We start from the raw sequence: 144,179 nt of genomic DNA, 5'->3' as shown, positions 1-144,179 counted from the left end.
CTCCTTTTCAAGTCAAGATGGCAGATCAGCGGAGAGTTCAGCCATTAGGAATTGTTCAAAATAAACGAATTGAGATAGGAGGTCTTCAATTCCCTGTTAATTTTGTGGTGCTCAGGTTGGAGGCATCGACTCAAAGCTATCCTATGATTCTAGGACGACCTTGGCTAAGGGCGGCCAAAGTGAAGCAACATTGGGGAGCTGATAGTATTGTGTTAAAGCAAGGAAAGAAGAAAGTTCGAATGAAGATGGTGGCTAGTGAAGTTTTACCGCCTAATTGCAGACCATTACATGCAGAGAGTATTAATATGGCAACTGAAGTGGAGGAAGATGAAGAGCAGGAGTTTTTGAGGATTAATGCATCAGTTATTCCAATCTTTGAGGTGGATGTGCAACATATTGCAGAGCAGTATGTCAGGGATCCACAGGTTAAAATCAGAAAGAAGTCAGATAGCAGTCAAAAGGTGGATACTGCCCTGAAGCTGGAAGAGGAGCAAAAACATGCACAAATGAAAGCTGAAAAGGATTTTGAGCATTATTTGTCCCAAAGTTCAAGGGTAAAGCAAGATGATTTGGAAGACATGAATCTTGGTACAGAAATGGATCCAAAAATAATCAGAGTGAGTGTGAATTTGGATCAGGAGTTCCGCAGTCAACTGCAAGTTTTATTGGCAGAATACAAGGATGTTTTTGCATGGCATTACAGTGATCTGAAGGGAGTGGATCCAGCATTTTGTGAGCAAAAAATCAATCTCAAGGCTGATGCAGTACCCATTATTCAGCAGCGGTATCGTTTGAATCCGACTTATGCGAAACAAGTGAAGGAGGAGATAGATAAGCTACTTGCTGTGGGATTCATATATCCAGTTGACAAAGTGACATGGTTATATCCTATTGTGGTTGTCCCGAAAAAGAATGGCAAGATCAGAGTTTGTGTAGATTGGAGAAAATTGAATGCTGCAACAATTACAGATCCTTTTCTGTTACCTTACTACGATACAATGTTGGATTCAGTGGCTGGACATGAGATGTATAGTTTTTTGGATGGCTTCAGTGGCTACAATCAGATCCGTATGGCGCTTGAAGACAGGGACAAGACAACATTTATTACTGAATGGGGAGTTTTTGCTTATAATGTGATGGGGTTTGGTTTGAAGAATGCTCCACCTAGCTTTCAGAAGTGGGTCCAGGCTGTATTTGCACCCTTCCTGACAACTTTTATGAAGGTATTTCTGGATGATTTCAGTGTTTTTGGCAAAAAAGAGGATCATTTGAAGCATTTGAGGCTTTGTTTGGAGAAATGTAGAGAAGCTCGTCTTTCTCTTAACCGTGAGAAATGTGCATTTACTGTTGGTTCTCGAATTATTTTGGGACACATTGTTTCAAAAGAAGGGATAGAAACTGATCCCAGGAAGGTGGAAGTTATCCTGAAGGCACCAGTTCCTAAAAATTTGAAGCAGTTAATGAGATTCTTGGGGCAAGTGAAGTGGCACAACCGATTTCTCACGTATTTGGCTTATGTGTGTGTTCCTCTTACACAATTAACAAGGAAGGATGCAGTATTTAGTTGGGGTCCTGATCAACAGAGAGCTTTTGAATTGTTGAAGAAGATGTTAGTGGTTGCTCCAATTTTGATATCTCCTGATTGGGAGAAGCCTTTTCATTTTTTTGTGGATGCAAGTCATATTGCTATTGGAGCAGTATTGATGCAGGAATCCAAAAAAGGTTGGTTTAGACCTGTGTATTATGTCAGCAGGGTGCTGTCAGATGCGGAACGGAATTATGCAGTTACAGAAAGAGAAGGCTTGGGCATGGTCTATGCTCTCAAGAAGTTTCGCCATTATTTGCTTGCAAACAAAGTTATGTTTCATGTGGATCATCAAGCTTTGATTTACTTGGTGAAGAAACCGCAGTTGTCGGGCAGACTTGCGAGATGGATTCTTTTACTTCAAGAATTTGATTACAGTGTCGTGCATACACCGGGAAAAGAACATGCCATTGCTGATTATCTGAGCAGAATTGAAAATGGAGAGTTGCCGACTGAAATTGATGAGTTTCCAGATGCAGGACTGTTTCAGGCGACTGTTGGCTTTCTGACAGTGGACTGGTATGATAATATGCTGCAGTTTTTAACTGAAGGGTTATTTCCAGAAGAGATGAGTTCTGAAAGAAGGCAGAAACTTGTGTTAAGAAGCAAACCATTCACAGTTATTGCAGGAGTGTTGTATAAACAAGGGATTGATCAGATACTTCGGAGATGTGTACAGAATCATGAAACAGCTGCAGTTATTGCAAAAGCTCATTTGGGGAATGCTGGAGGACATTTTTCTTCAGAATTTACTGCTAGAAAAGTTTTGCAAGCTGGATTGTGGTGGTCGACTGTCTTCAGGGATTGTTATCATTATTGCAGGCAATGTTTGGTGTGCCAAAGAGATGGAAGACCTTTGGGGGCTGATCAGATGCCATTGCAACTAGTGTTGGCTTTGGAACCATTTCAAAAATGGGGTTTAGATTTTATGGGACCCATTAATCCTCCTGCTAAGTTCACCCAAAACAAATATATTTTGGTTGCTACAGATTATGCGTCAAAGTGGGTGGAAGTTGTTGCTCTGAAGGATAATACAGCGGCGAGTGTGGCAAAGTTTTTGTACAAGAATATTATGACCAAGTTTGGATGCCCGATTGAATTGGTTTCTGATCAGGGAAAGCATTTTATCAACAAAGTAATCAAACAGTTGACTGAATTGCACCTCATTATCCATAAGAAGTCTATTGTCTACTATCCTCAAGCAAACGGACAAGCGGAGAGTACCAACAAAACCCTGATCAAGATTTTGAAGAAGATTGTTGAGGAGAACAGGACGGATTGGGATACTAAATTGGATTCTGCATTATGGGCCTATCATACTGCTTTTAAAGTGACAACAGGTCAGACACCTTTCAGGTTGGTGTACGGATTGGAGGCTATTGTCCCGATGGAGTTTGTTGTGCATTGTTTGAGAATAGCTATTGACCATAAGTTGTCAGATGAAGAGTCTTTGCCAAACAGATTGGAGGCACTTTTGAAGTTGGATGAAGATAGACTTTTGAGTGCTTACATGGCGGAGGCTGTGCAAAGACGTCGTCAAGCGTGGATGCACAGGAACATTAAATACAAAACTTTCACAGAAAAGGATTGGGTGATGGTGTATAACAGCAAATTGGGTCTTCGACCATGCAAACTTAAATTGAGATATGTTGGGCCCTATCAGATTGCACATGTGATTGGGCGGTCGACTTATATTTTGCAGGATGCAAACGGAGCTCTGATCCCCAAACCTTTTAATGGATTCAGACTCAAACCATTTCAAGGAAATCCACCAAGCGATGGTCAATTGAGTCAAATTGGGATTTTTTCAATAGATTGCCGACCTTCTATCATGATTAATACAAATGGGGGTGATTTGATTACTTCGACGTGTGAGAAAACTTTACACGCAACATCATTAACTTGTGCTTTGCGAGGAGAGGTGAAGGAAAGAACTGCAACATTTTCACCACAGGCGACCAAAACGCAGTCTCTCATTCGAAGTCAATATTTCTTTAACGCTACCAGAATGCAAACACGTACCAGCAACCGGTCTCGTAAGTCTACAAGTTCCACTGGTGCGGATGTTCGCGCTGATGAGGATGTGGAGGTTCTTATGCAGTCACCGATTAGTAGACAGCAGGGAGAACGCGTTACCATCGAGCATCAGTTCATTGATTTTAAGGTGGACATTCCGCATTCGAAGGGCTTTCATGCACAATGGCTACAATCAATCAATTTGCTAGAGTATGCAAGGTTGCCTTGGAGTAGGTGGAGGCACACGACAGAAGTTGGAATGCATGTAAGCAATCTTGTGGAGAACAATGGATTGGTTGGCTATGGAGTGTATTTATCTGCAGAGTTAGTGTCCAAAGTGTTTGGTTTGCAGAAAGGGGAAGAAAATCACGTTCACAGGGCATTGGAGCAGGTTATGGATAGAGAATTTTGCAAGTGTGAGGGCACAAGAGGATACTACTTGATTAAAAATGTGGCTAACCCGGATAGAGCTTTGCAAATCAAATGGTTTCTGGAGAGATTTTTGTTGCTGGTCAAGTTGGAATATGTATCTAGGGAGAACTATGCGATAATATCTGTGGTAGAGCAGGGCAAAAATTTTGGTTGGGAAAATATGTTGTATGATAGGTTACATTCGAAGGTTTTTTGCAAAGATAAGAGAAAGACTCAGAGGTCCACGAAGATTGGTCCATTAATCACAGCTATTTTCAATTATGTCAGCAATAACGCAGTGCTAAGGAGTTTGTCAGAGGGGGATGTACAATCAGATCATCTTCAGGGGGCTACTGCCAGTGTTCAGGCTACTGTCAGACACCCAGCAGGAAGTTTTGAAACAAGAAAGAAGAAAAGGGAGGACATTAAGGAGGATGATGCACAAGACAGGGTCAAACAAATTTATGATGACTTACTGGCTGCAGGTTATTCACATGAAGTTTGCAGGGATACACTAAATTTAAAGAAGCCTGACCCAACAGATTTGCCACCATCAGGCTCCAAATCAGTGAAAAAGGTGCTTAGGATCAGAAAGAGAAAAGTTGCAGAAATGGCTTCAGAAGCAGATCAGGAACCAATTGGACAACAGTCAGAGGGGTTTCAGATTGTTGATAGTAATTTTGAGGACATTCCTTATGCAAGATGATTGGAATCTGTGAAGCTGATTGGAGATTATGTTGGACAACAGAAAATTAACTCTAATCTTTTGATTAGTGATAATCAAAAGTTGAAGCAAGAAGTTGCATATTTGAAGTTTGAGATGAAAAATAAAACAGTGTCTGATTAGGAGGTGGATGCAATCAAGGCAAATTTGAGATCCACAGAGTCTGACTTGGAGTGTGCTCTCAAGCAAGTGAATTTCTACAGTGAACAGGTTCATAGAAGGGAGCAGTGCAAGGATATATAAAGAATGGATGATGGAATGGGACAGTATATTCCATCAACAACTTGAAGTGTTGTCCACTGTGTATGTGACATTGGAAGCAGAAAATAAAGTTTGTGTAATGGGCAATCAGTAAACTGTCAGATAGTGATCAGGATGCATTCAGGGAACTGATGGACTAATCAGAGTTCTGATTGATGTCTGAAACTTTAAAAGGCATGTTTTAAGGGATGTGACTTTTGGCTTGTAACTAATCTCATTTTTGGACGCCTTGTTGGGGCGAAATGTTGTTCTATAACACGGGAATGATGATGATGATGAAGCGGGATGTTGGTTAATGCCCTGAATGTTTCCTGTGTGTTACCTGTAATTCTGTTTACATTCTGAATGAGTCTGAAAGCGTTTTGAACCTTGTTATGGAGGTTATCTTCATGTTTCATGGATGTTGTGGGTGAAGAATGTAATTGCAATGCTTTTAGATAACCCCTATAACACTTGGCGGATGAAGATCTTTGCGCCAGTGATCAGTAACCTCACATCCAGAGTTGTAGGCTACTCAGCGGTGGAGCTGAAGAATAGAGCGACCATGCAATCTCTGCAAGTGCTAGACAAGAAAGAAAAATTAGATACCAGAAGGCACTGGATACGCTTAAAGACCACCTCGCCAGACGTCAACCCGAAGACTATTTCAACCCATAAAGTTGTGTCAAGGGACGACATAGGCGAGGAGGAGAGAAATGTTAGCAGCAAGATAACACGGACATCATTTTTTGGAGTTATCTTTGTAAAACAATTATTATTTTGATAAATCGGGAATATTGTAACTCCTATTTTCTCGGATAAACTCTGTAAATAATGAGCCGGGGCTACAAGCTTTCAGATTGTATCAGCCAGTCATTTCCCAGCTTTGGTAGAACTCCAGATTATTAGTTTTGACCACCCAAAAACCATGGCTAAGGTATAAAAACCAAATTTTATAAGTTTTTTGTAAGTTTTATGTAATGGGCAATCAATAAACTGTCACGTAGTGATCAGGATGCATTCAAGGAACTGATGGACTAATCAGAGTTCTGATTGATGTCTGAAACTTTAAAAGGCATGTTTTAAGGGATGCGACTTTTGTCTTGTAACTACTCTCATTTTTGGACGCCTTGTTGGGGCGAAATGTTGTTCTATAACACGGGAATGATGATGAAGATGAAGCAGGATGTTGGTTAATGCCCTGAATGTTTCCTGTGTGTTACCTGTAATTTTGTTTACATTCTAAATGAGTCTGAAAGCGTTTTGAACCTTGTTATGGAGGTTATCTTCATGTTTCATGGATGTTGTGGGTGAAGAATGTAATTGCAATGCTTTTAGATAACCCCTATAACACTTGGCGGATGAAGATCTTTGCGCCAGTGATCAGTAACCTCACATCCAGAGTTGTAGGCTACTCAGCGGTGGAGCTGAAGAATAGAGCGACCATGCAATCTCTGCAAGTGCTAGACAAGAAAGAAAAATTAGATACCAGAAGGCACTGGATACGCTTAAAGACCACCTCGCCAGACGTCAACCCGAAGACTATTTCAACCCATAAAGTTGTGTCAAGGGACGACATAGGCGAGGAGGAGAGAAATGTTAGCAGCAAGATAACACGGACATCATTTTTTGGAGTTATCTTTGTAAAACAATTATTATTTTGATAAATCGGGAATATTCTAACTCCTATTTTCTTGGATAAACTCTGTAAATAATGAGCCGGGGCTACAAGCTTCCAGATTGTATCAGCCAGTCATTTCCCAGCTTTGGTAGAACTCCAGATTATTAGTTTTGACCACCCAAAAACCATGGCTAAGGTATAAAAGCCAAATTTTATAAGTTTTTTGTAAGTTTTTGGATAAGAAATACACAGCGTGAACTAACGGCGCTCACTCCTCTCCTCCTTGCGCTTCCTACTCCCTCCCCGGTTGTCAGATTGCAGTCGCGTTTGTTACATTATTGCAACCGCAGGTAAGAGCTCTACGCATTGACGTGAGTAGTTCACAGTATTCGTAGCTTTTGGCGTCGCCGACATGCGGCCTAATTTCATCATAACTAGAAATTTACACTTTCAAATAAAAAACTAAGCATAGATGGGGTATTGGGGCATCATTGCTAAGCATTTAGATGCATTATGGGTCGAAAACAGCTAGGTCAAAAATCCATTGCTGTTAATAATCGCAATTTTGGAACTTGACCTGAAGTGGGATTTGAGACCATAAGCATGTGTGCTTAGGTCTTATAAACATGTCCTAGAAGTTTCGTTACGTTTGGATGTCATTTGACGCCGTGACGGATGTGAATTGTTTGCCGATGAGCGATTGGCTTTTGGTGATTTCAGTCACTTGAGTGTAGCTTGAGTTAGATGCGAGTTGTTAGTTGTTTTTCAAGAGATTGACAACCTCTTGTAGCCTCTATGCACTAGTCGAGTCAGCTTCGTCCCATGGATAGACAATTTCGTCGTGGTTCTCGCTAATACTGCAATAAGATAGGATGGTGAGGTTAGCCATGCCTCCCACAATAATGAATACTTTTCTCCATCCGGACCTGTGATGGTTGGGGTGTTTGGGTGGCTATAAAAATTCGTGTTTTTCTGCATCTTTCTCTGCCAGCTGTGTCGTGTAAATATATTTCTCCTTTTTTAACTGTAGGTCGGTCCCTTCAACTATCAATGCCAACTCTCATCCCGTGTGAAAGTGACATGACTCTCCCTGATATCATGGGTGGTAACAGTTGTTTCCTTCGACAAAAAGTCTATTTGTCACTATTGCACAAAATAAACATACAACATTTTTGCACAATATAACTCACAATCTGCATTGTGCAGTGGATGGCAATAAACTTTCAAGTAGATCCTCTCAACGTTTTCTTTGATTGCTTCGTGGAGGCGCTTCGATACCTTCCACCGTCCTTTCTTTATCTCCGAGTCCTCACATGGTCATATTGTTTTAATCATATCTTTGGTCACTTCTTTATTGATATCTTTCCATTGCATGTGGGTTGGATTTGTCCATTTTGGCAATGTGCGTCGCTTGTTGTGCCGACATACCGTGCGCTAGAGATTTCATACGCTGAAGCGCATTAATAGCCACTTGTTGTTGTTGATCATCTGGCACTAATTGGGTACCACAAACTTATTCTTCATTGGCCATAGTATCTTAGAGATGCAATGGAAAAATTGACAAATATTCAATATCTTTGACAAAAATATATCCTCACGATTCAGCACTCTCAAAGATACCACAATTCAAAAGTCTTATCGGCTACATAACACATTGTATCTTGGTTCAATCAAATCATAATTGATGCAAAAAACAAAATCACAACTGATTGAACCACTTGAACCATAAGACAAATGACTAAGATAATTGATCCAATTAAACCACAAGACAAATGATCAAAATGAACTACAAGATAATTGACTAGAGACATATAGATTCACGTATACTTCAAATGACTCAATGAGGTGAACAACCCCAAAGCCAGATAATAGACTTCAATACAAATATAATACCCAAACAAAAAGACAGATTTAGGGTACAAAAATGTTCAGATTGAGTAAAAAGACGGTGCAAGTTCAACAAGCGGTCATTGAACAGGATTAAGGTCTGTCTTTAAATGCTCTTTGAAAAAGATCAAAACATCTAATGCATTTCTTCTTGCTTTTTGCTCTCTTAACTTCATCCAGCAGTCTACTTTTATCTAAATGGCCCTCATGGCATCTTGATCGGGGTGGTAAAATTTTCTTCTGGGAAATAAACTTTCCTAGATACACTCCAAAAGTCCATCCGTCGCATAAAAAAGCTAATGCATAAATGCCGATTGCTTTTGTGTACTCATCTGCGCACCGTGGATTATATATTTTTGGAGCAATCCAAGCTAGCTTTGCAATCTCTCCTTCCCCTGTTGATTGTGCCTCCAAAACTGCAAAGTCCGACTGTCTGCTTGGATGCAAATAATTATTTGACACGCGCTTGCCTGGCGTTCTAAGCATCATGCCCCAATCAATCATGCCGATGCGGAGTTTATTTGTGCGAGCAAATTTCAACATTATGTTGAAAGGGTGCAGGTTGCTGTGTACTATACCAGCTGAGTGAGCAGCCGCAACGCCATCAATTAAAGCGTGTAAAATTGTTGACATCTACTCAATCACTGCTTTGATTCGTGCAGTCTCTATCTCTGGTAAGTGATGATTTGTTGATGGTAGTGACCTACAACCATGATACAGCCTATGCATGTAGCGTCTGAACGCTCCGTGGGCAAATGGCAAGCGACACATCATGTCCCCCAAGGTGCCCCCAATGTAGTATGGAAAGATTGTGATCCAGGGAGCCTCGGTGGTAATGCCAATGCATCTTACAATGGAGAGGTGAAGTATCTGCATTGATTGCTCTGTTTGAAAGCTATCAAATTTTGCCTCACTCACTCCCTTGTAGCATTTTCCCACATATGTAATGTGCTCTGGAAAGAAAGAGATTCCTTTAATGGTGTAGAATGTGCACACACCAAAAGAGCCTGCTCCAACCCTTGTACTTTCCACCAGAGCCTTGTGGGGAATCCCAATCAGATGAGCGTACTTGGCATTCAATGCCGTGCGCATAATTGTGCCGGTGTCGTTGACATCTGATCGGCCACCCACAGTCGCTTGCACATCTTGTGCCATCTTCAATCTCTTGGCTAAGGAAATTTGGTCCTGAGCTTTCACCCGCTTCATCTTGAACTTTTGTTCCTCCCATAATTTTTCCCAGAGCTCTAATTTTGCCATATCGCATGTGGGAGGGATATCTTCCTTTAAGTCTCTGCAACAAACTTTCATATTGCCCAACACTATCCTAACCTTGTGATGGGGGTCAATTTCTCAAATCCCTGTTGGAATCATCTACTCATATTGACCTTCACCTCACAGCCTACACTCTGTGTTCTCCCATAAGTGCTAGTGAGGTCTTTAATGAAGATGTTACTTTTACTAATCTGTTGTATGCAACCATCTGCACATGATGATATTGCCAAAATACATTCTTTTTGAATGGCATGCATAATAATTTTCTTTTGATTTGGCATCATTTTTGCATTGTACAATAAAAAACAACATATCAAATACAATTTCATGGGTGCACACTACACTAACACTCTCACACTAGTTTAGACAAACCATAACCATGACTTGAAGACTTTAAAAAATGTGCACAATCATATTGATACACATTGGAAACAATTTTCACTTCAATATGCAATGTTTACTCCTGCAAAATGCAGAGCAAACAAGCTTTTAAGAACTTCATCCATATCAAACAATACAGGTTCAAACATGAAACATTTTAGCATATTGTGAATATTACTTAAATTTTGCACGTTGCACTCTCACACTAGTTCAAAAAAACCATACCCTGACTTAAAAACTTCAAAAAATTGTGCAAGATTATATTTATTCAGATTGATAATCATTTTGACTCTAAAATGCTATGTTTACTCGTGTAAAATGCAATAAAAATAAGTAACTTCTAATAAAATTATCCAGATCTAATAGAACATGTTAAAAACCCACAACAATTCAAAATATTCCAATAGAACATAAGATGTGAGTTTATATTTTGCACGTCATCACGATTCACTTCAAAAAAAATTAGCGATAGAAGATACATGTATCGTGATGTACATATTGGCAATTTTATTTTAGCTCATTTTAAAACATTGAAAGTGTACAGAACCAATCATAAATTGCAAAGAACGTCCAAGCTCTTAAAAAAGATAAAAATGAATATTTTACATGCAAATTGTGTGCATATACTTTTTTACATAGAGAAATAACATAGTGTGAATATTACTTATGTAAATGTAGCATTAAAAATAACGACGATGATTGATGAATAAATCATTCTTTTGAATATGATTAATTAGTATATGTTTTCATAAAACCAATGAGAAACAAAAATATTGAACAATTCAAACATTTGTATATACAATACTCTTCACGGTTGCGTTATCGATCAAGTATTTTGTGCGCGTATGTCGCATGTGTCAATGCAAGGAACTTGCCGATACATCGCGTGCGAGCCACAAATAGCTCCAAGCACACAACAAGCCTAAACTAGTAAGTTCAAAGATGACAATGGTGTGTCACTCACGGCTCTACGCTTGCTTCGTGGAGGATTTCTCGCCGCGAAGAAGAGAGAGATGCTGCTATACGCGCTCAACCGCCTCGCCGCCGCTGTGCCGCCGCAATGCTCGATCGCACTCTCTCTCTCTCTCTCTCTCTCTCTCTCTCTCTCTCTCTCTCTCTCTCTCTCTCTCTCTCTCTCTCTCTCTCTCTCTCTCTGTGTGTGTGTGTGTGTGTGTGTGTCTCTCTCTCTCTCTCTCGCATACACACACACGCACGCACACACAAGGAGATGAAGAAGAAGAAGATGGAGATGGAGCAAGAGCACTCTTCAATTGCACAAATGAGAGAATAAGTGAATTTCAGGTTTAGTTGACTTTTATATGAGCTCGCCCCATTCACACTTGGGCGCCCATGCTTAGCCAACTAATCCCTTGAATGTTCCAGTTAGAGTGCGCCTCTCATTGGCGATCACTCTTATCCTTTTCCTATTGCACCGACAAGCCCGGTACCTGACTCTACCAAGTAAATAATACGTCCGTCGTAGGTGATAGGGTGTCCGTGAGTCGTGAGGGTTAACATGCTCCCCTTCCTGATGTAGATTCCGTCCTCGAAAGCTATTGAGTTGCAGCTCGTTCATCGAGGTGGAAGAGCATTTGAGATGAATGTCCTTAGCCTTCTTTAGTCACTGCAAAATCAAACAACATTGGCACAGTAATTGCATTCTCATATAGAATTAAAAAGCATATGCAGTTGTAGGCAGACAATGTGATTGGTAACAGAATTTTAAACCATTTGTCAGCAATAAAAATTAAATTGTAATATAATCAAATGCATAAACAGATGTAAAGGTAAAAAATTAAACAAGTCTGGGGTCGCTAATTTAACGGTTGAAAGGCACTAGAGATCGACTATTAATACCATGAGTAAGCTTCTTAATTATCTCTGGTCACTTAAGTTGTTTAATCGCGAGAGCCAAGTATTTCATGTTCGAGGGCTTACTAGAGGCTATACCTAGAAGACCTTGTAGTTAAGCTACGATAAAAGGAATTTCTCATGAAATCAATGCCTGACTGATTACCTTTTCTTTGATCCCCCAAAGTCTTTTCACAGTGATTCAATTTTGATGTGTGTGCTTATTTTGTATGCCTTGGGTTTTTTGCTTTTCAAGGAAAAGCACCCACACTGGGAACCTCTAGGGCTCTAGTCCCATAGGCAATACATGTGAGTGAAGTACCAAATCAAGCTGAGATTCCTCTTCCAGCTTAAGATTTTACATTGTGGCACTTTGATTTTTTTGTTTTTTCGTTTTCAACATTTTAATTTTGTAACTTTGGGGGTCATATAACAGCGTTACACCTCCCCAGGCTCATCACACTAGTAAACTCCCTTTATAATACTTAAGCTAAAGGTCAATAGGGTCAAGCCCACTAGAAAACCCTAGTACATTTCACACAATGCTGCCTAAATCGGATTAAGAACCTAAGTAACTATTGATTATTAGGAAGGCATTCCCCATGGTATTAAGAGAAGATCTGTAACACCTAACTTGGTCAAACTAGCTTAGTTGGACTACTTGATTTTTAAATCTAGACAAGTGATTATGACAAAAAATTACATTGAATTTAATGTTTGGTACTTAAGCAAATGCGCTGAATATCATGCTACCAATCACAATCAAAGCAGACAAACATGGATGCAAAAAAAATAAGGGGCAATGCTAATGGACAAGAAACACCTGTTTGCACTGATAATTGCACTTGATTTGAAGAGTGAGTCAAGATAAAGATTCCATGAAGGTCCAGATCCTAGCAACAACAACACGTTCTTGTACACACTAGGAAACACAAAGAATACCTCTAGGAGGCACATCAATGGGAAAAGGTACCGACACTTATTAAACACAACAAAAAACATAAGGAACCCTAACCTAATTATTTGCACTCCCCCTAGAGAGTCAAGGGAATAGGATATTGTAGAGATTGGGGGAAAACCCTAAGGCTAAACCCCTATCCTTGTCATCGAGATAAACAAAGTCATCATCCATGAGACCATATGTGCCATCTGTGTAGTCATGTAAATCTTTTTCTTCATCATAGGTACCCATGTTTACTAAGAAGGTCACTAGACGCCTATAGTCATCTTGGTCAAAAGGGTAGGCTTGTGCAATGGGAGATACACTCTCTACTAAGTATGGATCAAGCGTGGTCAAGAGACGTATCAGCCATTCTAACTCCTCGAAATTCCTCTCACATGCTAGCGTACCTACCAAATCCCATTCACAGGCAAGCACCGAAAAGACAATGTGAAACATTTTTGAAAAGTAACGAGGGTACCTCTCACCCAAGGCAAGGGTGGATGACTCTAGCGTACTAGCCATATCTGTACACGCAAATAGATGATGGTTAGAGTGCAAATATTACAAGGGTCGTGTTTTTGTGCACAATGTGTTTTTATGATTTTGTGCTATGTCTCTTGCTCTTTTACTTTTTTATCTTGTTTTTGTGAGTGTAAGGATTTATATATACATTCCCTAATATTGGAGATTAAGAATTCAGGGAGAAAGGTTGAGAGGGCAGTGAGTGAATGATGACTGTCAGCAAACACTCCCCCCTTCCTTGGGTAGATCATACCGTTTGAAATTATGTCGTCACCCTTTGAAACCAGTTGTTCCAAGTTGTTATGGATGAAGGCTTTAACCAATAGTTTTCGATCGCCGTATGTGTTTCATCTAGTTGCAAGGGTGGTAAGGTACTCTCCCATGATTTTATTTGCAACATTGTTGTAGGTGGTGAACTTACAATAGGAGGTGCAAACTCTTTCTTGCTTGTATGGATATGTACAATGGTAGGTGGAGGTTGTGTCGCCGGCTTCTATTTCCGTATAGGAACTACATGAAGAGCAAGAAGCTTCATTTTATTTCCTTGTTCCTGAGCTAGGTGGAACAAATCGTTCTTTCTTTGGTGCGGGTATGTAGCATTCCGTGATTTTTTCCTTTCCGCGATCTTCAATTCGTTTTGGAGCCACAGGATTGAGCTCACATGGGTCCGGTGACAAGTAAGAGCACAATTTACGTTTTGGCACCCAGATTTGATCGTTACCTTCATAGTAGCCTTGGGCTTCCAATAGTTTTTTACGAATCCAACGCAACGTTTCTTTACGTTTCTTGGGGCGAATGGGACATCTCTTACCAAGCTCCTGTCTTTTAGCACTGACTATGGTTGCTAAAGAAGCTTTAGGGACCCACTTGTATGTTTTCTTTGTTATATTGGGATGGGTCTTGTGTGTCTCAAGCTTTTTTTCAGCTACATCAGTTGAAGCTCTAGAGACTTGGGCTATGGGGACATATGGTTCAACCTCTTGGACATGCAATGTTTTGGCATTTATTTCCTTAAGAGGCAATATCTCTGGGAGTTTGGCTTGAGGGGCAGGGCTAAGAGTTGGTTTCTGTGTTGTGACACCCCCTCTCCCCCAATAGTTAGAAGAGCGCCTAAGTTTTGGCCATTGGTCCAACATACGATGGGTTGGTCAAGATGCGCAAGGGTGGGGGAGAGGCTGCAAGCCATATGGATAGGCTTACCAATTATTAGGGTAGGGTTTAGTCTACGAGTTTCTGGAGAAAAAGGTAGTTTGAGGATGATAGGGGGAGGATTTTTTAAAGTTAAGGTTTTGGTTAGGAGAGTGGTTCATTCCTTGTAAGAGATCAATCCAAAGACCTTAAGGAGGAAGTTTCTTAGGTAGCCTCTATGAAGGAGCCTTATGAAGAAGAGGTTTCTCAAGCGTTACAATCCATCAAGATTGCTTTCCCTGATAAGATAGCGTCTAAGTTCTGTCTTGATAAAGGCTAATTTTTGGTGGAGAGGGTGCCAAGAGATCCAAGGTATATATTGGTAAGAGTTGAGAGGATTCTGGTAACAATTGGAGTCCAAGATACCATACAAGTTGAAAGTATGTCCCTTGTGGAAGTGGACATCTAGGATGGTTGCTTCAAAAGTGGATATGATGGGTGAGATCAATATATGTTCTTGTAAAGGGAAGGCATAAGAAGCGAGAGCTTTGGTAAGTGATTTACGAGTGCCCATCTAGACCCCGAAGGCATCATCTATGTATCTCTTGTAATAGGCTAGGTTCGGGCTAGAGATAAGTAGAGAGTGGTTTTCTAGGTGGCAAAGGAAAAGACAAGCATAAACCACTGCGAAATTGGATCCCATTGCGGTGCCCTTAATTTGCTTCCATACTTTGTCTTTGAAACAAAGATAATGGTGTGATAGAATAAGGGTGGCAAGTGAGATGATGAACTCTAATTTTGGGGTGTCGAAGAAATTAGTAATGGTGCTTCTGAGGGCTATGAGTCCCTCAGTCATAGGGATGATGGGGTAGAGGGAGGTCACATCGAAGGTAAAAAGGAGACAATGGGGGGGGAAGGTCTTGGAGTGGAGATCGATGATGAGGGATAGCGAGTCTTTGAGGTGTTGATTTTGTGAAAGGAGGACATGATAAAGTTGGAAGTGTAGCCATTTGGAAGCATTTTCAAACAAGTACCCACGGTAAGAGCAAATAGGACGGGCTACAAGTATAGGTTTTGTGTAACTTAGGGAGAAATTGGATAGAGTAGGGTTTGAAGGGTTTATGGAGTGGTGTGAGCATAAAGGTGGCTTCATCTAGGGTGAGGGGAGTGTATTTGAGGGTGATGGAGTGGATTTGAGGGTGATGGAGTGGAGTAAAGAGGCGAGGTAATTATGTGGTGGTGGGGTTAGGGGTTGGTATGTGGAGGGATCATTGAGTTGTCTAAGGGCTTCTTGTTCATACCATTCCCGTGATAGGATGGTAAGACCTAGATTTTTATCCGCCGGTTTAATGACTATTGTGTAGTCCGTTGAAAGGGTTTTAAGGGCACGCATGACAAATTTGGGAAATTTTGAGTGCGAAGTTTTATAGTGTGTAAGTGTATCTTTCAGATTTATGAGGTTAAGGGATGTGATCCCCTCTAGTGTAGGATCTAAAGAGATGGGTATCCAAGAGGGGTTACGGGTTTTGAAAAGAGGGGGTTTGTCGGACGTAGAAGATTCAAAAAACATATTGAGTTGTAATCTTCTTGCCAAGGAGTTATGGGCTTTGATAATGAGTTCCGCAGGGGGGTTAGGGGGTGGGGGGATGTATTTAAGCCCTAGATCTAAGCATTTCTTTTCGTTGATAGAGAGGGGGCGGGAGCTGAGATTATGAACCAAGTTAGTACAAGGGTTATTGACCAAGGTGCAGGAAGAGAGCTTACCAAAAACTATAAGTTTGTAGGCGTGCGGATTTATGAGTGGAAGCCAAAATTTATGCCTCTTTCTTCCTCTATTTGTGGAATCTTTCCTAAGAGGGATGTTGGGAGCTTCGTTGAAAAAGGATAGGATAGATGGAGGTGAGGTAGACATGGAAGGGAGAGAACATTGAGTGTTTTTCCAAAGATAAGGGAGGAGGGGGGGCTTGCTGAAAAGCAAGTGTAACCAAGAATTTGGACAAGAATGCCCTAATCCCTCCTCCCTTTTCCTTTTCCCAAATCTTTGTGGGTGCGTTTGTGGTTGTTGTTGTAGTTGTCGTCGTTGTGGTTGGTGTTGTCGTTGTCGTCGCCATCATGAGAAAGATTGGGAGGTTTGGTTAGTTTGTTATAGGGGAAAGACTTAGGTTTATGTTTAGGATTGGAGGAAGAAGGGATAATTGGTGTGAAGAGGTTATGAATGCGATTGAGGGGGTATTTTGGGTTTGTCGTAGGTTTATTAGGAGGGGAGTAAAAGAAAGGTTTTTTGGAGGGCGGGGAATAGGGAGGCGAGTGGGGTGGTTCTTGTTTCTTGAGGAGGGTTGGGATTGTGGAGGCCTTGGGGGTCCTTTTGGAGGTTTTGATGTGTGATGATGGAGGGTGTGTAAGGTGGGAGGATGAGGAGAGAGAGGTTCTAGGGGGGTAAAAAGGGAGCTTTGGCCGGGGCATGGTTTTTTAATGATTTTGTGAGATGGGTGTTAGTGGTGATGGGTGTGGAGATAGAGGGTTTAATGAGAGGGAGAGATTGGAAATGTTTGCGCACTTCTAGTTCTATGAGCTCCTTGATGGTTTGCTCCTTAGGGAGGTGGGTGATAGTATCTTTCAGGGTGGAGATGGTGCACTTTCTAGTTTTAAAAGCTTCTTCTTCTTTGGTTGAGGCCAAATGGGAGTTTACTATAAGGGATTGCATTTGAGAGAGGAAGAGTTGGACGGAGGTGTCTTTCGATTTGGTTAGGTATTTGAGCCAATCTCCCGAGGCTAATCGGGGTAAAGTAATAGACGAAAGCTTGTTGATGAGGTCTGTGAGGCGGCTTTCTACTTCAAGGTGGTAATTATCCACTATCATTTGGAGGTCTTGAACAAGGAGTTTTTGTGCTTGGATGAGGGCAAAAGTGCAATCTAGTTGATACTGGATTGTGAGGGCGGTGAACTTGGCGTTAAGAAGGGCTTGAGCTTGGGTATCTTCTAGTTGCAAACGAGGGGGTTTCATGTTTAGGCTATTGGGATTGGCATTATTTTTGTGTAGTTCCGTTAGGTGTGCGGTGTAGGTAGAGGCTTTGGCTAGCTTTTTGTGTAGCTTGGTAAATTCAAGCAGGGAGAGATTGACGATATCATCGAACTCTTTGGGTTTTGAAAGAGAGTGAGGGAATGTTTTGGGAGAGGGAAGGGGTGGTGGTTGGAGTTCCTTTGTTGAAGAAGGTACCGAGGGTCTGGTTTTGATGGTGGAGAGGGTAATATGAATTTTGGACTGGGACTTGTTTGGAGGGTTTGAGTATGGAGGGAAGGGCTCCGTGTTGGGGTTGGGTCTAGGCGAACGAGTGAATCTTCTACCCTAAGATCGGCTTGATGAGGGTTGGGGGAGAACTCAAAAGATTCCTCCGAAAGTTGCTCGAAGTCGTCATCATCCATAATTTTGTAGGGGTCGAGCGTGATGTGGTCAAGTGATAGGTTATTTTCCAAGATGTGTGTGTTGTCATTGGGTGGGTTGTTGGATGTTGGGGTATCTACCGGGGTAGAGGGGTCGTCGAGGTTAGGCGTATGCTTATTGGTGGGCAAATCCATGCTATTGTTGAGGCCTTCTCCGTTATTGTGGTGTGCATCCATGTAGAGGTTACCGAGAGTGTTTGATGGTTGTGGCCTCTTTTAAAATAAAGGAGGTGTTGAGGAAGACGAAGAGTCGTCCTTGAAGACACAAGTGGAGAGTCCGGCGAGAGCCGACTTTGGTGACGAGGGCGAGGGCGAGTGCTCCAAGGTGGCCGAAGCTTGACGGCTGCGGCTTAGTGAGAGGCTGCTCAGCGCATGGTTGCAGACCTTCGGGTCATTGTAGTGCTTTGTAGATTAGTGTGTTGCCGAGTAGGGTTAAGAACATTATGATTGAGGGCCATTATGATTGAGGGCCATTATGATTGAGGGCCGATTACTTGCGGGTGCGAAGAGTGTGAAGAGTGTGTTGTATTGCATTGGGTCGTCGCAGGGCCGGTTTCTTACAGCTGTGAAGAGTGTGGTGTAGTGTAGCGCACTTGGTTGAAGGGACGAATACTTGCGGTAGGATTAACTGGCAGTAGGATTAAGTGGCAAAACAAGCTAGGTAAAAACTTATATTCTTTGCAGTAGGATTACTGGGCAAAAAGGCTAAAAAGCTTATACTCCATGCAGTAGAATTAACAGGCCGAGCAAGCTAAAGAGTTTAACGCCATGCAGTGGAAGCTTCCATGCAGTAGTAGCTTTTTCTGGTGTCATTAGTGGGTAAACTAGGAGGCAGCTCTGTGTACATCAACGCGATGATCACTGCATGTGCACGAGGGGCGAGATACAGTGCTACGCAAATAGCTTGAGAATGCAGTGTTGCGCAACAGCTTATGATGTGTAAAGGCTTGGATTTCTTGACTTGCTGGAACTAAGTAGTGGGAGCAAGGTTGTAGGGTGATGCAGAGTAGGCGGGACCAAGGCTGTAGGTTGACTCAGAAAAAATCCGGAGCAAGGCTATAGGTTGACGCAAAGAATGTGCATGAGGGGAGGATAATGTAAAGATAAGCCCGTAGGCCTGTGGCGATGGTTTGTGTATGTTAAGCTTGGGCAGGAGCCCGCGATGGGGTAGGTGAAAGGATTACAGAGAAGCAGGTTACGGCAAAGCGGGTTACTGCAAGGGCAATGAATAAATGACAGCGCATGGTACAGCAAAGCAAGTGAATCCGATTAGCCTTAGGAGAAAATAGAAGGTCGTTACTGCATGGGGGTGAATCCAATAACCTTAGGAGAAAAGGATGGTCGATAAGTGAAAAAGTCTCTTAAGTGACGAGAAGATCATAAGGTGTAACCCCAAGGAGAGTACGAAGCCTTGTACCCTAAAATTAAAGCTATTCACAGACTCTTACGGTGAAAGCCACAGAGAGTACTATGTTTTGTACTCAAGTATTAAGGCTTTCAGAGTAAGGGTCAGGAGTGGGTTTTCGGGGCAGAGTTACAAAAAATCTTACGATAATAAAGTTAGAACAACGGGAAGGTAATCGGAAAGCTGTATGTCGGGGGAAATTTGAACATAATACATGGGACGGTGACTACTACGATTACCAAAGAAATTTGACGATAATACAAAGGGACAGCGACTTATAAGTTTACCTAAGTAAAAGTTTCGTAAGAGTGAAGAGTAAGGGTAATCAGATAAGGTGCTAAGAGGAAATGATGGAGAGGGTTTTGGGATGAAGGAGTGCGTAGCGCCTATATTTTCAAAAGAAAAATTAATTTATAATTACATTTAAGCGTGCGAGGCACTTTGTTCTGGAGCAAAAGGAAGGGAGGTGGGGGTGGGCTATGGGGTAAAAGGAAGAGAGGCGGGGGTGGGCTATGGGTACCAAACGCGTTTCGCTCCTTTGAGGAGCTCATTAGTGGTAGTAGTAGGGAGAATTATGAAATAGAGGGGAAGAGGATGCTCTTTATATAAGAGTGGGGGGGGGGGGGGGGGGGGGGGGGGGGGGGGGGGTGTACTTTGCAGGGGCTATGAGTTTGCCTATTGATTAGAGGTAGAGAGTGGGTTGTTTAGAGTTTCCCAAAGGTAAGAAGTAAGAGATTGAACTTTACTAGGGGGAGTTTATAGATTGTTTACCGGGGGGTGGTATAAGTGAAAGAGGGTCAAATAAGAAAAATGGTGGGGGGGGGGGGGGGGGGGGGGGGGGGGGGTGTCGAGTCCAAAGTATGTGGGTTATATTTCTCAAGCGCAAAAGAAAGGGGGGGACTAAAAAGTGGCAAAGGAGGGGATAGAGGGTAGGGAGGGGTTTAAAAATAAGATGAGGAAAAGTGATAAATAGGAATTCCGAAGATCTGGTGTATAGTGTACAAGACTGGGTGTAAGAAGCTTTAGGGGCGGGGGGGGTGATTTGAGGTCCCAAACCTTTCCCTCACTCTCTTTCAAAACCCAAAGAGTTTGATGATATCGTCAATCTCTCCCTGCTTGAATTTACCAAGCTACACAAAAAGCTAGCCAAAGCCTCTACCTACACCGCACACCTAACAAAACTACACAAAAATAATGCCAATCCCAATAGCCTAAACATGAAACCCCCTCGTTTGCAACTAGAAGATACCCAAGCTCAAGCCCTGCTTAACGCCAAGTTCACCGCCCTCACAATCCAATATCAACTAGATTGCACTTTTGCCCTCATCCAAGCACAAAAACTCCTTGTTCAAAACCTCCAAACGATAGTGGATAATTACCACCTTGAAGTAGAAAGCCGCCTCACAGACCTCGTCAACAAGCTTTCGTCTATTACTTTACCCCGATTAGCCTCGGGAGATTGGCTCAAATACCGAACCAAATGGAAAGACATCTCCGTCCAACTCTTCCTCTCTCAAATGCAATCCCTTATAGTAAACTCCCATTTGGCCTCAACCAAAGAAGAAAAAGCTTTTAAAACTAGAAAGCACACCATCTCCACCCTGAAAGATACTATCACCCACCTCCCTAAGGAGCAAACCATCAAGGAGCTCATAGAACTAGAAGTGCGCAAACATTTCCAATCTCTCCCTCTCATTAAACCCTCTATCTCCACACCCATCACCACTAACACCCATCTCACAAAATCATTAAAAAACCATGCCCCGGCCAAAGCTCCCTTTTACCCCCCTAGAACCTCTCTCTCCTCATCCTCCCACCTTACACACTCTCCATCATCACACATCAAAACCTCCAAAAGGACTCCCAAGGCCTCCACAATCCCAAACCTCCTAAAAAAACAAGAACCACCCCACTAGCCTCCCTATTCCCCGCCCTCCAAAAAACCTTTCTTTTACTCCCCTCCTAATAAACCTACGACAAACCCAAAATACCCCCTCAATCGCATTCATAACCTCTTCACACCAATTATCACTTCTTCCTCCAATCCTAAACATAAACCTAAGTCTTTCCCCTATAAAAAACTAACCAAACCTCCCAATCTTTCTCATGATGGCGACGACAACGACAACACCAACCACAACGACGACAACTACAACAACAACCACAAACGCACCCACAAAGATTGGGAAAAGAAAAAGGGAGGAGGGATTAGGGTATTCTTGTCCAACTTCTTGGTTACACTTGCTTTTCAGCAAGCCCCCCCTCCTCCCTTATCTCTGGAAAAACACTCAATGCTCTCTCCCTTCCATCTCTACCTCACCTCCATCTATCCTATCCTTTTTCAACGAAGTTTCCAACATCCCTCTTAGGAAAGATTCCACAAATAGAGGAAGGAAGAGGCATAAATTTTGGCTTCCACTCATAAATCCGCACGCCTACAAACTTATAGTTTTTGGTAAGCTCTCTTCTTGCACCTTGGTCAATAACCCTTGTACTAACTTTGTTCATAATCTCACCTCCCGCCCCCTCTCTATCGGCGAAAAGAAATTCTTAGATCTAGGGCTTAAATACATCCCTCCTCCCCCTAACCCCCCTGTGGAACTCATTATCAAAGCCCATAACTCCTTGGCAAGAAGATTACAACTCAATATGTTTTTTCAGTCTTCTACGTCCGACAAACCCCCTCTTTTCAAAACCCCTAATCCCTCTTGGATACCCCCCTCTTTAGATCCTACACGAGAGGGGATCACATCCCTTAACCTCATAAATGTGAAAGATACACTTACACACTACAAAACTTCGCACTCAAAATTTCCCAAATTTGTCATGCGTGCCCTTAAAACCCTTCCAACGGACTACACAATAGTCATTAAACCGGCGGATAAAAATCTAGGTCTTACCATCCTATCACGGGAATGGTATGAACAAGAAGCCCTTAGACAACTCAATGATCCCTCCACATACCAACCCCTAACCCCACCACCACATAATAACCTCGCCTCTTTACTCCACTCCATCACCCTCAAATCCACTCCATCACCCTCAAATACACTCTCCTCACCCTAGATGAAGCCACCTTTATCCTCACACCACTCCATAAAGACTTCAAACCCTACCCTATCCAATTTCTCCCTAAGTTACACAAACCTATACTTGTAGCCCGTCCTATTTGCTCTTACCGTGGGTACTTGTTTGAAAATGCTTCCAAATGGCTACACTTCCAACTTTATCATTTCCTCCTTTCACAAAAACAACACCTCAAAGACTCGCTATCCCTCATCATCAATCTCCACTCCAAGACCTTCCCCCCCCATTGTCTCCTTTTTACCTTCGATGTGAACTCCCTCTACCCCATCATCCCTATGACTGAGGGACTCATAGCCCTCAGAAGCACCATTACTAATTTCTTCGACACCCCAAAATTAGAGTTCATCATCTCACTTGCCACCCTTATTCTATCACACCATTATCTTTGTTTCAAAGACAAAGTATGGAAGCAAATTAAGGGCACCGCAATGGGATCCAATTTCGCAGTGGTTTATGCTTGTCTTTTCCTTTGCCACCTAGAAAACCACTCTCTACTTATCTCTAGCCCGAACCTAGCCTATTACAAAAGATACATAGATGATGCCTTTGGGGTCTAGATGGGCACTCGTAAATCACTTACCAAAGCTCTCGCTTTTTACGCCTTCCCTTTACAAGAACATATAGTGATCTCACCCATCATATCCACTTTTGAAGCAACCATCATAGATGTCCACTTCCACAAGGGACATACTTTCAACTTGTATGGTATCTTGGACTCCAATTGTTACCAAAAGCCTCTCAACTCTTATCAATATATACCTTGGATCTCTTGGCACCCTCTCCACCAAAAATTAGCCTTTATCAAGACAGAACTTAGACGCTATCTTATCAGGGAAAGCAATCCCGATGGATTCTATCGCTTGAGAAACCTCTTCTTCATAAGGCTCCTTCATAGAGGCTACCCAAGAAACTTCCTCCTTAAGGTCTTTGGATTGATCTCTTACAAGGAACGAACCACTCTCCTAACCAAAACCCTATCTTTAAAAAATCCTCCCCCTATCATCCTCAAACTACCTTTTTCTCCAGAAACTCGTAGACTAAACCCTACCCTAATAATTGGTAAGCCTTTCCATACGGCTTGCAGCCTCTCCCCCACCCTTGCGCATCTTGACCAACCCATCGTATGTTGGACCAATGGCCAAAACTTAGGCACTCTTCTAACTAAATCCAAAAACAAGATTTGAACCCAATTTTTACAGATGAATACTCTTTATACCCTACCCTTACTCTTACCGCTCGTTTTGCAGGTTGATTCTCAAAGCCCATAGTTCTTCAGCAACATGGACACCCCTTTCACATTTTTTTATCTTACATTCCAAATTTTGTCCCTTTAAATTGTACTCCTGGAACACCATTTTGGGAATCAAACTACTCCCCCTTGCTCCTTTTAAACTCTCAAATCACATCCCCCCCCCCCCCCCCCCCCCCCCCCCCCCCCCCCCCCCCCCCCCCCCCCCCCCCCCCCCCCCCCGCCTTATAAGCACCTTACACTCAGTCTTGTACACTATACACTAGATCCTTCGGAATTCCAATTCATCACTTTTCCTCATGTTATTTTTAAACCCCTCCCTACCCTCTATCCCCTCCTTTGCCACTTTTTAGTCCCCCCCTTTTTTTTGCACTTAAGAAATATAACCCACATACTTTGGACTCGACCCCCCCCCCCCCCCCCTCCCCCATTTTTCTTTTTTGACCCTCTTTCACTTATACCACCCCCCCCGGTAAACAATCTATAAAACTCCTCCCGAGTTAAAATTCAATCTCTTACTTCTTACCTTTGGGAAAACTCTACACCACTCTCTACCTCTAATCAATAGGCAAACTCACAGCCCCTGCAAAGTACACCTCCCCCCCCCCTTCACTCTTATATAAAGAGCATCCTTTTCCCCTCTATTTCATAATTCTCCCTACTACTACCATTGATGAGCTCCTCAAAGGAGCGAAACGTGTTTGGTACCCCATAGCCCACCCCCGCCTCTCTTCCTTTTACCCCATAGCCCATCCCTACCTCCCTTCCTTTTGCTCCAGAACAAAGTGCCTCTCACGCTTAAATGTAATTATAAATTAAGGTAGATTTCTTCTAGCACGCACATTTGCTCGATATCGTCGCCTCTGATATCTCTTACTCTTCTTGTTTAATTCTTGATTACGGCCGATCTCTAGTGAAGAGTCACTAGATGAATGACTACTTGTGTCTTCTGCTCCCTTGGATAGATTGTCATCTAAGTTACCACTGGGCCCTGATTGGTTTGTTCTCACATTTGCACCAAGATTTAACTCAGATTCTTCGTCCTCAGAGTCAATTTCAATTGATGATTCTTACCCCAAATCGTGTGGGCTATATTCTTGTGAGGCGTTACTGGTTGCAATGCCAGTCAAACTTTCATCTTGTAGATCATCAGAAGCTATATGCATTGCTTCTAGCATATTTAAGGGTACAAGCGGTGGTATTTCATCCCCCTCAGGTGTTACCCAGGTCGTCCCCCTCTTTCCCCAAGTGTCTATGGTTGCTGCTAGGTGGACCCAATCCACATTGTCACACTCAGTCATCCCAGGTAGTACATCCATATAAGGAGAATCTTCCCCAACATCAGTGTCCTCTTTACACGTGTAACAATACTGCAATGGGGCCGAGTGAACTATGGTGTCAGATCTATGATCAATTATAAACCTGTTACAAGGTGAGGTCTTCCCATAGTTTCCCAGCAATTTTTGGTCACAATGCTAACCCCAACGCCACCATCAAGGATTCCCTTCACAGTTAATCCCTTAGTAGTGTTTGGTATGGTCGCATTGGATTCATCACCCTCAAAGTATTGTCCACAAGGTTCTCATCTAGGTTGGGTTGTGGATCTAAGTGTTCCTCCTCTGTTGGCATCTCCCCAGCTCCATCGATCTGTGCAAATTGTGGTAGCCCAAACTCTAGTTCTCCATTAAGGAAGGCTCGAAGAGCTAAGACTAGCTCAGGGTCTTTATATAGTTTGGACATGATGGTGGTTCTAACTTCTGAAGACATGAAATCCATCAATTTGGCAATGTTTAACGGCACCTTTTGGACCTCAGTCCCTTGACGTGGGGAAGATGGGATCTCCATTTCTTCGATAGGATCAGGTAGTCCCTCTGTAAACATTCTTTCCATCAAGAAGTGAGTACGCCCACTTTCCCATGACTTTAAGTCACTTTCTTCTTGGATAACACTAGGTATGGCTAAGGGTCTATGATCTTGGTGAGGTTGTTGTTGTGTAGGGAACACGGTGTCTGTAATCTGGATCTTCCTAGGTGCTGGTTCTAGATCCCTTTGGGTATCTTCTACCAAACTCCTTAATTGCTTAACTCGCTCAATCTCCTCTGCAGGGTTTGGATAAGTTCCTATCTTCTTCTTGGATCTTGGCCATTGTGGCTCATGAAGATCTTCCTTGTTGGTTTCTATATTAGTGGTCGTTTTGGTCTCCATGGTTTCTCCTGAATCAGAATCCTCCTCAGCGTCATTCATCTATACGGGGTCGTTACCAGTCCCTATGTTGGTCTTTGAACTGGGGTCTGACTTCGCTGCTTTTTGCGATCTCTTTCTTCGTGTTTTCTTCTTTTTCTGAGATTGGGCAATTGATGCCATGTCTTTTTCCTCAAGAATATAGTTTTGTTTTTGGAGCATCGATCGTGTGAGTACGTTTACTGGTACCACATGTGTACTTGGTGATGGTTCCTCGGTAACTTCAATCAAGTTTAATGGCGTGATCTTCAGTGCATTTGGATTATTTGGACAGTGGGCAATCAAATTATCTATGCCACATCGATTACACATGAGTATCGGCATTGTAGACGTGCTCGCTTGATTGGTTTGCATTAGTGTGGCGTTCTTTTGTAGCCTAATAGGACACTCGGCTACACGATGTGGACCTCCACACTCATAGCATTGAAGAGGTGGTCTCTTAGCAGTTTAATTGATATTTTGGCCTCTTGCCGCAAGAGCAGCTACTTGCTATACAGGTTTGACTTCTCCCCAATAGTCCTCCATGTAGTATTGTGGACTTTCTTCAAGAACATCCATCCCATAGGCAATATTAGGATCTATATCTTCCCACATCCTTCCAAACAAGCAATAGATGACTCACAACCCACCTGATTCACAGAAGTGATTCTCGGATGTGGTGGTTGCGGTCCTAGCATTGGAGGTGGTAAAGGTGTTGTTTGAAAAACATTTTGGGCCCTAGGGACCATGTGTTGTGATGTTTGTTCAAGATGTGGGGCCGGCATCAATACAGGCACTCGAGGTGTGTCTGTCCATGCTAAGGTTGGTCTATTGGTCATCGGCGCTTAAATACTATGCAATCCTTAGCTTGATGACCATACCTTCCACAGGCATTGCAATTCCCATTCAATTTTACTCTAAAAGTAGGACATTCACTGGTACTATGCGGTCCATAGCATACTGAGCACCATTGTTGCTCCCTTCTTGGATACATATAATTGTTTTGCGGAGCACGATTCTGAGACTCTCTTGAATAGCCTTGGTGAGATCTGCTAAAGTCATCTCAGATATCTTTGGCTCCTTAGCAATAGGCTTTAGGGTCATTGGTTGATGCCCTGATGCTTGCGAGCTAATAGATTTAGGCTCAACAGACACTCTTTCTCCTTGAATCATTAAATTATCCTCCAATTGGATCGCATTGGTGGCAACTTCTTCCCAAGTGGTGATACCTCTAATGACTAAGCCATTGTAGATATCCTCATGTCATAACCCCCTAATGAATCTATCAAGAAATTGGTTATTGTTGAAGCGCTCATTTGGATTACAACGAGAATTCAAATGCTTCAAGCGACTTATAAAGTCTCTCACCGACTCTCCTTCCTCTCGTTGGGCTTTTTGGAGCTGAGAGGCTACACCCCAAAGTACTCCCTCTCGTATGTATTCTTTTAAGAACAGTCTCCTAAGAGTAGGGTAAATCGTTTTTTCTTCCACCCTTAGGGTTCTATACCAATCCCCAGCCTTTCCACTTAAGGTTAGGCTTAAAGCATTGCTCTTATGTAGGTCATTGTGTTCTCCTAGAGAATCGCATATTTGTTCAAACACTTCGAAATGCTTTCTCACATCCCCGTCTCCAGTAAATTTTTGTGTGAGCTTGGCTATTTGTACTGCCTTACTTCTAGGCTCTCTATTAGGCGCGTTACGCATATTCTCAGCAATAGATTGACAGATAGCTTGAGCAAATGTTGCCAAGTCACCTACGTGAGCAGGCACCGTGGGTGGAGGTGCTCCAGAGACTACATGTGGAGTAGGTATTGGCATTGAGCTTGGCGCATAGGAAGCCCTTGGGTTCCACGTTGGGTACGATGTTGTGCCATGTGGTGGTCCAAAGTTCATATGTGTGGCCCTAGGCATAACAGACGTCGGATGTGACATGCTAATGCTAGCTGGTGTAGTCCCATGGAAATAAGAACTTGGGTGTTGTGGTTGTGGAGCATAGGTAGTTGACACAATGGGAGGGGTATGGACTACATGAGTACGAGGACCCATGGGTGCATACGATTGGTACACACTTGTAGGTACTCTTGTAGGCATTGAGCTACCATGTAGTGGTGCTTTACTAACAAATGAGGTCCATGGCGTGTTTCTCGGCATCCCCATCATTGGGGTAGGCATGGTAGCCGTGGTGTCATAAAGGGAAAGATGAGCTAGACTTGGAAAGGTGAAGCTATCACTTGTGGACTCAGATTGCACTGAGACCCCTGGAGAAACAACATATGGAGGATCCATCGGACTTACCGAGGGAGTCTCCATTTGCTATAAGGTCGGTTGTTTAGCCTTTTCTGTATCCAAGAATCTCATGAGACCCGTTGAAGGCATGTTGATCCCCTTGTTCTGTCTCTCTAACTCAATGACCCTATGGTCATATGACCTCACAAATTCTTTGTTGTTGATCCTCCACACTAGTAGCGTCCATTGTGGATTGTAGGACATCTAACCAACCCACGTGATAGGTGTGACCTGTTGATAGGTCGGTCAGAGTTTTCGTTTGTAGTTCGTACTCCCATTTCTCATTTAGGAACACTCCATCTAGGATTGAGGTGCTAGGGGTGTCCTTTGAGCTCAATGCAATGTTGCTTTATAGGGGTTGGCCCTTAGCGGTTGCTAAGTCGAGAGCACTTGATTGCTCTCTTAGCAAGGATATTGACATAGGGGCTTTCGCTTTTAACTCTCTTCGTTGCTCCACCTTACGTAAGCTCTCGACTTCCTTTTCCCTCGCTGCAAGGATATATCGCTCAACCTCTTGCACTTCGGCAAGGCTTCTACCATCGGGTAATATGACCTCGGAGGAAAATAACTCTGAAGAGTTAGGAGGTGCAGTGAATGAAGTATTCACGTGCAAATTCTCTAACGGTATAGGATCTACGTTGGTCACGAATGGAGAATTTACTTCCCCACCCCCCTCATTTACATCATTAGCTCCATGTTCGGAGCGAGTGGCTCTACTAAAGGTTTCCTTCAGGCGGCTAAGCACGCTCGGCCCAGACCGCGGGCCCATGGCATGCATGTCTTGGCTTGAGCTATCGGGATTAGGCATTGGGAAACCCTCCATGACGTCGTAGTCAAAGGAAGAGTCACTAGCCGCTATGTTCGGGTCTTGGTTTGTACTACCTTAGGTCCCCGCCAAGGGCCCGGAATCTAAAGTAGGTGGATATTGAGAACTCGCGTAAGTCGAAATTCTCTCTAGTTGCTCCGTCTCTAGCACACGACCAGAGCGCAGATGTATGCGCCTTTGGCACCCTACACGCATCGGCGAATAACCTCGAAGGTTAATCGCTTACCTTTTTTAAGCGTCCGTTTTCACTCGTGTTTTTTACGTTTTCAATGTTTTTTAATGTTTTTTTTTAATTAAAGTGTGTGATAGCTCGAAACGAGTGTATCACTTACAGGGTCGCTGTGTCCTTTACAGCACAATTTTCGGGCATCTGAAATTCTGTTGGTCCTCAAAAAATCGATTTTTAGCTACGTGTGAAGCTAAAATTCGCAATTTTAAAAGGCAACTGAGGCCTAGTCCTGAGCGTGAGCTTGGGCTTGGGTCTGGGAGATATTCCCGATCCCGGTCCTACCTTTAAAATGTTTTTACAAATTTTTTTTAAATTTAAAAAAAGGATAAAGTTGCCGCGGCTTGCGCGAGAGCACACACACACTCTACCTACCTACTTCTAACTAATACACCTACTGTTACACACTAACACACTCTATTAGCTCTCACAGATCTACTTCCTACTCACTGTACATTACATTACACAGAAAACTAACAACCTTAATACACAGAGAATAAACACAGTACCTTTGAAAACTCCATTAACAAAAAAATACATAGTATAACACAAAATCCTTCTTCTCACCACACACACCCTCCTTCCTTACCTTTCCTACAATTGAAACTGCACCACAAAAGAAGCATAGAGTGCCATTCAAGCTTAGTGTATGGCATTCCCCGGCAACGGCTCCAAAAATGTGCGCGTATGTCGCACGTGTCAATGCAAGAAACTTGCCGATACACCGTGTGCGAGCCACAAATGGCTCCAAGTACACAACAAGCCTAAACTAGTAAGCTCAAAGATGACGATGGTGTGTCACTCATCGCTCTACGCTTGCTTCGTGGAGGATTTCTCGCCGTGAAGAAGAGGGAGACCCCGCTACACAGCGCTCAACCGTCTCGCTGCCACCGTGCCGCCGCAATGCTTGATCGCACTCTCTCTCTCTCTCTCTCTCTCTCTCTCTCTCTCTCTCTCTCTCTCTCTCTCTCTCTCTCTCTCTCTCTCTCAGGCATACACACACACAAGGAGATGAAGAAGAAGATGGAGCAAGAGCACTCTTCAATTGCACGAATGAGAGAATAAGTGAATTTTAGGTTTAGTTGACTTTTATATGAGCTCGCCCTATTCACACTTGGGCACCCATGCTTAGCCAAGTAATCCCTCGAATGTTCTAGTTAGAGTGTGCCTCTCATCGGCGATCACTCTTACTCTTTTCCTATTGGACCGACAAGCCCGGTACCTGACTCTACCAAGTAAATAATACAACGTCCGTCGTACGTGATAGGGTGTCCGTGAGCCGTGAGGGTTAACATATTTCATATACTTCATACTTTAAAAAATGAATTGCACATGCTTATATGGCATTCGTATGGTCGGGTTAACGACTTGAACGCCACATTTATGCAAAAACAGATGCTTCAACAAACGACACTCAATTAGCCGCATTACCGATTGAGTGCCGTCCAAATCTAAAGAGCAATAATGGCTTGCATAAGAGCATCATATAGCCACGTTACCGACTGATGTCCATATGGTTTTTTGGAAAGGGGAAGGAAAGTTGACTCACCATAAGGATACTAGAATCGTTGCGTTACCGACGTAGTTCCTAACAGTGAGCCAATACTTACCACAAAGACACCATATTCTTCGCGTCGCCGAGGTGATGCCCCCGTAGTAAGCATTGTTCCGTAGAACAACTTATGTACACACTCCCATTGTGTAGTAAGGTATCTTATGAATGTCCCACAATACGACAAAAGGCACGCTACCACACAATGCGCGCGCACACACACACACCACACAACCAGGTCGTAGAGTCAGGTACTCTGCTACTACCGCGCATTGCGATGCAGAGCACGCTCTCACACGATCCCCTCTTTCCCTCTCTCCTCTCGACATACATGCGAAGGCGATCATCTCTCTCTCTCTCTCTCTCTCTCTCTCTCTCTCTCTCTCTCTCTCTCTCTCTCTCTCTCTCTCTCTCTCTCTCTCTCTCTCTCTCTCACTCACTCACACACACAGACAATGGCTTAAGGAATAACACCCAACGGACCCGATTGAGGCTATTGAACTAGTCATCAGCTGGTTGTGTAAAGAGAGAATGCACCCATTAACTCTCAATCAAATCACATAAAAAGGCAATTTTTTTGGTTTGTATTCCCTCGATATTGGTGGGAGCATGGTTTCATTGTAGAAATCACCTTCAATTAGGCCTTAAAGTTGACTCCCTCCCCTAAATTTTGATTAAGAATACGTGACTCTTAGTTTACAGTTTTTGAGCTTCAAATGACTCTCAACGTGTAGAAGATGAGCGTCGTTAGGTTCTTAGGTTCCGTAGTTCAAATGACGCTTAACATCGTATAGCTAAGTTTCATCGTGTAAACATCGTTGATTCACTCTATACGATACTATGTTGCTAGAATATAACAAGCGACACCTCTATAAATGCATACATCCATAATTCCATCATACACATTTGGAACAAGAAGAAGATTAGATTCAAAATTTCATAGCATTTTGATGTATCTAACCTAGAGATAATAAGAATAGTTTGTAACTTGTAAGTGAAACCTTTGAATAGTTGCAGACCACGGTCCCATCCACACGTAAGCTTGAGAGATTGTCATGAAACCACATAGAAAACCAACGTCAACAATAAGAATACAACACCAAAACCACTTGCATAGGTCATGATGGGATGAACACATACGAAAAAAACACAATGTACTTGGCAAACGAACCAAGGGAACTTGTAAGACTTGGTAATTGCTCTGATTACTCATGCATCTTAAGCCATCAATTGTTCTTCAAGATTTCACCTCTGCAAGCAAAAGATCTCTGGTTGCTCGAACGGAATCTTAATCCACCTTTTGCTGCTAATCTGTAACAAAAAAAATATTATTTCAGGTTTGGCTTCCATTGCATAAAGCATATGGAAATCACTTTTAAAATGAAGAAAAGTCTGTTCTTTAATTCACATGCTACAAATACAAAAAGTGATAAAATCAGAGGGCCTGCCCTTCAATGATTTGCATAAGAAAAAACACATCGGAAACTCATAAGGATTGACACAAAAATATGAAGGGTCCTTTCATTATCACAGAAAGTTGCAAGAAGTTAACTCTCAAATTGAAGCCTCGACAAGTCACGACTAAAGGTCGAATTGAAAAGACATAGAAGACAAAGTGTTAGCCTTGATATCATCTAGCAAAGAAGCTCCCAGGTTTAGCCAACCTCAACTAAAAACTGCTCAGGTGCCATAACCCAACTTAGATGAGAAAATCCCTCTCCAAAAGAGCATAACTCACTTCTCATCGCGAATACAGAATGTGTAGACCAAGGAATTTTCACTGCAGTCTACAACTAGACATTACTTACTCCTATAGAATTAGGGACAAAGTAAACCCCAAAAGAGACTTCCATTTTATGACACCTTGCAGCTAGAATCACAGCCCTTGCAAAAAACTTGAGCTTGAATAACTATATATTTAGTAGCCTGAAATATGCCGAATGCATCATGCAAGCACATCCAGGCATGGATCTCCTACTACAATGCAATGGAGAGGGAGAACGCTCTCAGGATGATATTGCACTGATCTCTAAAGCAACCCTCCAACTTCTCATTTCTTAGTGTCTGCTCCGCATTGCACTGGAGCTCGCCACTTGGTCTCTCCCCCAAGAGCATACTACCACCATACATGCTGCAGCTACTGCATGGTAGTCCCCATCTCCGGAATCCTCAATAACCAGTAAGCATTGACCACTACTACACACCATGCAATCCTTACACTGTAAAATCAACAAATAAAAGGGTATCCTCAACAGCATTCACATGCAGTCACAAAAAGAACCAGCAAAGAAAAAGAGCAAGTATAGACCCTAATCTGAGAGGATCCCCTCAACAACTAGCAAGAGAGTGTCAATGTCTTAGCCCTAGGCACGTGAAAACTTGCAGCAATAGTAGATCCTCGCCCTCAACTTTCAACAAATGATGGCACCGCATCGCCCTTAGATCTACACAATCAACAACCGAGATCAATGGACAAATAATCACAAAAAACAAGCAACAAAGCAAAAGACGAACAAGATTCGGACATTGATACAAGGGGATTCCCTCTAAAACCAAGCGAGAGAGAATTGATGTCGTAACCCCAAGTACCGAGAGCAAAATAGGAATGAAATAAAACTACCTTCCAAATAAAGGATTACACTTTGAGATAAGCTTGTCTTTCTTGGCTGCCGCCTTCAAACCAGGTCATTGGCTGTGTATAAAATGCTTACAAGTTACAACACCTTCAAGATGGTTGTTTGGACCATCATTTTGAGCTGTAGAGAATACATACATATGAGTCCTTTGTAGAAACTCGAATACACCAATAGAGAGCACATCGTTCACAGAATTGTCATGAGAATGTAACTCCTGCCCTTTTCTTAGGAGTCACGACATCATGAGGTAGCTAAATCCTTTTTTTGACAATCAGTAGTTATTTTTGACTATAGAAGATTTTGCACACTTGTGAAAAAACTTTCAAGGAGTGGCTTACGTGCCAGTCGAGCCAGATTCCTGCAAAATGCAAAACCAACAAAACCAGGTGATGTAACAGTTCAACTATCAGATATGCAAAACTGTCTCAATAAATATACAGAGTAATAATTTTCTTTTCACAAAACTAAAGAAACAAGATGATGTAAAAGCTCAGCTATCATATAGGCAAAGCTGTCTCATTTTGCATCTTCAATAAATATACAGGAGGTAAAACGTGCTGCTGACTGGAGAGAAATCAGCTTTGTTGCAACCAGCCAGTGCATGTTGTATCAACAACTGAGAAATTGCATGGGCATTGGATTTTTTAATGCAACTCTGAGCGCATTGTCCAAAAAGCTAATAGACCATATTAGCAAAGTCCCTTCAAAAGTACATGGACTCCATTTAAGTAATCGAATATATTCCAGTAGCGAATTCCATCAAAATACTGAAAGATGAATTGCATCACAAATTCATAAGTCGGGTCCTCCTTGGTTTTGCAAGATTCAAAATATCATAAACCTTTTGCCATTCTACATTCTTAATGCTAGGTCCAAGCAATGAAACACGCATTAATGCTTCAAGAGTTTCCACATTCAAGCACTCCCAAGCATGCATCTTGACGAGATTTTGTTTTGAGAAACCTCTTTCACATGACACAGATGACACAGGAAGAACCAGCATGACCTGCCACAACTTTGTCAGATTCACATACGTTTGCATCCAGTTCTTATTAGAACAAAAAACACGCCATGCATATGACATATTCATCCCCTCGCAAGCATAATACAATGTATCTGTGAATGATAGCAACTCTGCCTTGCAATTGTCAATGTCAACTAGACTTCCAAACTTCTCAAGCAATTTCTCAAGCCATTCTGAGAACTTTTTCTCTCTGGATTTTATCTCCTCTCTCTGGATTTTATCTCCTCTGCAATCTTTGTTCTGCTAGGATAGTAATGCGGGCTGAAAAGTCTACCCGCATTGAAGAAATAAAAATCTGGGAATCGATCATTCACACATTCTATCACTTTCAAGACAAACCTCTTTGCAAAATTCATGCAACTTTGAACGTCGCCCCCTTCCTTATCCAATGGCAACCCATTTGCATCATTTCCTAGAATTTTAGCATACAAGAGCTAATGTGAAATCTCCCTTCCATCATCACTAACATACACAAAAACACAGTCCTTTGTGGCATCCATGAAATTCTTCAGGAAGTGAGTGCCTTTTCCAAACTCCTGCTGAAGAAATTTTCATTTCAAAGAAGCAATAGTTACCTCTATTTCAGCACTTATAGAAGGAATATCCACATTCTCCTTCTGGAAATGAGTATTCAACGCATTAAGATCCCTCACCACATCTGCCAGCATGTATATACAAAAGAGGACTGTATAAACGCGAAGTTTCTCATACCAACTCTTCGCATTATCTTTCCAAAAGCTGAGAATTGCAGGCATGAGTTGCGTCAACCTCTCCATCACATTACCTCGTGCAAGCCATCGAACCTCATGAATGTTTAAAACTTCTAAGACTTGTAAGTGCATCTCCTTCAACAAACTTTGGAAACCTGTGTGCCTTACACTAGAACCAGAAATCCATGAATAGACTTTGTTAGCAAGTTTATCAATATAAGGTAAACAAGGAAAGCATTTAATTGCATCAAGTACAGCAAGAGCCTCTCTATGTGCAATACATTGAACACTCATGAGATGTGGCATCTCTCTTTTCATTTTTGCAACCAGTCCATCGTGGCAACCAATCATTCAGCTATCTCCATCTGTTGCTATTCCAACCAATTGCTGCTTGTTAAGTCCAACTTCTTTCATCATTTTCATGATTGCATCAAACTTTGTCTGGGCACACCCATCAGGTACTGTGAGTAGCTTTGCAAATGTAATTTCAGTAGAGGAGCAGCTTGAACATTTAGGTGCCAGAAAAGAGAAATAAATGATGAGATGCTTCTCTAAAGACCTATAGGTAGTCTCATCTACCATCAGTGCATAATAGGGGCTTTGCAACAACTTTTGCTTTTGTAAATCATCCAAATACTTTGATATGCAAAAGATGAACTCCTTCCCGGCCATCATATTAGTATATGAGGAGTAGTCATGCTGAATGGGCATTTCTTCTACATTCAAAGAATAGGCCAAACCACACAATCCCTCATACTTACGGATAGCCAGGTCCTCTTTTGCATTGAAGTATGCAAGTTTCATGACGGTAATGACCCTGTGCCTATTTTTGCTAATGACTTCCTTCTCATGCGTCTTCATCTGTTTTCCACCTTCGCTATAGTGCTTTGTTGCAGCCCAAACATGCTCCTTGGACTTACGATGTTTTCTTATGGCACTCTTCATGATTGTTTTACAACCATTTCCTTTGCCCCAAGGTCCCTTAACTTTATACTTTGTACACCAAGCACATTTCATAAACTCCTTCTCCTTATGAATGACCTGGAAAACAAAGGGATACGTAATTGTCCATTCTTGACGAAACTTCCTCACGGTTACCTTTTTAGCCTTTGTTGGTGCAATCATTTCTGTAGTTGTAGAGACACCATTGTGTGAGCCATCAGTTGATTGCCTTACACCTTCGATCTCTTCTATAGTATGGGCATTCAAACTCTCCACGCCAACCTCGAGAGTATCCTCTATCTCCACAATGTCTTCCATCTCGCTATCTGAGCCAAAGATATCTTTCAAAAACTCTCTCATAGATTGCTTTTCAGTTTTGTTATCTGATGCACAAGCTTTGTCATCTGAAGCTGAGGTCTTTTGTTGAAGCAAATTACTTTGACTCATCTTTGATGGAATCTGTATGCATTGCAAGCCAAAATTATCAAGCACATAAATTTACATGAATCACATCCTTATGAGATACTCTCAAGTCATTTAGCAATGGAAATTGCACATGATCATCTTTATCATCATTCATGCAAGCAAACCTTATTCAACAAAATATCTCAAAAAACAAGTAAATGGCCTAGCAAAAGGTAATTTCAACCTTCAACAAGATCCAAAACATGTGCTTCTTTAAATCACCACACCCTTTTATCAATCTTATCTGAAAAAAGAATTTCCCGTCTCATTTAGCAATGGAAATTGCACATGATCATCTTTATCATCATTCATGCAAGCAAACCTTATTCAACAAAATATCTCTAAAAACAAGTAAATGGCCTAGCAAAAGGTAATTTCAACCTTCAACAAGATCCAAAACATGTGCTTCTTAAATCACCACACCCATCTATCGATCTTATTGCATGAAAGAAGAATTTCCCACCTCAACTGCTGGCAATGGAAATTGCACATGAGCATCTTTATCCTCATTCATGCAAGCACTCCTTATTCAACAAATTATCTTTAAAGAAGTAAATAGCCTAGCAAGAGGTAATCTCAAGCTTCATTAGCATCCAAAAATGTGCTTCTTTAAATCGTTGTACATCCATATATCAATCTTATTCTTATTGCCTGAAAGAAGAATTTCCCACCTCAATTGGCAATGAAAATTGCAAATGAGCATCTTTATCACCATTCATGCAAGCACACCTTATTTGAACAAACATTATACTAACAATTTCAAAAGATTGACTTTCAAAATGTTGAGATGCACAACTTTTCACTCATTCAAGCTAGTCAATAAATGACCCATTCAACCATAGAACAATACACTCACAATAGTTGATAGACCCATTGTCCCATTGTAACAGTGATACCCTCACAACATAAATGTGATCCATGAGTAGAACAATCACCTGATTCTTTAGCGATAATGTGTTATTTCACCAAATAGTTCAAGATGCTCTACACTATAAATTGTAATTACTATTTTTTTGAGTTTCACCACAAAAATTGAAGTTAAAAAAGCAATTGATTATTGAAATATTAAGAAATAAGTGTTAATAGGTACCATTTATAGTAATGAAATCCAAAGCCTGAGTGAGGAATGAGCCTTCACCTCTAGTGTAGTGGGAATGTCACTAATGCATGTGTTGAAGTGAACCGTTGCATCTCATTTTGGAAAGAGCACCAAAATCTTCATTTACTGCAATGACATAAACACAACAAATCTATAAGCCCATAATCATACAAAGTAAAAAATAGTATCTCATACTCCTTAGAGAAAGACATAAGGAAATCTATGCGCGCGCGCACACACACACACACATACATATAGATATATGGGGGGGAGGGGAGAAGAAGAGGATTTTAACATCGTAGAAATCTATCCCAAGAGACCTCAAAGATCTATCTGGAGACATGTTATTCAAGAGGAAAATAGCATAACGCGCGCACGCGCACGCGCACACAGAAATGAAATGAAATAAAATGTTATATTAACATCTTCAAAAGGCCAAAATGACGTATGACACCAAAAAGTTACAAGTGGTGAATCTGATACAATGTCTGAGTACAATAAAAAGAGTACAAAGAGCTAAAATTGGGGGGGGGGGGGGGGGGGGGGGGGGGGTGGATCTGATACAATGAGTGATACAAATCAACAGAGGTGGGGGATCAAACTCAGAGGAGATCCCTCATCACTCACTGTAGAAAGTGACTAATATCCTCCATGGTTAGTACTCTGACTGGGCATCTCGCATGTGAAGCTAGAGTGATCCGGATCCTATACTACAACCTTTGTCAATGCTGTGAGGCCACCCATGGTCATGGGCACCTAGATGTTCCTAACTCAATTGCTTGATCAATAAATATACCTATGGTGTGGATGGGATCCAAAATCTACTGTGACGGTTTCTCCTCTAGATATTCACTAACTAATGTGAAGAAATATGTGATCTACCTCTGAGCCTGGATCTGATTTGATGTCCTCAACAAGCTCTCTCTATATCCATGTAGCTTGAGTAAAAACAATCCGAGACACCTCTGGTCCTCGCTGCCTCATGACTCTAGAAAGCGGTCCAAAACCCTCTTTGAATAGACAATGGAAGCGGCATCATATCTCATAGAACACGGGGCAAGGTGTTTGGCTACCCCAGACTTGGGTGCTAGATGTGTTTGGTTCTAGTTATCCGAGGTTCACAACATTAGCAAGTTGCAACATACAATTAATTTAGAAAAAAATGCACTCTCTGTGTTTACAATGAGAACTTTAGATGCCAACAACCTTAAAGGTTGGCTTTATCCAGAAAAAGTATCCCTTGATGCTTAAATTTTCAAATTAGAAGCTTCAGAGTTGACATGCTTTAAAACTTCAAGGCTCTCCCTTAAGGCCAAGTTAGAAGCTTCATCAAAGATCCCAAGCATGCAAACTAAAATATTAACTAAGTTCACTAAAATATTAACTAAGTTCACACGAGTGAATATTACCTAGGCAAACAGAAAACTACCTACCTACGCCTCGTGACTAATGAATGAGTCCTGACTTTTGGTGATGCAATCAAGAGAATCCGCATCTTACTGCCTTTCTTTCTCAGCCTTGCTTTTTGTTTGTCGCATCCAACTCTCAGGTAATTTGTGCTTGCCACTGCTCCTTAGGCGATTGCGCACCAGCAGATAGATTCCGGCTAGGGATTGTCGACCAACGACCTGACGAGTTGAGCTGCTGAGATTAGACTAAGGTGAACGAGCTGACACTTCGACTCGAGAGCTCAGTTGAAAGAGGAGGAGGGAGTCGGGCCTCGCAAGCTGTGAGTGACACGACTCTCTACAAAGATACATGCAAAATTATGAGACACCTTCAATGCTCCTACATCGTGTTTTGCTAAATTTCTATTCTAGAAATATGCATACGTTATAACTTATAACTTAATAAAATACATCTTATACCTATATTAAAATGAGAGGGTCAACTTCCAAGTGGCTGCGCATGCCGGCTCCCTTTCTATTAGCCCGTTACCCTTCCTCTTCCTTTTGACCAACGTGGCAGTGGCACAGGTCAGTGCTCACCGAAATTTGAATGCTGGCAAGCTTCCCCTAATATGCATCGACCTGCAGATAAGCACCTCGATCTGTGGGCTCTCTTACTCAAGGCTCTAATAACGTCAAGGCACCGTGCCTAGAAGCCTTTGATTCCTCGCGGGATGCATACAGACGAGAGCCTTCATAGCCTATAGGACGATGCGCGCTCCTTGCCGCACTATCGAAGCAAGGGACTTGTCGTTACACCGTGTGCGAGCCATAGACGGCTCCAAGCACACAACTAGCTTAACTAGTAAGCTCAAAAGAGGGCAATGGTGTGTCACTCACCGCTCTATGCTCCTGCCGTGGAGGATTCCTCGCGAAGAAGAAGGAGACGCCGCTACGTCGCGCTCAACCGCTTCACCGCCGTCGTGCTGCCGCAATGCTCGATCGCACTCTCTCTCTCTCTCTCTCACACACACACACACACACACACATACACACACACACGAGGAGGTGAAGAAGAAGAAGATGGAGATGGAGATGGAGCAAGAGCACTCTTCTATTGCATAAATGAGAGAATCCGTGAATTTTAGGTTTAGTTGGCTTTTATATGAGCTCACCCCATTCACACTTGGGCGCCCATGCTTAGCCAACTAATCCCTTGAATGTCCCAGTTAGAGTGCGCCTCTCATCGGCGATCACTCTTACCCTTTTCCTATTGGTCCGACAAGCCCGATACCTGACTCTACCAAATACATAATACACTCCGTCGTAGGTGATGGGGTGTCCGTGAGCCGTGAGGGTTAACATGCCCCCCTTCCTGATGTAGATTCCGTCCTCGGAAGCTATTGAGTTGAAGCTCGTTCGTCGAGGTGGAAGAGCATTTGAGATGAATGTCCTTAGCCTTCTTCAGTCACTGCAAAATCAAACAACCTTGGCACAGTAATTGCATTCTCATAAGTGATTAAAAAGCATATGCAGTTTTAGGTAGACAATTTGATTGGTAAAAGAATTTCAAACAATTTGTCAGCAATGAACATTAAATTGCAATGTAATCAAATGCATAAACAGATGTAAAGGTAAAAAATTAAACAAGTCTGGGGTCGCTAATTTGACGGTCGAAAGGCACTAGAGATCGAATATTAATACCATGGGTAAGCTTCTTAATTTTCTATGGTCAATTAAGTTGTTTAATCGCGAGAGCCAAGTATTCATGTTCGAGGGCTGACTAGAGGCTATATCTAGAAGACCTTGTAGTTAAGCTACGATAAAAGGAATTTCTCATGAAATCATCACCTGACTGATTACTTTTTCTTTGACCCCCCAAAGTCTTTTCACAGTGATTCAATTTTGATGTGTGTGCTTATTTTGTATGCCTTGGGTTTTTTGCTTTTCAAGTAAAAGCGCCCATACTGGGAACCTCTAGGGCTCTAGTACCATAGGCAATACATGTGAGTGAAGTACCAAATCAAGTTGAGATTTCTCTTCCAGCTTAAGATTTTACAGTGTGGCACTTTGATTTTTTGTTTGTTCATTTTCAGCATTTTAATTTTGTAACTTTGGGGGGTCATATAACACTGATACACCTCCCCAGGCTCATCACACTAGTAAACTCCCTTTATAATACTTAAGCTAAAGGTCAATAGGGTCAAGCCCACTAGAAAGCCCTAGTACATTTCACGCAATGCTGCCTAAATCGGATTAAGAACCTAAGTAACCATTAATTATTAGGAAGGCATTCCCCATGGTATTAAGAGAAGATTTCTAACACCTAACTTGGTCAAACTAGTTTGTCGGACTGCTTGATTTTTAAACCTAGACAAGTGATTATGACAAAAAATTACATTGAATTAAATGTTTGATACTAAGCAACTGCGGTGAATATTAGGCTACCAATCACAATTAAAGCTGACAATCATAGATGCAAAAAAGATAAGGGGCAATGCTAATGGACAAGAAACACCTGTTTGTGTCGATGGTCGCGCTTGATTTGAAGAGTGAGTCGAGATAAAGATTCCATGAAGGTCCAAATCCTACCAATAGCAACACGCTCCTGTACACACTAGGAAACAAAAGGAATACCTCCAGGAGGCACATTAGTGGAAAAAGGTACCAACACTTATTGAACACAACAAAAAACATAAGGAACCCTAACCTAATTATTTGCACTCCCCCTAGAGAGTCAAGGGAATAGGATATTGTAGAGGTTGGGGGAAAACCCTAAGGCTAAACCCCTATCTTCGTCGTCGAGATAAACAAAGTCATCATCCATGAGACCATATGTGCCATCCGTGTAGTTGTGTAAATTTTCTTCTTCATCATAGGTGCCCATGTTTACTAAGAAGGTCATTAGACGCCTATAGTCATCTTGGTCAAAAGGGTAGGCTTGTGCAATGGGAGGGTTGAGGTAGTTGGAAGTAAGGCCTTGGGGACCCATTGATATGTACTCTTAGGTCGTGCAGGTTGAGTACTTGCAATATTACTGCTTGCTTCAACTACAAGTGTTGAAGTGCTAGATTCATGGGTAGCCGGCAAAGACGAGTTAACCACCTTGGCTTGTGAATGTTGAAAGTAAGGCCTTGGGGACCCATTGATATGTACTCTTAGGTCGTGCAGGTTGAGTACTTGCAATATTACTGCTTGCTGCAACTACAAGTGTTGAAGTGCTAGATTCATGGGTAGCCGGCAAAGACGAGTTAACCACCTTGGCTTGTGAATGTTGGCTATCCTTCAACTTTGCTAGAGTTTGCAACGTAGGTGACTTTGCTTGAATGATAGGGGTAAGAGTCGGTTGTCGCGTCGTGACACTACCAGTATCCCAATCAATTGTGAATTTGGTTGCCAACATCCACGTGCGTCCCAGGTTTACGTTGCCTTCCATAGCTCCCGCGGGCATGACTAGAAACCTCTGCACTATGCTTCCATTGTCATAGACAACAGGGGTCTGAAGGACTCCAAGAATAGCAGTTTTCTTTTTATTAATGCCCTTGACTTGCATCGTACTCGGGGATAGGGTCGGTTTCCCTAATTGACACCAAACTCCATAGGATAACAAATTGTGTTTAGCTCCCATATCTAATAAGGCATTGTATAGTACTTTCCCATAGGGGCTATTTAGCTCAATTGGGTATCGTAGGGGTGGCTCAGATTCTAATGAGTCGTCATCTGTGTCCTCCAAAAATGCTTGCGTGATTCCCAGATTAGCCTCTCGTTGGCGTCTAAGACGTTGTTGTCGTTCTCGAGCCTCAACTCTTACTTGGATTTTTTAAAGCTCTGCTTGTTCCTTGGCAGCCTTCTTTTGATGGATGGCTTGCAACTCTTCCTGGCTTAGAGGATCATAATATCTTTTGAATTTACTCCCATTAAGGAATCCAATGGTTTCAACTCCATCTAGAGTCTCCACACGAATGGTACCTTGCGGGGTAATTTCAGACACTCGATATGGTCCCTTACCAGCGTATTTCAATTTCTTCATTTCATTACGCACCCCGTACATAAGAACTTTATCACCAACCTTGATGTCTTTATCCTTTAAATGGCTATCAAACCACTTCTTTCTCCTATCCTTCTCCACTAGAGCATTTCGCACAGCTAATTGCCTCTCTTCATCTAGCCTTTCCAGGATATATAATCGCTCCACTAAGGGGTTACCATCCCAACCTTCTTGAGAAGCTACTCGAAGACTAGGAATGACAAACTCCCATGGCATAACTGCTTCTTGGCCATACACCATCTTAAACGGTGTGCAATTAATATCAACTTTATACGCAGTACGATAAGCCCATAAAGCTGATGTAAGCTTTAGGTCCCAATCAGTGCGATGAGCCTCGACTGTCTTTGTCAAAATGGAGATGAGAGTTTTGTTGGTACTCTCAGCTTGGCCATTTGCTTGGGGATAATAGGGTGTAGACTTGTGGTGTGATATCATGAAGTTTGATGTGAGTTCTTTGATAACTTCATTTATAAAATGAGTTCCATTGTCACTCACAAGTTCAAAGGGGCATCCAAAACGTGTGATAATGTTCTCAAAGAGGAACTTAGCTGTTGTTTTTGCATCCGCCTTTCGTGTTGCTTTTGCTTCAGCCCATTTGGTTACATAGTCGGTAGCGACAATGATATATCGTGATTGCGTGTTACGTGCAGCCAGACTAATCGGTCCTACAAAGTCTAAGCCCCACTTTTCAAATGGTTGGGTTACCTTGATGGGATGTAGAGGCATCCTATCCCTTCTTTGTGGCTTGTTGAAGCGTTGGCATTCATCACATCCCTTTGCAAAAAGTGATGCATCCTTAAACAGAGTGGGCCACCAATAGCCTGACTGTAAGATCTTTCGGGCAGTCAACTTTCCTGAAAAGTGACCACCAGCTACGCCCATGTGTGCCTCTTGTAGAATATATAAATACTCATCCTCGCGGGCACAGCATCTAAGAACATCATCTTTTCCTCTCTTATAGAGAGTTCCAGCCAGTAAGCAATAGGGTTCGCATTCCTTGATTAATTCTCGAGCTATATCTTTTCGCAGTTCTTTGGGTGGAAAACCATTAACTAAGAAGTTAACAATCTTTTCACTCCATTCAGGCATTGTCTCAACAATGAACAAAGGAGTATCAGGCAATTCATCATCAATACCCGTAGGAGCTTCGCCATTAGGGATACGAGATAAATGATCCGCCATGACATGTTTCCTCCCAGGCCTCACAACAACGGTGAAGTCAAACTCAAGAAGAATTAACAACCATCGTGTAATTCGACCTGTGGAACACGGCTTGTTTACCAAATATAGCAATGCTTGATGATCAACATAAAACACAAACTTGGTAGCAAGAAGGTAATAGCGAAATTTCTTTACTGCATAAATCATAGCTAGACCTTTGCGCTCTGTAGTAGTGTAGTTCATCTCGGCATCATTTAATTGGCGACTTGCAAAGCTAATAGGGTAGTCCAATTTATGTTCTCTTGGTTGAGTTAGAACACACCCAATAGCAAAATTTGATGCATCAATATGCACACGAAAAGGTACATTCCAATCAGGTGTTCACAGGATTGGAGCACTTGTTAGGGCCTTCTTTAATAACTCATAAGATTGATGACATTCTTCCGTCCAGTGAAACTCGATAAGAAGCTTGTACAATGGACGCGCTATCTTGGCAAAGTGTAAAATAAATCTTCGATAATAATCAACATGGCCCATAAATCTTTGAACTCCTTTATAGTTCGTAGGTGGTGGCAAATTGGCAATGGCTTTAATCTTAGTCTCATCTGTGGATATCCCGTTCTTGGACACTATATGCCCTAGAATGACTCCATGCTTAACCCAAAATTGGCATTTGAAAGGGTTCAATGAGATGCGATAAAATCTGCACCTTTCAAATATTTTTCGTAGATATAACAAATGCTTCTCCCAAGAAGAATAAACACAAAGGTCGTCTAGGAAATCTTTACAAAACTCCCTTAGAAATTCTTTAAACGCAGTGTTTATTAATCGTTGGAATGTAGCAGGGGCATTTGTCAAGCCAAAAGCCATAACACGAAATGCAAACACTCCAAACTCTGTGATAAAAGCAGTTTTAGCTTGGTCCTCTAATGCAATTGTGATTTGATTGTAACCAGAGTACCCATCTAAAAAGCTATAAGCTTCCTTGCCCGCAACTCTTTCAAGCACATGTTCTGAATATGGCAAGGGATAATGATCTCTCCTAGTGGCTGCATTAACTTTCTTGAGGTCCACGCACACTCTTAGTTTCCCATTCTTTTTTGGCACAATGACTATTGGAGAAACCCATTCTGAGTGCTCAATAGGGTATATGAATCCACATTGGATAAGTTATTCAATCTCCTCTTGTACAATTTTGGCGTACTTAGGATTCATTGGATAGGGTCGTTGTTGGACGGGTTTAGCAGTGTTGATCATGGGAATTGTATGTTGAACCACAGAAGGTGGAACGCCCTTCATGTCATGATATGTCCAAGCAAAGATATCCTTGTATTCCTTGAGGAGCTCCTTAAGTACAGCCTCTTCAGTTTCGGTAAGGTCTTGAGCAATAAAGACTGGTTTAGACTCCTCACCTGGTTCTGCTAATTCTATCTCTTTAACTACCGTTGGACCATCATAGACTCCACTGCTTCCATTGGTAGGTATTCGTTGGGCTTTGGCATACACAACCTTTCGCTCCCCCGTGGTACAAGATTTAAAATGTTCAGAAGCCGTATGTAAGTCAGCAGGCTCTTGTCCTGACGGAGACCTTTCTTTTAGTTTTGCCTCCTTTTGTTGTTGTGCTAACTCTCGGTTTTGACGTCTTCTTATAGTTCGACTCAATTTCGGCTCTGTAACCTCCAATTGAGCGAGGTCAATGGGTCGCGGGCTGCACCACATGACACTCTGGAGATGTTCACCCCAATTGTCTACTAGCTTTCGATGAGCATCACATGCCCCTAGATAGCTAAGCCATTCTGCAGTAGATCTTTCCTTGTTTATCCTAGCTCTCACATTTGCTCGATATCGTCGTCTCTTATATGACCTTTGTTTCTTGTTAAGGTTTTGATTTTGGTAAATGTTTGAACTCGACTTGCTTGATAGGTCTTCGCTTGTATCTTCTTCAATCTCATATAAATTACCATAGATGGTCGTACTAGGCCTTGAGTGTTCAGTTTCCATACTTGGCTCACTCGATGTTTCCTCAGGTTCTGAATCCATTTCTCCCTGAGATTCCGTTTTTGATGTGTATTGGCCTGAAGCCTTTGAGGAATCATCGGTTTCACTCTCAGGTAGGTGTGCCTCTTTCTTATCATCGGATGTTTCATGCGCTACACCTAACATGTTTACTTGTGCAATGTGTGGTATCTCTTCCCCATCTGGTGTTATCCAGGTTGTTCCTCTAGCTCCCCATGTATCTATAGTTGCCGCTAGGTGTACCCAATCGACATTGTCTGACTCAGCCATTCCGGGTAGGATATCCATATAAGGAGAGTTCTTCCCAATATCCGTGTCTTCGTTACACGTGTAACAATACTATAATGAGCTGAGTGAATTGTTGTGTCTGATCGATTATCAATGATGAATTTATTTCCTAGAGGATGCGTTCGACCACTTAAAAGATCAACTCGAATGACAGAGTCTTGGAACTGTAAGTAGACGTGGTTTTTGGACCAGTCATGCACCATTTTTGCTTCCCTCATGAATGGACGCCCTAAGATCATCTCAAATGACATAGGATGCTTGGAAAAATCCATAACAATGAAAGTTTGCCTTACCTTGTGTCCCAAGACCTTGATTCTGAGATCCTTTAGCATTCCAATAGGCGTAACAATAGATCCATTAGCCATTTTTACCACTACGCTTGTGGCTTCAAGGTGAGGTCGCCCCATAGACTCCCAACAACTCTTTGTCACCATGCTGACTCCCGCACCACCGTCAAGGACCCCCTTTACAGTTAATCCTTTAGTAGTGATTGGTAGAGTAGCATTAGATTCATCACCTTCAAAGTATTGCCCCAACTTGTTAACGGGTACTTCAATTACAGATTCATGTCCCGCTAGGTCAGATGGTGGTGCTAAATGTTCCTCATCATTCATTACCGAGTCAGGTTTGTTCATATGTGCAAACTGTGGTAATCCGGCCTGTAATTCTCCATTGAGGAAGGCTCGAAGAGCTGAGACTAGCTCGGGGTCTTTATATAGTTTGGACATGATGGTGGTTCTAACTTCTGAAGACATGAAATCCATCAATTTGGCAACATTTAATGGCATCTTGTGGGACGTAGGACCTTGACAAGAGAATGGTGAAGATGGAATCTCCACTTCCTCAAGGGGGTCGGGCATCCCCTCACCAAACATTCTCTCTAGTAGGAAAGGTGTGTGTCCACTTTCAGATGTCCTACCCTCACTCTCTTCCCGAATGATACTGGGTATAGCTAACGGCCTGTAGTTCTTGTGAGGTTGAACTTGTGTGGGAAACACTGTGTCCGACATCTTATGTTTGGGTTCAGGTTCTAATGTTCGTTGAGTTTCTTCCACCAAACCCCTCAGTTGTTGGACTCGTTCAATTTCCACTGTTGGGTTTGGATAGGTTCCAATTTTTCTCTTGCAATCCTCATTTTTTGCCTCTCGTGGCTTATCTTGGGGGTTCGCAACTGGGTGGTTTAACTTTGAATACTCTTTTGGTGTTCATCGTAATTCCTTCTCGTGATCCTCCTCACTGGCTTTTTCCTTTGTAGTAACAGTTTTGGTATCCGTGGTCTCTATCGAATCTGAGTTATCCTCAGGGTCATTCATATACACGGGATCCTCTCATGTCCCTATGTTAGTCTTTGAACTAGGTTTTGAGCTAGAAGCATTAAGGGAGTTCTTTCTTCGTGTTTTCTTCTTTCTTGCTCGGCCAATGGATGCAGCATCTCTCTCTTCGAGGATGTAATTTTGCTTTTGGAGCATCGACCGTGTGAGTGCATTCACTGGTGCTATGTTTATAGTTGGTGGTGTCCCATCAACAATCTCTATTAAGTTCAATGGTGTGATTTTCGGTGCGTTTGGATTGTTAGGACACTGTGTGAGTCTGCCCAAGGTATAGGCAGTCTATTTTCCATGATGCGTTTAAGCATTAGGCAATCCTTCGCTTGATGGCCATACCTACCACACGCGTTACAAGTCCCGTTAAACTTTACTCTGAAAGTAGGGCATTCACTCGTAGTATGTGGGTCCAAGCAAATTGAGCGCCATTGTTGCTCCCTTCTTGGATACATATGAGTGTTTTGTGGAGCATGATTACCCCTAAGGCTTTCTTGGATGGCCTTGGTGAGATCTGCCAAAGTCATCTCAGATATCGTTTGCTCTTTCACAATTGGCTTTATCTTCATTGGCTCATGCCCTGATGCTTGCGAGCTACTTGACTTCAGCTCCGCAGACACTCTTTCTCCTGCAATCATTAAATTATCCTCCAATTGGATTGCATTCATGGTGACTGCTTCCCAAGTAGTGATACCTCTAATGACTAGGCCATTATAGATACTTTCATGTCGTAGTCCCCTAATGAATCTATCGAGCAATTGGTTGTTGTTGAATCGCTCGTTTGGATTGCATTGAGAATTCAAATTCTTTAGGCGACTAATGAAGTCTCTCACGGATTCACCTTCTTCTTGTTGGGCTTTCTGGAGCTGAGAGGCTACACCCCAAAGTACTCCCTCTCGTATGTATTCTTTTAAGAACAGTCTCCTAAGAGTAGAGTAGATCGTTTTCTCTTCTACTCTTAAGGTTCTATACCAATCTCCAGCCTTTCCGCTTAGGGTCAAACTCAAAGCCTTACACTTATGTAGCTCATTGTGCTCTTCCAAGGAATCGCACACATGTTCAAAGACTTCCATATGCTTTCTAGCATCTCCGTCTCCACTGAATTTCTGTGTGAGCTTAGCTATTTGAACTGCCTTGCTCCTAGGCTCTCTATCAGGTGCACTACGCATGTTTTCCGCAATAGAGCGACCGATAGTTTGAGCAAATGTTGCCAAATCTCCTATTTGAGCAGGTATAATGGGTGTATGTGCTCCTGGAACCACATGTGAGATGGGAGTTGGCCTTGGCCTTGGCATACGCGCGGCTCTTGGGTCCCAAATTTCGTATGGTGGTGTACCAGACGGTGGTCCAAAGTTTACAGGCGTGGCCCTAGGCATAGGGGGTGCCTGATATGGCATGTTATTATTAAATGGCATGGCTCCACTTGTATAAGAGCTTGGATAATTCCATTGTGGATTGTAAGCTCTTGGAATAATCAGAGGTGTAGGAGCTACATGAGGCTGAGGTACGACAGGTGCACATGATTGATACATACATGTAGGTATAGTTGGGGGCACTGTGCTACTAGGCATCGGCGCACTGTTAACAAATGAAATCCATGGTGTACTTCTTGTCATGCTCACCACTGGGATATGCATGGTAGCCGTAGTGTCATTAAGAGAAAGATGAGCTAGATCTGGGAAGGTAAAGCTGCCACTTGTGGGCTCAGATTGTACTGAGGCTCCTGGCGAAACAACATATGGAGGATCAATGGGGCTCACTGAGGGAGTCTCCATTTGTGACAGGGTTGGTTGGTTGGCCTTTCCCGTATCCAAGAATCTCATTAGGCCTGTTGATCCATGTGTTCTGTCTTTCTAACTCAACAATCCTATGGAGGACATCACAAACTTTCTATTGTTGCTCATCTATGCTAGTAGCACCCGATGTGGATTGTAGAACATCTAACCAACCCACATGATAGGTGTGTCCTGTGTACCGATCAGTTAAATCTTCTGCTTGTAGGTCAAACTCCCAATTTTCATTTAGGAATATCCCATCTAGGCCTCGCGTGCTGGAGGTTTCCCTTGAAGTGGAAGCATTATTGCTCCCCATAGCTTGCCCCTCCGTGACCGCTACCTTGGGAGCACTCGGTTGCTCGGCTGGCATGATTGTTGTCATAGGAGCCTTTGCTTTCAGGGTTCGACTTTGTTCTAGCATTCGAAGGTTCTCAATTTCCCTCTCCCTTGTTGCTTGCATATAGCGTTCGATCTCTTGTACTTCGGCAAGACTCCTACCATCGGGTAGTAAAACCTCAGAGGGAGATAGTCCTAAAGGATCAGGAGGTGCAGTGGATGGAACATTCACATGCACACTCTCAAGAAGCATACGGTCCATTTTAGGCATGAATGACGAATTTACTTCCCCACTCCCTTCATTTATTTCATTAACTGCATGTTTGGAGCGAGTAGCTCTATTAAGGGTCTCTTTTAAGCGGCTAAACACGCTGGACCCGGGCCGTGGGCCCATGGCATGCATGTCTTGAGTTGAACTATCAGGGTTTGGTGTAGGATACCCCTCCATGACTTCGTAGTTAGAGGAAGAATCACTAGACGCGATATGAGGATCTTGGGTCGCGCTACCTTGAGTCCCGGCCGAAGGTCCAGAACCTAGAGTGGAGGAATAATGGGTGCCCACGTAAATGGAGGCACTACCAATATGCTCGTGCTCTAACACTCGTCCAGAGCGTAGGTTCATATGACTTGGATCCCCTAGAAGTGTCAGTGAGGGCCCGTGAAGGCTGCTCACCTAGTAATTTTGGGTGTTTTGCAACCCAAGTCTTTTCTTATTTATTTATTTTTTGATTTTTTGGTTTTTTTTTTCTGACCCAGCTATAGAATAGAACATATGATAGCTCAAAACGAGCCTCTCGGTCAGAGGGACGTGTCGTGCTTCACAGCCCTCCGTTTGGTCACTTTATGCCCTCGGAATCCCTAAAACCGTCAATTTCTAGTAGGGAACTAGGCCCAAATTAGAAAGTCTAAGGGTGCAAGTGGGAAGAGAAGGGAGGAGAGTGGAGGAATTGCCCCACATGCTCTCATTCCCTCTTGAGGGGGTAGGGTATATATATAAGAGTGACTCAAGTATATATCATAAGACTGAGGACTGAGGCCTAGGCTTGGGCTTGGGCTTGGGCTTCCCGATCCCGATCAAAATTTTAGTGTAGCCCCCCTACTTCCTCTCTCACTACCTTGCTGTGCAAAGACTGTGTGCAGCCAAACCTTGACAGAAAACTGTGTGCAGACAGAAATTGCTAACTGCCTTTCTACTTATTCATTCACTGCAAACAAGCTAACGACTACTAATTGTGCAAAGACTGTGTGCAAACAGAAAACACAACATTATGCAGAAATCACAGAACTTGCAGACAACACAGAAATTAACAACTTGCAGAAAAACAACTCATTCCTCTTCCTCTTCCTCTTCTTTCCTACTACAAACAACTCATAGGAGAAGCACAAAGTGCCTCTTGGGCTTAGTGCAGGGCGATTCCCCGGCAGCGGGGTCAAAAATGTGCGCTCCTTGCCGCACTGTCGAAGCAAGGGACTTGCTGTTACACCGTGTGCAAGCCATAGACGGCTCCAAGCACACAACTAGCTTAACTAGTAAGCTCAAAAGAGGGCAATGGTGTGTCACTCACCGCTCTATGCTCCTGCCGTGGAGGATTTCTCGCCGCGAAGAAGAAGGAGACGCCGCTACCTCGCGCTCAACCGCTTCACCGCCGTCGTGCCGCCGCAATGCTCGATCACTCTCTCTCTCTCTCTCTCTCTCTCTCACACACACACACACACACACACACACACACACACACACACACACACACACATACACACACACACACGAGGAGGTGAAGAAGAAGAAGATGGAGATGGAGATGGAGCAAGAGCACTCTTCTATTGCACAAATGAGAGAATGAGTGAATTTTAGGTTTAGTTGGCTTTTATATGAGCTCACCCCATTCACACTTGGGCACCCATGCTTAGCCAACTAATCCCTTGAATGTCCCAGTTAGAGTGCGCCTCTCATCGGCGATCACTCTTACCCTTTTCCTATTGGTCCGACAAGCCCGGTACCTGACTCTACCAAATACATAATGCACGTCCGTCGTAGGTGATGGGGTGTCCGTGAGCCGTGAGGGTTAACAGACGATTGAGCTCTTCCAGCTCTCCTTTGTTTGACTACTTCGTAATTTCACTACTGTATCCCGTCTCTCTCCTCCAACTACGAAGAAGCAGCTTGCTTCGTCGTGCACATTCACATCCCCAAAGAAGTGGCTCGGCTCCAATCTCAGCTCCAAAAACTAAAGGTAAAGCAAGCTGCGTGTTAATCTTTCACGGGCTCATATTGCAACCCCTAATCCCTCCCTCCTCTTCCGTAGATCTGTCATGTAGTTTTCTCTCTCTGGTCACTTGACCTTGCATACCTTTATATGTGGTAATACGGCTTTATCTGAACCATTGCTTTGCATATCCCTGGCTGTACAGTCATGTAAAGTGGAATTTGGAGCTGCATTGGCAAAGGTAGGTATGTCTGCTTTTCCTGTCTTGAGATGAAGACATGAAAGAAATGTTAAGGCTTTAATGGTCTTGCAATTAGATTAAATGTTGCAGGGCTAGGATATGTAGTTTATAAAGTTGCGATCAGTGCTGCTCTTTCCAATCGTTCAATTTATCCAGCAAGGTTGTGGATGATATTAATTGAAGGTGGTGTGCCTTGCCCTTCATTCACATTGTCTATATGGGAAGTTCATTTATTTACTGTCTTCTTTGAGTTATGTGTTAGTGTTTGCGTAGTTCTCTCTCTCTCTCTCTCTCTCTCTCTCTCTCTCTCTCTCTCTCTCTCTCTCTCTCTCTCTCTCTCTCTCTCTCTCTCTCTCTCTCTCTCGGGCACATAACGTAGCCCCCATTCCCTCCCTCTTTCTCCCTGCAATACACAAGATGCCCAATTGTTCGAGATGCCTGGCATCTATAGCCAAGCTGCTAAGTTGACAGAGAGGAGTACTCTACGGTAGCACAGGTTGGTTGCATACCTGCATGGTTGCCACACGCCTCGCTCCTGTGATATTATTTCCAAAAAGGACCACGACTGAAGCATATATTCAATCAAAGTGTTGAATGTCCTATAAAAGTGCCGGTAAGTTTAAACACAAGGGAGTTCAAAGCAGAATGCATGAGAAGCACATATGGTAGTTATGGGCTGCCCTAACCAAGAGCGACACAAATGCATTACTGGAGTCTGGATGTGTCTGTTGATCGATTATTTTCCTTACCTTTGGATTCCGATTCCTTGGTACGAGTTTTCTAACATGCATTCAATGACTTTGTTTGACAATAGGTGCTAGCATTCAAGCATGTTTGATGTCTTGGCTGATGAGACGAGCTTAGTAGTTACATGTACTTTTATCCAAAGGGTAATAAAGAAACAAAATTTGCTTCAAAGAGAGAGAGAGAGAGAGAGAGAGAGAGAGAGAGAGAGAGAGAGAGAGAGAGAGAGAGAGAGAGAGAGAGAGAGAGAGAGAGAGAGATAGATAGATAGATAGATTTTATTATCGTCCTCGGAGGTCAAATATGACCTATGGGACCAAAGTTACATGTGATGTAGTATGTGTATGGCTGATGAGTGACTCTCGATGCTCCAAAATTGTAGTGATGAGAGTCGCAATGGAGAGCCCACACTTTGGCTGGGAGAGGAAAGTGTGTAGGTCTAAGTTATGGCTGAAAATGTGAGAGAAGCAAGTTCGGATGTGATCAAAAGCTGAGCACTCTAGTAGTGTGTGGTACTCAGACTCTCGAACTTGCAGTGAGCATAATGTGCACAATCGATTTGACTCTTCTCCATTGCCCCAATGCCCTATCTCGCATCGAAGGAAATGGGAGCTAAGCCGAATTGTTGCGATAGTGCGTATCGCGGACAAGGGAATAGGCTCAAGCATGTAAGTGTGAGTACGGTTTCCTCTCTCAGCGAAGAACATGGTTTTGTAGTTGGGGGCAATATAGGTGGTGTAATGTATGAAGCGTGACCCACCGGATTTCTCCCAAGCTGTAATACATTGGCATTGTAGAAAAGCTTCATTCACTTGAGAGTCAATTGAAGCATCATGTAGCAAGTGTAATGCATCCCATCTCCCAAACCACTTCTTTATGTCTTGCATCCATCCCGTGCTCAAGATCTTGCTTTTATGCGTCTTTTGAACTTTTTTGCTTGCTTCCCATGCAATTGTAGGAAGTCGATGTGAGGGGTTTTGACGCATCTTTATCATGTACTCCACAACCCTTTCCATGCCCATAACCTCAATTGGAAGAGATCCCGACTCAAGAAGTAGGAGCATATATGGTGTTTGTGTCTTAACTTGGAGAAAGTTTGTAAGAAAACGCTTTTGGACATTCTCAAACTCTTTCCAAGTAGACTTTGAGATGCTCCCGCCCCACACTTCAACTCCATAAAGAAGAACCGTGTCACCAATGCATCAAAAAGATACTTCTTGAGAACCCAACACTTGATGTTTCCCGCATTACACATGTTCTCAAATGCATAATATGCTCTCTTTCCCGCTTCCAAACGACGCATAGCACATTCATGCCACTTGTGATTGGATGGAACCTCAAGGCCAAGGTACTTAAAGCTCTCAACAACTTCAAGTGTCTCGTTGTTGTGCACAATGCATGGCTTCTCCTTATGGTTGGTTTTCACAAGCATAACCTTTGTTTTGGATTCATTTACAATCAGCCAACTATGCAAGCAAAAGTTCTCAAGGACAACCATAAGCTTTTGTGCATCTTCTAAAGTGTGTGCTAGAAGCACTACATCATCCGCATACAACAAAAGCATGATTACCGCATTGCAAATAGTGACCTCTTCAATGCCTTCTTCTTGCATAAAGTCAAGTACCATTTGTTCCAATTGATCGATGCATAGACCAAAGAGAGTTGGTGACAATGGACATCCTTGTTTAACCCCAATAGTGCTTACAAAAATTTCTGGAATTTCTCTTCCCATGCGCAATTGACAAATCACCTTCTCATAGATTCGAGAAACCGCAAGCATAAACTCACTTGGCACTTGGAGTTCTTCCATCCTTCTCCACAAATTGTTACGTGGAATCATATCAAAGGCTTTCTTAAAGTCCACAAAACAACAATACAATCGCTTTCCTTTCAACCGACTTTCCTCCATGAGAACACGAAGAGTGACAAGATGATCAATGGTGCTATGGCATCGACGAAAACCCGCTTGTCCCTTTGTACTCTTGTCATTCTCTTCAGCCCAATCACTCAATTTCATCTCCATTATTCACCCAAACAACTTTGCCATAAGAGACCCAATCATTATAGTCCGGTAGTTGCTTACATTCTTTACATCCCCTCCTTTATGCAAAGGCTTTAACCCAATTAGTACTCCAATCATAAGGCATACCATGTTGAAGTGCAAGGTTGAACATATCACACATCCACTCATGGGTAAAATCTCCCGTCCATTTGATCATCTCCGGCTTGATACCTTGAAGATCTCCCGCTTTGCGAGTGGCCAACTTTTCAAGCCCACCGCATACATCCTCAATAGTAAAAAAAGACGGCATACATGGGAGTGAACCATAAAATGGCATTTTTTCAGTATTTGCTTGCTCATATAATTGCCTACAATGTGTGTACATATCCACTAGACTCAAGTTACCAAAATTCTCAACCCGCTTGCCTCTCAAGTTTCTCCAAAATCTTTCACATGCATGTGCCTTTTCTTGGACTTGAAATTCTTGTTGCTTTACTTCCCATCTTCTTCTCTTCTTTTGAATCAATGCCTTGTATGTATGCAAATGACTTTGATAGTTGTCTTTGTCCATAGTTGCATCAAGCTTTATCAAGGACTTTCGAGTATCTTGACATTCTTTATCAAACCACCTTTTGCGTGATCTATCTTTGTTAATACAATGGAGATGCTTTATGGCAAAGCATTCTTCCGCACAAGAACAAATAGCTTTCTTGAAAGCTTCCCATTTAGTTTCCAATGGTGCATCACATTGAAGCTTTGTCATCCATAATTTTTGCTCAACCATTTCAATGTACATTGGTACCCGTTTGAAATCCATACATAGTGATAACTTCTCTTTCCTTTGGCTGAGATTATCATGTTTAGTTGCTTCTCCACATGAAAGGTCAATACATAAGGTGCGATGGTCGGATTCCGGGGTCCATTGACCAAACATAAAACTCTTTATGCGATACATGATGGCTTCAGAGAGTAGCATATAGTCAATCACACTATCCCCATTATGTCTCCTACATGTAAATCCATTGGTTCCACTCCACAAAGATACACCATTGGCAATGAGCATACCCGTGCTATTACACATGTGTAAAAGTAACTTTCCATAGTGATCCGGCTCTTTCTCATCCATTGAAGTACGATCATACAAGTGAACTTCCTCCAACTCCCTTGAAATGTATGGAATATCAAATTGTTGAGTATCATGTTGCAATGTTTTTGTGCGAGCATTCATATCCCCAAATACAATAACATCACCTTCACCTTTGAAATAAGCAATGTCCTCTTCCAAATCAGAAAATGGTTGATCTCTATCCATGCAAGCATAAAAGGGAGAATCATGATGAGGAATGTAGCAACCGGCTACAAAAATGGGTGCTCTTTTTGGTGTCATAATTTTCAGCCATACATAACGTTTGTACTTGTCATCTTTCACAATTGATACAAAATCTTCCAATCCTTTCTTAACCATACATGCTAACCCTCCTTGTCCTCTTCGTTGCTTGAGATTCTTTGACCACATCAATGAATGTACATTGTAATCCTCCAAGCCATTAATCCTTTGTGTATCATGCTCCAAAGTTTCAACAAGAAGTACAACATCGGCTTTGCTTGTTAGTTCATCAATGCCAACCCCCGCATTCCATGGGTATCCATTACAATTCCAAAAGCATATTTTCAATTGTAACTCGGTCTCATAGGTCACGCATCCTTATTTGCTTGAGAGACTTTCCTCCTCCTTGGGCACATTTTCTTCATGAGAGATCTCCTTGTTTTTATTATTCTTTTCCTCATATGTCTTGCATGGACTAAAAAGATTCATGCTGACAGTTGCGAGCCATGGCAGCTCTAACATGTAAGCCCTGGCCGATGGAAGGAGGAACTTGATCGCTTCAAGTTGGAACTTTGGAGGAGATAATAGTCGAAGGGGTGTGAATGATGTGTCCACTGATGTCACCAACGATGTGCACATCGCTAGGCATTCCATTATGCAGCCTCGAGTTTGGCTCGGTTGTGCCCCCAAAGCCCACCGCTAGCTCCATATCCTATCAATGATTTCTTTTTGTTGCCCACTCCACCGGAGGTGGAGTTAGTCTCACTCGTTATACATATGCATACATACATATAACTAATCAATCTCTCTCTCTCTCTCTCTCTCTCACTCACTCACACACACACACATATATATATATATGTATGTATGTATGTATATGTATGACACCTTACTCCATATACTTGGGTGTCTAATGGCACCTTGTCCCTAGCACAAAAGCTTCATGTTGACGTCTATTTCAACTATTTTAAGCTTCATTTGATGCCCAATATGCCAATGACGCCCGAAATGGCCTCCAAATTTAAGGCCCGCTTGAGGCTTCAATGGGATGTAGCCGTGGAACAACAACCTTGCCTTAGTAGCGAGCCCTTTTCACGGCCCTCTCACCGAGCCCCTTCCGGATTGTAATGATGGTTCGTAATGGACCATATTGGCCACGGGAAACGGGGCAGCAGTGCTGCTTCGTAGCTGCAGGTCTTACTTAGGCACGAGGCTTGAACCGGCTGTGTGACACATTGTCACATCCATGTCAATTCAGTCGCAAGTGCAGACTCATTAAGTATTGGAGTGAGCGATGATTCCTGAGTGCTCAGCCAAAAGGTCAATCCACTGAAGGCGGCTGAATCCGTGTGGCATTTTTCGTGAATTCTGCTGCCACGCTTAACGGTCACAAGCAGCGCTGACGGCTGGCCGATACTGTATACAGCCTGTGTGTAGGTACTGCAGGTCGCGGCTCTCCTTGGGGTGGCTGTGCCTTTTGACAGAGAGGACAGAACTCAGCTCACGACCTATCTCTACGCCGTATATCTGACAAATGCAGGCAGTGAGCTCTCGCACTCGTACTCGTATGTTATGGCAGCCGTTTTAACTTTGAAGCTTTCAAACAAAAATGCAAGGATGTAGCCCATCCTCACCTGCAGGGCCCCGGCTATGGCGACCTGCAGCACAACGTAGCTTGCGAAACTCGTGGTCTTCCATCTCCCTGCACCTTTCTGCTTGGTCTGCTGCCTCGTCACATGGATTCTCTGCAGCTTCCTCGCTCATCAACAGTCTTCTCTCCATCAGGTTAGCATTTGGGTTGCATGCCTATTTTTTCTACAGTATGACTTACGATTGGACTTCTTCAATTTGCTAAACTATACTCCTTTGGGAACATCATCTTTGGTGCTGAGCCCTCTCGCTTTATTTCTTATCGCTTCTCATGTCAGGATAGGTCATGGTGGCTGTAAATGGATCCCATTCATGACTATGTATTCACCAAAAGTCTCAATGAAGATACAGGCAGATTAACATCAAAGAGAGAGAATACAACTAGCCATCATATATATTATGTAGGTTTGGAGAGATTACATGCCACTATGATTCTATGCATTTCTCTTGAGATTTTAGACACTAGGGTGGACGTCTTTTGGAGGGATTGGACCGATTCTATTTTGGTGATTGGACAGTGATGCAAGGAGATGAGCTCTCCATTTTAGCTGGGACAATGCTCCGGGCCTTTTTCACTGTGCATTACTACAAGACCTGCTCTGCTTCTTGCCGTGGCTTTGTTATCCCTGACTCTGACCTAGAGCTGAAAGAGCATCTATTACCCCTTTAATGTGCTCCTTGGGAGCCTACACGTAGTTTTGTTGATATCAAACATTGCGGAATTGAGAGAATAGTTAGGTTCGAGCTTTCAAACTTCCACAATTCTTTGTTCTTTTCTTGCGATAATATGAATGCAACTTTGCGTTATTGATGGTTCCTTGTCACCTGTACATGGCCCCGTGTGCCACGTGGACATGCTCCTTGAACTTCCAGAGCCAGTTTTCTCCTTCTTCCTAGCTAGGAGTGTCTAGAATCCTAGGGCAATTTTCTGAGCCTGTTTCCAGGACATGCATGTCTAGACGAGTCCATTAGATTAGGTTTTCCAAATTTGGAACCCTCTTGCATAAATGGTTTGTACACGTGTTTTGAGTCTTGACAGATGTTATTACACTATGGTGGGCATCTGGCATGACGTGCATATAGTTCTAGGTTAGAAGAATCCAGCGAGCCCATTCCCTGCATCAATTGGATTGAACAGACGTGCGACAGTTTCACCCGAAACTTAGCTATAAGGTGCAACGGAAGTGAATGTTGAACTTTGCTCAAGATGAGTGCTGACTGTCATGCTATGTGCAACCAGAGGATATGTAACTACTCTAAGTGCTTGGACATGCATGACCTGCGCATAGGCTCACAAAGGTGCTAGAACACTTCCTAAGCTGGCTTGAACCCTAGACCTGAATTAGCTTGTCCACATGCACCTAAGTCTGTAGCGGCTTCAATGCTCCAACTTCGGCTATGGTCGTCGATCTACCTTCTTCAAGAATCTCCGAGGAGGAAAATTCCTGAAATCACTTCCAACACAAAATCAAAATCATACCCATTCCATGTAGAGTAATTGGAAAAATACTAGTCTTCCTAAAAGACTGTGCATGCAATGCAGATGAACAAAGTGGCGGAGTGCCAAAGCGTTTACCAAATACATGCAAAAAGTGAGATTGAATCTTGATTTGTCGACCTAAATCTATCAACTGTGGCAAATCACAACGGAAATGGCGATGCTTGATGGACAATCTTACTTGTGCTCTTTTTGAGACTGTCATGCCAAGGAAGAGACATGTAAAAGCGATTGACAAAATAGTCAATCGGGAAACAACGTGAATTCCTTGAATGCAAACTTTGTTTCTTTTCGAGAGAGATCCGCATACATCCGTGCTCATTCGTGAGTGATTCATGTGTATCGTACAATACGGCATGCTTATGAAAAGGGAACGCATAAAGACGGTGACAAAAATACAAGAAACCGTCACGAATGAGAAACTACAATGTGTGTTGACTAATCATGCGAACACACAATACTTTCTGAGTGATTTCTTTGGACCTCGACCCGAGAGCCAAGATCGGTTCTGCATAACTGATCGTATCTGCAATGAGGTTAGCTTCACTAGAAAAATCAGCATCAAAACCGTTATCCTTGTGAACAATCACATCTTTATCATGCAAAAGATATGTGTCGTGCGTTGGAGAAGAAAGGACTGAGAGAGTCTCATTTTTTTGTTTCTTTTCAAGCTTCGCCTGCACATTAGAAATGAGAGGTAAAGAATGAATAACTTCTCACCACGAATGGTAATGGGAGAGTCACTTTTGGCATTTAGAGTGAGAGTATTGTCTGCACAATCAATGAGAGGGTTATGCTCACGAAACCATCTAATGCCCAAAATCATATCACATCGTGATAGAGGAGACACTACAAATTTTCTGGGAAGGACGCTTGTTGAACAGTGAATAACATATCAAGGCACTCTCGTGTAATGAGAGTCCATACCGGGAGCGAAAACCGACACCTCAAGAGGAGATGTCTTGCGAACCTCCAAGCGGGCTCTTTCTACAAGAGGCACCAATCACATCATGCATACTGCCTGAATCAAATAAGACCACCGTGTGTTGACCATTCACATGACCATAACACTTCATAAGAGACTCATCAACTAGATGATCACGAGAAACTTGGGACACACTAGTGTTCTCATTTATGGCATTAACAGAGGATGTGGGTTCTGTGGGTTCTTTAGATTCGTTAGATTCATTCTTAGGACATGTTTTCTTTATATGACCCTTGACGTGACATTGATATCATCGACCTTCCTTAGAATAAATGACTTGTTCTTCTGCCATTATGTATCCTCCTAAAATTCCTTGTGCAACTTTTGGGGGCGAGCTGGTTTAGCAGGTGTGTTAGCTTTACCCTTGGATTCATTTTGAGAGTTCTTTTTTGAAGGATTAGAGGAAGATTGGCTAGAAGAGTTATCGTTCTTACCATTCTTACCTTTCTTACCGTTCTGAGGAGTCTGAGAGGTACTGTGAGAAGACTTATTCTCCTTAGGCTTTCCTTTGTTGTGCTTCATCTCCTGTGTGAGAGCAATCGCTACCACCTTGTTGAGATCCAGGGGATCGAGTACTTCGACATCAAACTTGATATACTCGTCCAACCCATAAAGGAATGTCTCTTTGCGCTCATCATCTGACTTGCGTAATTGGGTGCCGAGCTGCAAAACAGATTAGAGAAAGACATAATTGACATACCATTTTGCTTGAGACTGCGCCAATCGTCTTTCAACCGCGCTAGGTACTGAGAGGCATAAACCGCGCCTTGAGCTTGTCTTGGAAGTCGGCCCAATTGAAAGAAAGGTGTACGCCTTCTTCGGCTTTCTCTAGGTGCGCAGTCAAGTGTGCTTGCCATGCGTGATACCAATTAATGGCATCACCGACAAGATACATGGCTGCCGTCAAAACCTTGCTATTTTTTGTTTTCTTAGTTGTCGCAAAATAAGCATTAAATTGATGCAACCAAGAATGAATAACATTAGCATCCATCTTACTGTCATACTTACTGAACGTCAACTACTCAGTGATGGGGTTGTTGGAATCCGCTTCTCGACTTGTTCAACCTGAGGATTTGTCCACGTCCTTGAGTGGCTCGGACTTTGAGGTGAGTACTTGTAGAACCAACTCTTACATGCGTTGGTCTCTCTGCGTCTCACATTCTAATTCCAAGGCCTCTCATCTTTCTTTGGCCCCCAAGCGCGCTTGCTCACGCTCACGCTCCAAGGCTACTCTTCTTTCTTCGGCCCCCAAGCGCGCTTGCTCATGCTCCAAGGCTACCCTTCTTTCTTCGCGCTCGCGATCCAAGTCTGCCTTTCTTTCTTCGCGCTCGCGATCCAAGATTGCCTTTCTTTCTTCGGCCGCCAAGTGCGCTTGATTACGCTCGCGATCCAAGGTGGCGCGTTGTGCCTCCTGTTGTAGCATCATGTCCATCATCGACTTGACCAAAGCCTCCATAGGATTTGGTGCAACCCGTGGCGTAGATGGGTAAGGGGGAGGGTCGGAAAAAAATCCTCCTGGTGGGGAAAATTCTTCTTCACCACCTCCATGCTCATCACCTTCACGCAAAGTATCCATTCCGCTTCGGGTGATGACCATACACTGAGATCTTGGGTACTTAAGTTCTCGAGGAACTTGGGTTCTTGAGGTTCTTGAGTTCTTGAGGTCTTGAGGTTCTTGAGGTCCTTAGCTTGCAATCGGTGTTTGAGAAGGCTTTTCTTTTACCCGAGCTGGACTCTTCCCTGCGGGCGCACCCCTTGACGGCCTTGCGCTCACACCAAAGTTGCTTTTTCCCACCTCATGTCGATTGGCTGGCCGCTAAGTGCACGGTCCGCTCTCAATGAGTGAAAAGAGGAACAAGGGGAGGCTGGAAAAGCCCTTCTTTCTTGGGTTAATTGTCACTCTTCAAAAGCACGATTAGGAATCGACACGCCCAAGTGGACTTGGGTTATGTGCGATCGCAACAAGCAAAAAAAATTCTTGTGGTTCGTTCCTTGAGTGATACAGAACACTGCCAAAGCTTTGATACAATGTAAGGTGCAACGGAAGTGTGTCGAACTTTGCTCAAGATGAGTGCTGACTGTCATGCTGATGATCATTCTGTGTGCAACCAGAGGATATGCAACTACTCTTAAGTACTTGGACATGCACGGCTTGCGCACAGGCTCACAAAGGTGCTAGAACACTTCCTAAGCTGACCTGAACCCTAGACTTGAAGTAGCTTGTCCACATGCACATAGGGTTAGATGTGCACGTGACATAGCCCTGGTCAAAACTTATAAATGAAATCATTTAATGATTCAACTTGTTGGGTTGGTGGACAGTTTGCCGTACCTAAGTCTTAAAAACTTTATAACCAGTATCTTGCCCTATAAAAGAAGCAGTAGAGCGAGCATTTTGGATCAGATGAGCCAGCGCCATAGATCAGCCCAGTGTTTTTGTATATCACCCCCTTGGCGTTTTGGACCTTCATCGTGAACATCCATGCCGGATTAGTCATAGCAGCCAACATTTTCAGTTTTTAGCCCATTCTCCTCGGAAGAGCCACAGCTTTGCTAACGCTAGTCCCTCTGCTGTAGCCCGGAGCTTTTGGCAGCACATCGAGCCTCTCTCCCGGCCATTCCCTCGCCGCATCGAATGCTCTCATCGCTGTCCATCATTTGCTCCATCATTAACTGCGTTTTGAGCCTTGCTTTATGCGACAGATCTACAACGTTTTTCGTGCCAGCTTTCAACCTTGATTCCTCTCACATCAGGAGCGCAATTCAGCTCCAAATCTACCCCTTGGTGGCCATCCACAATCGCACATCGAGAAGGATCCAAAGGTGCATCAAATCAACCATGGAGGTGCCTCGTCTTGAGGAGTTACCACCCCAACAGTCATCATTCGAGTCAGTAGAGTCTACACTTGAGGTATTGCATGTGTGTACATTCCATTTACGCAATCAAAAGCAAATACCACATCGGCAACGGTGTGGGGGGCCCTTGAGAGGGTTGGTTGGGACCCCATCGGGTGTCATTCTCCTCTTCTCTCTTTCTCTCTCCCTCTACACATCTCTATCGCACTCTCTCGTTCCCTCTCTTTAGGGAAAACCATCATTCAAGCTAAAAGGAATCAGAAAAGAAAGAAAAGGATTTGTGGAAGTGTAAAACCTACATCTACCATTTCAATGTGCACCTAGCATTAGGATCAGAGCTTTGAAGATTTTGCACTAATCCGCTAATTTTTGAAATTTTTTTCCTTCTCTCGTGTTTGAGTGTGTTGTAGTGTTTCGTCCAAGGACGTTTTTCTCACTCAGGGAAGTGTAAGACTTGCCATTGCGTGTAGGACCGTGCGGCTTGAGCATAGGAAATGCTAACACTGTATACCGGGGGTTATAGTTGTGGTGTGCCTGCGAGAGGATAGTTGACTTGGTGTGCGCGCTTGACCATCTTGGTATAAAAGAAATCCTAGCTTGGATATTTGCAGCCATCATGATAGATCGCATCATTGAAGACATGCACTAGAAACATGAAGATGTTGATTGTGAGTATTAGGATTTGTAGCGGCCTGTGACGACAAAGGAAGACGCCATCGAGATCAACCTATTAGCTTTGGAGTCTTGACATTGTTTGAACAACCATCTCTCCCATCTGCTTGGGAGAATTTAATCATTCTAGAGGAGGCATTGTATTGTCATTGATTTGTACACATCTTTGAAAACGCATAGGGTCCACACCATCTACATCTTCTTAACAATTGGTAGCCATCAATCCGGAGCCAAAAGATTCCAATCTGAGGCAACCACCGCGGGTGTTTGCAGGGATCGTGAGCCTATATTTGTAGCCACATCCGTTGCAGAGACGAGGATTCATCTAGAGCTTCCATCATTTGGCAATCTAGTTGAAGCCCCAAGAGGAGCCTCTTATCTTTGAAGAGTTACTTGGCGGTTTCATGAGACATCATACAGAAGACTTGCCATGGTTTGCGCGCATTCCAAAGGACATCCGTCTTCATCTCCCATTCGGCGTTGCTCTCGCCAATCTTTTCGCGTAGAGACAACATAGGCTGGCTGGTAACCTTCTGTGGACATCGGCGTTTGCATATCCAACTATTCGCTCTACGGGTATCCATCAGGTTTGCAATTTGGTTCACACCGTTCGAGTTGGGGCATCAAAGGTTATTGTTTGCTGGTAACCAACAAGGGCATCGTTGATCCAGGAGAGAGTCCATTGTTTGCAAGTAGATGCATCATTACCATCCTTGTGTTTTGGACATTTCCACATCACCCAGGGGAGCCTCTCTTTCAAAAGTCACCGTGGAGGACATCATCTAGAAGGAACTTCTTCCGAGACCATCTTATGGCATGCATGGGGTTTGGTACCAATACCTCACCTTAAGCGGGAGGGGATGTCACGTGCACATGGCTGTGTGTGCCACATGGACATGCTTCATTGACTTCCAGAGCCAGTTTTCTCCTCCTTCCCAGATAGGAGTATCTAGAATCCTAGGAAGATTTGTACCGGCAATTTTGTGAGCCTGTTCGTAGGACCTACATGTATGGATGAGTCCATTAGATAAGGTTTTCCAGTTTTCGAACCCTCTTGCATAAATGGTTTATACACGCGTTTTGACAAATGTTATTACACTACGGTGGGCATGTGGCATGACGCGCATATGGTACTAGGTTAGAGGAATCCAACGAGCCATTCCCTCCGTCGATTTGATTCCTGGATCAACCGATGTGCGACAATTTTACCCGAAATTAAGCCCTCGTCAAAAACTCATAAGTTAAATCATTTAATGATGTAATTTGCTGGGTTGGTGGATAGTTTTCCCTACCTAGGTCTTAAAAAGTTTATAGCCAATATCTTGCCCTATAAAGGGAGGAGTAGAGCCAACGTTTTGGATCAGATTAGCCAGCGCCAGGTGTCATCCCAACGTTTTTACAGATAAGCCCCTTGGCATTTTGGACCTTCGTCGCGAGCATCCAAGACAGATCAACCATAGCAGCCAACGTTTTCAGTCTTCCGCCCTTTCCCTCGGTGCCAGTCCCTTTGCTGCAATGGGAAGCGATGGTTATTTGCGGGGGGAGTATTCATGGGTGGCTTTATGTTTCTATGTCTTGTAACATGCATATGTGAGGGTAAGTATTCACCATAGCTGTGAGTGAACGCGCTCGCTGTTGCTGCTCTTCCCGCCCGCCTACCTGCTCGCCATCGTGCCCACCCCTTCTCCCGCCCTCCCCCCCTACCTGCCCGCCTGTCCTGCCCGGTCACTGCCCCTTGCCCACCTGCTCTCCCATTCTTGGTCCTGCCTGGCTGGTCTCGCCAGCACCTTCAACTTGCTTGGTCCAGCAGAAGGCCTTCGTTCGCTGACGCCACTTCGTCCTTTCCTCACAGTAGCAGACATTGATGGAGGCTCATGCTCCACCTCCGAGGGACTCTCAAGAAGCCCCCTCGCTCGAACCTCTAGAGCCCACCATCCGACTTGCTCTTTCGCCAACAGAGCCTTGCCGTAGAGGTGGAACGCCTTCAGGTGACTTACGTCATCCCCTTGGCCATCCGAGCAGTTCGAGCCCACTTTCGACCGTGGGGGATGGTTTTGATTCAGCTACAGACGTTCTGGTAGAGGAAGCAGACCTTCTCATCTCCATCTGCTTCCCCGGTTTGAGGAGGGAGTAACCTGCCACTCTTGTCCAGGATAGGCTCAAAGATTGGGACTGTCCTGGAGACACCTCGCACGACAGCCTCTATAGCTGCCAAGGCGGCCGACATCCCCTCAGTACGTGTTCTGGTTCGGGTCACCCACACTCTCGAAGATCATCCTACTACTGCGCGTGAGTGGGGGTTGGTTTTGTCAGAGCGTGGAGTATTCGGGCCTCCTGAATCAATGTTTCATTTGCAGATAGATGGGCCATTTGGCAAAGGCCTGTCCTCGCAAGAGACCTCGACCCACAGCGCATGTGTAGCCTCCCAAGGCTGAGCAAGCCCAATAGCCAGACACACAGTACGCACAGGCTGGTACCTGGATTGAGACCAGTGATTAGACAATTGATGGTTGGCAGCAGGTGCCTGGCTGTCGTCGACAGGGGCAGGCTCGCCCCACTACTCCCCCTGGTGGCCGACCTTCTGTAGCTCAGCAACACTGGGTTCCGATTGGGAACCGTTTTGACTCCCTTTAGCAGGACCCGCTTGAGGAGGCTTCGTCCACTTCAGTTCCTCCACCTCCACCCCCTCCTCTCTCAGACGCTGCCTTTCCGCCTCCCCTGCCTCCTCTCCCTGCCCCTTCTCCTCCTGTCCCTCCTCTCTCCCCGGTGGGACTCATAGCCTCATCTCCCGACCCTCCACCACTCCTCCTCAGACGGATGGGACTGGTCACGCGTATGCCGCGAGGCGATCTCTTGGTAGTGCTTTCGCTACGAGCCGTGTGGCTCGAGAGGGACAACTCCACTTGATCCCGCCTTTTTTGGTGCAGACTTCTCCTTTTGCAGCAGTCCCTAGAGCTTTGACTAGCTTTGGCATTCGTAGACGTTGGGACTTATTCGACTAAGTTTCACACGGTTTCTGGGTGACTTCTCTTGACCTGCAAGAGGCTTGCTTTCGAGTCCATGTCCTCTTTCTTGCAGCTAGAGGCATTGAGGTTCTGGACACAACGATGGGTTTCTCCTCTCCGCTGTGCGGTAGGGATCTCACAGAGTGGACTCAGCACACAGTTCTTGATTGGCTCTAGACTCAGGCTACCGAGTTCTCACACCACACAGGGGACTTAGGGATGACTAATCTGGTACAGACACTTTGGCCTCTTACCAAGTTCAGCGTGACGCCTAAGGATGCAGTGGGTTGCAGACACATTGTGGTGCATTTGTTTGCTGACACTCAGAGCCCTCCTTGTTATGTATTTGTACACACAGGGGACTTAGGGATGACTAATTTGGTACAGACACTTTGGCCTCTTACCAAGTTCAGCGTGACGCCTAAGGATGCAGTGGGTTGCAGACACATTGTGGTGCATTTGTTTGCTGACACTCAGAGCCCTCCTTGTTATGTATTTGTACATGAGGATTCTTGGACAGAGGATGTAGCCCTTCGAGCTGCACACTCGGCTTGGGCTTGGGCGGGACAATAACTTCTTTCGCGCTTGTCTAGAGGTCGTTCGAATGCGGATTACTCCCCATCCAAACCGGCCTCAAAGATAGTGAGGTTGGCTGTTGTGGCAGCATCTGTTTTCTCCCACTAACTCCATGAGGATCATCTCATGGAATGTGTAGGGATTAGGAGGGTCCCAGTTTCAGTGTCAGAGGGGTCGGCTACGTCAAGAGCTTCAGAGATGCCTTGTGGGTGGTGAGATTGACATTCTTATGCTAAAGGAGCATCATCTTTGTGAGAGCCGCATTAGACGGTGTGGTTAGATGTTGCATGGTCGCTATGAGATGTTTTGGTCCGCTGCATTTGGACCTAGAGGCATGCAGGGTGGGTATGTATGACTATTGCAGATTCTTTGCAGCAGGCCATTGTGGGCAGAGGGATTATTGTGCCAAGCAGGGCTGAGTGGATTACTATGCAGGTTCAGGGTTGCCTCATGGGCTTCCTGAACATCTACGTGCCCAATGTGGCGAGTGCACGTGCAGAGTTTTAGTCTCACATTGTAGAGTCTCTACTGCAGGCAGAGCAATGGTGCATTGGGGGTGACTTCAACATGTTGGAGTACCCCTCTGATAGGATTGGAGGTAGCCATACTACTGTGCATGGAGTTGAGTTGGAAGCTTGGGAGAGGTTATGTATGACTGCGGGTTTCAGATGTGTGGAAGCATTCTAGCTTTGTGAGGCCCCCAGACAGTCTGGCCTTCTCTCGTTCAGACCACAAAGTGGGAGGAGTGAATCTATCTCGAATAGATCGCTTCTACACTAGTGACCACTTTTGTGACTTGGGTGGGTCAGTTTGCATTCTGGCTGGGACTTCTATTTGGGACCATGCACTAGTGATTCTCACAGTGACAGATAGACAGAGGAGGGGTAGCACAATGCTTCGCATCCCTGAGAGGGTCTTGCTGGACTCTGCGGTCAGAGAGCGAGTGGTGGCTATTTGGACAGAGGGCTTTGACATGCAGGACTCTCTTGCTGATAGAGTGGCCTCTAGACTTGCTCAGCTTAGTCGGCTATTTCTCCAGGAGTCTACGGCCCGCCTGGCTGCAGCTAGAGAGGAGCAGCAACGTCTCCAACGGGGCGTTCTTCCTTACAGAGGATGCAGGAGTAGCATCCAGACAGTCCTTGGTTGGAGGAGCAGTTGCACCATTGCTCTGCCTGCGGCAGAGCTCTACAATGCGAGACCAAAACTCTGCAGGTGCACTCGCCACATTGGGTGCGTAGATGTTCAGGAAGCTCACCAGGCAACAACCCTGAACCTGCATAATAATCCTCTGAGCCCTGCCTAGCACAATAATCCCTCTGCCCACAATGGCCTACTGCAAAGAATCCGCAATAGTCATACATACTCCACCCTTGGTGCCTCGAGGTCCAAATGCAGCGGACCAAAACGTCTCATAGCGATCACGAAACATTTGACCACACTGTCTAATGCGGCTCTCACAAAGATGATGCTCCTGTAGCATAAGAATGTCAATCTCACCACCCACAAGGCATCTCTGAAGCTCTCGATGTAGCCGACCTCTCTGACGCTGAAACTGGGGCCCTCCTAATCCCTGCACATTCCATGAGATGATCCTCATGGAGTCTGTCACAAAAATATGGAAGGGTAAAATGACGTTTAATTGCACTTCAAATACTCAAGAGAATTAGAGGGGGAGAGAAAACTTGACACTCCATTGGGGACCAGAAGATGGGCTGGTCCCCCCCCATAAAGAGAATATCTTTATTACTAAGGGAGAATCTTTACAAGCACAGGAATGGGGCATACGCCCGTCCTCTATTCTTTCTTCTGTTCTGTTCTGACTACTGACTAAGAAAGTGTTTCCACTTTCTTTCTGCTTAGGGGACTTCCCATCTTCTGCGAGACTGGTTGGAAGCTCTCGAAAAGAGAGTCTATCTTCCAAAACAGCTCATCGGAAGCTCTCACCGAGGAGAGTCCATCTTCCGTTATGTGTTGCCTTCATGCTCATTCATTCATGCATCGAACACAAAAGAGAAACAAGCAAAATGCACACGCACATGCTTGCTGTAATTTTCTGCACATAACCTGAAATTCTTACCTGTGCACACCCCTATGCCGAAACAGAGGTCTTCTTCGCGATGGAATCGCGCCAAACTTGATGTAGACTTAGGATAAGGAGAGAGAAGAGAATTTCTATGGCCGATCTGCTGAAAACAGCCCTAATCGAGGTGATTAGGGGCTGAAAACAGAGAATTACAGCAACCGCACTCTGCTAAGAGAGCGTCTACGGCAGCTTCTCGCGATGAAACTTCACCAGAAGGTGTCTATGATTGTGAGATCCCTTGTTCTTGACAATGGGAGCACAAGGCTACCACATATGTCGCAAGGGGCTGCTCTCAAGCTTCAATGGAGGGCTCCACCGCGTAGAGCACGCTCACATTAGGGGGGGGGTAGGTGCACTGCCAGCCCTGAAAATGGGGGAGGGGGGCTCCTAAATAGCCATCAGGGAGAGGGGGCGCTAGGAAGAGAGAGAGGGTGAGAGTGAGAGTGAGAGAGAGTTAGTTTGCATTGGTAAGTGTGCCACTTGGCACACTTACTTTAAAAACTTAAAAACCATTCAACTTTTGACTTTAAAAACTTCTAGCTCATTAATTAAAAATGTGCAACTAACTAACAAATGCTACCAATGATTCTTTTATGAGAACACCAAAGGTCTGCCGGCGCAATGCCGCACTTGCACTGCACCGCCTTTACCTGTTCACACTTGTCCGGCCGCCTGCCGGGCACGGACCGTTAAATTTAATTTAACGAAACTTACCCTAAGGCTTTATTAGCTTTATTAGCCTTAGGGTCACTGTTCTAAGGACCCCATCTCATTCATGTGCTTGTACTGACGCGCGTATTTTTCCTGAGCCTAAAATCTGAGGCTACTGCTTACTCCTTTCTGAAGACCTGATTTCCGAATCACTAGGGCTTCAGGGTAATTTCTGCTAAGGTCCCTCTGAGGTGTTGTGGCCCGCATTTAGGCTCACCTGAGGCCTTAGAACTGCTAGGTCTATTCTGGTGTGCACACAACTAATTAGATAATTCTTTTCTCGTAAATAAATTAATTATTTACAAAGTCTGACTTAGTTACATCCCTCTTGGTTCTAAACAGTTGACCTCAACTGTAGAGCGTCAACATAACTGTGCAAGATGTCAGGGTAGTCCTTAAGATCGGACTAAGTCATCCACTTTGCATCTAAAGGAGTGTAATTCTTGAACTTGACTAAATACTTTCGATGTAGACTCCCCGACTTGAGTTGTCTCTCCGAGTGGTGTATTATCTGTTCAGGTTGAAGGATTTCCTCAGTCTCTTCGACTTCTGGAGGATCTTCTTGTAGGGGCGCCACTGGAGGAGGTCCAACATATGGTCGGAGGAGACTGACATGAAAAGCATTGTGGATACGCGAGTTAGAAGGCAAATCCACTCTGAAAGTCACATCATTGACTTTATCTGTAATTTTGAAAGGGCCGTAAAATCTATGGGAAAGTTTGACAACTTTCCCTTTGCCGACCCACTTTTTCAATCTAGCTTTCTCAAACCGAAGCAGGACATATTGTCCTTTTTCAAGATTGAGATTCCTTCTGTGCTTGTCTGCTTTTCTCTTCTGTTGCTCTTGAGTACGAAGAATCGCTTGCTTTACTTGTTGATGGGCAATATCAATATTGCGCACAAATTCATCTGCGGCGAAGATGTTTTCTTTGGTCACCATAATAGGAAGTAAGAGTGGCTTCCCATAAATAATTTCGAAAGGGGCTTTACCAGTTGAGAAATGTATGGTATTATTATACGCAAACTCAACTATTGGTAAGTACTGTTCCCATTCGGATTGTCGTTCCGAAACATAGCACTCGAGGAGATCTAAAACAGTGGCATTAGCGATTTCGCTTTGACCATCTGTTTGAGGATGATAAGCTGATGAAAAATCAAGCTTAGTTCCCAAGTTTTCGAACAATGCCTGCTAAAATAGACTAGTCATGCGGGGATCTCTGTCGCTCACAATAGTCTTTGGCAATCCATGGTGTTTAAAAATCTGAGCTAGAAATATTCTAGCCATGTGATCAGCTTTGATCGTCTTCTTTACTGGAAGAAAATGGGCTTGCTTACTGAATCTGTCTACTATAGTCCAGATTGCATCATTTCCATTCTTGGATCGAGGAAGATCCGTAATAAAATCCGTGGCAGTACTTTCCCATGGCGTGTTAGGCACAGGGAGCGGCTGAAGCTTGCCATAAACTTTATGTCTGTCATATTTTACCTTTTGGCAGACTAAACACTCACGTACATATTTTTCAATGTCCGCACGGAGTGTTGGCCAAAAGAAATACCTTTCGAGGGCACTAGTGGTGGAAGCAATTCCCCAATGCCCGGCATAAGGAGAATTATATGCTTCATCCATCACCTTTTGTCGTAAGGGCTGAGCTATGCATATTGCTTGTTGACGATAGAGTGTATTATCCCTGATAGAATAAGGTGGCTTTGAGTGACCAGCTTGAAGATCTGCCCAAATTGTGGCGAAGTCTGGATCTTGAGGATACATCTCGCTGAGAGATTCTAGTTCCTCATGATAAATGGTTGTTAGTGCATTGATCTTTGGACGCCTGGAGAGAGCATCTGCAACTGCATTCTTTGTTCCAGAAGTGTGTAAAATCTGAAAATGAAACATTGAAAGAAAGTTGGCCCATCTCATCTGCTTTTCTGATAACTTTCTCTGTGTGAGAAAGTAGCGAAGACTTTGATGATCTGTCTTAATAATAAAATCAGCTCCTAATAGATAGTGTTTCCAAATGGAAAGAGCATGAATTATTGCCATTAGCTCTTTTTCGTATATGGAGGCATGCAACTCTGCATCTTTAAGGCGCCGACTTTCATAGGCTATCGCGTGACCCTCTTGGTTCAAAACTGCTCCTACACAATCTCCAGATGCATCGCAGTATACCTTGAAAGGTTTGCGAAGATCAGGGACGGTGAGAACAGGTCAGTGACTGAGTAGATACTTAAGCTTTTCGAAAGCTTGTTTTTGTCCAGACCCCCAATGGAATGGAATCCGCTTCTTTGTCAGGTCATGGAGAGGACCTGCTATCGCGACAAACAACTGCTTGAATCTTATCAGGGTCCATTCTCACCTGGTTGTGAGATACTATATGGCCCAAATAGTGGATTTCTTTTAGAAAGAACTCACTCTTCTTAGCATTCACAAATAATTTGTGTTTGCGTAATTCTTCAAATACTAAGGCGAGATGCTTATAGTGTTCGTCTTCCGTCTCTAAGAAGATTAAGACGTCATCAAAGAAAACGCCTGTAAAGCTTCTGTATGAGTGGAAGATTCTATCTATCATTCTATTGAATGTAGCTGGTGCATTAGTGAGTCCAAAAGGCATCACTAAGAATTCATACAACCCGAAGGTTGTTCTAAATGAAGTCTTATGCACATCCTGAGGAGCTATGCGGATTTGATGATAACCGCTCTTCAAGTCTATACGACTAAAGACACTGGCTCCTTGTAACTTATCAAGAATGTCGTCAATCCGAGGGATTGGAAATCAATTCTTGATTGTGATCTTGTTTAGAGATCTATAGTCTATGCACATGCAGAATGTGCCATCCTTTTTCTGTACTAGCAAGACAGGCGAACAATATGGAGAAGTACTAGGCCTTATTAAGCCCTTCTCCAAAAGTTCGTTAACCTGCTTGAGAATTTCCTCTTGCTGCATTAGACTAACTCGATAAGGGGGCTGATTTGGAGGAGAACTTCCTGGGATCAAATCAATGGTATGATCCTCAGGTCGCGAAGGTGGGAGTTCATTTGGAAGTTCATCTGCAAAACAATCTTTATATCTTTCTATGAACTTAAGTCTTTTTTGCTCTAAAGAGGAAGAAAGTTGTGAAACAGACACATCTCTCTCTCTTGCAAAAATCAAGTACGCTGAAACACACTTTTTCATTTCTTTCTTGATGGCAATGTGGTTGGCGATAGGAATACGCCAATCACCTGCATTTGCAAGTACAAGATACTCCTTTCCTTTATGAGCAAAAGATAAGGTTTTCTGAACATAGTCAGGAATGGGATGCATCTTGTAGTGCCAAGGCATTCCCAAGATAACATCGTATCCTTCAAGTGAAGCTAGTAAGAAAGACTCTTGATCCTTGTAGTCGTCGACCTTTAGATTCAACTTCCCTATGATTGGAGTAGAGTTTGAGTTTTGCCCTTTGAAAGCAGATTGCGCTTGAATAGAGACTCCAAAAGGATTGGGCTGCAAGTTCAGGTCGTCAGCTAGCTTGGTAGAGATGAAGTTGTCTGTACTACCAGGGTCAAACAAAATAAGAGCCCGCTGGTTGTTGATACTACCCCATGCTTTGAGAAGAGCTCTTTCTTTTCCATCCTTGGTTGTATTTCCCTGTACATCTGGGACTGCATTGGAAGAGGGTGGTTGTGGAGGTTTGGTTGGACAGTCACCCTTCATATGACCAACTTGTCCGCACTTGAAGCATCTTCCTTCACTAATGTATGTTCGCAACTCAGCAGGAGAGAGATATCTCCCTTTCTTGGGCTGATTTGGCTTTGCTTTTGCTTCGGAGGCGGTTCTTTTCTTCTTTTGAGAAGAAGTAGAAGAGGTAGGCTGCTCATGGAGAGCCTTCTGCTTGGCATGGTAAGTGCTTTGCTCCATCTTCCTGGGAGTACCCTTGTCATGTATTCCATCAGCTATGCGGGCTGATTCCATAAGTATCTGCAAGTTACCTCGAGGGTAAAGCTTCATAGCCTTTTGCAAGGCTTCATGCAAACCTGCTTCAAACTTGCGCATCTTCTCCGAATCGTCAATATTCTTGAATGGAGTGACTTTCAAGAGAACGTCCCAAAACCTATCCACATAGCGTGGAACAGTTTCGTTCTCTGACTGTGAAAGTCGATCCCATTCTTTCTTTACCTCTTCCTCATAGTCTGGAGGAAGGAATTGTGCGTAGAACTCCTTCTTGAAAGCGGTCCAATCTTGGGGTTTGCGATCTTCCAGGATAAGGGTTAACCACCAATTGCTGGCGGTGCCTTTCAGGTACAAACTAACATGGCGAAGCTTGGATCTTTCTTTAAAATTCCCTTCAGCAAATGCAACTTCAAATTGGCGGATGAAAGCCAAAGCTTTGTCATTATCACGCCGTCCATTGTAGGTGTCGAATTTCACATCTCTATCTCCCGACTTGAATGTTTTCTGCCTATGGTGCTTCTTCTTATGGTGCTCCTTCTTTCTATGCTTAGACTCCTTGGGGACAGGAGTCCTTTCCCTTGAATGTACTTCTTGCTACGACGGATCGTTGAGAAACATGTCTTCCGGAGAAACTATGTCTTCCAGATCCTTCATGAAAGAGAACTGAGGGGAATGAGGGGGATCCTGCTCTTGAACTTTTGGATTAAACCGCACATGACGTTCTGGAGATTTCTTCTGCCTCTCGTGCATGCGGGAAGTTCCAATCAAAGGATCTTTTCTTGGTTGTGGCGCCTTGGGTTCTGCGGAATTTCTCCCGACCCCATCGGCATTTTCTCCTTCCCTTTTTCAAGAGTATGGAGAATCTTTTGGACTTCTGGATGGGAGAGAGCTTTCTCCAACTCTTCCACCTGCTGTTGAAGGAGAGAGAACTCTATCTCGCGTCCTCCCATTTCTGCAGTCTGCCAAGAGTCGTCAATCCCTTCAGGAAGAGAGAGAGGACCTTGCTCTGATACCACTGTCACAAAAATACGGAAGCATAAATTGACGTTTAATTGCACTTCAAATACTCAAGAGAATTAGAGGGAGAGAGAAAACTTGACACTCCATTGGGGACCAGAAGATGGGCTGGTCCCCCCCCCATAAAGAGAATATCTTTATTACTAAGGGAGAATCTTTACAAGCACAGGAACGGGGCATACGCCCGTCCTCTATTCTTTCTTCTGTTCAGTTCTGACTACTGACTGAGAAAGTGTTTCCACTTTCTTTTTGCTTAGGGGACTTCCCATCTTCTGCGAGACTGGTTGGAAGCTCTCGAAAAGAGAGTCTATCTTCCAAAACAGCTCATCGGAAGCTCTCACCGAGGAGAGTCCATCTTCCGTTATGTGTTGCCTTCATGCTCATTCATTCATGCATCGAACACAAAAGAGAAACAAGCAAAATGCACACGCACATGCTTGCTGTAATTTTCTGCACATAACCTGAAATTCTTACCTGTGCACACCCCTATGCCGAAACAGAGGTCTTCTTCGCAATGGAATCGCGCCAAACTTGATGTAGACTTAGGATAAGGAGAGAGAAGAGAATTTCTATGGCCGATCTGCTGAAAACAGCCCTAATCGAGGTGATTAGGGGCTGAAAACAGAGAATTACAGCAACCGCACTCTGCTAAGAGAGCGTCTACGGTAGCTTCTCGCGATGAAACTTCACCAGAAGGTGTCTATGATTGTGAGATCCCTTGTTCTTGACAATGGGAGCACAAGGCTACCACATATGTCGCAAGGGGCTGCTCTCAAGCTTCAATGGAGGGCTCCACCGCGTAGAGCACGCTCACATTAGGGGGGGGGTAGGTGCACTGCCAGCCCTGAAAATGGGGGAGGGGGGCTCCTAAATAGCCATCAGGGAGAGGGGGCGCTAGGAAGAGAGAGAGGGTGAGAGTGAGAGTGAGAGAGAGTTAGTTTGCATTGGTAAGTGTGCCACTTGGCACACTTACTTTAAAAACTTAAAAACCATTCAACTTTTGACTTTAAAAACTTCTAGCTCATTAATTAAAAATGTGCAACTAACTAACAAATGCTACCAATGATTCTTTTATGAGAACACCAAAGGTCTGCCGGCGCAATGCCGCACTTGCACTGCACCGCCTTTACCTGTTCACACTTGTCCGGCCGCCTGCCGAGCACGGACCGTTAAATTTAATTTAACGAAACTTACCCTAAGGCTTTATTAGCTTTATTAGCCTTAGGGTCACTGTTCTAAGGACCCCATCTCATTCATGTGCTTGTACTGACGCGCGTATTTTTCTTGAGCCTAAAATCTGAGGCTACTGCTTACCCCTTTTTGAAGACCCGATTTCCCAATCACTAGGGCTTCAGGGTAATTTCTGCTAAGGTCCCTCTGAGGTGTTGTGGCCCGCATTTAGGCTCACCTGAGGCCTTAGAACTGCTAGGTCTATTCTGGTGTGCACACAACTAATTAGATAATTGTTTTCTCGTAAATAAATTAATTATTTACAAAGTCTGACTTAGTTACAGAGTCAGTGGGAGAAAACAGATACTGCCACAACAGCCAACCTTGCTATCTTTGAGGCCGGTTTGGATGGGGAGTAATCCGCATTCGAACGACCTCTAGACAAGCGCGAAAGAGGTGACTGTCCCGCCCAGCCCCAAGCCGAGCGTGTAGCCTCTGTCCAAGAATCCTCATGTACAAATACATAACAAGGAGGGCTCTGAGTGTCAGCAAACAAATGCACCACAATGTGCCTGTACCCCATTGCATCCGGAGGCGTCCCGCTGAACTTGGCAAGAGGCCAAAGTGTCTGTACCAGATCAGTCATCCCTAAGTCCTCTGTGTGGTGTGAGAACTCAGTAGCCTGAGTCTGGAGCCAGTGAAGGACTGTGTGCTGAGTCCTCTCTGTGCGATCCCTACCGCACAACGGAGAGGAGAAACCCATCGTTGTGTCCAAAACCTCAATGCCTCTAGCTGCAAGAAAGAGGACATGGACTCGAAAGCAAGCCTCCTCTAGGTCAGGAGAAGAGTCACCCAAAAACCGTGTGAAATTGTAGTCGAAGAAGTCCCAGCGTTTGCGAATGTCAAAGCTAGTCAAACCTATAGGGACTACTGCAAAAGTAGTAGTCTGCACCAAAAAAGGCAACCTCAAGTGGGACTGTCCCTCTTGAGCCACACGGCTCGTAGTGAAAGCACCACCAAGAGATCGCCTCTTGGCAGACACATGACCAGTCCCCTACGTCTGAGGAGGAGTGGTGGAGGGGTCAGGAGATGGGGCTGTGGGCCCCACCTGGGGAGAGAGGAGGGACGGGAGGCGAAGGTGGAGGAGGGGAAGGAGGAGGAGGCGGGGGAGGCGGAGCGGCAATGTCTGAGGGAGGAGGTGGAGAAACTGAAGTGGACGGGGCCTCTTGAGGCGGATCCTGCTGAAGGTGGTCAAAACGGTTCCCAATTGGAACCCAGTGCTACTAAGCTGTTGAAGGTCGGCCACCAGGGGGAGCAGTGGTTGAGCCCGCCGCCCCTGTCGGCGACGGTCAGGCACCTGCTGCCAACCGTCAGCTGTCTGATCGTTGTTCTCAGTCGAGGTACCAGCTTGTGCGTCCAGTGCTGCTGAGCTGCTGAAGGTCGGCCACCAAGGGGAGCAGTGGGGTGAGCCCGCCGCCCCTGTCGGTCGGCGACGTCCAGGCACCTGTTGCCAACTGTCAGCTGTCTGATCGTTGTTCTCAATCGAGGTACCAGCCTGTGCGTCCTGTGTGCGCTTGCTGCTGGGCTTGCTCAGCCTTGGGAGGCTGTGCATGCGCTGTGGGTCGAGGTCTTCTGCAAGGACAGGCCTTTGCCAAATGGCCCATTTGTATGCAAATGAAACATTGATTCAGGAGGCCCGAATACTCCACGCTTTGAGAAAACCAACCCCCACTCACCCGCGGTAGTAGGATGACCTTCGGGAGAGTGTGGGTGTTCCGAACCAGAACACGTACTGAGGGGATGGCGGCCGCCTTGGCAGCTACAGAGGCTGTCGTGCGAGGTGTCTCCAGGACAGTCCCAATCTCTGAGCCTATCCTGGACAAGAGTGGCAGGTACTCCCTCCTCAAATCGGGGAAGCAGACAGAGATGGAAAGGTCTGCCTCCTCTACCAAAACATCTGTCGCTGGATCAAAACCATGCCTCCACTGTCGAAAGTGGGCTCGAACTGCTTGGATGGCCAAGGGGCTCATCGCGATGACCTTGGATGCCATCTCGGATGTCTCGAACTCTATCTGATAGTAGCCGTGTCCGAGGAACTGAATATCCAAGATCTTGCCCACCTCTGAGATAAGACGGGCTTGGAGAAGATCACGCACCTCTCCTCTGTTGGGTCTGGTGCCGAGAATCTTGCAGATGACGGAAGTCGCCTGAAGGTGTTCCACCTCCACTGCGAGGCTCGCTTGCTCTATCGACGAAAGAGCAAGTCGGACGGTGGGCTTCTTGAGAGTCCCTCTGAGGTGGAGCATGAGCCCCCATCAGTGTCTGTTGCTGTGAAGAAAGGGCGAAGGGGTGTCAGCGAACGAAGGCCTTCTGTTGGACCGAGCACGTCGAAGGTGCTAGCGAGACCAGCCAAGCAGGACCGGGAGTGGACGAGGAGGTGGGTAGCCTGTAGGGGACAGTGGGTAGGGCAGTGGGCGCAGGCAGCGGGCAAGTAGGGGGGGAGGGCGGGAGAAGGGGGGAGCACAATGGCGAGTAGGGAAGCGGGGGGGAAGAGCAGCAGCATTGACGCCTCATTACCAAAGGCAATGTTTAACTCCACACTAGCCAAGTTACCAGATACTTGGAAGGTTTACAATCCATTTCATGTGAGTTTATTGAGACCTTTCAAAGGGGAAGTGCTAGTGGGGCACGGAGCCAGGGGAGCAACTAGAAGTGAAAGAGACAAAAGAGTTCCTTATTTTAGAATGGGTCCTCGCTCGTAAGGAAAGGAAAGTGAAAGGTAAGCTGACTCGACGGTGTTTGGGATGGAGGAGGAGGACTTAGCAGATACACCTCAGATACTAGAGCTTTACGTTGAAACTTTTGGTTTAGCATTGACTATTCCAAAAGTTATTGATGAATCGGTAGGTTGAATGTGGTGTAGTGCGGGTTGCTCACAAGGGGAGTCACTCCACTCCTTTGTCATAGATTACCTCAATGAGAATAAGTCATTGATTTCTTTAGAGATTTCAAGGATACTGACAAGCTGACAATATTCTGCTGAATGACTTTATGAAAAGATGTACATTTCAATCGGAATTCCTAAAATGAATATGTTACATGTGCTCTCTCATGAGTGTGTTGTTTAAATAAAGATGAAATAATTGCAACATTTTATCTTAGTCACCTGAGGGGCGATGTGAATGTGAGTAACGAGATTTAGTAGATCGACATCTGTTAAAAGATCAGCGCGGTCTGGATGTGATTTTTAAATAAGTTACAATGATCATGATTCTCATATAAGATCTCGACGGGAATGTGATGCGAATGTTCAATAATCGTCGTCTTTGTGCAAGTGTTGGATATTTGTGGTTTAGTCAAACAGTACTTAGAGTCAATATATATATACATACCTAGATGAATCCAGGATAAGCCCAAACTCACCCTTAAAGGAAAATGCAAGGTATAGACCCATGGTAGTCACCCACAAGACAATATAACCATCAGCTCCATCATGCATAGTATTGACTAAATACCACGACATCCCCACTAACGTCGTCAGTGCCCAATAGTGGGTGTAGAACTAGTTTCTGTCCCATGTCTGTTTTTGCAGGCGTAATCAAGGGCAATGTTGCATGGCCTAATTGGCAGGACCCGGCCGAGGGGCCTAATGGTAGAGACAAAAGAAGTTTTCACCAACTTGCAGGCTCTGCTCGAGTGGCCCAAAAGGGGGTTAGGGCTAACCCTTTTAACTTACAGGACTTGGCCGGGGGGCCTATGTCAAAGGTGGCAGCAGAAGATGCAATGAAGACAAGAACTGGCTCGTGACACCTTGACTCCGATCTATCCCCTCCGGGGAGTCAGAAATCAACACATTATCATCAGCATATAACAATAGGGGGATCCATGTCCCTGCCAACTTTGCTCCTCTATCACCATCCCTCTCAATGTAGTCAGCAACCTCATCCACATACATGCCGAATAGTGTAGGGGATAGCGGGCAGCCCTGCTTCACCCCAATAGTGGAGTGGACCACATCAGAGATCTTTGGAGTGCGTACATGCCCCACTACTGACTTGTATAGAGCCATGATCCCCCAAATCAACTCTTTGGGTACCCCCATCTCCTGCTGTGTGTGCATCAATCTCGCTCTAGGTACTGTATCGAAGGCTTTGCGAAAATCCACAAAGCAACAATATAGCCATCTCCCACGCGATCTCCCCTCCTCAATAATGGCTCTGAGTGTCAGAATATGATCAAGAGTAGAGAAATCTCTCCTGAAACCCGCCTATCCTGCTGCCCGTACGCCCTCTCTCTGCCTGTCTACTTAACTGCCGCTCAAGGATGGATGAGTACAACCGTGCCAATGTGTGTCCAATAGTGCGGTAGTTCCCAGGCTCCATAGGGTCCCTTGACTTGAAGATAGGTATGATAGTGGACAAACTCCAAGCATCCGGTAGGCCCTCACACATGGCACGGTTGAACATCATTATTAGAAGCTCTGCAAGCAGATCTCTGGCATGTATAAAATGCTCCGCTACCAGGCCATCATGATCATATGCTCTCCTGGTCTTCATCCTGTCAATGGATTTCTTTACCACCTCAACGGTAAAAAAAGCACGTGTGTGGGCATGGATCTGGCGGATCTGGAAGAGGTAGCTGCCCTGAGACTGTGTAGAGGGATGATGCATACTGACCCCATACCTCTGTAGAAATGATGACTGGTGGGGGAGAGTGCTCATGGAAGAGTCGCCATGGCTCGCCTGAATCTTGGCTCAAAAACAACTGAATTCTGCTCTAGCTAGGAACGTCCTCTTCTTCCGTTGTACCAAACGCCGAGAGGCAATCTGTGACTGCATGTGAGTAATGACTCCTAGAAGTACCTCGCTGTAGAGTCGGGCTCTGGTCTCTCTGCACTTATCATACCAGCTATTCTGGGGTATGCTCCTGGAACGGCGCCGCTGCCCTGGCTGAGAGAGAGAGAGAGAGAGAGAGAGAGAGAGAGAGAGAGAGAGAGAGAGAGAGAGAGATGGGAAAGGCTCTCTATGCTGATACAAGCTGCTCATACAAGGGACCAAGGGTGGTCCAGAATAAATTTGACATGCCCTATGGATAGACCCAAGGTACACACAGCTGCAACTGCTAGTGACACTGCCGACTGCTCCTGCACACGAGCCCACTGACACGGTTTCCGCATGGGTACCACCTCCAACATGCTATGAAAGCATAGATCTGGTGCACTTCCTCCTGGCCTGATCTAGATCTGGATTTGGATCTCAGATGAGAAACCCTACCATTGCATGATCACAAGGCTCGCGAAGGGTTACCGTGAAGAGGTAGTGCATCGTAGAGAGGGTCTCCACACATTGCAACTGCTGCTTAACAAAAATGCTGGGGCTGATCGGAAAAACGCTGACAAGCTGGGCAAAATAGCTAGGAATGTAACCTGCAGTGACTGCCAGCCAAGGCTAGATCTGCCCCCAAGGGCTGCCCCCCCTGTGGGTTCTATGGCAATATGCAAAGAGGTGACCCCCCCCCTCTCCCTATATAGGCAAATAACCAACCTGCCCGACCCAGCCCTTTTATCTCCATGACCTCATAAATGGGGGAAAATGAGACAAAGGGGGAGAGAAGGGCACCGGATGCCCTTAGGGCTCATGGGAAAAATATACCAAGGCTAGGAAAAAATACTCCCAGCCTGTAGGAGCACAGATGGCCATGGAACCAAGCCAAAAACCAAGGCTAAACATGGCTAGACACAACCCAACATGAGAAACCTACCTCACACTTCCCGGGCACATCCACAAAACAGCCCTCACTCCCTAACACCTGTCCGTGGGAGTAAGTGGGACTGACTGGACGAATCCAGAGAGATCCTTGAATGCTAACAAGATCTGGGGCTGATTTACTCTCCTGATGTGAGGGGAAACAAGGGCGGAAAGCTGGCTGCAAAAATGCAGCAGATATGTCGTGGAAATCAGGGCTGAAAATGCAAATGATGATGATGCCGATGATGGACAGCAATGGGAGCACTCGATGCGGTGAGGGAATGGCCGCGAAGAGGCTCAATGGGTTGCCGAAGAATCGGGCTGCAACGGAGAGAAATTAAAACTCTTGCTTTATTCAACCGATTGATGCTGTGTAATGTGCATTGGAAGTGAATGATGATATATGGTTCAGGATGAGTGCTCAGTGATACTCCAGGTTCCTTTTAATTAGCGGAAGGGAGAGCCTTCCGTGCTTTAGTGAGAGAATGTGCAATGACCAAACGAGTGGAATGCAAACTGAGTTAAGAGTGCAAGAGAGTGCGAGAGAGAGAGAGAGAGAGAGAGAGAGAGAGAGAGAGAGAGAGAGAGAGAGAGAGAGAGAGAGAGAGAGAGAGAGAGAGAAGAGACGACATCAGATGGGGTCCCAAACCTCCCTCCAAGGGCCCTCCTCTCTATTGCTAGAGAGGTATTTGCCTTAGATTGCACAAAGGTCTGGTACAATGCTTCTAGATGCTGTGGTACTTGACGACGACGATGTCGACAACGACGATGGTGTCAACAACGACGACAAGGTCAATGCTGAAATCTGAAAATGCTAGGTGTCTTGCTGGGAATATGCAACTGTGGCGGTACTGCGGGGCTGATCTACAACTGCCGAAGCAGGCAAGGCTGAGAATGCAAAAATGTTGGCTGATCTGGGCTGAAGTGCAAAACGCTGGCTGTAATTGCTGAAAATTGAAAACGCCAGGCTGATCTGGGTTGTGATGACGGGAAGTCTGGCGAGGATCTGCAACCTGCAACCTGCAACCGGTGGTGCAGGTGCTCGCGAGGCTTATGGCTGATCTGAAAACACTGATGGATGTGGGTTGAAAACACTGATGGCTGTACTGAGAAAACGTTGGAAGGCTGAATGCAACCCGTCTTGCTTCTGTGCACCTGAGCTCTTCCTGGTCTTCTGCTGATTCTAGCGCCCAATGGGCTTCATATATAGGTGGTTGAAAGTGGGTCGAGCACTCAACAGTCATACAGATGGCTCCACGATTTGGTAATAAAAATGCCTAAAGTCACTTATTGAATAAGTGCCCATAAGAGGTGGTTCCCACGCGCAACAAAACTGGGTTCATGCGGTGGGGAATGCTCATGCTTGGTACTAGGTACTGATGCTAATGATCATGCTGTGTGCAATCAGAGGGTATGCAGCTACTCTTAAGTGCCTGGACATGCACGGCCCGCGTAACAGGCTCACAAGGTTGCGAGAACACTTTCTAGGCTACCTAAACCCAGAAGTAGGATCAGCTTGTCCACATGCACATAGGGTTAGATGTGCACGTGACATCCCCCCCTTTTCAAGGTGAGATACTGGTATCGAGCTGTATGGTGTTTGTAAAGTCTGCCAACAACTCCTGGGGTCCTGCGAAGTGCTCCTCGCCGGCCGACTCTGCTGCGTGGTTTGAGCGATACTTAAACTTTATGAAGGTCTGCAATGCTTGCTTCTATGGGCCGCGCCGAAAGCAACAGAATGATCTGCTGCGGCTCCAATGCTCCATTTTTGTCTATGGTCGTGGGTCCACCTTCCGCTGAGGAATATCCCTGAAACCACTTCAAACACAAACCATAAACGTATCCATTCCGTGTAGAGTGACTGGAAAAAGACTATTCTTTCTAAATGACTCTGCATGCAATACAGATGAACAAAGTGACGGAGTGCCAAATCGTTCACCAAATACATGCAAAAAGTTCAATCAAATCTTGACTTTTTGACCTAAACCTATCAACTGTGGCAAATCACAATAGAAGTGTCAATGCTCGATGGACAATCGCGCTCGTGCTCTTTCTGTGACTGTGTCATGCCAAGGAATAATCATGAAAAATCGATCGACAAAATGGACAATCGTGAGACGTTGTGAATTCCTTGAAAAACAAATCTGCTTTCTTTTCGAGAGTGATCTGCATACATCCGTGCTTGTTTGTGAGTGAATCATGTGCATCGTGCAATACGGCATGCCTGTGAAAAGGGAACACATAAAGACGGTGACGAAAATACACGAGACCGTCACGAATGAAAAACTCGAACAATGCATACTGACTAATTATGCGAAGACAAAATACTCCCTGAATGGGTCTTTGGACATCGACTCAAGGGTCAAGATCGGCCCGGCGTGACTGATCGTATTTGCAATGAGGTTAGCTTTTCTAGAAACATCATCATCCAAACCACCAAATTGCTCCTTACGAACAATCACATCTCTATCATGCAAAAAATGTGTGTCGTGCTTCGGAGAAGACATGATAGCAAGAGAGTTCTTTTCATGCAGTGATTCATGCTTTTCTAGACTGTTGGACTGTGTACTGAGACAAACAATGATACTACTTGTGTTTTAACCTCTTTCGAATCATGAGAGAGAGAGACTAATGGCAAAGAAGGTATGTTCTTGTCACAACGAAGGACCACGAAAGGTGCTCTTTCAACTAGGAGAGAGAGAGTGTTTTATTTTCAAAGTAACAGTAAAGTTTTGACTGCTACCATGTACCTAGCGGGTGATGCCATTAATTGGTATCAAGCTTGGCAAGAGTCACAAATGGCTGAGCATCTTGAGCATTTCAGTTAGGTTGACTTCCAAGACAAGCTCAAGGCTCGCTTCATGCCACCATAGTACCTTGATCGGTTAAAAGACGATTGGCGTGGTCTTAAGAAAAGTGAATCCCTTGTTATGTCTTTTTCTAACGGTATTTTGCAGATTGGCATTCAATTGTGAAAGTCGGATGAGGATTGAAAAGAGGCTTTCCTCTTTGGGTTAGACGAGTATATCAAGTTCGATGTGCAAGTTTTCAGTCCTAAGGACTATAATGGCGCCATCAGAATCGTCTTAGTACAAGAAGTGAAGCACAACAAAGGTAAGCCGAAGGAGAACAAGTCGAGTACTTCACAAGACCAACTGAATGGTAAGCATGGTAAGACCATTGGTAAGCATGATGGTAATTCTTCTTCTCAATCTTCTTCTACACCTAGAGCACAAACCTCTCACACTGAATCTAAAGAAAAGGCTAAAACTCAGGAAACCCCTAAGTTGACGCCTGATGAAAAATCTGCTCAAGGAATTTTAGGAGGTTGGTTAAGTCTTGAAGAACGAGCCGAATATGCACGAGACAAAAGATGTTTTGAGTGTCACACTAAAGGTCACATTAAACGAGATTGTCCTAAGAAAGAACCTAAAGAACCCACAACATCCACACATCTGTGTCCAAAGTTTCTCATGATCATGTAGATGAGTTTCTCATGCTGTGTTATGGTCATGTGAATAGTACACACATTGTGATCTTGTTTGATTCGGGTAGTATGCATGATGTGATTAGTGACTCTCTCGTGAAGAGCGTATGTTTAGAAGCTCTCCCCATAGATCCCATTGTGATCTTTGGTTTTGCTTCTGGCATGCACTCTTCTTTCACGCATGAATGTCCTGATGTGACAATGTTAGTTCAAAATGTCGGTTTTTGTCATAGATTTGTGGTTTCTCCTCTCAAAGGATGTGAGTTGATTTTTGGCATTAAGTGGTTTGAAGGTTATAATCCAATTTTCTTGACTGTCGCAAAGTAAGCATTAAATTGATGCAACCAAGTATGAATCAAAGAAACATCCATCTTACCATCATACTTACTAAACGTCAATTTCTCAGTGACTGGGCTATTGGAATCTTTGTCTCTACTTGATGACTCGCCGACCTCCTTGAGTGGCTTGGACTTCGAGAAGAGTACCTGTAGGATCAACTCGTGCATGCGTTGGTCTCTCTGTGCCTCTCGCTCTAGCTCCATAGCCGCTCGCTTCTCTTTGGCCGCTATGCGTTGAGCCTCGCATGCTTGCTCATGCTCGAGCTTCATAGCTGCCTTTCTTTCTTCGGCCACTAAGCGTTGAGCTTTGCGTGCTTAGGCTATAAAGCCCGCACGGCTGCCCCCTTACTTTCCATATGGGTTATATTGCGGACATGTGGCAGTCTCGGAGCCAATCCCCCCCCTTCAATCTCACAAAACACTTCTACTCACACAAAAAAACTCCTTTTAGTCCCCACTTCCATGCTCTGCAGTTTGCTCCGTGTTGCTTAGATTTCTAGTTTGTCAAGTCACACTAAAGCCCCAACTTACCGGCTTCGACTCATAATAACTCCGCCTCACTTGGACTTTGTAAATTGTCAGGCCTGCAAACCGAGACTGGAAAAAATTCACTTGGCACCGCACTGTCGACAACTGCCCCTGACTTAAACTTTAATATCTTGCTGTTTTGAGCTTCGATTGAGGAGCAGTAAATTCCTATGGCCTTCACACATCACATACTTTGCATACAAACCCTGTCTACCTGCAAAAATTTCAAATAGCTCACCGACCGAGGCAACCAATTTGGCATAGAACTGGCCTCGGTGAAACTTCACTTAGCAATATCTTGGAGCAAGAACTCCAATTGCTAATCCGACAAGACCGACGTGCTCCACAAGGTGAGCACTTTAGGCCCATGCATTCATACCAACTTTGACGCTTCATTAGCAGTTGCCCAATCGGGTACGGATCTGCAACCATTTCAACTTCAAACTGCAATAACTTTCACACCGTAGCTCCAATTGATGAGCCGTGATGACATGCATGCTCAGCTCTTTGAGCACTGCAGTTTAGTCCATAAACTTTCCTTAATGATCGCTTCAAACATACTCACTTTTAGCATTAAGAATATAGTTTCTAGCCCTTTAAAGCTGCATCTGGCATACATTTAGCATTAAGCTAGCTCGTTACCAAGCCCTGATCACTGATCAATAATCATGTAGACTTCAATTATGCACAATGTGCATCCTTCTGCTCTTTTTCTCATCATGGAAGCGGAGCTGCACGACAACGCATTGTGATCTTGTTTGATTCGGGTAGTATGCATGATGTGATTAGCGACTCTCGTGAAGAGCGCACGTTTAGAAGGCTATTCCAATAGATCTCATTGTGATCTCTGGTTTTGCTCCTGGCATGCACTCTTCTTTTACGCATGAATGTCCTGATGTGACCGTGGTAATTAAAAATGGCGGGTTTCGTCGTAGATTTGTGGTTTCTTCTCTCAAAGGATGTCATTTGAGTTTTGGCATCAATTGGTTTAAAGGTTATAATCCACGCATTGATTGGAAAGAAAACACTCTCTCTCTCTCTCGCAGTTGAAGGAGCACCTGCCGTGGTCCTTCGCTATGATAAGAACATTCCATCTTTGCCATTAGTGTCTCACTCTCATGTTTTGAAAGAGGATAAAACACGTAATATGATTGTTTCTCTCAGTACACAGTCCCACAATTTAGAAAAGCATGAGTCGTTGCATGAAAAGAACTCTCTTGCTATCATGTCTTCTCCGAAGCACGACACACATTTTTTGCATGATAGAATTGTGATTGTTCGAAAGGATCATCAAGTCTTTAAGTTGCTCTAGTTTGTACCGAGTACTCCTTGGGGTGACCATCAAGCTAGATGGTTCTAGTCTTGTGAGCAATTTGGTGGTTTGTATGATTGTGTTTCTAGTATAGCTAACCTCATTGCAGATACGATCAGTCACGCCAAGACCGATCTTGGCTCTCGAGTCGAGGTCCAAAGAACCCATTCAGGAAGTATTTTGTGTTAAGCATGATTAGTTAGTATGCATTGTTCGAGTTTCTCATTCGTGAGGGTCTCTTGTATTTTTGTCACTGTCTTTATGTGTTCCCTTTTCATAGGCATGCCGTATTGCACGATGCACATGATTCACTTACGGATGAGCATGGATGTATGTAGATCACTCTAGAAAAGATGAAGAGTTTGCATTCAAAGAATTCGCATTGTCTCATGATTGTCCGTTTTATCAGTCGCTTTTGCGTGTTCATTCCTTGGCATCACACAGTCACAGAAAAAGCACGAGCACGATTGTCCATCAAGCATTGGCATTTCCGTTGTGATTTGCCACAGTTGATAGCTTTAGGACGACACGTCAAGATAAGATAACTCTTTTGACAAGTATTTGGTGAACGGTTTGACACTCTGTCACTTTGTTCATCTGCATTGTATGCACAGTCATTTAGAAAGAATAGTGTTTTTCTAGTCACTCTACATGGAACGGATATGTTTATGGTTTTGTGTTTCAAGTGGTTTCAGGAATATTCCTTAGCGGAGATTTCTAAAGACGATGAACCCAAGATCATAGACGAAGTTCGAGCATTAGGAGCTGCAGGAGATTATTCTATGTCGCTTTCGACGTGGCCCAAAGAAGCAAGCATTGCAGACCTTCATGAAGTTCAAGTATCGCACGACCCATGCCTCAGAGTGGGTTGGCGAAGAGTTCTTCGCAAGATCCCAGGAGTTGTTGGCGGACTTAACGGAAGCCATACAACTTGGTACCAGTACCTCACCTTGAAAAGGGGGGGATGACAGATGTCTCGTGTACATCTAACCCGATGTGCGTGTGGACAAGCTATTCCTACTTCTAGGGTTTAGGTAGCCTGGGAAATGTTTTGGCAACGTTGTGAGTCTGTACACAGGCCGTGCATGTCCAGGCACTTAGAGTAGCTGCATACCCTATGATTGCACAACCCATAGCATTAACATCATGATCCAGTACACAACATGAGCACTTTCCATCGCATGAACCCAGTTTCCGACAGCGCGTGGGACTCTGAAAACGCTAGGACTGGGATTTGTTGTTGGTGATTGATGGGAGGTACTGTGGGTGCTGTGGTACTGGGTACTGTGGGTGCTGCTACCGTGGATTGGGTACTGAACTTATTCTGCAAATGGGAGCCAAGGGCTGCTTATATAGCCCTTGAAAGCTAGGTCAAACAGTAGAAAGGCACCCCATGATCATGTAATTACTAGCTAAATGTCACTTAGTGATGGGTTTAAAAACCCTTAATAAGAGGTGCTTCGTATGAGGTAACTAGCTAGGCGTGGTACTAATGCAACTGTATGGGAACACTCCCCGGTGTCTACACCTAGCCTTGTTCATGTGCAATCAGAGGGTATGCAACTACTGTAAAGTGCTTGGACATGCACATCTTGTGTATAGGCTCACAAGGGTGCCACAACACTTCCTAGGTTATCCTAAACCCTAGAAATAAGAGTTACAGCTTGTTCACATGCACATAGGGTTATATGTGCACGTGACAACCACGATATATGGAGCAGCTGGAAACAACTTCAAAACAATACACGTTTGCCTACATAGAAAAGAGGGGCAGATTTCTTCTCGGAGAAATGTCATAACCTATAGTAGCCGCCCTTGGTGGTATCTCTTTGTTTACTCATCGTTAAATAGTCACAGCAGATTTTTAAAACTCCGAGAATACAACTTCTTTGTATTTGTGCCAAAACTGTTATTCTAGGCCCATTTGTATAGCTGTTGGAACTTATAAAAGCAAGTTGCTAAAAGACATTCACATTACACAAGAGCATATCGCCAAAAAACATCCGAGTTGAGATAAAGATGGCACTTAGCAATTCAGGCAAAGCTGTTGAATTGAATATTGCCACATTTGCAGTTGGCTGCATTAGCCATCTGGCACATCATTAGTTAGTGACAACGTGTCAAGGAAATACCAACTCTTGTTTGCCGCCACATAGGTGTATGGAAAAGTTGAAAGGGTAAGGTGGGAAAGAGAGGAAAAGGCTCAAGGAATGGATCAAATAGCGGGTGGAGTGGGTGGTATCCATCTTTGGAAGCTAGTCTTAGCTCAAAGAACAAGAGGGTTGGTGACAGGTGCATGAGGGTTCTGAAAGGAACCGTAAGCGAGGGCTTCAGTTGAAGGTAAATATCTTGGTTGTTGATTGTTTTGAGAAATTTGTCTCCTGGTTTCAGATTTGTCAAAATATTTTGACCGATGTAATACCTTTGATATTTATTTGATTTAAATTTATTTTGCATCGATTTGCAATGCCGCATTGTGCTGATTATGGAGTTTGTTTCGCGATTAGCCCTATACAAGAAGTTTTTCTTCTCTTGGTTAAGGTACCTCCAGTTCATGGACTTTGGGGTTTTGAAGGCAATGGCTGACATACAGTCCAAGGCAAGCGACAAGTTACTCTACCAAGGGGTGGGTGGTATTGCTCTCAAATTCTTCCATCCCCTTTCGAAATTTGTTTCTTTTACAAATTTATTTTGTGTGCTAAACAGGAAGCGTCATTCATGGAGATGTTGACAAGCTACAAAAGTCTGGTCTGTTGGTCTTATCGTTTACAAAGTTTATTAAAAGTATCTTATTATTGAAGAGCACGTGGTAAGGAAATTGACTACCCTGCTGTATAATATTACACCTTCGGTGATTTCTACCTTGCCAATGCAAAACATTATAGATGTCCTTTCCCATAAGATACTTGTTTTGCGTTTCAACTCCTTTTCTATCAATGACATACATGACATTGCTGGTGGAATCTTTTCAAGATATGATTTCTCCTCTTCACAAATCTAGATAATGTAGGCGTAAATTACTAATACGCATCCAATGCAGTCGGGGCCTTGGCAATGCAAAACAACTCACATGTCCTTTCTCGCTAGACTCAATGATAGACCAGATACATATAGATACAAATAGTCCCAACTGATATCTCTAGATACATATAGACCAGATACATATAAATACAAATAGTCCCAACTGATATCTCTAGACTGATATATACAATGATAAAATTTCTCCTACAGGTGCTGAGCAGATGAGGTAGACCTTGTAGGTACTAGGCCACACTGATGGCTTGGCCGTCGCTCGTTCACAATGCGCCAAAGTGGTCGCCTTGTCCAAACGGGTCTCGACCAGGGACACAACAATGCCCATATGCTGACACTTCTCTTCACTTTAGAGACTACCGGCACTGTAGCTGGGCTATACACTAATCAATGAGGACTGGATCATGGCTGTTCAACTTGGCCACAACAACAACATTAGCATAATCAGCAATCAACTTTTAGGGGCCCAATCTGCAATTTGATATTTGTCCTTTTCCTCAATTGACAACAATCCCATAGTTATCAAACATGGGATTCGTCCTTTCCTCAATTGACAACAATCCCATAGCTATCAAACTCACCAGCAATAGAGGTATCAACATGCTTCTGCTCTTTGTTCTCAACGTTTTTGGAGATTTTTTCAATCGTAATTTTCCTCCGTACGATTAGGACCCTGGTCGAGCTCATGGTTGTGATGTCTACGAGCGTGGACAGAGTTTTTTGCGAGGTGCACCGAGACTGCTCGACATCAATCGGCCTTCTGATCACAGATGGACCACTTATGTGTGATTTGGCATGGCAACCATTGTCGGTTCAAATGCTCAAAGTGGCCTACAATGTAAACTCTCAAAGAAACAAGAACTCGGATCCTCTACGTCGGAGGTTACTCCTGTGTAGCATGACAAAGGGCAAACACATCTATCATTCAATAATTTTATTTAAGTGATTGCTGTTCTCGTGTCTTCAACCAATAGCCAAGTTGTAGTTATGGGGTTGGAAGTCCTTGTCCTTGAATTCTCAAGTGTTCACAGTATTGTGCAACGTTCATGGTAAACATGTCAATCTTCTGATTGACCACGGCTGCTCCACTAACTTTGCGGGCACAATTATGGTTCAGAGACTTAACCTTCGCACTAAGCAAATTGAAAACCCTTCGACTATTGAGTTGGTTGGTGGGTCTACTTTGAACTGCACAACAATGGTGTCGAGATTTTCCTTCTTGATTGATAAATACCATGAGCAGATAGTTTTTGAAGTGATGCTTCTGTCTTGCTATGACATTGTGTTGGCACAAGGGTGACTATATGAGTATGACTGCCTGTATATCTCATCAGTGTACATGGGATCCGTCTCCCTCGTGAAGGTATACCGAGTATGTGTGGAGACCTCTCCTAGTGGAGCTATGCTGAACTGGAACGATAGAGTGAAAGACAAGATAGCATGATTGACTGCTATCCCAACCAGCCTAGTTCCCACCATGAAATTCTGAAAGGAAGGAATGGGTCTCCTGGCGGAGCCATAACATAATCCACTGTACTTGCGCCATCCCGATGTGGAAAGCATGTAAAACCACCTGCTGTAGGGAATCTCTGTAGGCCATTCAAAATGGCCAATCCATGTGCAGTCCCCATATCAATCAAGTATCTGCCATACTTAGTGTGCTATACATCCTGTAATAATCTAGACAGGCCCATTTTTGTAATATCAAGCTCCTGCATCAACTCCTCTGAGGTATCATAGAATACTGTCTGAGTCCTAGCATCAAATCCCCCCAAGATAATAATGTCACCATCCCTGGAAAACTCCCATATATCATCATCCAACATAGAGAAGGGGGACTGTTCTCTAGGTGATCCATATATTGACGTACTAGGAGGGAAATAGTAAATAGCGATGTAGAGGTATCTGCCTGTCTTTGCCTTCAGTCTCACCCACATGTACCTAGTGTGCTCATCCCTTCGAGCTATATGTATCAGAGGTTGTAGCTACTCCATGAATAAGTCTGCCACTCCTCCATGTTTCTTGGGGTCCCATGGCAGCAGGTCCAGCGCGCTCTCTAGGTGACTGGCTAGAGTTCATAGGTCTGTCAGAGGAGGTACAGGCCAAGTAACAAGGAATGGCCATTTTCAGGTCCCTGTTCCTCGTTCCCATCCCAATTTCCCGTTCCGAATCCCCGTTCCGTGTTTCAAACGTGAGTATTCGAAACAGGGAATGGCATTTCATGCATGTTTCCATTCCCCGTTCCCCGTTCTGATTTCCCGTTCCGGGTAACTATGGGTACAGGCTGTCCAGCTACAGGGCATGAGAGGGGTTCAGAGCATGTGTCAGGACATCTCAGAGTCAGTTCCCGCTGAGTGGCTCACACCTCTCGAGCCAGTAGCACCCCGATGGATGGGAGCCTTCACACGACTGGAGGTTCTCATCTCAGTCAGGGCCTGTTCAGAGACTGTCCCAGCCCTGTTCTTCGAGCTTCAGGGTGGGGGACGATTACAACGAGTTGCAGTAGAGGCCCCGCAAGTAGCGGAGTGCTGCTTCCCGAGGATCCGTGTTGTGGGCATCTGTGGGAGGACTTGCGTCATAGACCCTGACCCAGCAGCTCTTGAGACAGGGCACTGGAGGCTATGGGCTTGGGAGTGCTGTCCATTGGCACGAGTGCAGTGGGATCCTGGTGAGTGGCTATGGAGGGACCCCTTCTCTTCTGCAGACCGCCCAGGAGTCCCTTTCTTTCAGTACACTATTCGGCTAGGACGTCATATACTTGCAGCGCAGAGAGAGGCCCGCTCCGCTGCAGCACGTCATTGGCAGGAGGAGGGCCTCACAGTTGAGTTCTTGGCAGCTTTTTGGCAGAGGCTGTGGGACTCCAGACAGCCGAGAAGCGTCACTTTGTTCGAGTGGTTGGTTGCACACAGAGCCACAGCAGTTGGGAGCTGGCTTGTGCATAGTGGTCTCTCGGCCGCATGTACAGCCTGTGACCAGTTGGTGGAGAGTCAGCGTCACTGTCTTTGGGATTGTCCCTCGGCCCAGCAGGTGTGGCTACGAGTTCTTCGGCTGATGCCTGCCCTCTCCACGGCTCGACAGTACACTTGGGGGGCAGCAGCTTGGTCCACCCTCACGGGCCCGGCACTTCAGTTTGAGCTATCTTCCACCAGCAGGATGATAGTGATACAGGGGGGGCGACCTACACTCCGGCCTGTTACAGATCTTACTCCACAGGAGTGGAGCAGTGAGAGGGAGGAGTGTTGGGAGCTCATCAGCGGCTTAGCTCTCTGGTTCATCTGGCGGGCCCGCTGTTTCCGCATCTTTGAGGCTCGCCCTGTGCCACCAGCAGAGACTGTTCGTGACTTTTGGCTAGAGCTGATCCATACTCTCAGAGGACAGCTTGAGGGACTACAGGGCAGCTCCGGCCGCATGCGGGAGCGCCGAGAGGCTTTCCTTCGACTCTGGCGCCCTGGCCCTGCTGTTTTTTCATTGGGAGAGTCTCCCCATCATGCTTGTTGTAGCCCTCTCCTGCAGAGGTGGATGTAGCCCTATGGGCAGTTTTCATTAACTAATAGAAGGATCTTTTTCTCGGAAAAAAAAAAAAAGTCTGCCACTCCTGAACCTCGTCCTCTGTGCTTTGATCGAGTCTCCGACTCTCCTGTCTGCAAGCTGTCTCCCATCTGTATCCGCTCACATCTGGCATGGACTGCCCCGGGGCCTGATGCGTCTCAGAGTAGAAAATGATGTCCCTCCCTGTGAAACTATCCTCAAAGGCCCCTACATCAAGGCGCAAAGATCCGTTACAATTCCATGTAGCCACTGAGTGTGGTCCCACAGGTCTTGCGCCATCATGCGGGGCGCCTCTCTAGAACAACCACTCGTCCATCCCTGTAGAAGGCCACTTTCCCCTTCTCTCGAGCTATCATTATCTCGTGCATAACTTCTTTCATATGAGCAAGTTTTGAGAGTGTGACGTCATCTCCAAGAAATATGCCCGTTTTCTTTAGTGTAGGATGCCTCTTCAAGAAGTCCTTCTTTGCCTCCATGGATGGGAAATGCATGATTAGAGCTCTCTCCTTTGAAGTCTCCCCATTTCCTTGTGTCTTCTTCCCTACCCTCCATGCCTTTGTATGAGTAGCCTCGTTACCCATGATGCGGAGAATTTCTTTGACTTCCCCTTCCACATCATCTCGGTCTTTTAGACCGGTTACTCGTACATGCAAAACTCTAGTCTTCCTTTGCTGCTCTTCTTCTGAAGTCATATTGATGATTGTAGGAGTGGGGATAGATGTGGTTTCTTTCACTTTCCCTTTCTTAGCGAATTCTATTCATTTCTCGGACTCATCCGCCTTCTTCTGTATCGTCGTGATCACATCCACCCACGAAGACGTCTTTGCCACATTCTGTTTCTCTTCCTCTTTGATCATCAGTACCTGTTCCTTGATGACCTTGATTTCCTCTATCACCGAGGGTTGGAATTCACCTTCCTCTAGTCCATTGCTTGCTCTATCAGCAAGCTCTCACTTGAGGGCTGAGACCTCTTCTTTGAGTGCTTGTGAATGCACCTTAAGAGCTTGTATCTCTGCGTGCAGGTCCTCTTTCTTCTTCTTCCACTGCGTGCCTTAGTTCAGGAACATTTGAAGAAGGTTTGCCTTCTCCTTCCACCATCCTTCCATCTCTGCTTTCCATTCCTTCATCTCCCTTTCCACTTGTGTTATCCGCTTGTTTGTAAGCATGAAGGTTGCCTTCGTACGGGACTTGCAAGCTGGTGAAGCGCTCATGACCTCCGTCGTAACAGCCCCCGCAAGCCACCTGGGCGACTGAGTTGGTTACCTGCTAGACTTGCAAAGCACACAACGGTGAGAGTCTGCTCACACCAATAACAACCTACTTGTTCACAAGGTGTGCACTCGTACAAAAAGTCCAGCGCAAGCAGATACTACCACACATGCTATAGCAGCAGCAACTTGCTGCGTGTTCACACCTCGAAGGCAAGCGCAGACTGAATTTAGGAGTTCGTAAGGTAATAACTGTACGGCAATAAACTTATGACAAATGTTGTAAGCCCGTCGTATGATTTATGGGGCGAGGACAGCAGCACTTGCACAGTGTCATGCCAATACTTGCACGTTGTGAGGACTTGCGTAGAGAGAGAGAGAGAGAGAGAGAGAGAGAGAGAGAGAGAGAGAGAGAGAGAGAGAGAGAGAGAGAGAGAGAGAGAGAGCTTTATTAACGTCTTCGAAAGGCCGAACTCGACCCATGAGACAATATCATATACATGTGTTGATGCTCTAGGCATCGGAAAATTAAAAAAAAGGTACAAACTGAAATGAGCCTATACTATGCAAAAGGGTGTGGTAGGGTGGTGCATGTGGTGTACAATGTATAGTGTGGGTCCTCGTGTTGAGGTGTGCTCACGCATCATGAGGCTCAACTAGGGGTTGCAAGGTGATACAACCATGAGATGATAGGGAGAGTATCTAAAAACAAGCAACATATGTAGGGTAGAGAATGTGGTACATCGGTGGTGGCCTGCTCAGGTATCTCTAGATGCTGGATCCCTTGGTGCTGGTACATGACTCTGCTCTAGATACTGATGGTGTAGAGCTAGTATCCTCGAGATCTCCCTCTGGTGATACCCATGTGTCCTGTATCCTGGGAGCCTCGGTCTCCGACGTGCCCTCTGAGACTCTTCCTGTTGAAGGGTAAGCCCTCTGCTCTGTGTAGGTAGTGTGGGGGGGTCTGGCCCTGCTCGTCGGAAGAACTGTGTGATGGTAGTCTGTGTCCTGCTATCCTGACTCTGGCGTGGCTGTAACAACTGCTCTCGAACCTCTAAAGCCGCAATCAAGAACTGGCCAAACCTCCTCTGTTCTCGGCCTATCATATGCTGCTGTAATGAGTCTCCAATGCCATCTCTCTCTCTCAGCTCTGTATATGCTGGGCATCTCATGACAAAATGCTCCTCACTCTCCACCTCTGTCTGGCAGATCCAGCATGTATGCGCCTCTCGTGGTATGCCTCTGGCTCTGCCACTCTCAATCTCTAGCTGATGTGATGACACTCGTAGCTGGCCAATGCTGACCCGAAGTCGGTGTGGCATGTACTCCTGCATGTATAATGGAATCTCAATGAGTCCCTGCTCTGAAAACCTCAGAAAATGCTCATAGTAATATAGCATTTTAGGAGGTAGGGTGTCTGTGGGCCTGCGCCATGTCCTCTGAATGTATGTATGCCATATCTCCTGTCTGATGACCCTATTCCTCTCAGAGCGTGAGAGAGAATAGGTCGGGGCCTAGGTGTCATACTGGAGTGGTGGTAGTCTATCGATATCAAAACCGTGCTGAGCTAGCCAATCTCCTGTTTGGGCATACCATGAGCTAGTGTCCCCTGCCTGTGCCATCTCTCTAGATGCAATGAAGGCTCTATGAGAGATCCTATCTGGATCCATATCTTTGAATCTGTGAAGAAGGCAAACAGTCTGAAAGAGTGCCTCTACCAACATCGGTGGTGCAGCCAGCTCAACTCTAATAATGTCGTGTGGAACTGATGGCTTGCTGCGAATCATCGTGGAGATCATAATAATCTGTGGCCTCTCTATCTGTGTCCATACTGAGTCTGCCAGTCCCGGTCCCCAAATGGCCAAGGCATACATGAGTGCAGGTGTGACCAGTGTGTCAAAGAGCCACCCCTTCGTCCGGGGCTCCTGGAAGTGGGCCTGGTGGCACTGTCTCTCCATCATAGCTAGTGATGCGTATCCTCTGGTAAGTCTATCTCTGGTTGCGTGTGTCATGGAGAAGGTCCCTGATGCTGCGGTGAATGTAACCCCCAGATATACATATGAGCCTGTCACCTCTATATCCCCTCCAGCTACTGTAAATCTACTCTGTTGGCGAATCTGAGTCGATGTATGAAATATGAGAACCTTGGTCTTGCCAAGGTTCACCGTGAGTCCTCTCTGTGAGCAGAAATCATCCAGGGCCTGCAAATGTAGCTGTAGTCCCTTTGCCGTCTCTGACATCAGGACAATATCATCTGCATATAAGAGTATGTGTACAGTAGTCCCTGCAATATCCACACCCTCTCCACCCCTGTGCAAGATGAAGTCTACAATCTCGTCAATGTATAGACCAAAGAGTGTACGTGATAGAGAGCAACCTTGTTTCACACCAATGGTGCTCACAAGGGTGTCAGATAATCCACCCGGGCATCTCACTCTGCCAGATACATGCTCATACAATGCATAGATCCCCCATGTCATCTCCTCTCCAATCCCAAGCGCAGCCAAGCGTCTGAAAAGTCTCTCTCTAGGTACTATGTCAAATGCTTTGCGGAAGTCCACGAAGCAGCAATATAATCTCGTGTCTGGTCGATCAGACAACGAAGGGTGAAGATATGATCAATAGTAGAGAAAGCTGGGCGGAAGCCTGCCTATCCTTGTTTCCTCATGCCCTCTCCCTCTGCTAGAGAACTGAGCTCCTCCTCTAAAACCGCGCCATATAGTTTGGCCAGTATAAGATCAATCATGATAGTGCGATATGTGCTAGGATCCATGGCTGTAGCTTCACCCATTATTAGTCGTCTATTCTACCTGTGCTATAATGACACAAGAGAGGGGAATGGGATACAGATGCTAGAATGCATCTGTATGCGAGTCAGACACCAGATTGGCCCCTAAATAGGCGCCCCTTTCGGTATTTCTTTATTCTTTAAAAGAGGGAATAAAAGTTGTGGTTCCCTACAAGCTGTCCCGCATAATCCGGGCTGAATTCCATCTGTTCTGGCCCAATTTCGGGAGCATAACTGTACTAGCACCCTTCACAGTTAGTATTCCCACGCATTGGATGACTTTCCCGACGCATACGGACACTTCGCAAAACCTGGCGAGAATCTGCAGCACGCTGAATTCTCTGTTTTTTGCCCTGAAAATGCGCCAGATCACTTGTACAACGGTCCCCTTGCGTCCCCGAACCTCCTGGGGGTATTAGGGTCCGTTTAGGGCCAAAACCCTAAACCTGCAAAAATACACAGCAGGCTGTAATTCACTGTTTCGGGCTCTGTTTCGCGTGCCGGTCGCATCCGTATCAAGTCCTCGAGCTCCCGCACCTGTAGGGCTACTTGCCCTTTGAATCGGACGAGATTTCGCACGTGAAACCTCTCCGAATCACCTGTACTTGCGGGGGATTAGCCGCTAGCTAATCCAGTACCTGTGCAAGAGGCTCTTGCCTCGGCAATCCCACATAACTGTACATTGGTCAAATGAAAAGCCCACTAGAGGGGCATAACCATAAAGAATAGGGGAGAGAGAGAGCAGTGAGAGGTGTGCAGGTCATGACATCCTGCACCTCACTGTACATAGAGGGTAAGCCAACACTCCATTGAAGCTCTCCCACCTTTGACAACACTCAAAAACGAGCTCACAGCTGAAAATCACGTTTTTGCCTTCTCTTTAAGTAGTAAACTGGCCTCAGAGTGCCAAGTGTCACTCATTTGTGCATTTTCTCGCTTTAGACCCTCGGGTCTAAAAATATCTCACCTGCAGCCTCTGTTGACTTGGCCACAGAGTAACAAAATGATCCCCATGTCAAACTGCACGTAATGACGCGAAGACATTTTGCTGTCCAAAAGTAGCAGTCCCTAAAATCTAGGAGTTTCTGCCATTACATTCTTCTAGGTCATCTGACCCTCTTTGTACACTGTAGCCACACCCAGAACTGAAATGTAGCCTATGTAGCAAAGGATTCCGCTTTGGCTGGCCAATGACCCCACTTTGGCTAACCATAGTCCTTGTTCAACCTTAGTGCTCTTTAGCCCTTAGGCCTGGACTCTCTTTGAACAGTTCCACACTGGCTATGCAATGCAGGGCAGTTAGATTTCCAGAGGGGTGTTTCCAAAAGGTAAAACAAACGAAATTCCCCAAAGAAAGAGAAAATAAACAAAAATGGAATTGCCATTGGTTGGTGACAATGGCATCCCTAGATTTGTGGATAGGCACGATGGTGTGCTCTGTCCACGACTCTGGGAATCCCTCTGAAAGCGCGCGGTTGAAGAGGTGGGCAATGAGTGGTGCCAATGCATCACAGCCATATATAAGATGCTCTGCCTGTAGGCCTGCCTGATCTCTAGCCCTCCCATGCTATAGGTGGGATATAGCTTTCTTCACCATGTGGGTGGTGAAGAAAGTAGATGATGTGGGTCGGGTAGCCGATGGCGTAGGTATGGGTGGCTGTCCTGGGATCTCGTATAAGCTCTCAGCATATCTGTGCCATGTCGCTGGGTCTTGAATAGGAGTGGATGGCCTAGGAGGTCTAATCCGGCGCCATGCCTCAGCACTATCCTGGCTCATGAGTAAATGATAGATGTCCCAATACTGGTGCTCCTCCCACTCCCGTCTTTTACGACGGGTAAGTGTTTGCATCCTGCGTTGAGCCTCGCGATGTGTAATCTCCCCTCTGATCTCCAATATACGTAGGTGTCTGTGTAGATCTCGACATTGGTCGTCGTACCACCTGTTTTGTGGCATAGTGCCAGTGCGTGGAGGGTGTGTGTGTATGTGATGTGGGAAACTTTGAGTGGCTGACTCGTGTAAGATGGATGTAATGTGTGTGGTGAGTGTGTCCAGAGGTGCTGTGGGGTCTAAGTGTATAAGGTGCTCATGCAGGTGATGTATATAAACAGGAGTGAGCTCATGAGTGAAAGAAATGGTAGTGTAAGTGTGAAGGGGGGGGGGGTCAGCAAGCTGTGTAGCAAGAAGGGAGAATGTAAGATAAGTATGATCCGCCCCTATCGGTGTGCGTGCAACGTTGAAGGAGTGTATAAGCTTTGCTATCTGGGTAGAGCCCATCAAATAGTCCACTGTGCTCTCTCCGCCACTGTGTGGGAATTAAGTGAATTCTCCAGAATCTGGCCACCTCGCCATCCTGTTATAAATAACGAGATGGCGCCTGCTGCCAAGCTCAAGAAGGTGTCTGCCATATCCAGCGTTGTCCTGTCCCCCATCTGCAGACACTCTATTCACCCCCATGTCCTTTGCATCAAGTGCCCTCATGATCTCCGGCTGCTCCATATCATAGATCTCACACTGTCGGCTCTGTGTCCTCCCGTTGAAGTCCCCCATGAGGAGGACTTCCCCGAGTGATGTGTAGTGAGAAATGTCCTCCGACAGTCGAGAGTAGGGGTCCTGGATAGCATATCGTGATCCATGTGGTGAAAAGTAGCATAAGGCAATGTATAGCCCTCTCTCGTGGGTGAGCTCTAGCCGTACCCACATATAGCATGCCTCCTCATCTCTACTCATCACTTGTATCCGGTTGTGTAAGCTCTGTCTGAATAGTATGGCCACCCCTCTTGACCCTCGAGCTGTACTGTGTCTGGTGATGGTCCTGTAAGTCGACTCCCACTGAAATCCTGTGACTACAGGTAGTCCTCTCTCTGGGCTCTCATGGGTCTCCGTAAAACATACAAAGTCATGCTCACTGATGATCTCCTCTAGGCGCTCCGGATGTGTCCATATAGAACCATTGCAGTTCCAGACTGCCCCTCTAAGTGGTGTCTCCTGTGCTAGTGTATGTGTCTCATAGGTCCCGAATCCCTATGAGATTGGGTAGCCGTCGATGAAGATTCTACCATCTCGAAAGAAGGCCTTTTTACCTTCTTTCCGTGCCTGAAGGACCCTGGGCATGCATGATTTCCTGTGCTCGATCTGCATCCTAGTGAGGTCCTCGTCCATAAAGATATGGCCGCCCTGGAGGCCTCGTATGAGCACCCTTTTGCGAAAAAAGGTGGTGCGGTCCTCATCTCCTCGTAACTGCGCATGATCAACGGGCGAGCTCAAGTGGTGTCACGGCCAGCTCACCATGCCTTTGTAAAAGGCATAGTCTCTTTGTAGCCTAGTTGGTCAGCCCACCACCTTTCAGAGCCCGCATGTTGTCCTAATGGACAGGGAACCAGTTTCTAGGCAGTGCATCAGGTTTTTCCACCACCCACGGTACATCCTGGGTATTTTGGGGATGGATTTGTGTTTCAAAGTATGGCTGGTTATGCGCGTGGAAACCAGCATTATATGCGAGGAACAGTGTTTGGGGGTATGCAAGGCATGATGCCAAACCCCATGTATGGTAATATCGGAATGCAGCAAGGCTTTCAGAGCAATCAGGGCCAGTTTGGGTGCCACAGGGCAATTTTGGCGTGGCTGGCTTTTTTGGACAACAGCCAGATATGGCACGTACGATGCAAAATGTCAATGGGCCAAGGGGCGTCGATAATCCTCATTACTGTGCCCATGTTGAAGGCAATACTCTATGATAATCTGGGAGCTTTGGAGAAGCCAAAACCATACAAAGAAGGTGGTGCAACGGTAAAGTTTGACACCTTCAGTGGTTTCGAGGACAAGACGAAGGCTCTCACTTTCCTCCAGCAGTTTGATACAGCTTATGCAGGGGGGGATTTTACAGAGGCTTCTAAGGTCAGAAAAGCTACCACCTTCTTGAAAGGAAATGCGCGTTCATGGTGGACGATCCTCTTGATGCAAGGACAGGTACCCGCCACATGGGTTTACTTCAAGAAAATGTTTGCATCTGCGTGGCTGTCCGAAATCGAAGTTATGACAGATTGGCACCAACTCTCTGCAGCTACTTGCAAGAGCTTAGAAGAGTACATCAGGAAGTTCACTAAAGCATTGCTCTCAGTAACTTCCTATAGGTTTGTGCCATTGACAGAGTAGATAGAGAAGTATTGTTGTGGGTTGCCTAAAGGGCTCAGTGTCACCAGCGTGTGACTACTATCTATCCTTTTTGTTGATTTCTTTCTTATTATTTATTCATTTTCACTTTTTGGAAACACCCCTCGGGAAATCTAACTGCCCTACATTGCATAGCTAGTGTGGAACTGTTCAGAGGGAGTCCAGGCCTGAGAGCAAGAGAGCACTAAAGTTGGACAAGGACTATGGTTAGCCAAAGTGGGGTCATTGACTAGCCAAAGTGGAATCCTTTGCTACAGAGGCTACATTTCAGTTCTGGGTGTGGCTGCAGTGTACAAAGGGGGTCAGATGACCAAAGATACAATAGCAGCATCTCCTAAAATTTAGGGAACTGCTATTTTGGGACCTGAAAATGTGTTTGCGTCATACCTCCGGAATGACAAGGGGAACATTTTATTACTCTGCCGTGAAGTCAACTGGGCAACCGGTCGGGAGATTTTTAGGCGGCAACCCCGAAATGGGAAATAGCCTGCATTTCTGTGCACTTTCTTCACGCAGGAAGAAGTGGCGCTGATTTTAGGAGCAAGCAGGCTCATTTTCAATTTTTGTCACAAGTTGAGAGCTATGGAGTGCTTCCTTTCCCTCTTATGTACAGTGCGGTGCCAGGAGTGATGCCTTGCACGCTACGCACTGCCCTCTCTCTCCCCTATGGCAGTATGTTATGCCCCTCTAGTGGGCTTTTCAATTGACCAATGTATAGTTGTGTGGGTTCATGCGCGATTGCCGAGGCAAGAGCCTCTTGCATAGGTACTGGATTAGCTAGCGGCTAATCCCCCGCAGGTACAGGTGATTCGGAGAGGTTTCACGTGCGAAATCTTGTCCGATTCAAAGGGCAAGTAGCCCTATAGGTGCGGGAGCTCGAGGACTTGCTACGGATGCGACCGGCATGCGAAACGGAGCCCGAAACAGTGGATTATAGCCTGCTGTATATTTTTGCAGGTTTAGGGTTTCGGCCCTAAACGGACCCTAATACCCCCTGGAGGTTCGGGGACGCGAGGGGACCGCTGTACAAGTGATCTGGCGCATTTTTCGGGGCAGAAAACAGAGAATTCAGCGTGCCGCAGATTCTTGCCAGGTTTTGCAAAGTGTCCGTATGCGTTGGGAAAGTCATCCAATGCGTGGGAATACTGACTGTGAAGGGTCCTAGTACAGTTATGCTGCTGAAATCAGGCCAGAACAGTTGAAATTCAGCCACGGGGCAGCTTGTAGGGAACCACAGCTTTTATTCCCTCTGTTAAAGAATAAAGAAATACCGAAAGGGGCGCCTAATTTAGGGGCCAGTCTGGTGTCGGTCTTCTCATACAGGTGCAATCTAGCAGCTTGTATCCCTTTCCCCTTTGTTGTGTCTTGAAAGTACAGGTAAAGTGGGCGACAAATTAAATGGGTGAAAGCAAATAAGGTTTAAGTCTAAGGTCTACCTCCCTTTTTGGATTAAACAGGCCGGTTTCACTCAGAAACTATTGTACAAAGAACAGAGTGGCCACCCTTACCCAGCTCATGGAGGTTGCCAACACTAGAAACGACTTGTTGAAAGGAGAAGATAGTGGATTCCAGGGCAACGTGAAAGGGGGCCAGCCCAAGAAAAATTCAGGGAAGAAGCCTTTTGCAAAAGCGGTTGCTGAAGTGTCCCAGGGGCTAGAAAAAGAAAACAAAGGCAACTATTCAGCTGAGACTTCCGGAGCGCAGGCAAAGAAACAGAAAAGGAGGCCTTTTGTGCGCAAGTCACTTGAGGAAAAGGTCTTGATTGCTGAAATAAATGCTTTACATGCGAGCAGCCTGGTCACTTTGCTACAGATTGTCCACAAAGGAAAAGGCCAGCTGACTATGATAATAAAGAGGACAAGAAAGGGAAGATTCATTATCGTCACAATTGCCGCCGGAGAGGCCTAACGACCATGTGATAGATTTGGTGCCAGGGTGTAGCCCACCAAACAGACCTCCCTGTACAGGGTTAGTGAGGCTCAGTAGAAAGGGATTATGGGACAAGTTGAGGAGCTTTTAGAGAAGGGACTGATGCAGCCTAGTTCTTCACCTTTTTGCTCCCCCGTCTCCTAGTGCAGAAGAAGGATGGCTCTTGGCCCATGTGTATTGACTATCGTGCATTGAATAAGTATACCATCAAGAACAGGTTTACTATCATAAGGATTGATGATATTCTTGACCATTTAGAGGTGCTGCAATTTTCAGCAGGATAGACCTTAAGAGTGGGTACCATCAGATTCGTATAAGGCCAGAGGATGTGCACAAGATTGCGGTTAGAACGACATTTGGTCTTTATGAGCTCCTGCTACGTTCAATAGGATGATGGATCGGATTTTCCGCTCGCATCAAAAGTTTTTTGGCACATTCTTTAATGACATGATAGTCTACTCGAGGATTGAAGAGGAGCATAGACGTCACTTGACCATTGTGTTCGAAGAGTTACGCTGTCACAGGCTACTTGTCAATCCTAAGAAAAGTGAATTCTTCTTGGAAGAGATCCACTCTCTTGGCCACATAGTGTCAAAGGATGGTGTCCGAATGGATCCCACAAAGGTTGAAGCTCTTAAGACATGGCTAGACTTAAAGATTGTGCACCATGTCCGAAGCTTCTTGGGATTGTGCTCTTACTATAGAAGGTTTATTAGGAACTTTGCAGAGATGGCTTCACCTCTACATGCTTTGCAAAAGAAAGAGGTCACTTTCAAGCGGACATAAAAAGAGGTTTCAACTTTTAATTTCTTAAAGGAAAAGCTGACTTTAGATCCAGTAATTGTTTTACCATGTAATGGAATTGGCCTATTAAATTGAGAATAGCGGAAATTAATGAGAGTACTTTTGAGAAATTACTTTATGAGCATAGTGGGTGAACATAATTGAAGATAGCAACATAAACATAGCAATTAGTTAACTTGGCATGAACAATACTTTTGCAAGAGAGAATTTAGAGAACATGACAATAGTTGAGGACCGGATTTATGTGGAGCCGGTCCCCCCTCGAATATGCATTTAAATTATGATTTCTCCCATTAAGAGAGACTTGTTACAATACAATCTTTGTGTTCCTTGTGACCTAAGTGATGCAATGAAGATGGAAAGCTTTATGCATCACAAGCATAACATAAACTTTGAAGAAAGCTTTAACTATCCCAAGCCTCAATCCCAAGACCTCAAAACACCTTCGAAGGTGGAGGAGCTAGCAGGGAATGAGGGTAGGGAAGAGGAAGAAGAAACATTTCATAGGAGAAAGAATTAGTTTCTCACTTAGCATAACTCTTCTTGCTAGCATACATAATAGCATAGTAATGAAGATGGAGAAGATGGCAAGCTTAAACATTGAAGCATGGCTCTTGGTTGGATTTGCACTCCATAGCCAAGAGTATTGGTGTAAGCTCTCAACCTCTACTCGAGGAAGGAGAGGAAGCTCTTGCATAATGAGAGTGTGTGTGGGAGAGTATACTCCCTAAGCAACCCCCTAGCTTGCTTTGGTCGACCCCCCCTTGTAGCTCATGCTTGAAGCTCATTGGATCCCTCCAGTCCTAGCCAATCACAAGCAGGAGGCATTACAAGCAACAAGGGTAGCCTTGGGACAAGTGTCCCCCTTTCCCCTTTGAGAGAGAGGACTTGATAAATGCAAAGACAATTAATTAAATCTCCTAAATTATCATTGGATCCCTTGAGTGGCCAACCAATAGGCTTCAGGCACACCATGAGGGCAACATGAGGAGGAACTTGACAAGTGTCCCCTTTGCTTTCTTTGTACTAGGCATGCCTTGTGTGAGTGTGTGTGTTTTCTTTCATCCCCCCTCATGTAGGGCTTGCCCCCTCCTTGTAGGGATTAGCATTGACCTTTTTCACACCTCAATTTACTCAACTTGGGCTTGGTTCCCACCACAAGCTTGGCCCTTAAGCCCCTCAAGCTTGGGCCGGGTTCCCACCTCAAGTACAACCCTAGCATCTCAAGCATGACAAGCATCTCAAGCATCCCAATCATCAAGCACCTCAAGCACCTCAAGCATCTCAATCATCAAGCACCTCAAGCACCTTAGTCATCAAGCACGACAAGCACCTCAAGCACCTCAAGCTTGGGCCGGGTTCCCACATCAAGCACAACCCTAGCTTACCTAAGGTCAAAGGATTTTTACACTCATTATTGGAGGTCTTCAATGAAGCTAACCCTAAGGTCTTATGCTCCATTGGTTAGCCTTGCTCTTTGATAGACCATCTCTCATTTGGACCCCTTTACCATTCTCCCCGTGTTGAGATAGATCTATAAGCACATGTCTATATCTTAACCCTTGTTCTCGTTTATTCTCCCACATGAAATGATCAATTTAATATGAGAAAATCATTTGGGTTGGTTAGATATTAGATTTTATGACATTACCTCTCTCTTGAAATCTTAGTCGTCCTCGACTGTGAGGTAGAAGAGATAAAGCCTTAGTCATTAGTCAATCTTACTTAGTGGGTAGAGGATCCCTTTTTACCCTACGATATCTTTCCAAGATGGATGACTGATGCATTTGGTGCTTGGAAGACATAGCTGCCGCAAACATGTTTGCTCTTTAGTCCATTTCATTCTCCCAAAGTAGAGTGACAAATTCTACTTAGTGTTTGATAGACGTCATCATCGTAAACATAAGTCAAAGCATGCATACTATTTTAATTTATGTACAATTAAAAAGAGAACTAGTCTTTTAAGACAAAAGCATGGGTCATTTAAAAGAAATTTGTATATTTGCTTACTCTATAATGTAGCATTGTAAGCATTGACAAGGTTCATACTATGCTTAAGCTGTATTCCTTGCATCCATCTAGCATCTTCTAAAGGATAATTTTTGAACTTAATAAGATACCGTTGGATAATCTTACCATGTTGTAGTACCTTGTCTTCATGCCGAAGGATAGCTTTGGGTTGTAGTACCTCTTCTTGGTCTTCAACTTCGGGAAGGTCTTCAATAATTGGTTCACTTGGTGGCTCTTCTTTGTAGGGCTTGAGTAGGCTCACATGAAAAGCATTGTGTATGAGACAATGGTTGGGCAACTTGAGTTGGTAAGCCGTCTCATTGATGGGCTTCAAGATTTGGAAAGAACCATAGTATCGTTTTGCTAGCTTAGCATAATACTACTGTAGGATTTTTGCCCGTGGTTTGTCTTAATCGAGCCTTAGGAAACTTAAGTAAGACCCAATCATTTTCTTTGAACGTTAAGGCCCTTCTGTGCTTGTCAACAATAGCTTTTTGCCTTTGTTGAGAGATGGGTATGCCTCAATCTTTTGAAAATATTCTTATAGGTCACGGCTATACTCATCAGCGGCAAAGATCTTTCCATGTACTTTGAGTAGCAAGGGACTTTTAGGTCTTCTCTCAATGATCGCAAAAGGTGCTTTTCTCGTAGAAGTATGTACAGTATTACTGTAGGCATACTCTACAAGAGGTAAGTACTTTTCCCATTGTGAGCGTTGATCTACTTCGGTAACATAAGTCTTGAGTAGGATCGAGTATCGTAAGATTGGCTATCTCACTTTGGCCATCCGTTTGTGGATGATAGGCCGAAGAGAAATTCAATCTTGTTCCTAGATTTTCAAAGATACCTTTCCGGAAATTACTGGTTATTCTAGGATCTCTATTTGACATGATGGATGTTGGTAATCCATGGTGTTTGAAAATCTGGGATATGAAGAGAGTTGCCATTTGGTGTGTCTTAATAGTCTTTTTGACAGGAATAAAGTGCGCTTGCTTGCTAAACCTGTCGACTATTGTCCATATTTCCGTATTTCCATGGATAGACTTGGGCAATCCAAAGATAAAATCCATGGATATACTCTCCCATGGTGAATTTGGGATAGGCTATGGCTGGAGTAATCCAGGTTGCTTCCCTCTATCATATTTGGTCTTTTGGCATACTATACATTTTGAAACTTACTCTTGTATGTCCACTTTCATGGTAGGCCAATAGAAATACGTCTCTACTCCTCGAAGAGTAGGTTGAATTCCTGTATGCCCCGCATAGGAAGGAGCATGGGATTCATACATAACTTTCTCTCGAAGGGAATGGGTAACACATAGCCTATTGCTGTGGAGAAGATAACCATCTTGCAAGGTGAATGGTTCCTCTTTCTTCCCCAAAGCAAGGGCTGACATTATGTCTCTAAAGTCAGGGTTAGTAGCATACTCATCTATCATAGAAGATAAATCATTGTGAGTAGCTATAGACACCGCATTAACTTTTGGTCGTCGTGAAAGTGCATTGGCCACTTGATTGTGCTTACCTGCAATGTGAGCAATATGGAAATTAAGTTGCGAAAGAAAATTTGCCCACCTCATTTGTTTGTCGGAAAGCTTGGTTTGCGTCATGAAATACTTGAGACTTTGGTGGTCGGTTTGTAGGATAAATGGAGTCTTCAAATAGGTAGTGCTTCCATGTCTCTAGGACATGTAGAACAACTAAAAGCTCTTTCTCATAAATGCCCAAGACTCGTTCATTTGTATTGAGCCTTCGGCTCTCATATGCTATGGCATGCCTTTCTTGAAGCAAAACTATTCCAAGGCAATCACCACAAGTATCACATTGGACCTCAAATGGCTTTGAGAGATCCGGAAGCATGAGGACTGGTTGGGAAGTAAGCTTCTCTTTGAGCTTATCAAAAGCATTTTTCTCCTTAGCAGTCCATACATACTTAATGTTCTTCTTAGTTAAGTCGTGTAGTGGTCCTGCTATTTGAGAGAATTTTGCTATGAAGCGTCTATAGTATGCGCACATACAAATAAAGCTTCTTAGCTCATGTAGATTCCTTGGATTAGGCCATGCTTTTATTACCTCTTAACTTTGATGGATTCATACGGATACCATCTTGAGAGATAAATGACCTAGGTATTGAATCTCTTGAAGGAAAAATTCGCTTTTCTTTTGCTTGAGAAAAAGCTTGATCCCCCTCAATGCTTGAAAAATCACTTGGAGATGTCGCTTACGTTCCTCCAAAGACTTGGACTAGATGATGATATCATCAAAGAACACTCCAGTGAATTTGCGGTAAGGTCTAAAAATTTTCTCCATTAGACGATTGAACGTAGCTGGTGCATTAGTAAATCCAAAAGGCATGACTAGATATTCATAAAGACCAAACGTTGTGCAAAACGCGGTCTTTAGAATATCTTTATCCACTATCCTTATTTGATGATAGCTACTTTTAATGTCAATCCTATTGAAGTAGGTAGAGCCTTGTAGCTTATCAAACAGATCTTCTACCCGAAGCACGGGAAATCTGTTTTTGATAGTGATATGGTTTAGTGCTCGATCGTCCATACACATACGGTATGTATCATCTTTCTTTTGCACTAAAAGGACTGGAGAACAAAAGGGAGAGGAACTAGGCCTCACCATCCCTTTGTCTACCAATTCCTGTACTTGTCTCATGATCTCCTCTTGTTGAGCTTGTGAGACTCGATAAGGAGGCTTGCTAGGCGGTGAGCTTCTTGGAAGGAGCTCAATGCGATGGTCATCATCTCCTCGTTTTGGAGGTAAGTCCATAGGGATATCATCGATGAACACATCTTGGAATCCTTTTAGAAAATTAGACAAGTCTAACTCTTCTTGATTCCTACCATTTACATTTGATGAAACATTAGGATCTTTTAGAGACTCTTTGACACAAATCATGTACGTAGAAGCTAAGCTCTTCATTGACTTATCAAAAGCAGGAAGATTTACAAGTGGAATAGTGCAACCACAATCACTAGCATCTATATACATGTTCTATCCCCTGTAGGTAAAGTAAATTATCCTTTCAGGGAATTTCATATTGGCAGCCATGAGATCAAACCATGGCGCCCCTAGGATAGCATCCTCATGTTGGAGAGGAGAGATGAAAAAGTCTTCTTTGTCGACAAAGCTTTGGACATGAAGCCTCAACTTTCCAATCAAGGGAGTAACGGAGGCTTGTTGTCCCTTGAAAGCTGTGTCAGCCATTACCATATCTCCTATCTCGAAAGCTTGAATGCCCAACTTGGTGGCCAACTCGGTTGATATGTCCTTGCTCCCCACACTTGAAACACTTATGGTCCTTGCGATAAGCTTCAAGCTCTTCGGGAGAGAGTTTGTTTTTGCGTTTGTAAAATCCGTTCTCTCCTGACCGATTGTTGTTGTTGTTGTTGGAAGTGCCTTAGGAAGAATTTTGAGCATTGGTTTTTCCCTTTGCATCATATTTGGCTTTGTTTTCCATGGGCTTGACATTCCGTCTAGCCCCTTGATGGAAATTGATGCGTGAAGCAACCATGGTGTGATGGATTACTTTGCTAATAGAACCAGGCCGTTGAGAGTTGATGTATTCCGCCATCTCCTCAAGTAATCCCACACAGAATTGCTGCCTTTGCTCGGCAAGTCTATCTTTTGAAAGACAGTAGCTTTGAGATGTAAATCCCAAAACTTGTCTACATACTTGTGGATAGACTCATGAGAGAGAAGCTTCAAGCTACGCCATTCGGTAAGCACTTTGTCCTTTGCATCGCTTGCAAAGAATTGCTTCATGATGGAAACTTGTAGAGTTTTTCATGTCTTTGGGGCTTCGCCGTTGCCACCAAGGCTAGCCCACCATTGACGAGCTGATTTTTGGTAGTGCATAGCTACATGGTGTATCTTCGAGGACTCCGTGAAGCCCTCGTCTCCAAAGACTGCATCAAATTGCTGGATGATGGCCAACACTTTGTCAGTAGCACCAAAGGTGCCATCATAGGTGAGAAAAGAGATACTCTTTCCTCCCCCCTTGAACTTCTTTAGCTTTTGTGACCTTCGCCATGCAGGGTATGATTTGCGATGTCCTCCCCTCTTGTATTCTCTTGGAGAATAGCCATAGCTTTCGTCGGAAGAGGAGGAAGGTGAAGAAGAAGGAGAAGAGGGTGACCTCTTCCTAGCCCTTTTCTTCCTTTGTTTCCTCTCTTCCCTTTCGGAATGACGAGGAGGACTATGTGTTGATCTTTTCCTCTTGGGAGGAGTGGCCGATCGTCTAGACCGCCGTCTTCGTGGAACCACATCTTCAGAGGAACTTAAAGTTTGATTGATTTCTTGCTCTTTGGATTCCTCCTCTCGTATAGGAGAGAGTCTTCTTTTGGGGGTCTCTTCAAGAGGCCTCCTAAGCTCTCTCTCCTCTTGGAGAGGAAGGGAAATCCCATAAGCGCGAAGTTGTTGTGTAACTTCGGCTTGCAAAGCAGGGTTGCCCATAGCTTGCTGCAACCTAGTAACGAGATAATTCACGAACATGGGAGCATCATCATTAGCACCTTCATGTGAAAAATCAAAGCTATCAATGTTCATTCTACTCTCTTGATAATTGTCAGTCATGTTAACAAAATTAATGTGTGTACGTAGTGTATGCTTTGGCAATTCAAAACCTTAGTTGCCACTCCTCTTAGCCTTTGAAAATCGGCTCTTAAGTATCTACACCCATGGCTCGAAGTGGTTAATTATAGAGAGTAGTGGAGTAGGTCTAACATAGCAGAGTTGCCGAGGGCTAGCTCTTTTCGGACTTCTTATGGCTCAATAATGGTAAAGCCGTAGGCAAGTCCAAAATGACTCCATTATTAAGTCCAATGCTCCCAAGGTGTGCATCATATCTCACATAGTGGGCTCAACAAAACCGATAATAGATCCTAGTTCCACTTACCCTAATATAATTAACAACATCAATCATTTATAGGCTACTTAAGGACCTCTCTTCTTAAGCAAGAAAAGAGAAACCAAATGCTTTCATATCAATGTAATGGAATTGGCCTATTAACTCGAGAGTAGCGGAAATTAATGAGAGTACTTTTGAGAAATTACTTTGTGAGCATAGCGGGTGAACATAATTGAAGATAGCAACATAAACATCGCAATTAGTTAACTTGGTATGAACAATACTTTTGCAAGAGAGAGAATTTAGAGAACATGACAACAGTTGAGGACCGGATTTATGTGGAGCCGGTCCCCCCTCCAATGGGCATTTGTATTATGATTTCTCCCATTAAGAGAGACTTGTTACAATACAATCTTTGTGTTCCTTGTGACCTAGGTGATGCAATGAAGATGGAAAGCTTCATGCATCACAAGCATAACATAAACTTTGAAGAAAGCTTTAACTATCCCAAGCCTCAGTTCCAAGACCTGAAACACCTTCAAAGGTGGAGAGAGCTAGCAGGGAATGAGGGTAGGGAAGAGGAAGAAGAAACATTACATAGGAGAAAGAATTAGTTCCTCACTTATCATAACTCTTCATGCTAGCATACATAATAGCATAGTAATGAAGATGGCAAGCTTAAGCATTGAAGCATGGCTCTTGGTTGGATTTGCACTCCATAGCCAAGAGTGTTGGTGTAGGCTCTCAATCTCTACTTGCTTGGAGAAGGAGAGAGAGCTCTTGCACTTTGCACAATGCATAATGAGAGTGTGTGTGAGTGTGTGTGGGACAATATACCCCCTAAGCAACCCCCTGGCTTGCTTTGGCCGAACCTCCCCTTTGTAGCTCATGCTTGAAGCTCATTGGACCACTCCAAACCTAGCCAATCACAAGCAAGAGGCATTACAAGCAACAAGGGTACCTTGGGACAAGTTTCCCCCTTTCCCCTTTGAGAGAGAGGACTTGATAAATGCAAAGACAATTAATTAAATCCTTTGGGTGGCCAACCAATAGGCTTCAAGCACTTCTTTGTACTAGGCATGCCTTGTGTGAGTGTGTGTATTCTCTCTCATCCCGCCTCATGTAGGGCTCGCTCCCTCTTTGTAGGGATTGGCATTGACCTTTTTCACACCTTAATTCACTGAACTTGGGCTTGAGGGGTGTGCTTAAGATGGAAACCCGGCCCAGTGCTTGCCATGCTATGTACACATTCCTGTGGAGTAAGCTTTGTGGCAGGCTGGAGTATAGGTCGCCCCTCTTGCATCACTATCAACCTGCTGGTGGAAGATAGCTCAAACTGAAGTGCCGGGCCCGTGAGGGTGGACCAAGCCGCTGCTCCCCAAGTGTACTATCGAGCCGTGGAAAGAGCAGGCATCAGCCGAAGAACTCCAAGCCACACCTGTTGTGCCAAAGGACAATCCCAAAGACAGTGACGCTGACTCTCCACAAGATGGTCACAAGTTGCAGATGCGGCCGAGAGACCACTATGCACTAGCTAGCTCCCAACTGCTGTAGCTCTGTGTGCGACCAGCCACTGAAACAAGGTGACTTGCCTCGGCTGTCTGGAGTCCCACAACCTCTCCCAGAAGGTTGCCAAGAACTCATCTGTGAGACCCTCCTCCTGCCAATGAGGTGCTGCAGCAGGGGGGCGGGCCTCTCTCTCTCTCTCTCTGTGTTGCTAGTATATGACGCCCGAGTCGAACAGTGTACTGAAAGAACGGGACACCTGGGTGGTTTGGAGAAGGGAAAGGGTCCCTCCAAAAAGCCACTCACCAAGATCCCACTGTACTCGTGCCAGTGGACAGCACTCCCAAGCCCACAGCATCTAGTGTCTAGTCTCAAGAGTTGCTGGGTCAGGATCGATGACACAAGTCCTCCCACAGATGCCCACCACTCGGATCCTCTGAAAACAGCACTCTGCCACCTGCGGGGCCTCTACTGCAACTCGCTGTAAGCGTCCCTCACCCTGTAGCTCGAAGAAAAGGGATGGAACAGTCTCTGAGCAGGCGCGGATTGAGATGAGAACCTCCAGTCGTATGAAGGCTCCCATCCACCCGGGTGCTACTGGCTCGAGAGGTGTGAGCCACTCAGCTAGAACTGCCTCTGAGATGTCTTGGCACATGCTCTGCACCAAGAGCGCGTTGGACCCGTTGCCATGGGTCCCCAGGAAACATGAGGCCGACTACCAACTAAGTGGCCTCTCTGAGTGCTAACCATGGGGTTTCAAACAAGGGGCTGCCGTAGGCGCTCCTCCGTGCAAGTCGGCTGTCGCTGCTCCAGGCCTCGCCGCATGAGCTCCCAAGATCGAAGCAAACTCACAGCGAAGCGGTCCTCTAGTCTCCTGCTCAAACCAACTCTGCACATCTCTGTGAAGATCCATCTGGTCGAAGGTCGAAGGTCGCTAGGGGCCTCCAGCCTGAGGCACCCTAGCACGAAGCCGCTGTAGCAACAACTCCTTCCATGGCTCCTCATCTGGAAGAAGTCCTCTGACTATGAACTTCCCAAGAAGGGTTCTGCTCTACTGTGTTGGGTCAATGATCCCAAGCCCTCCCTGTGAACAAGGAAGAGTGATGACCTGCCAAGCCACTTTGGCTCGGGCTATCTGAGTGTCACGTCCTGACCAAAGGAAGTTCCTGATCAGCCTCTCTACCTGGCTGATACAAGAACTCGAGAAGATCCAGCAAGAAGTGATGTACCATATAGTCGCCAACAACACTTGGTTGGCCACTACTACTCTGCCAGCCAAAGAAAGTCGTGCTGAGCTCCAGTGTAACAACCTTCTCTTGATAGACAGGAGGAGGGGAGCAATCTGCTGCTTGGAAGATAAGTCCAAACGAACCTGACAGCCCAAGTACCGAACTGCAGTCCCTGGGGGAATCCACCTAAAACCCTCTCCTGGCATCCAATCGGGCACAGGAGCACTACCAACCGAGAAAGCCACTGTCTTTCTCCAGTTGATCAGTGCGCCCGATGCACAACAGAAGGTCTCCAGAGCCTGCTCACACCTGTGAAGGTTGGCCTCCTGGCCATCTAAGTACAAGGCTGAGTCGTTGGTCCAGTAGCTCATCTCCCCGAATAGGGAGTGCTAAGCCTCGTAGACCAACATGCTGCGACACCAAAAACCTACTCATCGCCTCCGCATAGAACAGAAAGAGGAAGGGGGCAAGAGGACAGTCCTGTCTGAAAGAACGTGTGAGCATGAAGCGATCACCTCTACCTCCTGCCAAAAGTACCTGACTGTGAGTCTGTCTGTACAAAGCTAACACCCCTCTGATCCAAGCATCTAAGAAGCCCATCCTACGTAGAGTGCCCTCTAGAAAGTCCTAGTCAACTCTGTCGTATGCCTTCTCAAAATCGAGAAGAAGAATCACCAGGTCCTCACCACGGAGCCGCGCTAGGGCAAAAGCCTCCCAAAAAGTAAAGATGTTGTGAAGGATACTGCATTCCTTGACAAAACCTATCTGAGTCCCATGTATAAGCCTCTCTAGAAGTGGCTGGATCCTCAAACTCAGAGCCTTGGCAAGAATTTTTTAGGCTGAGTTGAGGATGGTGATGGGGCGCCACTGTCGAATCTCATCCAAGGAGCCACCCTCCTTGGGAATGAGGTAGATCAAGCCCTCACTCATGCTGTCAGGTATCACTCCTGTGTGCAAAATGTACTGAAAAGCACTACAGAGATCTGGGCCAAGCAAGTCCCAGTACTCCAAGAAAAAACTGGGAGTCAACCCATCCTCACCTGGAGAGCTACCACGGGGGAGGGCCCTAAGAGCCGTGTGCAACTTCTCAAGCTGAAGTGGCAGCTCAAGCCTCTGACGCATCTCCTCAGTCACAAGGCAAGGCATCTGTGCCCACACCTGCTCCCTGCATGCATCTTGACGCTCTGCAAACAGTAACTCACGGTAAAAGTCAGTAGCAACTGCACGCATATCCTCGGGCTCAGAAGCAACTGACCCGTCGGGCCTCCTCAACTGACTGACCTTGACATGCGAATGCCGAGGTCCCACTGCCTCGAAGAAAGTACCAGTCACTCTGTCGCCCACATGTGTCCACTGAGATGCCTGTCGATGGAAAGCAAACTCATGTTGCTGCTTCTCTGTGCTAACAAGCTCCTGGCGAGCCTGCTGTAGCTGCTCCTCTAACCAAGGACTGTCTGGATGCTGCTCCTGCATCCTCTGCAACGAAGCAATGCCCGTCTGAGACGCTGCTCCTCCTCTCTCGCTGCAGCCCGGTGAGCCAAAGACTCCTTGAGAAAGAAACGACTAATCTGAGCTAGTCCTGAGGCCACTCTGTCAGCAGGAGAATCCTGCCTGTCCAAGCTCTCTGTCCAAAGAGCCTCTACTCGCTCTCTGAGTGCAGAGTCCAGCAAGACCCTCTTTGGGATGTGAAGCATCGTGCTCCCTCTCCTCTGCCTGTCTGCCACTATGAGGATCACTGGTGCATGGTCCGAGAAGGAAGTCCCTGCTAGAATGCCAATTGTCCCTCCCAAGTCACTGAAATGGTCACTAGTGTAGAAGCGATCTATCCGCGATAGATTCACTCCTCCCACTCTGCGGCCCGAATGAGAGAAGGCAAGGCTTTCTGGGGGCCTCACAAAACTAGAGTGTTGCCAAACATCGGAGACCCTCAGAGTCGTACAAAACCTCTCCCAAGCTGCCAGCTCAACTCCATGCACAGTAGCATGGCTACCACCAATCCTGTCAGAAGGCTCCTCCAACATGTTGAAGTCCCCCCCTATGCACCAGTGTTCTGCCTGCGGCAGAGACTCAACTATCTGTGACCAAAACTCTGCTCGAGCACTCGCCACATTGGGCGCATAGATGTTCAGGAAGCCCACAAGGCAACCCTGAACCTGCATAGTAATCCACTAAGCCTTGCCTAGCACAATAATCCCTCTGCCCACAATGGCCTGCTGCAAAGAATTCGCAATAGTCATACATACCCCACCCTGGATGCCTCCAAGTCCAAAAGCAGCTGACCAAAAAGTATCATATCGTCCACGCAAGAGCTGACCACAACGTCTAATGCGGCTCTCACACAGATGGTGCTCCTGAAGCATAAGGAGATCAATCTCTCCTCCCACAAGGCAGCGCTGAAGCTCCTGACACAGTCGGCCCCCGCTGACGCTGAAACTGGGGCCCACCAAGTCCCTGCACGTTCCATGAGACGATACTCATGGGGAGCGAGAGAGAACAGATGCTGTCGCAGCAGCTCAACGGGCTATCTTCGAGGCTGGCTTGGATGGGGAGTAATCCGCATCCGAGCGTCCTCTAGATAGGCGTGACTGCAACGAGTGCCTGGCCCAAGCCCAAGCAGAGTGCGACGTACGTAAAGCAACCTCCTCTGTCCAGGAGTCCTCATGAATGTGTACATAGCATGGCAAGCACTGTGTATCGGCAAAGAAGTAAACCACAATGTGTCTACATCCTGCTGTATCTGGAGGTGTCACCGCAAACTTGGCCAATGGCCACAAAGTCTGAAGCATGTCTGTAACTCCTAGTTCTCCCATGTAGTGAGAGAACTCTAGGACCTGTGTGTGCAACCATCCCAACACTGTGTCGAGAGTCCACTCAGTCTGGTCCCTGGCGCAAAGGGGAAAGGAGAAGCCAACCGCTGAGTCCAAGGCCTCTGTCCCCCTAGCTGCAAGGAGTAGAACATGAATCCTGAAGCAGGCTGCCTCATGGTTTGCTGAGGGGTCGCCGAGAAAACGAGTAAAGTCGTAGTCGAAGAAGTCCTATCGGGGCCGGATGTCGATGCTCGTCAGACCACGAGGGATAGCTGCAAGGGGAGACATTTGTACCTGTAGAGGGGGTCGCAAGAAAGGCTGTCCCTCTCTCGCCAAGCGACTCGTGGCAAAGGCGCTGCCAAGAGATCTCCTAGCAGTCGGAGAAGGCCCTACCCTTTGGGTCGACTGTGGAACTGGAGCGGGAGGGGGAGGAGTAGGAGCAGGGGGAAGAGGTGGAGAAGAGGGGCGAGGGGGAGTGGCAGAGGTAGAGGGGCTGGGGGAAGAGGCGGTGGGAGCAGGAGGCGGGGGGGAGGATGATGAGGAGGGGGGGAACTCGGGGGGGGGGGGGGGGGGGGGGGGGGGGGAGGGGCTGTCGAGGGTGAAGCTGGGGTGGGGGCTGGAGCAGGGACCTCATCCTGCTCAAGAGGACCGAATTGGTTCCCCGTCGGAACCCACTGCTGCTGGGTAGGCGCCTGAGGACCACTCTGAGTGCTAGGCTATCGCTGTGACCTCTGCCGTCGTCGACCACGGACCTGCTGCCATCCCTCCTCCGTTGGAGCCCCAGGCTCAGAGGGTGGCTTTACATGTGTGCGCTGTGTCTCTGTCTGTGGCTACTGGCCAGCCCTTGCAGGCTTGGGCTGAGTCTCTGGTGTAGGTCGAGGCCTCCTCCGTGGACAGGCCTTCGCAAGATGGCCCATCTGTCGACAAATGAAGCACTAGTTCGGGAGGCCCGAATACTCCACGCTCTGTCTAAACCAACCCCCACTCACTCGAGGCAGAAGAATGACCTTCGGGAGTGTGTGAATGTCCCTAACCAGAACGCGAACTGAGGGAATGCCAGCCGCCTTGGCAGCTACTGAGGCTGCCGTGCGAGGTCTCTCCAGGACAGTCCCAATGGCTGAGCCTATCATGGACAAAAGTGGTAAGTACTCCCTCTGCAAACCCGGAAAGCAGACGGAGATGGGGATGTCTGCCTCCTCTATCAAAACATCCGAAGTAGGATCGAAACCATGTCTCCACTGTCGAAAGTGGGCTCGAGCTGCTCGGATGGTCAAAGGACTCATGGGGATGACCTTGGACGCCATCTCGGAGGTCTCAAACTTGATCTGATAGTAACCTCGTCCGAGTATCTGTGCGTCCACCTCTGCGAGAAGGCTGACTTGGAGAAGGTCACGCAGCTCTCCTCTGCTGGGTCGGGTGCCGAGAATCTTGTAGATGACAGAAGTCGCCTGTAAGCGCTCTACCTCTGCGGCTAGGCTCGCTTGCTCTGTCGGTGAAAGAGCAAGTCGAATGGTTGGCTCAGCGGGGTCGGGCGAGGGGGCTTTGGACGAGTCCCTCTTTGGCGGAGCTGGAGCCTCCATCTGTGTCTATTGCTGTGGCGGGGAAGCGGAAGGAGAAAATACTCTGTAACAAAACACGCCGAGCACTGTCCAAGAACAACACTGCCAGAGCCAATTGCAGGGAACCATCGGGAAAGAGGCGGAGAGCAAAGAGAACGAGGGGGGGGGGGCAGCGATGGTGCAGGGGTGGGGGTGCTAGCAGCAGCGAGCACGCAGGTTTCCTTCTTCTCTCACCTCTTTACAGGCACATACTTAAGTTAGCCTTGCTCTATGATAGACCATCTCTGATTTGGGCCCCTTTACCATTGGCCCCGTGTTGAGATAGATCTATAAGCACATGTCTATATCCTAACCCTTGTTCTCGTTTATTCTCCCACATTAAATGATCAGTTTAATATGAGAAATCGTTTGGGTTGGTTAGATATTGGATTTTAGGGAAAATTACCAAAATACCCCTCTAGTTTGTGGAAATTCCCAATATACCCCCCAAATTTCAAAAATTCCCAAAATACCCTTGTATCTATTTTCATTGGATCTTCAAGATTTTCTAATCTTTATTCTTGTTTGACAATTGAGATCGGTTTTTGAGTGCTCAGCATGTAATTTTTTGCACATTACCTCGCAAAAAAAAGGCACTTATGTCTAAAAATAATGAGGGAATTCATCTCCAAAGCCTACATAACCAACTCAAATTTTAGTTTTAGTTTTAGCATCCTGTATGGTAGACAATCACTCTTCTTATGAAAAGCTACTTTTTTGGAGAAATTTACTCTCACAACCGGGGGTATTTTGGGAAATTTGAAGGGCATTTTGGGAATTTTTGACAAATTATGGGGATACTTTGGGAATTTTTGAAATTTGAGGGGTATTTTGGGAATTTCCACAAATTGGAGGGGTATATTGGTAATTTTCCCTAGATTTTTATGACATACCAAATCTTAGGAAGTCATTTGTGGTCCAGTGTGACGCGTGTGGCAACAACATTGGAGCAAAAAGATGGTCGGGTAGTATCTTATGAAAGCAGAATCTTGCAAGGGCTAGAGAAGACTATGCAAACCTACGAGAAAGAGCTTTTGGCGGTGATTCATGCGCTTTCTAGTTGGAAGCACTACCTCTTAGACGCTGATTTTGTTGTCCAGATAGACCATCAGAGCTTGCGATACTTCCTGACACAATCAAAGTTATCGAAAAAGCATATGTGATGGGCAAACATTCTTTCTATGTTCCACTTTCAGATTATCCATGTTGAAGGCAAGAAGAATATTGTGGCTGATGCGTTATCGAGAAAACCACAAATTTCAGCTGTCTCAATTCCTTATCATCATGAACTTGATGACATGAAGAAACAATATGCAACAGATGAAGATTTCGCACGGATTTTTGAATAGTTGCAAGAAGGAAAACGTCATGAGCACTGGCTCCTCAGAGACGGTTTTATGATGATGGATGACAGACTTTGTGTCACTAGGCCATTGCGACATAAGGTCATGGTAGAGAGTCGTGTCCCACCATATGCAAGGCATCGTGGTATGATGCAACAGTTAAAGCGGTAGAGACATTCTTTTATTGGCCTACTTTGAGGAGAGATGTGGATGTCTTTGTGCGAGCATGCTTGATTTGCCAAAAGGTGAAGTTTGACAGGCAAAAGACACCAGTGTTGTTACAGCCACTGTCGATTCCGGATAAGCCATGGGAAAGCATTGCTATGGATTTATCTTTGATCTTCCAAGAACGCCAATAGGGAATGATGGTATATGGACCATCATTTGTGGGTTCAGCAAGCAGGCCCATTTTATCCCTGTCAGGAAGAAGATAAAATTTGATAAGATGACACGGTTGTTCATGTACAATGTGTTCAAGTACCATGATATGCCACAATCGATTGTCAGTGATCGTGATCCTTGCATGACGAGTTTGTTTTGGAGAGGATTGTTTGAGAACATGGACACTACGCTCAAGTTCTCATCTTTATTTCATCCACAAACTGATGGACAGTCAGAAGAGGCTAATTCTACTGTCTTGGATCTGCTGAAACGTTGTGTCAGATAATAAGGGGAAGTGGAAACAGTATTTTCCTATGCTTGAGTATGCGTACAACAATACGGTGCATTCGTCCACAGACAAGGCACCTTCTAAGATTGTTAAAGGTGGCAAAAAGGTTCCTCCCATTTTGCATACGAAGGACAAGATCTTTGAGGCGTATCGATATGTTGAGAACATGGATGAAATGTATAAGAAAATCAAAGTTGCCTTGGAGAAGACTCAAGCAAAGCAAAAAAGGGTTGCTGATCGTTACCGATGTGAACTGTTGTTTTCACTTGGTGATTGGGTTCTATTGAGGTTTGAAAAGGCAAGGTTAAAAAAGATGAAGGGCAAGGAACGGTTGTTTCCTAAGCTCAGTATGCGTTACTATGGGCCTTTTCAAGTGCTTGATAAGATCAACGATGTTGCTTATAGGCTGAAATTGCCTGACACTTGGAAGATTCACAATGAGTCTCACGTGAGTCTTCTAAGACCCTTTGTGGGTGATGTGCCAGAAGATATGCCACAGGATGATCAACCAGAAGTTGATGAACTTAATGAGATCTTGGTGCCTGAGCAGATTTTGGCACATAAAGAAAGAAAAGTTAAGGGACAGGTTGCAAGACACTATTTGGTGAAGTTCAAGAACTATCCACCTATGGATGCAAAGTGGATGGAAGAGCATGAACTATTAGAGTCACCAAATGTATTGCAGCTTTACCTTGAGGCCTTTGGGTTACAACCCACGTATGCCCCAATCCAATGTGTGCAAAGGAGGGATAATGATAGAGCCAGCACATCAAGTGTACATATGGATTCAATGTAATAGAAGTGTGCATCGCTCTTCAAGTGTTAAAGGTATAATGTTCACTTCTGTAATAGATGGAAATGACAAAAGTATGAAGGTCTCATTAAGTCATTTGTATCTGTGTGTTATGACCTTTCTTGCGGGTACATGCGATGATAAAAGGGTGCTGACAACACAAGATCATCAATGGCATGTATATATGGCATGCAATCGAGGACGTTTGTGATTTCAAGAGGGGGGATGTCACGAGGACGTGGCAACTGTTAATCTTGGTTGTTGGTTTCTTTCCGATGATTTTTATTTAATTTTTGGGACCCTCTTTTTGAAGGGCAAATGGCTGGACATTATATGGCCAGTGTGAAACGGCTGATGGCCGAGAGTTTCACCCGCAGACGGGAAGGCCTTATCGCCACACGAGTTGGTCGGGCCGATCGGCACTGGAATCCGAGTAGTAAAAGTATGTCTAGGCTCAATTCAAAGTCATTTAGGCCCCTCGCCACACTTTATAAGTTGGTGGGTACTAGGAAATTCACTCAAAAGAGGCATAGTGGACACATGGCAGCGAAGTCAAAATTCATTCACCTCATGCTAGATTGGGCGCCCCAAATCGATTTGGGCAGCTGGGAGCTGTTTTTCTTTCTCATTGTGACCTATAGAGTGTGTGTGAGTAGTTGGTGCAGGTGATGAAGCTTTAATTGAAAGCTTGCCTTCTCCCTTGCACTATGTAGCGCAATGATTCCGCTCTCACGCACCTCTCTCCCCTTTTGAATATAGAATCGTGATGCCCCATTCGAGGGCTACTCATTTGTATGTACAGTTATGTGGGTTCATGCGCGTATGCCGAGGCAAGAGCCTCTTGTGCAGGTACTGGATAAGCTAATTGCTAATCCCCCTCAGGTACAAGGGAATTCGGAGAGATTTCTCGCAAAAAATCTCGTCCGATTCAGAGGGCAAGTAGCCCAACAGGTGCGGGAGTATGAGGGCTCGCTACGGATGCGTTCGGCTTGCAAAACGGAGCCCAAAACAGGAAATTACAGCCTGCTGTGTAAATTTGCAGGTTTAGGGTTTCGGCCCTAATACACCCAGGAGGTTCGGGCCCTGGGGAAACAAGAGGATCATTAAATAGGTGATCTGGTACAATTTCAGTGCAGAAAACAGAGAATTCAGCGTGCTGCAGCTTCTTGCCAGGTTTTGTAAAGTGTCTGTATGCACCGGGAAAGTCATCCATTGTGTGGGGATTTTGTCTGTGAAGTTTCCTAGTATAATTATGCTGCCGAAATCGGGCCAGAATTGGTCTTTTTCAGCCCAGATTATGCGGGACAGCTCATAGGAAATCGCAGGTTTTATTCCCTTTTTGATAAGAATAAAGAAATACCGAAAGGGGCGCCAGTCTTTGGGGCCAACAGGTTGTTGGTGTTTGCTTGGAGCGCTCTAGCTTCCAAGCCGTGTGTGTTCGAAGTGTTAATTCCAGTTACGGGTTTTATTTGCAAAGTTTCTCTGTGTCCTAAAGTCTAAGTAAAGTTTCGGGTGAAAGCCAAAGTCTACCGCCCTGCGGGTCGGTTTCACAGAGAGAGAAATGAAATGTTATATTAACGTCTTCAAAAGGCCAAAGTGACCTATGAGACCAGAAAGTTACAATGTGGTGAATCTGATACAAAGTCAGTAACAAAATAACAACATAGCAAAATAAAAATACTATGGAATCCTAAGCTGCTCGATGTGAACTAAGCAAAGTAAGCAGCTGGCTAAATAGCTAAATCACAGGAGATCCAGCATTGGTCGCTGGCGGATCTCATCAATCTCCTCCATGGTCAGTAGTCTGACCGGGCGTCGTGCATGCCTGGCCAAAGTGATCCGAATCCTCTGATGCAGCCTCCGTCGATGCTGTGTAGCCCTCCGCAGTCGTGGGCGTGTGGATCTCCTCAGCTCAATCGCTCGGTCGATCAGTGTGCCTCTGGTGCGAGACGAATGTGAGCTCTACTGTGGTAGTAGCTCCCTCGGCTGTCCAGTGTCTGCTCTAAAGAAATCTGTGATCCGTCTCTTAGACTGGCTAGCCTCTTCTCTCATCAGGCTCTCTCTGTGTCTGCGCAGCTCGAGCAAAAACAAACCCAAGCTCTTTGATCTTCGTAGCCCATGACTCTAGAGAGTGGTCCAAAACCCTCTCTGAACAAGCAATAGAAGCGGCCTCGTATCTCGTAGTAGACGGGGCAGAGGCATGTGTAGTGCAACTCTGTCTCAGGCTCCATGTCACACAAGGGGCATGTCCTGGCCTCTGCTGGTACTTTGCTGTATCTCCCAGTCTCAATCCGTAGCTGGTGTGAAAAGAGAGAGAGAGAGAGAGAGAGAGAGAGAGAGAGAGAGAGAGAGAGAGAGAGAGAGAGAGAGAGAGAGAGAGAGAGAGAGATATGAAATTAAATGTTATATGAAACTTCTTCAAAAGGCCAAAATGACCTATAAGACCAAGCTGACACAATCCTTGTGGATCTAATCCAATGTCTGAATACAAAAATAAAACGAAGTAAAGTGAGACTAAAACAATCGTCAGACTGAAAATCATCATCATCATCATCAACATCATCATCCATGCCCGAGGATGCCCGACATTGGGCGTTGTCCGAGAAAGTATTGCATCGGTCCGCTGAAGAGCTTCGTCAATGTTTGCCTCTGTTAATAGTCGTACTGGGCATCTCCCTTGTCGTGCTAGAATATCTTGATTCTCTGGTGGAGCCTCCGTCGATGTCGTGGTTGCCCCCTTAGAGGTGGTGTCTAGCTCTCTCGAGCTCATTGGCTCTATCCACTAATATACCTCTGGTAGAAGTGGGCTCTGAAGTGTGCTGTGAAGCATGGTCATCCGGCTGTTGAGTCCTTGCTCTAAAGAAGACAGTGATCTCCCTCTGTGAATGTCTCCCACTACTTGGTCTCCTCAAGAGACTTTCCCTGTGTCTGCGTAGCTCTAGCAAAAACAACTAGAGGCATCTCTGATCTTGATATGACTCTAGCCAATGGTCCAAAGCCCTCTCTGAATAGACAGTGAAAATGGCCTCGTATCTCATAGTATACCAGACATTGCCAAATGTGATGTAACTCTATCTCTGGCTCTATATGACATAACTGACATATTCTGGCTTCTGCTCCTAAATCTGCCAGTCTCAATCTCTAGCTAACGCGATGATGTGCGCATCTGACCAATAGCACATCGTATCCCATAGGATAAATGAGTGTCCATATAGGCCACGTCTAAGGGGGCACCAAGATGGCTTTCTATAGAGGCATCTCCTCCAACTAACAGAGGATGGATATGAATTTGGGTACTCCTTTGTGCTGGCTGTTGGCCTCTTGCTTCTCCTTCCACTCCTGCTTCTCTCGATCCAAAGAAATCTGTGATCTGCCTCTTAGGCTGTAGTGCTCTTTGTCTTCTCATTAGATTATCCCTGTGCTGATGTAGTTCCAGTAGGTACAAGTCTAAGCATCTTTGATCTTGGTATTGCATGATTCTATCGAGAGGTCCAAAGCCTTCTTTAAAGAGGCAATGAAAACGCCCCCGTATCTCATAGTATACTGTGGAGTGGCATATATAGTGTAATTCTGTCTCCGGCTCCATTCCGCATAACTTGCAAATTCTGCTCTCAGGTGGGATTCCCCTAAATCTGCCAAATTCAATTTCCAACTGGTGTGAGGATGTACGAATCTGACCAATAGCACATCTCAAACCATGAGACAGGTGGGTATCCATGTAACTCGGGCGAATCACAAATCCATCTTCAGATAGTTGTAGGAAGTTTTCTTTGTAGTCGGCCATCTTCGTGCCCAATTCTTGTGTAGGGTCTACCGATGTCCCCTTAGTATCCAACTATATAAGATCCTGTCGGATGATTTTATTAATCTCCGTTCGTGTAATTGCCAGTGATGGAGCCTAAAGAGAGTATTGGAAGGGGGGTAATCTTTCCATACTGAACCCGTGTCTCTGAAACCACGAGGACAGTTGCGCATACCAGCATGATGTATCCCCTTCTAATTGCTAATTGTCGAGAGGATTCGAGGGCCAGTCTAGTATATTGGCAATTATTTGTATCCCACAAACCATGTATAAAGGACACTGATCTGGTAAGAGCTTCAATTTCTATCGGAGGGGCCGCTAGTTTCGCTCGGGTAATCGCGTGTGGTACGGAGGCCTTGGCTCTAATCATTCGGGAAATCATAGATACCAAAGGTCTCTCCATTGACTTCCAATTATCCTGATCCACAGATGGTCTCAAAATCTGGACCCCATAAAGCATAGCCGAAGCCACCACAGTATCAAACAGCCAAAGTTTTGTTCGTGGTTCCTGAAACTGCACTTGTGAGCACATCCTCTCCAACCCTCCCAAGGCCGCATAGGCTCTGGATAATCTAGCATCCGCTGCTCTCTTAAGAGTAAACTTCGGTCCTGCAAATACCACCCCAAGGTATGTGTATGCATCTGTGTACTCTACTGTATCCTGGCCATATGAAAATGTAGGTGCCGATCTCCTAACCCATTGCGGTGTGGTGTTAAACACCATAACTTTGGTTTTACCCAAGTTTACCGACAGTCCACTGTCCTCCGCGAATTTATGTAATGCATCTAGCTGCCTCTGCATTCCATCTGGTGATTCTGCTATCAATACAATATCATCTGCATACAACAACAAAGGGATCCATGACCCTGCAAGTTGAGCCCCTCTGTCACCCTCTCTATCAATGTAATCTGATACCTCATCTATGTACATACCAAATAAAGTAGGGGACAGTGGGCATCCCTGCTTTACTCCAACGGTGGAATGAACAATGTCGGAATCCCCTTCTGGAGTACGTACATAAGCAGTTACTGACCCGTATAAGTCCATGATCCCCCAAATAATCTCTTTGGGGACCCCTAACTCTTGCATCCTACACATCAATCTGGCCCTTGGTACTGTATCAAAAGCTTTCCGAAAATCCACAAAGCAACAATACATCCTTCTCCCGTTTGCTCTTCCTTCCTCAATAATGGCTCTGAGCATAAGAATATGATCTAAAGTGGAATAACCCCTTCTGAATCCAGCGTGTCCTATTGCTCTTATGCCCTCATTCTCTGCCCATCTACTCAATTTTTGTTCAAGAATGGATGTGTACAGTTGGGTCAAAGTGTGACCTACCATAATGGTACGGTAGTTCCCGGGTATCATAGGATCCCCTGACTTGAAAATAGGTACGAGAGTAGATAATTTCCAAGATTCAGGTAATCCTTCGCACATGACCCGATTAAACAGACGAGCAAGGACTTCTGAAAGTAGATCCCTGGCATGGATCAGATGTTCTGCTACTAAACCATCATGATCATATGCTCTTCTTGTCTTCATCTTATCAATGGCTTTTTCCACCATTTTCGTAGTAAAGAAAGTACTAGTAGCAGGGCATGGCTCTAGCGGATCTGGTAATGGAGGCTGTCCAGATACCATATATAATGATGTTACATATTGACCCCAGATCTCAGGAGAAGTAATCGTCGGAGGCGGTGAGTGCTCTTGAAATAAGCGCCATGCCTCATGTGAGTCCTGACTCAAGAAGAGCTGATATAAATCCTTCTCCAGTTTGGCTAAAAATGCCATTTTCTTGCGACGTACTATACGCCGAAGAGCAATCCGAGACTGCTTATATGTGATGATCCCAAGTGTAAGCTCTTTCTGGACCTAGGTTCTCGTCTCTCTGCATTCCTCGTCATACCAGCTGTTTTGAGGCATGTTCCCAGCTCTTCTCTTCTGATCAGGTTGAGTATGTGGGTATGCCTCTTGTGTTGCTCCATGTAGTATCTCTGTTAACTGAGAAGTAATCTCCTCTACAGTATATACTGGCTCGGCTGCCCACATCCTATTATAGATCTTTTCCACATAGACTGAATCAGTTTTTAGCGTGAAAGTATATCTTGTGTGTGTCTTCTTCCTTTGTACTTGAGAGGCATTGTATTGGAAGGAGGTTGATAAGGTCAAGAGAGCACGATCCACTGCAATCCCAACCGGTTTGGGTCCCACCTTGAAGTCCTTGATACTAGAAATAAAGCTTGGTGAAGTCATGACATAATCCACTGTACTGGCCCCATGCCTGTGCGGGAAGCATGTGAATCCCCCAGATAACGGGAAATTCTCTAGGCCATTAAGTATGGCCAAACCATGTATGGTTGCCATCTCCATGAGATGTCTCCCATATTCAGTGTGTTCTTTATCTTGTGAGTTTCTAGTAAGCCCCCTCTGTGATAAATCCACTTCTCTGAGCATTTCCTCAGAAGTATCATAGAATACTGCTTGAGAGTTGGCTGTTCTGGCATTAAAGTCTCCTAAGAGAACGATGTCTCCATCTCTAGAGAACTCCCATATGTCATTATTCAATAATATGGAGAAAGGGGACTGTCCTTTAGGTGAGGAGTACTTGGAGGGAAGTAGCATATAGCGATATAGAAATCTACCTGTCTCGGCTCTCATTCTCACCCACATATACCTTGCTTGCTCATCTTTCCTGATAATCTGTAGTAGTGGTTTCAGCTCCTCTTTAAATAAGGCTGCTACTCCTCCTGAACCCCGACTACCCTGTAGAGATCTCTTGTCTGGTCGACCAGCTGTTTCCCATAAATAACTCTTCACATGTGGCATACGCTGTCCCGGTATCTGGTGTGTCTCTGAGTAGAAAACTATGTCTCTGTCCCTAAAGCTGTCTTCAAAGGCACCTACATCTAGCCCATATGATCCATTACAATTCCACGCCGCTATCTGGAGCGTCGCCCCATAGGTCTCGCACCGTCATGCTGAGCGCTTTTCCAGAACCACTACTTTCTCTCCTCTATAAAAGGCGATTTTTCCCTTTTCTCGTGCTGCCCTGATCTCTGGCATCAACTCTTGCATGTGTGCCACTTGTGCCAATGTAAGGTCATCTCCCAGGAAAATAACGGTTTTCTTAAGAGTTGGCCTCTTCTTTAGAAATTCTATCCTTATTTCTATATTCAGGAAGCGGAGAATAAGTGCCCTATCCTTTATGTTTCCCTTCTCATCGATTCCTTTCTTGCCCACTCTCCATGCACTTGTGTGAGTAGGCTCTGTGATGCCCATGCGTTGTAGCAATTCCTTCACTTCTTCATCTACATTCTCTTTGTCTTTGACTCCTGTGACCCGCACATGCAGAGCCCGATTCTTCCTTTTCTGCTCTTCCTCAAAGGTCATATTAATAATGGTGGAGGTAGGTGTGGTCTCAGGCATGTGGGCCTTCCCTTTCTTCGCATCCTCAATCCATTTCTCTGCTTCATCAACCTTTTCTTGTGTCTTAACAAGACGTTCCGCCCATGAAGATGCCGTTTTCGATTTCTGTTCATCTCCTTCCCGTAGAGCTTTCATTTGATCCTTCATGTCCTCGAGCTCCTTCAGCACCGAAGGTTGGTCGTCTCCCTTCTCCTTAGTTGCAGATTTGCAAGCCGCAAGTTCTCCTTTTAGCTCCTCGATTATTGCATCTTTTTCCCCCATGTGCTTTTCCATATTTGTTTCCATGCTTCAAAACTTGCTACTGCCTCATCGAGTTTCTTTTGCATAACACATTCTATTACATTTACTTCGGCCTTGATTAGGTTTCGTAATTCCGTTTCAAGATCTGAATCTCCTCATTCTGTATCCCCCGGATCTCTCCTTAGTTCTCTCATCATGTCTGCATACATGGAGTTCCTGTAGCTCTCAGCGCTCGCGTGCATTTCCTTCTTGATGTCATCTCTCATGTAGTTTAGCTCTGATTTGAGCATCATCTGGACCTTCTCCATCATTAGTTCATCATGTATCTTGGACGTTTTCCCCACTCGTAATGATTCTGATGATAGTACAGTATCTCTGTTTCTCGGCTTAAATGTAACTGTTGTTTTTTTTTGGGTGGTGTAGCTATCTACACTTGGCCTTCCCCTTCGGTAGGCGGATCCATCGAACCCGAGCCCCAAATGTGGGGTAGGGTACTAGGGAGAATAGGGCAAACTTAAAAGATTTTATCTTAAGGCTTTTTACCTTAAGGCTTAAAAATTTCTCTAAATTTAAACGTAAGGCTGGGACTTCCTACACGTAGGTGAAGGGCGGGGTGATGCGGCGCGTATGCTGGGACTTGCTACGCGTAGTGTTGCTGGGACATGCTATGCGTAGGATTTCTCCTGCCTTATCGTGAGAATCGCCTGCCTGCCCTTCGCGCGAGCTCCTGCTTGCTCCACCTCACTCGCGTGAATCCCCTAGGCTTGTTGCGATCCTGTTCTCAGCAGTTTCAGCTCAGCTCAGTGGCTGTTTGGCGAGCAGAATTCAGAGCGGCCCACCTCTGCGTGCAAAGGTGTCCTTGTGCTAGTCTTCGATTCCCTCTCAACCCCACAATGCTGTCATGCTACAGCTTCGTCTGCCGTGCCCCAGCTTGCTGCAGCGAGGTCCTCTCCACCGTTTGCTGCTTGTTGAGAGAGAGAGAAGAATACGACACCAGAATGTTGTCAAAACCCTCCTCCGAAGGCCCCACTCTCTATGGCGAGAGCGGTCTATTATTGATTGCACAAATCTCTACAATGCTTGGACTTGCCGACGATGAGGACGATGACGAGACGGGCTGAAATCTGAAAACGCTAATGGCTGAAATCTGCAAATCTTTATCTGCTGAATTCTGACTCTATGTCGTCGATGGCGACGATGCGACGACGATGCGCTGAAAACGCGCATGCTGAAATCTGTGTTTTCCGGGCTGTAACTACAAACTTCGATGGATCTGACCGTGCAGCGAGGATCTGCTGCGGGAAGATGTGATCTGCGAGTTTCGGGACTTCTACTGCGGTGTGCCTATGCTGAAAACTGAAAACGCTGATGCATACGTTGAAGCCGCGGAGAATCTACAAAACGCTAGGTCTGCTGCATGATCCAAAAACGCTAGGCTGAATCTGTCCTGCTGTTGCCAGGGAATCTGCAAGTGCAAAAATGCTAGTTGTTCTGAAATGCTGAAAACGCTAATCTTTGCCTTGGCTGAAAACGCTAATCTTTGCCTTGGCTGAAAACGCTAGGTTTTGGTCACCGGGGGGTTCTTGCTGAGAAGGTGGTTGTTGAACACTTCGTTCCTGTTGCCTCTTCTGCCAGAAATTGCTAGCGCTAGGTTTCTTATGTACTTGCTTAGCAAAATAGCCCTACCTAGTTCCCAACAAAAGTCACTTAAAAATAATAAGTGAAAATTAGCTAAAATAGGAAAAATAGGTCTATGCACTGTAAAATGCTACTGATGGTAATCAGATGATCATGCTATGTGCAACTAGAGGATATGCATCTACTGTGCTTGGACATGCACGGTTTGCGAACAGACTCACAAAAGTGCCAGAACACTTCCTAATCTAACTGAACTGAACCCATGTCATGAAGTAGCTTGTCCACGTACACATAGGGTTAGATGTGCACGTGACATCCCCTCCTTTTCAAAGTGAGGTACTAGTACCGAATTGTATGGCGTCGAGGGAGATCGCCAACAGCGTCTGGAATCCTGGAAAGGACTCTTCGCCGGCCCACTCTCATGCGTGGATCATGCGATACTTGAACTTCATAAAGGTGTGCAACGCTTGCTTCTTTGGGCCGTGTCGAAAGCGACAGTCATTTGTGGCTCCTTCAATGATTCAACTTCGTCGATAGTAATGCGTCTACCTTCTTCAAGAATCTCCGAGGATGAAAATTCCTGAAACCACTTCCAACACAAAAACATGAACATATCCATTCCATGTAAAGTGACTGGAAAAATTCTATTCTTTCAAAAAAACTGTGCATGCAATACAGATGAACAAAGTGACGGAGTGCCAAACCGTTCATCAAACACACGCAAACAATGGGGTCTTTTTGATCTAAATCTATCAACTGTGGCAAATCACAATGGAAATGCCTATGCTTGATGCTCAATCCTTTTTGTGCTCTTTCTGATACTGTGTCATGCCAAGGAAGAGACATGGAATGTGAATTCCTTGAATGCAAGCATTTCAACTTTGCATGAGTAATGCGCATATATCCGTGCTCATTCATGAGTGAATCGTGTTCAGCGTACCATATGGCATGCCTATGAAAAGGATCACATAAGGACGGTGACTAAAATACAGGAAAGCATCACGAATGAAACACTCGAACAATGGCTTATGGAAGCTTGGATTGTTTTTCATGGTGGGTCATGGCATAATGGCATTCATTGCCACTATAAGCCACCTATGTGGCTCTTCCCACCTCCAATATTGTGGTTTAGTCATCATATATCTGTCATTCAGTTCAGGAGGGTCTCCCTCTTTTGTACTAGCCCATTGGGCAGTTTAAAATCTAATAGAAGTGTGTTTAAACAAATGTCTTACTGGTCGTGATCCTTGACAATTTCCATCGTCCTTCATTGCCACTATGGGGATAATAACGCATCTCCTACCCCAAGCTTATGAATGCCTTGAAAATGCAACTGGCCATCTTTTTGGGCCAGTTATTCTACAAGATAATACCATGCCAACTGATATGATACGGGCAGTACTCACAAATTGATAACGCACATGATTGGTTTCTACACAATGCGTAAGTTGAAAAGTTCTACGCCGTGCATAAATTGATGTGCACTTGAAGTTTTCTCAGCTTGACGGCATATAACCCGGAAGTAAGTCCAAACACTCTAAGAAGAACAGAATCAGACAATAATTGCATGAACAGAATAGAGAAAGAGAGAGATGCACCACAGCTCTTTCAAATCACCATAGACATGTCAAAGGTTGGCGCCCCTTGAGGAATTTCTTTTTATCAATCCAAGAATCTGCAGAAGTGACAGAAGACATGCAAACTGTGTGTATTTGTATGTTCAGGAAGTGGCTCAAGGCCGTTAAAACAGAATTACAGATTCTAAGTTGCCTTTTTGATTTTCATCTTATTTACTGCCTGATTTTCAGTCTTATGTTTGGAGAGTTTAGTAGCCCCAAAACCTACAAAAACATGTCTGATAAATGTTATGCAGGTGGAAAGTCTTTCGCTAATGCGAAAAGCTGGAGGTACAATGAAAACTTATCTGAAAGGGCCTGTCACTGGGAACCTTATTGAATTTTCCGATCAACAACACCTCGATAAAGATGCTGGTGATGGAGATGGGCTACCTGTATTCTCAACTCTCTCAGTTTATACTCATGGTATCTCTACAAATTCTGGAAATTTACATGACTGATTGTTGATGATGGGTTTTGATGAGATTGCCGAAACCATTTTATTTTAATGACATAGCTTCAGGTTGCAATTACACACAAAAAAATTGTATAAATTTTTTTGGAACTCTTATAAACCTTGAATCATGTGCTTTGGTAAGATGTAATATCTTTGTGCATATTCAAAACTTATGAAGACGATTTATTGTATGGTATTTTTCACTTACACCAAGGAAAGTGTTTTGCCAATTTGCTGTGTTGTCTTCTTCATTCGATATACTCTTTCTACATCTTGTTATATATCCAGAAGAGTCTGGTTTTTTTATCATGAATGATAGCTGTAAAATAATTGTGAGCAGCTGTTTGTTGATACTTTGTGTGGAGCCTTGTGGAACGTGTAGCATTGCTGAGGTTGTGCAAGCATGTGTCATATGTGCTAAAAATAAGGCAACTAGGTTACTTGTTCAGATGTGTTGGATCTACTATCATCCTGAATTTCTTGCACCAACTAAGCATCTTATACCAATCATCTTGTTGATATAATATACCGCTGAAATGACTTATCCTTCATAACATTTTTAACAAGCCATACTACTGTTATGACGTACAAACGCCTCCAAGATGCAAATCATCTATTTGCAAAGTCCGCTAAAACACCTCCACAATGTGGCATTTCTTTTTACAAGGTTCCTTAAACAAGACAACCCTTTATCATGCTATTTCCCACAATGATCTCTTAAAAGAATCTGGGCTTATCCTGGATTCATCTAGGTATATATATCTTAATGTAAACCAATGGAGTCTCTCTCTACCATCAACATCTTGGATACGACCATGTCCAACTACTTGCTACCTTTATCACCACTATTTTTTAAAGTCTTTATTATCACCAATGCTATCTTCTTTGACATCGATTCCTCCATGTGTAGATTTCTTGGAATTCACCTGTTGCAACAAACTTTATATGACCTGAACATACAAACCCTTTGCTTTGCTATATCTTTCATCCTTGTAAGCTGACCATAAGGTAGGTTTAGGTATATTTTTGCCCTACCTAATCTTGAACCTTTGGACCCCCCCCCCCCCCCCCCCCCCCCCCCCCCCCCCCAACACCACACACACACACACCACCACCAAACCACCCCAATCCCCCTGTCCTGTCTTTTTCAGTCCAGCCCTAATCTGTTTGTCAACCAAGTAGACCTAACATTTGAAACACCTTTATTATTATTTTGCTCTTCTAGAGCTCTCACAAGGAAAGTAGGAATCAAAAGTATCCCCATATGTATTGCTTAAAAATACTTAACTTAAAATTTTGTTTTGTTTCCAGAACACTCTTGTCCCTTAGAGAAAACCTATGACTATGAGTAAAGACATTGGGTTGGCTTGAACATTGTGTTTTGGCCTGACTAGGCCTCCAATCTAGATTAAAATCTCTCGGGTCTATGATTGGGTTCTGTTCTCTTTAAGCTTTTATTAATTTCCAAGGTTGAAAAATTTTCCTCTCATCTTAGCTCCCATTTTATTACTATAGGAATGCCATACTGTACCACCTCGAGCTAATGAATGACCCACCCCCAGATGACCCCAGAGGATGATTGGATGAAATCCTTGAATCTGGGTTTCTTCTATTTCTAGGTGAGGATCCCATCATCCTTTCATTTAGAAAGAGATCTATTGCAGTAGATATTCTATGTTAGTCCTCCGAGTCATTTTAAATTGCCCAAGGGAAGATCTCGTAATTTCCATGTAAAGTATCCTTAGATCAAATGCAGCAGGCAGCGGAACAGGAACAAAGGTGATATAGGTATTAGATGTGGAAAGAGCAAGGAGCAGGCAGGCATAGAGAGGTGTAAGGATGCTCACAAGGTGGAGATACAAGTTCACAGACGAGGAGCTCCTTCTGGATATGTTTCCTCTCTTTGGCTATTCTTCAGCTTTGAATTTGAGGTGGGGTAACTGTCTTTTGGCTTGCTGTAATGGTGAAGGTGGTATAGCAATCTATGCGTTTGAATGGTTTGTTATTTGAGTGATTTTATTTAACTCATCCAAACAAACGCTCCATGGTGTTGTTTGGATTATTGTTGTTTTTTTTCTCTTAGCAGTCATTGACATTGTTCTTCTGAAATGCTAGAAATGCTGGCACAGGAGCTCCTTGACATGTTTATTGCAGAGATCAAAATAAAGGTGAGATTTAATTTGCAAATCTTGTATCTACTACTATCAAATTATTCTTTTGTACTGGAAATATTGGTAGTTTGACGAATTCGGAGAGTTTCGTTTGTTGTTAATGAACCAAGAGCTTCTGCTTTGAGTTATTGACAGATGCTGTCAACAATTCTCATGCCAGTCATACTTATAGTTTCCCTCAGTAGGTGTAACACATTTTGAAAAGGAAATAAGCAGGCGAATGTTGAGAGATCCGTACCTCATTCCATAACAAAAGCATTTAAAATGAATTTAAAATCACAATTTACAAAACGATCAGCACTGAACTGCAGTTTGCATGAGGAATTATGCATTGCAAAATTTGGCGAGAGGCAGGGCTCTCTCTCTCTCTCTCTCTCTCTCTCTCTCTCTCTCTCTCTCTCTCTCTGTGCGCGCGCGCATGGCTCAGCCTGTGAAGTCACCACAGCAGTTGGCCTCAAGGACATAAACAATGTGGAAAAAGAGGTCACAAGCCTCACATCAATGATGGGGGTGGAGAAGCCTTCACACACAAAGGCATGGAGAGTGGGCAAGAAGAGTGAGGGCCCCGGAGAATCTTCAAAGGAAAGAGCTCTCATACTACGCTTCCCTTCATTGGAAGAGAAGAAGGAATTCTTGAGGAAGAGACCTACTCTCAAGAAGACAGGTATTTTCTTAGGCGATGACCTCACTCTCTCACAACTTGCGCATATGAGAGAAGTAATGCCCGAGATTCAAGCGGCAAGGGAGAAGGGGAAGATGGCCTTTTACAGAGATGGTCGGGTGGTGATTGTAGAGCGGCGCTCTACATGACGGTGCGAGACCTATGGGACCACATTGAGGATGGCGACTTGGAATTGTAATGGGTCTATGAGGTTGGATGTTGGTGCCTTTGAGGACAGTTTCAGAGACAAGGACATTGTTTTCTTTTCAGAGACTCACCAGGCCCCTGGCCAACTGTTGCCACATGTGGTGGGATACAAATGGGAGACAGCCCACAGAATAGTCACGAGATCTGAGCATGGGAGTAGAGGTTCAGGAGGAGTAGCGGTGTTGTTTAGGGAGGAGCTACAGCCACTACTACATATTGTACGGAGAGATGATGAGGCTAGATACATGTGGGTGAGGCTGAGAGCTGATACAGGTCGATTTCTATATATTGCTATATGTTACTTCCCCCCCAGTACGTCAGTATATGCTGTATCCAGAGGGCAGTCGCCTTTCTCAATTCTAGATGATGATATATGGGAGTTTTCTAGGGATGGTGATATCATCCTCCTAGGAGACTTCAATGCTCGAATGGGCAACTGTCAGACAGTCTTCTACGACACTTCAGATGAGATGCTTAGAGAGTTGGATGTGGGTGAGCTGGGGTTTGACAGATGCTCACATGACAGAGAGCAGACTGAGTATGGGAGATACCTCACGGAGATGACGACTACACATGGGCTAGCCATACTTAATGGCTTACAGCGGTTTCCTGGAGCAGCAGGCTTCACATGCTTTCCACACAGACATGGGGCCAGTACAGTGGACTATGTTATGACACAGCCGAGCTTTATTCCTTGTATTCAGGATTTCACAGTGGGAGCCAGACCAGTGGGCGTAGCAGTGGATCATGCTCTCTTGACACTGTCCGTATCTTTTCAGTTTAGTACAGCCCAGAAATCAGGAGGCAGGTCACACACCCGTTATACATTTACACCAGAGACTGACACGGTTTATACAGAGGCGATCTGGGATCGTCTATGCACAGTTGCTCCAGGCCTCTCAATAGAGGAGTGCACTACTTTACTGACTGAGACACTACATGATGCAGCATCAGAGGCATACCCACACACTCAACTGGATCGGAGGCGACATTCTGGGAGCATGCCCCAGAATAGTTGGTATGATGAGGAGTGCAGAGAGATGAGAGCCCAGCTTCAGAGGGATCTTCATTTAGGAGTCATCACCTACAGACAGTCGCGGATTGCTTTCCGGCGCCTTGTGCGAAAGAAGAAACGAGCTTACCTGGCCCAGATGGAGCGAGACTTGTATCAGTTGTTCTTGAGTAGAGACTCAAGCGAGACATGGCGACTCTTCCATGAACACTCCCCTCCCCCAGTGATTACTTCTCCTGATGTGTGGGGCCAGTATGTGACATCGTTATATACGGTTCCTGGGCAGGATCCCCTTCCAGATCCTACAGAGCCATGTCCACCTACGAGCACCTTCTTTACCACTGAGATGGTAAAGAGAGCCATTGACAGGATGAGGACGAGGAGGGCTTACGATCATGACGGTCTAGTAGCGGAGCACTTTATACATGCTAGGGATATGCTGATGGAGGTTCTTGCAGTGTTGTTCAATCGTGTCATGTGTGAGGGATTACCTGAGACTTGGAGGTTGTCTACTATTGTGCCTATATTTAAGGCAGGTGATCCTACAGAGCCTGGAAATTACCGCACTATTATGGTTGGACACACACTGGCACGATTGTATGCATCCATTATTGAGCAGCAGTTGAGTAACTGGGCAGAGGGTGAGGGTGTACGGGCAAAGGGACAGGCAGGTTTCAAGAGGGGTTTCTCCACTCTTGACCATATTCTGACACTCAGAGCTATCATTGAGGAGGGCAGGTCACATGGGAGACGGATTTATTGTAGCTTTGTGGATTTCCGCAAAGCATTTGACATGGTACCGAGAGCTCGACTGATGCGCAGACTGCAGGAGATGGGGGTGCCCACAGTGTTGATTTGGGGGATTATGGCTTTATACAGATCAGTGATGGGACATGTACGCACCCCAGAGGGGATATCTGACTTAGTTCACTCCACTATCGGGGTGAAACAGGGTTGCCCATTGTCTCCTACTCTATTTGGTATGTATTTTGATGAGGTGTCTGATTACATTGACAGAGAGGGTGATAGAGGTGCCCAGCTGGCAGGGACGTGGATCCCATTGTTGTTATATGCTGATGATATTGTCTTGATCTCTGACTCACCAGAGGGTATGCAGCGACAGTTGGATGCATTACACAGTTTTGCAGAGGATAGTGGATTGTCTGTAAACCTTGGTAAAACCAAGGTCATGGTGTTTAACACCACACCGCAGTGGATCAGGAGATCGGCACCGACCTTCACGTATGGTCAAGAGATTGTGGAGTATACAGATGCATACACTTACCTTGGGATAGTCTTCACTGGGCCGAGGTTTTCTTTGGGGAGAGCAGCAGAGACTAGACTGACCAGAGCTTATGCGGCCTTGGGAGGCTTGGAGAGGATGTGTTCGCAGGTTCAGTTCCAGGAACCTCGGACAAAGTTATGGCTCTTTGATACTTTAGTAGCCTCAGCTATGATGTATGGGGTACAGGTATGGGGACCTTCTGTAGGCCAGGATGGTTGGAGACGTATGGAGAGGCCCTTGGTATCTATGATCTCCCGATTGATTAGAGCCAAGGCCTCCGTACCTCACGCGATCATTCGAGCAGAGCTAGCTGCCCCCCCCATGGAGATTGAGGCGCTTACCAGATCAGTGTCCTTTGTGCACAGCCTATGGGATACTACTAGAGACAGATATGCTAGACTGGCCCTTGAGTCTTCCAGACAGTTAGCTCTACAGGGGGACACTTCATGCTGGTATGCACAGATGACTTCATGGTTTCAGACGCATGGCTTCACCATGGACAGGTTGCCCCCTTTCCAGTATTCTCTTCAGGCACCCTCGCTGTCTCTTACACGGGTGGAGATCACTAGACTCATTCGTCAGGACCTGATCCAGCTCGACACCAGGAGGACATGGATAGAGCCGCCTCAGGAGTTGAGCACGAAGATGGCTTTCTATAGAGAGCATCTTCTCCACCTCACAGGAGATGGGTTTGTGATTCGACCCAGCTACATGGACACACATATGTCTCATGGTTTGCGTTGTGCCATTGGTCAGATACGCACATCCTCACATCAGCTCGAGATTGAGACTGGTAGATTCAGAGGGATACCAGCAGATAGCAGGATATGCCGATTATGCCAGAGAGAGCCAGAGACAGAGTTGCACTACATATGTCATTGCACAGTGTTCTATGAGATACGGGGGCGTTTCCACTGCTTATTCAGAGAGGGTTTTGGTCCTCTATCTAGGGTCATGAGTTATGAGGATCAGAGATGTCTTGGACTATATCTACTTGAGTTACACAGGTATAGAGACACTTTACTGGGGAGAGCTAGAGAGAGGCAGTCCCAGAGACACATTACAGATTTCTTTTCACTAGATATGGGACAGCCAGAGGAGCAGCCACCACTGCAGAGCTCGTCCCACACTCATTCAACCACTACTGGCACTCTCATCGACCGAGCATTGGAGCTACAGAGATACAGACGACCGCGACTGAGGAGAGGAGCTACACAGCATCGACGGAGACTACAACAGAAGATTCGAGCCATACTCTCTCGACATCCAGAGTGCAGATGAGGATGGATCCTCACCATTTCTTCCATCTTTGTTTCACACACTGTTACATCCAGTTTACCGGGTACCTATTGTATCAGCTGCTACACCCACGTAGTTTTAGATTGTAGTAGTAGTAGTAGTATTTTGTTCCACTTCTAGTTCTTTTCTAGTTCTTTTGTACCCAGACATGGTATTAGATTCACTATTTTGTAACTGATTGGTCTCATAGGTCATTTTGGCCTTTTGAAGACGTTAATATAACATTTCATTTCATTTCATTTCTCTCTCTCTCTCTCTCTCTCTCTCTCTCTCTCTCTCTCTCTCTCTCTCTCACCAGGTTAGCGTGCGTAAAAATGGCTTCGAGCGCTGTTTTTGAGATGTTGTTTCAGGCAGGGGACGATGCCTCGAAATTCACGCGGAGCTTGCTCTGCAGTAGGTGAAGGGAGTAACAACTAACAAGGCTAGTAGGGGAAAGGCGACAGGGCTAGCAGCAACGCTGCGTGAGCGATGTGAGAAGCAAGACTGCGACGACAGGAGGGGGCAAGGCCACAAGTGAGGATGAAAGAATCTTTTAACTAATAGAATTTTTTAAAAGTAGAGTGAGTAGTAGATATATGTCGAGTAGGTGTTGACCTCTTTAAATTAAAATACATCTATTGATACGGCACATACAAATACATAAACAAATGTCTCCTATGCATCCACATTACTGAAGCTCAACTTCATTTATGCAACTTTCATCATTATCTGTTTTTTTACCTTGTGGTCTGTTGGCTTTACGATTTTGAAATATCAGTTTTCATCAGTACTGCTTGCTGTGCTTGAAAAATTTGTGCCCAAGTCTCAATTGGACTTCAGACCACCACCATTTGTTGTTTTATAAATGACTGCATCTGTGTTATTGCTGATTGTGTTTGGTTATTGACAGTGGCTCGTTATCTCGGAGCTCCATCGTTTGTTGTACTTGGGGGTAGATGTTCATCATCCAAAAAGAGTAGATTCAAAGAAGTTGATGGATAATGTTCACACTGAGGCAGCCGTAAAGCTCCCGTGGCTTTTGGATACTAGATTGGAACATGATTCTGTTGTATCAACTCAACAAGGACCTGGCTATAGTGTAAAGCGAGAAGTTTTCCAGGTAAACAGGTTTTGTTTTTCCATCATGTTTTTTGTTTTTCTGGTTTCTCCAAATACAGATTGTGTGGTATGATATGGTAATGTCTATGACCGAAGGTAATCAAACTCGATCTAGTAGTCTGGGGTTAAGTATTTCAGAGTAATCACATCTTTAATCAGCTTCATCTCTTTTTCAATGTGCAATTGAAACACTCTTATGTCTGATTCGCAGAACAACTCTAGTTAATGTAATGTAGCAATGTTGATGGTATCAACCTTGTTTTGCGTTGCAGGTTTACCTTACTGCTTGGCTTACTGAAGTGAACGTAAGAAAGAGCAGGTAGTACATGTTGGTATATTTGAACCAAAATTTAGCGAACTTCATATTGTTTTTAGTCTTTCTAAATGCCGTCACAAACTGCAGGAAAGACGAGATTTTGAAATTGATAAGTGAAGACATGCAATTCTCGATTCAGGGCTGAGAGAGAGACCTTCTTATAATAACATAAGCAACCAGTCGAATGGAAGCAGTTTGCACGCTAGTATTTTCAGGCTCTTCTTCAAGGAAATGTTGTGTGTATGAAATTGGATGATTATTTATTCGATTTACTCGTGTGACTGCAGTCAAGGATCAAACTAATTGGAGCAGGTAGATGAAAAAAGTTTAAGCCTTTTCTGCTAGGAGTCCCATATCTGAGGCCTTTCCCTTTTCGGGTCAGAGTAGCCCACTAGCTTGTGCATCGCAGTCACGATGAAATTTGGTTTCAGGAGAAAAAGATTAGTGGACAGTTATTACTGCTCAGAAACTTGATCAAGTTCTAGTCTTTTGTGGGGTACTTCAAACAATCCGATATCCTTTCTGCTGCATTTTGACACCTTTTCGGCCATCTTGATTGTCATGCTCATTAGCAGTGCCAGTATCTCTTCTCAATTATATAGTCCATCATCGTTGTCTCATAGATGGACTCGACAAGGCACTAACAAAATGACGATAGTTCATTGCTCCATCAAAATCTTTGTTGCTGATTGACAGACCTACATATAAATATGCTTATGAATTATTTGTTAGCATGGTATTTTCGTTGGGCAAAGAGCTGGGCATCCAGGACTACTCTTGCACTCACACACGAGTCCCTAGCCATGAGTGTAAGGTGCAGCAGGGTATGATAAATGATGAGGACTCTGCTATGAAACTGGATAGGGATTACAAGTTGTTCATTACTTTGTTTTCTCATTCAGACAACTGAAAATGCACCAAAGGGCATCAACTATGGGTCCAGGTCATCTAAGTTAGTGGTATGCTCTCTTCATGGACGGTATGTTCTAATTATTATAAATTCGGGGGAAGATACAGATGGACACAAGAAAGCACATAAAAATCCAGATGTAGCACTCGACAAGCATAATCAGTTTCTTGTGCATATAACTAGAGACCTTCCTCTGACATGCGTGTACAAGCATCCTGTCAAGGGGCCTTTATATAGATCAAGGGTCCCATTGGGTTTAACCTTTTCCCTTTTAGTATGTTCACATACATGCTCACCTTAGTAAGCATAGGTTTCCACCCAAGGCAATCCCCCTCCCCTCCTCAACACAACAAATTGGGCAACCCCCCCCAAAGTGTTAAAGTTATGGAATCTCAAGTGAACTGCCCATTGTGATCCCATGATTTATTCTGGCCTTAGCTATTTATTTTACTTTTGTCAAAGTCTGAGCAGGGCAATTTGCTAAGCTGTACACCTTGCCCCCATTGTATTATCATCAATTCATTGCCAAGGTTGGTTGGTTAATAGAGTCTCTCTCTCTCTCTCTCTCTCTCTCTCTCTCTCTCTCTCTCGTGTATTCTCTCCGCTTGTGTACGCTTTTGCATCGTCGGCTTCGACAAGGTATCAGAGCCTCAAGCTTGTTGATTGCAAGGGAGGAGAATCGAACGAGGAGAAGAGGAATAGGAGGAGCAAGACAGGACCTATTGGTGCTGTGCTTCCCAAAATGCAAGTGAACGAGTTGATCAGAAAGCATTCTGAGACCTAGGTGGACAGTGCGACGTTGATTGCTGACAAGCGTTCTAAAACACAAGCCCAAGGGAGGCAAGGACTCTCCGGCGTGTGCAAAGCCAACTAGGCCAATGTCGCCGTTTTGAAATGCACGAGGCATAGGAGAGCGACCATCAGCGAGAGAGATCAAATTTGCTTGCGTTTCGAAATGCATGTTCTGTCACATTACAAAAACTATACTCTGCAGGATCAAAGGATCATAGTAGAACACCCGGCTATGAAAAGGCCAACCAGTTCCTTGTTAGCGGCATATGCACGGGCGAAATTATCAAGGAAACTGCGGATTTGTTTGGCTTGGGATTGTGACGCCAAAAGCAAATGGACAAGTTCGCTAGAGGACAGAGGCAAAGGCAACCTTGACAAGGACGACATTACCGGTACTCAGTTAGCTGTCTTAGTACCCATGAAGTCCGACATCCGTTGTTATAAAGGTGACACTACGTTTTGTTTGGCTCGAGAGTTTGAAGCCAAAGACAAAAGCAGGAACTAACAAAGAGACAAAAGGCAAAGGCAAGCTGAATAGAGATAATACGGATAAAGATTTGACAGAGGAGATTCGCATGACACATGTGGTGGCGACCACAGTGGCCACAACACCAGATTTCTAGTCATCATGAAGTTGCCGCCGCTAGCTTCAGCCACACAAAGGCTTGTGAGTGGCAGAGAGGGGCAAGCAATGCTCCCTATAAATAATTTGGACCCTTATGTTGGAGTTCAAGTTACAGGGTTTGAACCCGTGGATCGCAGTTCAAGGCACATGCATCTG

General features: G+C 44.8%; 3 protein-coding genes and 1 pseudogene across 3 annotated transcripts; 1 reads left to right on the top strand and 3 right to left on the bottom strand.

The window, feature by feature from the left end:
* Positions 1–34,293: 34,293 nt before the first annotated feature.
* LOC147464238 (uncharacterized) lies at positions 34,294–35,033 on the bottom strand (annotated as a pseudogene).
* A 51-nt stretch (positions 35,034–35,084) lies between these two features.
* LOC147464237 (uncharacterized) lies at positions 35,085–35,537 on the bottom strand. Its single transcript, XM_086525114.1, has one exon. The coding sequence runs from the start codon at positions 35,535–35,537 to the stop codon at positions 35,085–35,087; it is 453 nt and encodes a 150-aa protein (XP_086381240.1).
* Positions 35,538–35,594: 57 nt separating this feature from the next.
* Positions 35,595–36,632, bottom strand: LOC147464236 (uncharacterized). Its single transcript, XM_086508593.1, has one exon. It carries the CDS (start codon positions 36,630–36,632, stop codon positions 35,595–35,597), a length of 1,038 nt encoding a protein of 345 aa, XP_086364719.1.
* A 21,049-nt stretch (positions 36,633–57,681) lies between these two features.
* LOC147464235 (uncharacterized) lies at positions 57,682–142,450 on the top strand. Its single transcript, XM_086513746.1, has 8 exons — positions 57,682–58,386; positions 90,707–90,791; positions 90,872–90,913; positions 133,448–133,616; positions 135,763–135,815; positions 141,172–141,381; positions 141,653–141,699; positions 141,784–142,450. The coding sequence occupies exons 1-8, from the start codon at positions 58,211–58,213 to the stop codon at positions 141,839–141,841; spliced, it is 840 nt and encodes a 279-aa protein (XP_086369872.1). The 5' UTR covers positions 57,682–58,210; the 3' UTR covers positions 141,842–142,450.
* Positions 142,451–144,179: the final 1,729 nt, after the last annotated feature.

Source organism: Adiantum capillus-veneris, chromosome 1 (assembly GCF_014529385.1).
Source record: "Adiantum capillus-veneris isolate H3 chromosome 1, ASM1452938v2, whole genome shotgun sequence".
Lineage (NCBI taxonomy): Eukaryota > Viridiplantae > Streptophyta > Polypodiopsida > Polypodiales > Pteridaceae > Adiantum > Adiantum capillus-veneris.
This window is presented reverse-complemented; position numbering and strand designations above follow the sequence as displayed.

Excerpts from the sequence above, each read along its gene's own strand:
- LOC147464236 (XM_086508593.1), bottom strand. The coding sequence starts at position 36,632 with ATGAGTCAAAGTAATTTGCTTCAACAAAAGACCTCAGCTTCAGATGAC.
- LOC147464235 (XM_086513746.1), top strand. The coding sequence starts at position 58,211 with ATGCAAGGATGTAGCCCATCCTCACCTGCAGGGCCCCGGCTATGGCGA. Across the intron at positions 90,792-90,871 it reads ACAAGTTACTCTACCAAGGG|GAAGCGTCATTCATGGAGAT; the intron begins GTGGGTGGTATT and ends TGTGCTAAACAG. Across the intron at positions 141,382-141,652 it reads TAAAGCGAGAAGTTTTCCAG|GTTTACCTTACTGCTTGGCT; the intron begins GTAAACAGGTTT and ends TTTGCGTTGCAG.
- LOC147464237 (XM_086525114.1), bottom strand. The coding sequence starts at position 35,537 with ATGAGTGTTCAATGTATTGCACATAGAGAGGCTCTTGCTGTACTTGAT.